This window comes from Phascolarctos cinereus, unplaced genomic scaffold (assembly GCF_003287225.1).
Source record: "Phascolarctos cinereus isolate Bilbo 61053 unplaced genomic scaffold, phaCin_HiC Scaffold_5;HRSCAF=322, whole genome shotgun sequence".
NCBI classification, from domain to species: domain Eukaryota; kingdom Metazoa; phylum Chordata; class Mammalia; order Diprotodontia; family Phascolarctidae; genus Phascolarctos; species Phascolarctos cinereus.
This window is the reverse complement of record NW_027555958.1, coordinates 459,380,974-459,525,152: the sequence shown is the minus strand read 5'-3', so window position 1 is coordinate 459,525,152 and position 144,179 is coordinate 459,380,974. Positions and strand designations below refer to the sequence as shown.

The following is a 144,179-nucleotide window of genomic DNA, read 5'->3' as shown; positions in this document are numbered from 1 at the left end:
CAGTTCTTTCTCATGATCTGAGATGCCCCCTTATTCCAGGGTCTTAGTTTTATAGTGCTTGATACCCAGAGACACAGAAGGGACAAGGTAAAAAACAGAGTTTCATTATATGAAAGACCCTGATTTTGACCCTCCATGAAGGCCAGAAATAATGTATCAGCATGGGTGGTCACAGGATAGACAAGACAAAGGTCATAAGATGGGCCCCTCTTCATGTTAGGCAAGAGAGGGTGGTCCGGAGGTACAAAAATAAGTTGAGTGACTTTGCATATCACCTTAAGACATCCCACCCACACTGGGTTGGTCATACCCTTGTCTCCCCAAAGGGCAGAGGTCCTCTAATTAGCATTCTTGTGGTTAGGAAAGTGAACTTCATAACAGGTTAGCAAACAGTGTACTTATAGCTTATAATTTAAAGTTTGGGGCCTATTAGAAGAAAGGATCTATCTAACCTTATCTGATTATTCCTATATCTAAGATATATAAAATATATGTTAATATATATAATTCCATACTCATGTTAGTTGACTAGACTGATTAAATGTATATTAATAGATAAATATAATACTAATAATTGCTAACAATCGCTACCTTTATGGAATCACACTAAGCTGATTAATACTGATTAAAGTTTGGAATAAAATTGGGGTCTAAATTCATCATTGCCCTCATTCCCACCTTCAGTCCAAAGAAGACTTGTCTTGTTACGGATCATCACAATCTAGCTGCATAGAGGGCAGTTCACTATGGGTGATGCAAAATCAGAGGAGGTAGTTAACAGTGTGAGGGGAAAAGGGAGAGAGATCGCCCAATCTATTAACAGAAACCACTGGGGACAGTGTCCTTTGGCAAGTAGGCCTTACAGAGGATAATGGAGCAATTTGTTTCTTAATAGCCCATTTCCACTTTCCTTTTCATCAGTCCAGAATACCTTAAAGTTCAGATATCTGATCTCATATAGCTGCCTGGTTTCCGAAACTGATGCAATCCTTCAGTCATCTGGAGATCTCTCCTCTGAGTCTTACTGGAGTGAGTGGGGCTTCAGAGCAGCTTCTAGTGGATTTGCGTCTCTGGTCCAGGTCACTGGCAGAGATGTCCTTCTCTGTTACAAATCTCTGACAAAATAGATCAATTCAAAATGATTCTGTACTAGCAGATATTACTTACTCAAAAGCCACCAGTAGGGTTCATCTCTTTTACACTTGCCCTTACCAATGGAATGTGCTATGTGAGAAGAAAGACAGGGACATAGTAACATTACTTCTGTTTGATTTCAGGTATGTCGTAAGCAGCCAATTGTGTGACAAGATATCATAGCCAGGCTCAGAATTAACCTGACGGGAACATGTCTCATTTACCAAGATGGGGATAGGTCAAGGAAATCGTGCCTTCACCTTCAAAAGGTTGTTTCTTGACTTTCCCAGGGACAGACATCCACCTGTGGCAGTCTTCATAAATGCTAACAGTTTTCAAACATTTTTGTCATACTCTATACCAGATAACATTTATGATCATTCAAATCAAAAGGGAAAGTAGCTTGTTTTAACAGTTTTTCTTGCCTTCACAATACAAGAGAAAATATTAGATGCTGATCTTGACTCCTAATTCACTCTTTCTTTTACAAAGTTTTGATAGTTTCCAAAACTGTAGGTTTCCATATTAGGAATTTTATGTTTGTCTCTCATCAGAAGAGGAATTAATTTCCTAATGGTTATACACTGACAAAAATCTTTATTACACTGAGTTTGCTCTACTTCTCTTATTTGCTTCTCGAAATCCTTTTTGAGCTCTTCCATGGTCTGGAACAAATTCATATTTTTCTTTTCTATGTGGGAGCTTTGATTTTGTTGTCTTCTTCTGGTTGTATATTTTGATCTTCTTTGTCACCAAAATAAGATAATATAGTCTGACTCTTTTTTCACTGCTTGCTCATGATCTCAGCCAATTACTTGAGTTATAAACTCTTTGTTAAGGTAGGGGTCTGCTTCCAGTGTGGATATGTACTGTCCCAAGCTTTGGGGGTTTTGTACAGCTGTTTTCAGAGATACCTCTAGGGACTTATAAATTTTCAGTTCTTCCAAGGTGCTGTGATCAAGGGCGAGGTGTTTACTCCTTTCCTGGCCTGTGCTCTGGTCTGTGAGTGACCACAAGCACTCTTTTCTTTCTTTTCTTAGAACTGTGAGGAGGATTCTCTCTTCATGGCCACTACAAGCTCCACCACACGAGTACTCCTTCTCACCCTAGGACTTCCACCCAGAACTGTGACCCAGATCCAAGCACAGGAAAAGCAAGAGAATCCCGCCTCAGCAAAGAGATCCCTGCAATCCCTCTCTGAGCAGCTGCTCGATTCCCCCTCAGTCTATGGGCCAAAAGCTTCAGAGGCATACCCAGCCTCTGGGACTGGGGCTGGGACCAGCTTCTCTCTCACACCGTAGACACAGACTTTTCCTACTGACCTTCTAAGTTGTTTTTGGCGTTCATGGGTTGAGAAGCCTGGAAACCGCCACAGCTGCCTTCGATTTAGTCCTCTGAGGCCTGCTCCAGGTTCACTGAGGCCTGGTTTGCCTGCTCGCCCATGCCAAACTGTGCTCCTCTCCCAGCCTAGGGCAATAACCTTTCCAATCAACCATCCAGGTTGTCTTGGGCTGGAAATTTGTTTCACTCTGTCTTTTTGTGGATTCTCCTGCTTCAGAATTTGTTTAGAGCCATTTTTTACAGGTATTTGGAGGGGTTTGGGAGAGAGCTCAAGCAAGTCACTGCTTTTACTCTGCCGTCTTGGCTCTGCCCCCCACTACTTTAACTTTAAATTGACCTAAATGAAATGTAGTCCAATACTTTCAAAATCTCACCTTTCACAAAGGCCATTAAACTGCCAAGATTTCAAATTTCAGGGCCTCATATCACCAATGTGCTCATGTCTTAATAAACATTTGACAATTATTTGAATTAGAAAGATCCATTTATTTGTAGTATAACAATTTCTTGATTTAAAGTTTCTATTTTTATAACTAGCACATTTTGTTTTACTCTCTCAAAACTACAGTATTTTTATACTTTTCTAAGCCATATGATCATTTTAATTTGATCTTTTGTAATCTGAGCACCCTCCATTAGGTGTATATGTACTTAATTTATTTTTATACTTTTTTAATATTCTTTCTTAATTCTATCTTCCATTATTCTTTCCCTAACTTACTATAGCTTTATTTATAAAATTTTGAACTTATTTTCACTAAACAATTGATTTAAACTACAGTAGCACCATTAAACTTCACTTACTTTCAATTGCTTTCTGAATTCAAAACAAGCTTTTCTTTTTCTCGGAGTTCCTTAGGAGTCACCTTCCATCAGGAGTCCCCAACTGGGACTTGCCTGGTACTCTCAGGTTGGTTGTTTAAAAACAGTAAACAACAGAAGGGAAAATGAACTGCAATTCTACCTACTTTTATTCTTTCCTAAAGATGGTCTAAAATTTTCTTATTCTGCCTTCTAATAATAAAAATTCTTTCCTGCAATAAACTTGTCCAACTTTAAGTATAGTTTTAAATATACCTTTATTCTACACTAAAATTAAAACCAGTTTCACAGATTGATACTCCAAAACCTTGGATTTGGAGATTGGCTAAATGAAACTTCTTCAGGCTTAGCAAATGTGTTTCTTTTTAAATTCTGAGTTGTGGAATTATTTAACCTCACAAGAGTTTTATCTTAATTTCTTCTATACTGTTTCCTAAGTTTTTTCTTATTTTAACACTCTCCTGAATCCCTATTTCACCGAATCTCTTCTGAACATAAATCAATCTCCAGTCATTTTTAAGGTCCCTTTATAGAATAACTGATTTGTGAATATTTTGTTTTCATTAAACTCTACAGTTTGCTAGTACCTCATAAGTTCATCAAAATATTTTATAAAGACATCCAAATTATAATTTAGAAATGAAAGAAATTATTTTTTTCTTTTTTCACAAATTTGGTTTCTAGTAAGTTTTTCGTAGTTTACAATCAATTTTCTGTATCTGTCTTTCACCTCAGCAATCTCCAACATGGCCAGTGCTGGAAACAGAGAAAAAGAGAGATTCGTCTTCTTTTAAGACTTTTTAAGAAGTTTCTTTTTTACAGCCTGTCTCTTTTGGTTGATCATGCCAAAAGAAAAGGCATAAGTAAGACACCTATAGGCTATGGGTTAACACAAAGCGTAGATTGCATATGTCAGCCTCACAGAGTTTGGTCTAAGAAAGACAAATGGGATTAGGTTGTATCTATTGTTTTATTTCTCTCAAAGTGAGCAGAATGCATGCATAGGAGCTGCAATTTAGAACTGGGCTCATTTTGGGGTTAGAGCGCACAGTTTATATAGGGTGTACAGAGGTGATGTCAACCCATCTCATTTTACCTCTGGACAGAGGAAATACCTCTTTTATCAGTCCACCCCCCCCAACCATACCAGGCCACTCCCAGCCTTGGGCTATCTAAACAGAAGAACACAATGAGTTTCCTTACCTTAGATAAAATTACTTGTGAGCTTAGGTTGGAGGCAGACCAGGATTAGGAGAGTCAATGCAATCTTGTTATCATTAATGTCCTTCTGAACTTAAAGTTCAGCCTTTGGAAGAAGGGGGCTGGGGGAAGCTCGGAATCTCCAAGATAATGATTATTAAAAGTCATTTTTCGCACATAGCACAGAAAAAACAGACACACAGATGAACCCTTTAAGGAACAGCAGACATGTTCCATCATTCTAGTCTTTATTTAAAGAAAAGACAAGTTACAGCTGACAAGCTGACTTGCTTTCTAGTGTTACAAATTATCCTCCAGTCCTTACTGATAGGGATGGTATCTGAACCCCTAAAAGGAAAAGACCATGTCATTGGGATCTGGAACCCAAAAAGGAAAAGCCCTGGAATTTTCCATGTGGCCAAGTCTCTGGAATTCACCTGAGGCTATAATCCTATCAACTGGCCTTTACATGGCCTTTTATCAAGTGGCCATGGCACCTGCCACTTCCCACCCTTAATCCTATCTAGGCTCCATTCTCCCTTGGCCTGGTGGTCCAGGTTGCTGGCATTCTGTTACCTCACAGTCACCCCAGCTTACTGGCCATCCCAACCAGATCCTTCTTAGACTCCTCCTCCAGTCACCCCAGAGTACTTGGCTGCTCCTAAATCTCTTCCACAGTCTTTCTGTATATAAGGTCCATTTGGCCTCCATTAAGGTGCTCAGATTTTGAAAATCTGGCCCACTTGCATTAGCGACACAAATGCTTAGATTCTTTAAGAGTCTGGCCAATATGGCGCTCTTTAATAAACCTCATCTTTGGCTGAAAGAAAGCTTGGCCTGACCCTCATGTTATGATTTTGGGGTCCCAGCACCCCTAAGCCTCTAAACTTCAACACTTACCTTCTTTATGACTTTTCCTTTTTCTTTTGGCTAAAAATCTAATGTACACAGTCAATTTTAAAATTTACCTGGAAATAGGTGAGCTTTAGCAAAATCTTCCTCTCTAGTTTCCATGGAAAGCTAAGTCCCAACTGATACTGAGTAAAACTTAAAAGTTTCAAATATTGGGAAGATGAAGCAGCAACATCAACAGTTCATTTGTTTGAAACTGGTTTGGGGAGATTATTCAATAAAATTCCATAACTTTCTAAGCAATCAAAAGTTTCATGCTTTGGCCAAAACCATCCCTTGATCTCTTTGTATTCACAAACCCAAGACTTGGGCAGCTTACCTTCTATCTTCTTTTATGTTAGGGAGTCTGGCCTTGTCCCCAAAATTTGAAATTCTCTGGCCAATCAGCTACTGAATAGCACGTGGCCAGGGGACAACTGGGGTCCTGTAGGATGCCTTTATCCTCTTAGACCTGACCCTATCTTTCCTGTTTGCTTCCCTAACCAGGAGAGGAACTTCTAAAAGAATTGAACTAGATTCCTGAGGTACAGCTTCTCTGCTTCCTTCTGAGAAGTTCCCTATTTGAAACATTTATAAAACTGTTTATAAACCATCTGAGACTGTCCTTATGGGAGTCATTTCCTATAGCTCTAGCTAACTCAAATATTCATGGATTTGTTTTGAGCAAATTCTCCCGTGCTTTCAGTTTTTTTCTTTTTAAAATTTGTTTAGCATTTCATTTTATTTTCCTCCAGTTACATGTAAAAACAATTTCTAGCATTCATTTTTAAAACTTTGAGTTCCAAATTCTCTCCTTTCCTCCCACCCTACCCTACCCCTTCTTCATTGAGAAGGCAAGCAATTTGATGTAGGTCACACATGTGTAGTCATACAAAACATATTCACAAGTCACAGACCAAAACAAAAATAAAAACAAAAAACCTCAAGAAAAAGTAAAAAAAAAGTTTATTTCAATCTGTATTCAGATACCAATAGTTCTTTCTCTGAGGATGGATAGCATTTTTCATCATAAGTCTTTCAGAGTTGTCGTGGATCATTGTATTGCTGAGAATAGCTGTCATTCACAGCTGATCATCCTATAATATTGCTGTTACTTTGTACACAGTATGTTTCACGTTGCATCAGCTCATACAAGTCTTTCTAGGTTTTTCTGTGAGCATCCTGCTCATCATTTCTTACAGTACAATAATATTCCATCATAATCACATACCACAACTTGTTCAGCCATTCCCCAACCGATGAGGATCCTCTCAATTTCTAATTCTTTGCCCCCAGAAAAGAGCTAATATATATACCTTTTCCCTTTCTTTTCTTTTCTTTTTTTTTTAATCTCTTTTGGCATACAGACCTAGTAGTGGTATTGCTAGGTCAAAGGCTATGCATGGTTTTGTAGCCCTTTGGGCATAGTTCCAAATTGTTCTACAGAATGTTTGAATCAGTTCACAACTTAACCAACAGTGCATTAATGTCTCATTTTCCCCACATCTCCAACATTTGTCATTTACCTTTTCTATCCTATTGGACAATCTAATTGGTATGACGCAGTACCTCAGAATTGTTTTAATTTGCATTTTTCCCCTCAATGATGAGTTAGAGCATTTTTTCATATGCCTATAGACAGCTTTGACTACTTCTTCTGAAAACTGATAATATCTTTTGATCATTTATCAACTGGGGAATGGTTATTTTTATAAATTTGACTGAGTTCTCTATATGTTTGAGAAATGAGGTCTTTACCAGAGAAACTTGCTTCAAATTTTTTTTAGTTACTATTGCTAACTGTATTTCCCTCCATCCTATTCCCCCTAATCCCATTTATTCTATTCTCTCTCTCCTTTCACCCTGTCCCTCCTCAAAAGTGTTTTGCTTCTGATTACCCTTCCTCCAATCTGCCTTCCCTTCTATCACCCCCCCACCCTTCTCTTATCACCTTCCCCTCCTACTTTCCTATAGGTTAAGATAGATTTTTATACCCAGTTATTCCCTTTTTGAGCCAATTCTGATGAGAGTAGGATTCACTCAGTCTCCCTCCCTCCCCTTCTCTTAATTCTTTCAATTTTTAACTTCTAGGCTTAATCCTCTGGGGCACTAAGACAGTTCGACTAGGGCCCAAAGGTTCTTTCTAAGTGAATAGAAATGTTAAAAATCGCATGGTTGGTCTCTGGAAATTCTCCTGTGTCTCTAAACTATTCCCTTTATCTTTGGGTTTGGGGAGGGGGGGTAAGGGCCCCTGCCTGGAGAGTCACATGGTTCAATCCCCTTAAATCCTTGGGGGAGGCTTCAGGAGGTCTAGCCACTGGTTGGTTTCCAGGCTTTTGGAGCTAAGGAAGTCCCAGGTGGCCTTAACTAGGTTACCAGGGAGAAGTGATTCCCATGAGTTCTTTGCCAAGAAGGAGACCCCAACAGGTGACACCCTCCTGGCTGTGTATGGTGTTCAGACTCATCACCCTTGCTTTCGAAGCCGCCATCACTGCGAGCTGTTCGAGAGGGCCTTTGGGCAGCTGGAATCAGCCCTGGTGCCCTGAAGACTAGTTTCTCTCCTAAGGCCTTGACTCAAGGGTCACAGCGTTCTGCTACCAGCCCTTGCTTTCTGCAGCTGGAATCATGGTGCCTGTCATCCAGTCACAGAGTTGACCCTCCCCTTTGTGTTGAGACTAAGCATTAGTGACCGACTTTGTCAGGTAGAGTTAATGGAGGGCAAATTATAATCCAAAAAGATTCATGCCAGCTTTCTTCTAGAACTTCCTGGGAGCAGCTAGGTGGCGCAGTGGGTAGTGCACTGGCTCTGGAGTCAGGAGGACCTGAGTTCAAATCCGGCCTCAGACACATAAAAACTCACTAGCTGTGTGACTCTGGGCAAGTCATTTCACCCCATTTGCCTCACTAAAAAACAAAACAAAAAAAGCTTCCTAAAAAATGTAACTCTTATCATCAGTAACCGACTTAATCCTCAGCAAATATAAGTGAAAATAGCCTTGCTTACTAACTGAAAGGGAGCCTTCTCCTTTCCCTATCTCCGTAAAACCAAAATGAGCCTTCTTCTCAGGTCTGAAGAGGGCGGGATTGTTCCCTGGATGGTCACACAATCTGACAGCTTACCTCTGAGATGGAGAATCTTTCCCCTAAGGCTAGCAGGTCTAGCCAGAATGATTGCTCCATCAAAGTGGAGGGGGAAATCGCTCCCTCAATCCCTACCCATCCAAGGACAGGGCATAGGGTCCTCAAGAAGAGTCCTTTGCCCCTTTGTGAGCCACTGCTCAAAGTTCTCCCTCAGTCAGTTTGAGAGATTGCTCTATTATGGACAAACATGATTTAATTATTCCTTGTTGAAAACTGCTCTTTAAAGGCAAAAACCTTTAGCTCTGCCAAAAGGAAGTTTTTCTAATTGCTGGCTAGCTGGCTGAAAATGAGGAACTAGAAGTTTCACTGCTGATTGAATCTCCCTAGTCTTAACCAAATGAAAGCAAAGAACACAGAGGAAAACCAAAACATTAATTTATGCTTTGAGTTAAAATCATGGCCATATAGTTTTTATAAATATTCATTTAAGTGCTCTAGAGCTTATAAATTCAAACAAATTAGTTATAAATTCAAATAGACCCTTTTAGCCCAAGCAGAGACCTTTAAGAAAGAAAAAGAATTTCAGGTAAATCAAGGCAAACACGCCAATCTTCAGCTTGGAGAGACTTACTTCAGGCCTGGAGAATATGGACATGGTCGGTGAAGGGAATCTGACCTCCCCACAGCTGCTGTCCATGACAGAGCCAATTTTTATCCAGGTGTGCACTTCCTTTTGGGTCTCTTTTGGGTACCAGCCTAAATAAGTAGGGATCCATGCCCCTCTAGGATCTCCTAATGTGGGGTCCAAAATTGTCCATCTGCAAGAAAAACCACTGAGGAGGAGCTCCAAGCCAATAAGACTTTATTAAAGGGTCCGTGGCCCCCTCTAATGAAGAGGACCTCAGGTCTTTGAGATGCCCCCTGGTCCCCAGGGTCTTATTTTTACAGGGCTTGATACCTAGATATACAGAAGAGGCAAAGTAAAATGCAAAATCTCATTGGTTGGTAGACCTTGATTTTGGCCTTCTAGAGGGGCCAGAAATGATGTATCAGCAGGATGGGCAAAGGAAGGGTCATCTCTGTTAAGAGATCATCAAATAGGCTCCTCTTTATGTTTGGCAAGAGAGGGTGGTCCAGAGATACAAAAATAAGTTGGTCCGGCGTCAGACACTTACTAGCTATGTGACCCTGGGCAAGTCACTTAACCCCAATTGACTCAAAAAAAAAAATAAAGGTCGGAAGACTTTCTGTATCATGCCAAGGAATCCCACTCATGGTTTGGGCCATGGTGATTGCTTTGAAACAGGGTGAAAATACCCTGGTCAGCATTATTGTGGTCACGCAAATGAACTTTATAAGTGGTAAATAAGTGATGAACAGTAAAATTGTAGTTTTAAAGTTTGAGGTGTACTATAAGAATGAATCTATCTTATCTAATTATCCCTATATTATTCCTATGTGATATATGTGAAATATGCATTAATATGTTATTCTCGTACTAATATTAGTTGACTAGACTGACAATGTATGTTACTGGATGAGTATATCACTAATAATTGCTAATCATCATTACCCCTATGGAATCCCACTGAACTGATTAATACTGATTGGAATAAACAGGGGTCCAATAAGTCATTTCCCTCAAGGTTCAGTGTAATGGTTTCATTTCCTATATCCTGAGTAGAGCTTTGGGTAACTTTGGGTAAGCTCCATTTATGAGCACCTCAGAGGTACCAGAGCTTCAATCCGCTGAATGAGTCAGGGTGTCCTCAGTACACAGTGCGTGATCCCTGTGGAATAGCGTTTTCCGCCTACAGCTAAGTAAATCTCCTCTGGCTAACTGTTGAACAACTTAAGTGAGTCTCATTTTGTTCCAATATAAACAACGAACATAAACAACTGGGGCTCTGGCCTATACTCAAACCCAGAACAGAATAGAAACTAGCTGATACTGATCAATTATCCCCCTCCATCACACACAAGTAGACCTATTATTTTCTAAAGAAACATAAGGAGTTCAATCTGATGAAGTGAGGTTGGGGAGAAATAAACCATTCCATGTTCTTTTACTTCCTCCCCACCGGTGATGCAGAGATAAGGTAGTTCAAAGGATTTGATAGAATCATGTGATGAGCATAGACATGATGCTGAAGGAAAGAATACAGGAGAGGCAGAGAATCAAGGGAAGGGATGGTGGATGGAGCTGGTGTTCACAGAAATGGGAAAAAGCTTCCTGAAAGGGCTTTTCTGGAATGATCTGATTTCTTTTCCAATCAATAGCAAATCCTGGCGGACGTTTTTCTGGTTGGTAACCATTTTCTGTCATTGTTAAAGGCCATTAGGGGCTTTGTTATGACTTTTTCCCCTAGCTCAAGGAAGGGACTTAGGGTTGCCGGTGGAGAACAAATAAGGCGACCTGTGAGCCAGCCCTCCATGCCTTCATCCTTCTACTGCCCGAGCAAATCCATATTCTACTCAATTAAAATGGAAATTTCAGGGGTGGGGGTGGGGAAGCTTCAGGGGAGCAGTTGTGAGTGGAAATGATAATCTGCGGTGACAGTCAGGAGAAAGAATTAACAAGCTGTTTAACTGAGAGGAGGATAGAGCCTCACTGGGAGAACTGGGAAAATGCTGAATTTGATTAGATCCATGTTAACTCTTTCCTATCATTATCTCCTCCCTGCTCATCTATCCTTTGTTATCTCCTAGGGGATTCTGTCATCTATTCAACAAACATTTATCCAGCCTTTTCTCCTTGCAGACCCCTGGGCTCAGCATGGGAGAGGGGATCCAAATAGATGCCTGATTGTCCTCTACCCAGCAAAGCAGGATTGGGGTCAATGACTCCTCGACCTCTAAAGTCAGCCAGTCCAATTTTCTCGTTTTACAGATGAAAAAACTGAGGCCCAGTGGGAAGTGACTTGCCCAGGGTCAAACAGGTCTTCAGTGGTAGACGTGAGATTCCAATCTGTGTCTTCTGACTCTGTCTAATTGTCTTGGACTTGTTGGCAAGAAGGCCTGCATTCAGATCCAGCCCCTGACACTAGCTAGCTGCAGCACTTATCCCAGTGCCTGACACACAGTAGGCACTTAATAAATGTTTATGGGACAGCTGAAGGGATAGAGTGCTGGGCCAGAGTCAGGAAGACCCAGGCAAGTCACTTAACCTCTGCCTGCTCTAGCTCCCTCATCTGTAAAACAATCTGGAGAAGGAAATGGCAAACCACTCCAGGATCTCTGCCAAGAAAACCCGAATGGGGCCGCAAAGAGCCAAACACCACTGAGTGAGAATGGCAACAGTTCCTTGAGGGCAGAAATCAAGCTGGACCTTGAAGGGCAAATGGAGGACACAAATGCAGGGGGCTCTTTGGCATGAGAGCACTAGGAACCTGACTGGGAAATTCCTAAATCTGCATCGCCAAGCCTGACCATAAGATCAGGATCTAGAACCAGAGATTATCTGGGCCCACCCACTCATTTCTCAGCCTCTCTCTATTATCCTAGGCACACAGAGAGCTGGAAGAGGCGTCAGAGATAATTGAATCCAACCCCTTCTCCCCCCTTCTGGCACAGGAGACACCCAGGACCCTGAGAAACAAAATGACTGGCCCCATGTCAATGAGCGAGTTGTTCCAAGAAAAAACTGGATTCTCAACCCAGCCTACCTGAAGAAAAATCCTTTTTATTCTCGCAAACTTAAGAAAAATTAACCAACATGAGTATTTCCCCATACAAAGAACTGGAAAAGATTATATATGACGCTGTGAGTTTCCATTATATACAGCTTGGCTGTTTTTCCTAAAGTGTATTTCAAATTCACCAAGCTGTCTTGCTTGTCTGCATTCCCTTCTGAATTTCCTTGTGCTCTCTTCTGTGTATTTTTAGTGACTCATTGACATTCTTTACTTTCTTATCTTACTTAAAAAAAAAAAAGGATCGCTATCAAAGCTACTCACTCTCTCTCAACTCTCTTTAAAAAAAAAAAAAAGGCCTTCTTATGCCAATGAATATAGTCCAGGGAAACGAACTAGACCATTGGCCATGGCTGACAGTGTATATCTCATTCTACACCTCTCTCTCTCTTTTTTAGTTTTGGCTGGGCAATGGGGTTAAGTGACTTGCCCAGGGTCACACAGCTAGTAAGTATTATGTGTCTAAGGCTGAATTTGAACTCAGGTCCTCCTAAATCCAGGGCCGGTACTCTATCTACTTTGCCACCTAGCCGTTCATTCTATACCTCTTGACCACTCCCTCTCTTCTAAGAAGTGGGCAGTGTGATTCAGCAATCGGTCTTCTGTACCCACCGTTGGTCATTGCGTTGACCAGAGTTCTTAGGCCTTGTACCACTGTTTTCTTTTACAACATTGGAGTCATTGTATAAATTATTCTCCTGGCTTTTCACACTTTCTTCTGTAGCAGTTTGTACAAACCCTAGAGATTCTACTTTCCATTACCCCAGGTTGCTGTGATTCACTTGCTTCAAGATAAAAGGTGTGACCTTCCTGGGAACTGTAGATAAAGCATCACACCAACCATCGGAAGTCACAGAAGGGCTAGTGCCCCACGACTCAGCTCATGGGATAGCAGCATCACCATTTTACTATGCTTTTATTTAGGAAAAATGCCTTGTATCTGAAATGTTTGTGATGCCCCTACAGTTTTGCCACTTTGCAAGGGTCCTAGGGCAATAAATGTCTAAGACAGAGACAGCCAGACATAGACATGGAATGCTTAACCTTTCTTTTCACTCATAGCCTTGGGCTGGGGTCTGTGAGATGTTTATCTTTAAGTTCTGAGGACTGAGAATCCATTAGATGGACATTCCCTTTCCTGCTCAAATGGTCACTAAGACGCTCTCAGTAGGATTTCAGCTCTTAGAGATTAAACCTTCCAGCAGCTTAGAAATTTAGAGGGAAAACAACAGAATCTCAGTAGTGGTATTTAAATATGTAGAAAGAAATAGCAAATTTCTCTAGCACAATATATGTATATGTTAATATGATATATGTAGATAACTAGATATATTAATGCAGGCCATCTTAGTTATGAGTAGCTAGGTGGTGCAGTGGACACATCACTGGGCCTGGAGTCAGAAAGACCTGAGTTCAAATCTGGCCTCAGACACTTACTAGCTGTGTGACCCTGGGCAAGTCACTTAACACTGCTTGCCTCAGTTTCCTCACCCGTAAAATGAGCTGAAGAAGGAGATGGCAAACCACTCCAGTATCTCTGCCACGAAAATCCCAAATGAGGTCACACATAATTGACAGTTTCTTGGTAATTAAATAGCAAATAATCAATACAAGATCTAACAGATCTGACTTTAATTTGGGGGAGGTGTCTCTTATCTGTTTACTTGCCCTCCCGGTGGAAGCTACAAGTAAACAATAAGAGGAGGTTGTGGGGAGAGGGGCAGAGACAATATGACATAGGGAGTGAAAGGATTCCAGCCTTCCTTTTTCCATTTTGGAATTTCACACATCAATGTATTGGATGGTGGTGGGACATTTTCTTTTTTTGGTTAGGCAGTTGGGGTTAAGTGACATGCCCAGGGACACACAGCTAAGTGTCAAGTGTCTGAGGCCAGATTTGAACTCAGGTCCTCCTGACTCCAAGGCTGGAGCTCTATCCACTGTGCCACCTAGCTGCCCCCGACATATTTTTTATGCAGAAGGCTCACACACATTTGGTAAGGGCCATATTTTATCTACCAATGCGTAAGCAGCTAAGAGCCTTTCAGCAACAGGGGCAAAGAATTCAAAAGTCCTCTTGATTATGGTGAATCAAGGACAAAGAAAGTCCTGCCAATGCAAGATGGCAGGGCCACAGGATAGGCAGGCCAGATGCTGGAGGTAGATGGGAGTGAGACCATCAGTCTTCCCAAGTGTTTTACATATGGATATATTTTATATGCATATTATATATAAAGAACAGCGCTTGTGGTTGCAAAATCCTAACTTACAGAATTTCATTGGTATGGGGAACTCCCAGTGAGGAAACTCCTTCCACCCATGTGGATGAACAACTATTGCACAAGTTCTGGTCTTGATTGCCTGGGTCCTCTGAGACTGTCACTTCTTCAGGGTGATAGAGTTAGGACGTGTCAGGTTCAGGACTGGAACTCAAGTCTCTGGCTTTGGCTTTTTCCCCACCATGCCTCTCTGACTCTGCCTCTGGGATCAGACTTTGGAGAGTCACAAGCTAGCTGGCCAAAAAGACTTCTTAAAGTCAATCAATCAACCAACCAATCAACATTTATTAAGCACCTATAGTGTGCCAAACTCTGGGCTAAGCACCAGGGATATAAAAAGAGGCAAAAGACAGGATGTAAAGGGTGTTGATGAGGGAATCCAAGGGGACAGGTGGATCTAACTTAGCAATCACATCAACAAACGTTTATAATAATAACAATAATAATATCTAACATTTATATGGAGATTTAGGGTTTTGTAGTTTTATTGAGCTCTGATTTTATACATTCCTAGATTTTATATATACACATATACACATTGTGGATGTGAGGTGCAAGACCCTGCACCTTTCACCTCTCCGTCAGGAGAAGGACAGCATGTTTCATCCTCTGTCCTCTGGAATCATGGATGATCGTTGTATTCAACATAATTCTTACAGCTTTCAGTTACTGGTCTTTAAAATGTTGTTATTATATGAACTATTCTAGTTCTGCTCATTTCATTCTTCATCAGTTTGTAAAAGTTGTCAGAATTGTGTGTTTTTATAATACCAATGTTATTGTATAAATTGTTCCTCTGTTCTCTTCACTCTGCATCAACTACAAATCTTTCCATGTCTCTTTGAAATCATTTCTTTCTTCATTTCTTATGGCACAATTGTATTCTACCACATCCACATGCCACAACTTATTCAAGGATTCCTCAACTGATGGGCGTCTCATTAGCTTGCCACAGCACAGAACATTTTGGCTGTAAATATTTTCTTTTCTTATTTCTTTGATCTCTTTTGGGTACGGACCTAATAGTGATATTATTTTCTCCATTTTACAGAGGAGGAAACTGAGACTCAGAGATGTGTAATGATTTTCTGAGGGTCACACAGCTCACAACATCCAAGAACAAGACTACAATTTAGTTCTTCCCGACTCTCTGTATAGCTCTGGCTCCTCTGTTCCCTAGCTGCCACGAATAAATGAGCTACTTTGAGCAGAGCCCGTGAGGTGCTAGGGGCAATACAAAGTTTACATGACACATCATCCCTGCCCTCCAGGAGTTAAAGCATACACTGAGACAACTCATGAAATAAGTTCATCCAGGAATCACAGCCCAACGTGCTACTTGAGGTCTTTAAGAAAGGTCCTGGCTGACCATTGAAGCTTTCCTAAACCAAAATGGTGGCCTTGGAATTGGGTTTTAAAAGATGAGGAGGAATTCCACGACCACGGGCATAGGTAATCATGAGAATGAGACCCAGCAGTGGGCTCAAGGTCTGTTAGGTGACTGAAAGCAGTCCAGTAGGAGGAATGAATGAATGAACGTGAAAGCATTTATTAAGGGCTTACTGTGTGACAAGCCCCATGCTAAGCACTAGGAATACAAACACCAAAGCAGTGACAGCTCCTGTCTCAAAGAGCTTATATTCTGAGAGAGGGATGGAGGGCAATGGTGGCCAAGGAGGGATGCTTTGCTCCTGGAAGCTACAGGATGGTGAGGGTAATCTGGCAGCACTGATTTGATCAAGGTTCTAGAAGTGGAGTGGGTGGAGCTCGGAAAGTGTACAGGAGGCACGGCCAGGAGGTTGGCTTTCCCAAAGATGGCCAGGGAATGGGGAGTGATGGTTGCAGGCCTTGGGCCTTCCTGAACTAGTGAGCCAAGAGGGCTGCTTCCTAATCTGGACATCCAGCTCCTTGGGCACAGGTTCCAACAGATGAAAGGGTGAAAACCTCTAGGTCATGGTCTCTGGTGTCATTAAGTCAAAAAGCATTTATTAAGGGCACTGTGGGAAGCAGAGAGACTAGACATACAGGAAAATTAAGCAGGCTCTGGCCTCAGGGAGATTCCATTCTAATTGTGGAAGATGATTAAAAAAAGGGAGTTAAAAGGGAAGGGGCTCAGTGGCTAAGTCTGAGGGGCCAGAAGCAGAGTGGGAAGATGAGGGCGGGATGGCCTGTGCCCTTCCTGGAAAGGGACGTTCAAGGAGGAGCTCCCCAATGGGAGGAGGACAGAGAGGCATCTGTTCAGGGTGAGAAGGCTGCAGGGGCTATTCCAGGGTGAGAAGGTAGATGGAGAGCGGTAGTGAAGACCAGAGGCAGAAAGGGAGCAAATAGGAGCGGTGAGGCAGCCGGTGAGACTGTCCAGGTGGAGGAAGAACAGGGAGAGTCTGGCCCGAGGAGTGGGAATTGTACAGGAGGATGAGCACATCCCTCCCTCTGGGTGGTCCAGTCCATCTGTAAACCATCCCCTGGTGGGGAGACGTAGATGACTCATCCTGGCTGGGAAAAGCCTGTTAAAGGTGGCACACCAGCACAGTTCAGACTCCGGAAGGTGGAAGTGAGTGGGAAGGCGAGGGAGGAGCCTCTACCTGCGACAGAAAAAGCAGCTAAAACCCCAGTGGCTGATGATGACCAGTCTAGGGCAAAGACCTGCTGAGGCGGGCTGGGCAGGGCCGTGGCATGCTCTGGCCACTTCTTAGCTGATGGCAGCAGGGCATCAGTCTCTGGAAGCTTGGGCTGGGTTGGGAGCTACCTTAATGTACCTTCTCTGTGCTTTATAACAGTTTAGCCCCCTACGGTGTCACCTTAATTCTGTTTCCTTTAAATGCGGATACAATCCTTCAAAACAAAACAAAACAAATGAAGGAAGCCTTCACCTCCTATTGAGATGAAGGGGCGGTTCAGACAGGCTGGGCGAGGGTATTCATATGGAATTGTCGTTCGGTCATTTCAGTCATGCCCAACTTGTTCTGACCCCTTTTGTGGTTTTCTTGGCAGACACCAGAATGGTTTGCCATTTCCTTCTCTAGCTCATTTTACAGGTGGAGAAACTAAGGCCCACAGAAGGTAAGGTCACATGGGCAGTAAGTGGAAGAAGCCAGATACAGCCTTTCTGCTCCAAATCTAATGCTCTTTCTAGATGTCACCTCGGCTGCCCTAATAGCATAAGAGCCTTGGATGTCAGAAAGCCAAGCTCCAGGAAGGCCCACGGTGGGAGAGTATGGATTGGAGTGCAGCCAGTCCCCTCTCCTGCCTGGGCCTGGTATTACATGGCAGATCACTGATGTTTTAAGCCTTTTCTTTAGGGACTGGTTAAAAAACCAGCAAACAGATTCCAAATCCCTTTAGTCTTAATCAGTGTTTTAATACTATTAAAGTAATAATCCTCATCCTCCACGTGCATAATTATCCTCTTCAAAGTACTCCCACTGATCAGCCCAAAGGGGCTTTTGGGAAATCCCTGAGTACAAGCAATTACTGCTTTTTTCCCCCACTAAAAAAATTAATCGGGAATATTATGATTTTCTCTCTACACAAAGGGACATACTCCCTTTGCATGCAATTCATCAGACTCCAGATGAAGACATGAACCCCAACCAGAGCTAGAAAACTCAGATCTCTGTGTCTTTTGATCTTCTTGTTCTTCTAAAACCCAGGGAGGGGGGAATTCTTTGTCCACTGCTAAGCTTGGGCCTATCCTAGGGGATCCTCTCCATCTCCATCTTGTGGGGAGAACACAGGCCTGGGAATGAGGAAATTGGGATTCTAGTCTTTTCTCTAATTCTTATTTTACTTTAAGCAAGTTACTTTCCTTTCCCAGGCCTCAGTTTCCTCATCAGTTAAATAAGGGGGAAGATTGGATGAGCTCTGGGAGGTTCAATCCAACTCTAAGGCCATTGTTCTTTCCCCTATACCACAGAGACTAATGGATTTCACGTTTGACCTGAAGGCAGTATTGATCACTGACTTGAGAGTCAGAGGACCTGGGTTCAAATCTTACTTTGGAGGTTTACTATATGTGTGACTTGGGGCAAATTACTTAAGCTCCTCAGGCCTCAGTTTCCTCATGTGTAAAATGAGAGGTGTTAGATACACGCTTTAGTGGAACTCATCTTGTTGACATACACGCTTTAGTGGAACTCATCTTGTTGACATACAAAGGGCTGGAACTCTTATGGTGAAAGGACTAGTTCTTTCCCATTCTGGCTATATAAGCTTGGTCTGAAGCCTACTGCCTATTTCTAAATGACCAAGTGAAGATGCGTAAGAGTCATCAGTGAGACATGGTGGCCAAAAAAGGGAAAGAGCCATGGCCTCCCCAGATGGATGAGGAGAGGGCAGGCCTGCTGGGTTGGGGTCAGATGTGGGCACCACAGTTTAAGGAAGACCTGGAGAGCATGAGGAGTCTGGCAGTCAGGCTTGTGAAGGGTCCCAAAGAATCCTTGGCTGAGGGAAGCAGGTGGGTGCCGTCTGGAGGAGAGAAGACTAGGGAAAGGGCATGACAGTAGCTCAGTTATTTGAAGGGCTCTCATTTTGGAGAGGTACCACTCTAATCACCGGGATCACAAAGACAGACAAAAACAATCTCTGTTGTCAGGGAGCTCACAATTTAACAACAGCAATGACAGTAAGAATAGAGACATCATGGTACAATAGAGATAATAATAACAACAACAACAACAACAATAATAATAATTATCACTAGTACCATGGTATAGAGGATAGAGATGATGATGATGATGATGGTGGTGGTAGTGATAATGTCAATGTATCATGGCATAGAGGACAGAGAGTCACCTCAGAGGGCAATTTTTTCTGCTTGGCCCAGATGGTAGAAGCAGAAGGCCATGGGAGTAGTCTCCAAAAAGCTAAATTCAGGCTTTAAATAGAGACAGACTTCCTAATGATCAGAGCTATCCCAGAGTAGTTCTCCTCTTCCACGTTGGAGCTCATCAGTCAAAATCTTGGATGACCGTTGTTGGGGATGCTCTGGAGGGAATTATTAGGGAGGTCAGAGATGGCCTTTGAAGTCTCTTCCCTTTCCGAGATTCTGGGATCCTGGGGTTGTCTAGAAACAACAAACCTAGATGAGGAAGGAGGGCACTGGCCAAAGGCGGGGAGAGAATGAACCTGCTAGCCTGTCCTTGCAGCGCGTCATTGCGCCACCTGGTGACCCTTGCAGGGAAAACACTGGCTTGGCTGCCCACGGTCGCAGGGGGCTTCAGGATTTCAAGACTGTCTCCCTTGCTGCCCTCTCTCACCAACATTCAAACATCAGGAATGTTTTCCCAGCTGCTTCTCCCTCCCCTCTCCCTGCGATAGACACATGGGCTTTATTTGGGGTAGGTCCCTAACAGAATACAGGCTCCCCCATGGGGCACGTGGAAGGCCAGATACAAGTGTTCCCTTTTGTATCCATTCACTCAACATTTATTAAAGTTGGGCAGACCGTGGTGTGAGGCTGTGTGTGTGTTTGTGTGTGTGTGTGTGTGTGTGTGTGTGTGTGATAAGTACAACCTGGACCCTGTAGGAGGAATGAAGTGGGAACACATCACCACCACCATCATCATTAACTTATAAGGAGATTACTTCTGATTCTGTGGAGAGAAAAGAGAGAAGGAAATCCAGGAATACACTTTCTGGAGGTGTCATATCCCCCCCCCCCCCATTACTTAGGCATTATAATTGCCTGGCTATGTCCTACTTTGGAATCCTGGATATTGAAAATGATCACCGGAATGAGAAGGCCAGGAGGCCTCACTACATCTCCCAGTAAACTATCAGTTTGGGACTTGCTCTCTCTCAGGCATTGGGTTTACAAAGACAAACAGCCAGCCACCGCCGGTCCCCGCCTTGAAGGACTTCTGCTCTACTGGGAGAAACAGTCAGCATCTAGAAAACCAAATACAAAATTTAAGCACGTAATTTAAGATTTTGAGGGGAAGGCAATAGTAATTGGGGCAGTCAGAAAAGGTCTCATGCCGAAAAGCTGAGCTTTAAGGTAAGATAAGGATTCTGAGAAACAAAAAATGAGGAAGGAATACAGTTCAGGCCTAGGGGGTAGGGGGTGAGTCTGGGAAGAAGACTGGAAATGTGCTATGTGGCAAATGAGTTCCCCGGTTTGGCTGGTCTGTAGAATGGGTGAAGGAGGGGAATGCTGACTAAGGCCTTATGTCCCCTGAAGGCAGCCCCCTGGAAGGAGCCTGGGTCAGGGGCTTGGCCAGCTCCTGCTCCATGGGGTGCACTGGAATCCTCACCACAGAAATAAAATAAATCTCAGATAGTGCTACTATTCCTTTCTTCAGGAAGGCCAGAATGAAGCCCAAATAGAAGGGACAGCTTTGAAAGCTCCACGGTGAATTTACTATAGATTTGAAAAGAAAAGCTGTACATAATAGATATTCAGTTTCAAGGACATATGGAAATGCCCATTTTATTTGGTATTGTTAAGTTCAGAATAAAGTCCAGCCTGAGACACTTACTAGTTGTGTGACCCTGGACAAATCCCTTAACCTCTACCTGCTCCAGTTTCCTCATCTGTAAAATGGGAGTAATAACAGCACCTACCTCCCAAGATTGTTGTAAGACCGAGTGAGATTGGTGAAGTATCTGCACAGTGCCCGGCATGAGCACGCACTATATTTGTCATTGAGTTGGATCACTCATGTCCAACCCCCTGGGACCCCATGTAGGGTTTTCTTCGCAAAGATACTAGAGTGGTTTGCCATTTTCTTCTCTAGCTCATTTTACAGATGAGGAGACTGAGGCAAAGAGTGAAGTGACTTGTTCAAGGTCACAAAGCTAGTAAGTGTCTAAGGCTGGATTTGAATTCAGGTCTTTCTGACTTGAGACAAGTATTCTATCCACTTCACCACCTACCTGCCCTATAAGTGCTTTATAAAAATTATTTTTATTATTATCATATTTTAAAAACCTTATTCTTTTCTTTGTATGGCCATCTTATATCTTGTAGAAGGATGCACTTTCCATGCTGGAAAAAAATTATTTTTTCCCCTTTATTTGATAGACATTGAAAGCTATCAGCCAGAAAGCGGGCCTGTGAGAAGGCCCTTGGCATCTTTCTAATTTTTATCCAATAAATACCAGCCGCAATCATCAACATTCAAGTGCTTCTGTTGTCAGGAATAAATGCTGTCAGCATGCTCAGAAGTAATGGCCAAATCTATCTATTAATAGCAAACTAGACCTTAATTTCTCATTACACTGATTTTTGCTGGCAGCTTTTTCGACCTGCTTCCTGGAAATGAAAATATTCTGAAATGTTTGGCCACCGGCCTGCTGACGGCCTCTGCGCCTGCCATCCCTAGACCACGCTACACGAGTTCAGAGATGAGCCAGAGCCGGCCCGGCTGCTGGAGGATTCGTTTTTTGGGACTCTTTACTCAAGGACCATCTACTAACCTGAAGAGGAAGTGGTCTTCGTTGCCTGTTGATTAGTCAACCAGCATTCATTAAGAGCTGACCAAACGGGGGCGATAGCTGTAGTATCCACCAAACCCGGTGGTTGAGAGGCTCAGAGGAAGCAACAATTAGGGGGAAACGGGGACTCGATCAGCTGTTTAGTCTCAAGTGACTACTGCCTTCACCTGTGTGCCGTGGGGAGCCCTCGTCTAAGCTTCCCGCTAATTACTCTACGTCCCCAGTGTGGTGGGAGGGGAAGAGGCCCTTCCAATAGAAAGACACTGGAGGAATCTGCTGCAGCTCTGGGGAGCCTTGGGCCTCTTGGCCTAGGGACCAGGCCATCACTGACCCCCTTTGTACAGGCTATGGGAACCATGTAGGAGAGGCAGGAGCCCCGGGCCCAGCTGCCATTTTGTTTCCTTCTTTTCTGGGATAACCCTGGCTCTGCCCAATGCCAGATGGGCATCTCAGCTGCTCAGAGGTTCCTCTCTCTGCACATTCATGGGAAATAGACTTACTCCCAAGAAGGTTCTGGGCTGGCTACTGGCCCAGTAGAGTTTTTATCATGTAGGATGGCATCAGGTAGCACAGCATGGTAAAAAACATGCTGGACCTGGCCCCAGAGAACCCGGCTTCACATCCCCCCTCTGGCCCATACTACCTGTGTGACCTTGGTCAAATCACCTGACTTTTAAGGGCCTTGATTTCCTGACCTGTCAAATCAGGGGTTTGGGCTGGGTGACCTCTCAGGCCCCTTTCAGTTCTACTGTATGATCTAAAGTCTGTGTCTTTATACTCAAGTGACTATTTTAAGTGGCCTGAGGATGGGTCTGTTTTATCTCAACTTTGTATCTAACTGAATGAATGAATGAAAAATATTTACTGTTTTCTATATGCCCAAAATTGTGCTAAATGTTTGGTGAATGAAAGAATGATTATGTTCAACACCATCCCTTTCCAAGGATCCCCTCATAGAGTGCTTTATATAAATAAAACCTCATTCAATATTCACTCAATGTCAGGAAGTAGGGGCTCCTGTTGTCTCCATTTTCTGGATGAAGACACTGAGGCAGACGGGTTCAGTGACTTGTCCAGGGTGGGACAACTGGGGTCGTCCTGACTATCACCAACAGGCAACAAGCATTTATTAAGCCCCTGCTGTGAGTCAGGCACTGCGCTGGCTCTGGGACACAGAGAAGGGCACAAGGCAGACAGACACAGGCGTCCCCAGAGTTAGTGTAGACAAGGGCTCCTTTGGGCCCTCGGAGGTGTATGCCCCACTCGGCCCCGGCAGGCGCCCTCCTCCCTGCTGGCGGGCAGAGGCAGGCAGGGTTTCCAGGGCCGCGCTCCGGGCATTGCCCGGCCTGGGCAGCAGAGCTGGGGCTGGTTTCCCACGCCGCACCTTCGCACGGACAGGAGTCGGGGCGCGCTGCGCTCTGCGGGTCCTCCGAGGCTCTCGTGGGTGCCGCCATCTCCTCCCGTCGCCAGGGGCCGCCAGAGCGCCGCGGCAGCCTCGCCAGCCCCCTCGCTGGCCCCCTCCCGCTCCGAGTACAGGCCCGGGAAGGTTCCTCCTCCAGAAGGGATCGTGCGCATGCACGCGCTGGCTCCCGGAAGGGGAGTGGCGGGAGCCAGAGGGCAGGAAATAGGGGCGGAACCCCCTCGAGGGACCGGAAATGATTGGGTGGGATTGCACCTGGGGCCAGGAGGCCGAGACTCAGGCCTTATGGGGAGGGCGGGTTTGCGCCTGCGCCGGGGACCTTCCGAACGTCGCCATCACCTGGGGCTGAGGGGACGTCGGGGTCAGTACTCGGGGTGACGGTCAGGGCCTCTTCGTTTGGCCTGAGGACCAGGGGTTCTGGTGAGGGCCCGAGGGACAGTGGGGGGGCGGGTCTAACCGGAGAGGGGCAGGGACGTGTGTGTAGCGGAGGGCGGGAGGAGGGGATAGCCCTTCCTCCATCCGGGGCTCGAGAGGGGGCGGGGCCTCTACTCGGCTTTACTACCAAGGGGCGGGGCTTCTAGAGAGGGGGCGGGGCCGGCCCCCCTGGGCCCACGTAGCTGTGAATAGCAGGGCCCGGAGGTAAGATGGCCCGTGGAGTCAGGTCCTGGGTTCGAATCCATTTTCTTCTCTTAACATCCTGTATGACCTTGGTGAAGTCACATTGCCAGCTCTCAGTTTCCTCCGCTGTAGATGGACTCTAAGGGCCCTTCTAGCACCAAGTTTATGGTTTATGATCTGATAATAAGAACAAGTCAAGTCAGGAAGCATTTCTGATGCCAAGCACTGTGCTAAGCACGGGGGACACACAGACGCAGAAGCAATTTATGTTCTCACGGAGCTCCCGGTCTAACGACAGTAACAGTAACAATAATGGACACATTGTGGCGCAGTGGATAGAGATACTATTGTAACAGAAGGAACTAGCAACAACAGTAACAGTGAATGTTGTTCAGTCATGTCTGACTCTGACCCCCATCTGGGGTTTTCTTGGCGAAGATGCTGGAATGGTTTGCCATTTCCTTCTCTGGCCCATTTTACAGAGGAGGAAACTGAGGCAAACAGTTAAGTGACTTGTCCAGGGTCACGTAGCTACTAAGTGTCTGAGGCCAAATTTGAACTCAGGAAGGGGAGTCTTCTTGACTCCAGGCCTGGCGCTCTGTCACTGGGCCACCTAGCTACCTCCATGTAACAGTGAATAATAATTCATAATAATCACTGTGTAATGATAGCCTCAGGGCCAGGAAGATCTGGGTGCCTCTGGCATATCCTGGCTGTTTGAAAAGTGACTTAATCTCCTACAAGATGAAAATTGAGCCTCTTGAGTAGAAGAAGTTCTTCCGGGAGTCCCCCTTACCAGTGACACTATAGGTTCAGGCCCTATCCCCAGTAATAGCTAACCTATGTACTGGTAGTAAGCAGCAGAGCTGGGGGTTCCTGATCACAACCTTTGACTTCAGTTCACCAGAAATTCAGACATACCTTAAGGGCCTCCTTCCTGTATAGAAAAACATTTAGAATTCTTTTGCTTCTTAGAATCCTAAGTTTCTTTCACAGCCTCTGTGCCACCTCTTGCAGGAGGGCTTCCTAGTGTGCTCCCCTCCCCCACCTTGTATTATTTTGAAGCTTTACTTTGTGTACCTTGTGATTACTTCTCTGGGTTCTTAGTCTGGGGCCTCAGTAGAATGTGCCCCTTGTACAAGCCAGGCCCTTAAATCTTAGTTGAACTGACCTGGCTCTGGAGAGGAGGGGGCTTGTTAGGAGAGGGTAGAGGGATGGTGAAGGGACTGGTGGAGGGGAGTCCAAGTGGGGAGGGAGATTGCAGGTTGGGGTGGGGAAAATGATTAATTCAGTGTCAGTGTTTCATTTTCCCTCATCTGTCCTCTACAGACTTCTCGAGAATGTCCCCTGCTGGGCACACCTGGCTGGGTTCACATCCTCCCTTTGTACTAGTTGGGTGACCCTTGCAAATCACTGAGCCCTCGTCTAAGCATCTATAAAATGGAGATAATACCTGTAGTATTTACCTCCCTGGGGTATTGAGAGGCCCAGATGAGATGTCAATCAATAAGCATTTATTGAATATTTTCTATTTGCCAGCTCTATGTTAAGCTCTGAGGATATGAAAGAAAACAAAATATGTGTCAAATGCTTGCAGATCTTAAGGGATTTTTATTCTAAGGGGAGTGGGGGTAAGAAGGAAACAATGAGGTAAATATATAAAATATGTACAGGGGAGATGGAAGGGATGGAGGGCGAAAACAGCCGCTGGGGGGCATGGAAAGGTCACATAGTAAGTAGCAAAGCTAAATTTGAACTCGGGTCTCTTGGTTTTAAATCTAGCATCCAGCCCAATAGATATAGCATATAGTAGTAGTTGCTTAATAAATATTGAGTTGAGCTCCCGTGAGGGGTCTGAAAGGTAGAGGGCCTGTGTCAGGAAGGAGAGGGCCTCTCAGGGGAAGAGGGAAAGAACAGATGGGTTTGAGAGGAGAGCAGAGTGAGCACGTAGGGCTCAGAGGGTGAATGTCTGGGATAATAATAACTCCCATTTCTGTAGCATTTAAGGCTTATTAAGCAATTGCCTCCCAATAGCCCTGTAAGGCAGACCCTGGGAGAGTTATTACCTCTGTTTTACAAAAAAGCTGCAGCTCAAAAGTGGTCTTGCAGCCAGGAATTGTCCCAGGTCTGGACGAATGCAGAAACCCTAGACTTCTTGCCTGCACTCCGCCTTCCTGGCTCTGATTGATGGGGGCTATGCTAGTCGAGTGTTTAGTTACAGTTTGGAAAGGTGCTCACCGAGGCTTCCCCAGCCACAGCCAGCCTGCCTTCCTTGCGCAGTGGTTTATTTTTGGTTGAGTTTCTTCATAAAGAAGTACTCTGTACGTCAGTGTTTCACTCTTTCTCCTCCTTGAAACATCTTCCTTCCTGCTCGGGGCCTGAAAAAGGCCTTTTACTGACACAACCTGTTTGAAGCCCACCAATGTTTAATACACCAGAAAGTCAATTCAAAGTCAATCCAAAGTAAATCGAATAAAAACTCTCCTTCAACTGCTCCAGAACCTTTTAATCATTCCTCAGCACCCTGTCTGTAAGAGCCCTCTCATCTACCACCTCAACTACTGCCCCAGGGAAATGGAGCACCAGTGGCCAGCACCCAGCATCCAGCATGCCCACACAGGGAGTAGAAGTCCAGGGGGAGGGAGATAGGCTTGGGGAACCTTGGGCCAGGCTGGCCATAGAGCAGAGAGGATCCCTCAAAGGGCACACGTGCCCTTCCCCCCTCAGATCAGAGCCGTGCAACCAGGCAGACTGAGGCCTGCTTAAGTGGGCTTTGGGCCCCTCCTTGGTGGGTGGACTTTGTTCGAATGATTATTTAAAGTACTGTCCTATTTTTGCCAATCTGACAGCTGTTTCCATAGAAACCAGAGAAGAGACAGGCGCTTTCAGCGGAGTTGTTAAACCTGTCTTCGAGGCTTCAGCTGTGAATGCCAGGCAGTGTTGGACAGGCTCATTTTGAAATGATCTTTTAAAAATTAAGCTCTAAAATGTTCTCAGAGACCATAAAGAATCAATTGTTTAATGAGCTAAAATGATTAAGTTAACAAAGAATCTTACAAATTCCTCAGCTTTGCTCTTTAGCCTGCTAGAAGTCTTTTGATGTCAATTTATGGAAGCCTTTGATTTGGTTCTAAAGCCTTACATCTTTCTATCAGTATATATGATCTACTGTTTGGTTCTGTAGCAATAAATTTCATCCTCAAATAAATGAAAGATTATAAATTAAGAAATATTGCTATTCACTGGCTGTAGGCGTTGCAAGTGGTGTTCTCAGGCTTTTTCTGTACAACTTAATAACAGTTCATCAGGTGTTTATTATGCATCTACAGTATAGATGTAAGGCAGTGTGCCTAGTACTGTGGTTGATGCTTGGTTCCACGTAGGTACTGGGATATAGAGGAGAGGGTTGGAAGGAGGTAGCAACAGTGCTTCAAGTCATTTCATTGTTCAGGAAGCTCCCGGGGCTCCTTCCTCACGCCTAGAGTGGCTTTTCAAGCCGTTTGTGCCTTGGCTCCAGGCTCCCTTCCCAGCTGGTGGCATGTGTATCTCCTTCATTCACCTCACCCTTCCCTGACTGTTCCTGGTGTCTCCCATCTTTGTGCCTTCACATAGTCTGCCCCTCCTGCCGGGGGCTGCTGCTTCCTCTTCAGCTCTGCCTGCTAGGATTTCTAGCTTCCTTGAAAACTCAGCAGACGTGTTATCTCCTATAGCACAGGTTCTTTTGGCTGTGTCCTAGGCCCCTTTGGCCACCTGGTGAAGCCGTTGGACCCCTTCACGTAATCTTGTTCAAAAAATAATTGAAAGAAATGAAATGGGAATAAAGGTGAATAGTTTTCTGATCCATGTTCTTGGAACCCTTTTTAGATTGATGGAACACAGATTAAGAATCCTGTCCTACCAGAAGGCTATCCTAATTGCCTAGTTATTAATGCCCTTACCCCAGAAATTGTTTTGATCACATTGTAGATTTAATTTTCTCCATAACTTATTGTTTTCCCTCGATAGAATGTAAGCTTGAGGACAGGGACTGTTTTGATTTTGTATTTATGTTCCCCAACATAGTATAGTGCCAGTTTTGCAGTAGGTGCTTAGTAAATGCTCGTAGAACAAATAAATGAGTGTTCTGAAGAAAGTGCTTCTAGCTGGAGAGCCAGAGAAAGTGCAGTATTGAAATAATTTGTCAGCCCCTCCCAATGCCTCCTTCATGAGTGGAATGTTTATTTTCTCATGTAATTATGTGGCTTTTTTATGATATATCAGGAATTTAAAATTATAAACTAGATAAAGTGGTAGAAATACTGTTCATCTTTCAGACTTAAACCAGAAGGTGGCATGTTAAGATTTGATTAGATTCTCAAGGGAAGATGTCAACTTGTAGGTGGGAGAAGATTAACTATTTTTTTTTTTGGTCAGGCAGTTGCGGTTAAGTGACTTGCCCAGAGTCACACAGCTAGTGAGTGTTATTTGTCTGAGACCGGATTTGAACTTGGATCCTCCTGACTTCAGGGCTGGTGCTCTATCCGCTGCCCTACCAGCTGCTTCAAGATTAGTTAAATTTTAAAATAACGTTGTGATGGTTATTATAAACAAACACCTCCCTTAAGAAAAAGAAACTTCGATGATAGTAGCTAACATTCATCTAGTTTTAAGGTTTGTAGGCCCTTATATCAGCCTGTTCTTTCATCTTCATAACGATCCTGGGAGGTAGGTGCTATTATTATCCCCATTTTACCAGTGACAAAACTGAGGCTGTGAGAGGTTGCGTGCCTAAGATCCCAAGGCTAGTGAGATTCTGAGTTAAGATTTGTATTCCACTCCTGTGTTTCCAAATACAGCTTCATCCACTGCTCCTCTAGCTCCAGGCTCTGATAGGTCTGCTTTTTGGGAGGGATGGGTAGGGGGAGAACTGGAGAAAACAGGACGTTGGGCCCTTGTCTCCTCTTCCCCAGTGATGGGAAGGTCGTCTGTTTTTCTGTAGCCCCTTTGAGAAGCGGTTGGCCTCCTCTGGGGTTTTCTTATTCTTCACTGGTCTTGCTGCTTTCCACAAAGACTGCTGCAGTTAGCCCTTTGCTTTGGAAGAGGACCCGTGACGTCCTGGGTGATGTCGTTAGCTGTCAGCCTCCCTCTCTCTTTCTGAATCACAGAAGTCTAGTGGCAGGATAGAAGTCAAGATGACGGGTGATGGCCTGGGCAGTGGATGACCTTGGCAACTTTGATGTCTGACCAAGCTCTGAGAGCTCCACAGGGTCTGCTTTTGCTTCCTTCATGGCCATTGGAACAAATTGTTTCATCTGCCCATTCCACCAGGTCTTCACCTACCTGGGGTAGACATCCCTCAACTCACCGACAGGTTTGAGGCCTTCACCTTGGGTTAGCTGATGGTTTGCTGGGCTGTGGCCACTGTACATGCTATAACTTTTTGGAGCCACAGGTGAGAGTTGGGTGAAGGTGGACACCAAAGGTGGACGAGCAGCCTTGAAAAGGCCTCCCATCAGAGGTGCAAGTCCTGAATACTCCACAAAGATTATGGAATTAGGCAATGCCATGATTTTAAGTGCCTTCTTGGTTTAGGCTGATAAGAAATCCATAGATCCATAGAGAGGTAGGCAAGTAGATAGATGGGTATGTATAGATAGGGTTCTTATCATGTGCCAGGTATTGTGCTGGGAACACAAATAAAAAAAAGATAGTCTCTACCCTCAAGGAGCTTATGTTCCGCATCCCAAAAGGACCCACAAGAGAGATGGGATAAGGTGAAAAAGTCAGGAAAGTCCCGAGCAGAGCTGAGAGAATTGCACCTGGATGGCCTGGGTTCTGCATGGAGTGCTGTTCCCTAGTTGGGCCTCACCATTCAGAGGAGGCGCCCAGGGCAGAGGCGTCTCTAGAGAAGGCTTTTGGTGGGGAGGTGGGAGACTTGGGAGTGGAGCCGGCAGAGTTTCTACTTTGACCACTTTGTAGCTGTGTATTTTGCTGCAGGAAAGTGTGTACCACGGTTGTAAGTGGATGTTAGAACGTGGTCTTGTTAACATTTAAGATTATTTTAATTTGGGTGAATCCATTAACAATGATAAATAAAGCACTGTAAGTCTTGCTGTTTTTTTTTAAACAACGCACGTAATCAACAATTTTGGTAATTGCTTCCTATGTGCCAGACATTGGGCTAGTCCTGGGGGCTAGAAGAATCCCTAATTGGGAGGAGCTTCTTGGGGCGTGGGGATGTTCCTTCTGTCTCATGGCAGAGATCTTTCCCTTTCTTCACTGGAACTTCAGATTTCTTATATGGAGCTGGTGAAGAGCTCAGCACCATGCTTGGAACGTAGTCAGCACTCAGCCAGTGCTTTCTCTAGCTCTCTAGTGGGTCTTGAGAACTTTGTTCTATCAAATTATCTTCAGTCATGACCACTCACGTACATATTGTGATCTAAGAGGTTATAGAATGTTTTCTTCCAGACACTCCTCCGAGGTTGTACCAATTGTGGGATCCTAGATTTTGAATAGAAGGGCGCTTCCTTGCATTTTACGGGTAAAGAAGCTGAGGGCCGGTGAGGTATTGTCACTTAGGTTCACACAGTCTTCTTTCCACTTACTGTGGTGCTCCCAGATGGGCAGTGCACATCCTAGGCTCCCCATTTTCAGATGAAGAAACTGAATCTCAGAGAAGTGACATGACTTGTTTATAGTTAATCGTATCTGGAGCTGGGACTCAAAAACATCTTCTCTCTTCAAGTCCAGCAGCCCCTATCTTTCCTGTGTCTGCAAAAATTGCTTCCTATTACTTATCACACCAAATTTTAGTTAATTTTTTTCATTGAACAAAAAATCAGTCTTCCTACTCTTACTTAGCTCCTTCCTCCTCCCTTCCTCTCCCCAAACCAAACAAAACTCTTGTTATAAATATGCATAGTCAGGGAAAAACAGATTCCTGCAGTGGCCTTTTCCAAAAGAGGTTTACCTTATCTTGTACTGAGTCCTTCACCTTTTTGGCAGGAGATGGGAGGGTAGCCTTCTTCATCATGGGTCCTTTAGAATCCCTGTTGGTCCTTGGGATGGACATTGTTTCCAGGAGTGCAGAACATACCTCATCCACACCTCAGGTCCTCCTAAAGCTTTGGCAAAGGATCTGTCTAAGGTGCTAGAATCATCTAGCATACCAAGGACAAGGCTGTGCCTTCCTTTTGCCCTGTGACAGTCCCCCTTCTTTTCAGACCATACATTTTCTATATGAGGCCTCACTGGCAATATGCTGCTGCCTGCTGCTGCCCAGTGTGCAGCTGTCCACTACCCTTTGAATCATCCATGATTTTAATTCTTAAGAAATGGTGATGCTTTATGACTCAGTCATAGAGCATCGCTGGAAGTGTACTGGCATGAGCTGCTTTGTCTTTCTTTGATCAGGAGCCCCTGGGGTGCTTTAAAGCATGGGACAGTCTCTTCTGTGTGGTCCAGCTGCAGGGTTCCTTTGGCTCAGTTCTGAGCCTGGCTTGTGGGCATTAGGGCACCCTTCTAAAGTTGACAAGTGGATGTATTTTCCCGGTAGACTTCCCAGCCCAGTCCATGTCATTATCTGGGCAGTCAGCATTCTTCATCTATTTTGACCAATCATTTATTAAAACTGTTACTCATAAGATCATAGATTTAGAGATGAAAGAAAGCCCTGAGGTCAGCTAGTCCAAACCTGTCATTTTATAGCTGAAGAAACTGAGAGCGATTAATTGTGCCTTAAATTTAATAGAATCACTATAATTATATCGGTAACAATAAAAGACTAAAAACTGAGTGAATAGTTTTCTTAGGTTGATTGTTATGGGGAAAACACTTAAAAATGTATGTTAACTCCCCAGTTGGTCCTTGTTGAGTTCTGTCATCTGGAGGAAACCAGTGTGCACATGGGCTGGCCCTCAGTTGTCCCTGGTCCTCTCTGTGTGAACAGTCTGTCCTTTTTGGTTTTACTTTTCTTTTGGTGTCTTTTCTTTTTATGTCACCTTCTTTTATGAATATATCCCTCATTCCCTTACCTAGTGAGCCATCCCTGGCAATGGAAGAATAAGGGGAGACAAAAAGCAGTTCATCCAAACAAACACATCAGCCACCTCCGAGCATGTATGCAGCGCTCCACGATGAGAGTGGAGGTTTGATGGTGCCTCTGACATTTAACTCATGGCATGGGGCAGGTCAGTCCACCTTTGGAGCCTCAGTTTCCCCAACTGTTACAAGGTGAGGTTTAAAATGAAGTGACCTTGACCTTGGTATTTCTCAACCATGATGTTCCATCTTCTGCCTATATTTTTGTACTGCAGGCTGTCCTCCCATCTCTATGATTGAGGCAGAGTATTGATGTAGTGGGTAGAACACTGGGTAGATGGATACTTCCTAGCATTGTGACCCTGGCCAAGTCACATAACCTCTATCTGCCTAGGTTTCCTCATCTACAAAATAGGAATATTAGCAGAAGCTGTCTCACAGAGTTGTTGTGAGCACTGATTGAGATAATATTTATGAAGTGCTTAGCACAGTGCCTGGCATATAGTAAATGCTTATTTGCTTTCTTTTAAAATTAGATTTAAAATTATTTTATTTTAAAGATCTGCTTTCTGTCTCTCCCATGTTCTCATGCCTCATCCATCCCGCACCCCTACTCTATTGAGAAAGCAAGAAATAAAACCTGCTACTCTAAACATGTCTAATCAACAGAACAGATTTCCTCTTTGACCGTGTCCAGATGTCTCAGTAGTCTGAGCCTGTCACCTCTCTGTCAGGAGGTGGGCGACATGTTTCATCCTGAGTCCTCTGGCGTTCGGTTCAGCAGAGTTCCCGAGTTGGGCTATTTTTTTCAAGAAGTTTGTTGGAGATGGGATTAGCAATGAATCACGTGGTACTTTACAAAGAACTTCACTTGCCACAACATGGCAGGATACATAGTAGAAGTACAGTATTATTATCCCCTTTTTACAGATAGGGAAACAGGTTAAAATTGAAGTGATAAAGTAGCTTATTCAGTGTACATAGCTGGTAAGCGTAGTAGAACTCAGAGCCTAGACATGAATCCATTTCTGTTTCTCTGTATCATGGTCCAGTTCTCTTTCTGTCATATTGTTCTACTCTTGTCTTAAGCGGGAAAAGAGGATGGTAGCTTAACTGGATGTTGGAGACCACAGAAGCTTCTTTCAATTTAAAAAAAATAGAGCATGCTCATACATGCTTGTGGGCCGAGAGGAAAAAGCTGGTGATTAAATCAGTCAATAAACATTCATTATGTATCTTCTATGGGCCAGGCACTTGGGGTACAAAGGGAAAGATGAAGCACTTCTGCCTTCCAGAGCTTGCATTCTATTGAGAGGGATAGTGTGTGTGCATGTATGTACACAATAAGGGCAAGAGCGTGTGAGGGAGGATGCTGGTAGCTGGGGGGTGGGGATCGTTGGCAGGGTGTTAAAGGAGACAAAGCATTCTAAGAGGCAAATGTGAGGAACGAACGCGTCCCAGGTAAGGAGGCCATAGAGCAAAGGCACGGAGAGAGGTTAGGGCTGGACAGAGAAATCTGAGAATTGTCTGCCCAGGTAGATGATGGTCAAAACTATGGGCAGTAATGAAATCACCAAGTGAAATAGATTCAGGACAGAGCCTTGGTGATCAGCAAGGTCAAATGCAGAGAGAGGTTAAGAAGAAAGCAGTTTGAGAAGAGACTGGGTTTGCAAATTAAGAGGTCATTAACACAGAGAGAGAGAGCAGTTTTAATTGAGGTGTAATATTGAAAGTCATACTGCAAAGAGTGGGGACATTTTCTCTGGGAAGGTAAGTGACGGAGACAACTGTAAACAGCTTCTAGTAGATCTGGAGCCTGAAGGGACTTTAGTCTCATCTCATTTTAGTAATGAGGAACCTGAGTCTGAGAGTGTGTAAATGACTTGTCTAGGGTCCTATAGCTAGCAAATGTCTGAGGCAAGCAGTGAACTCAGGCCTTCCTGGCTTGAAGCCCAGTGCTTTATCTCCTGCATCACTGAGCCAGCCATGGAAAGGAGGAGGAAGATAGAGGATGATGGGTGGAGAGATAAGTAGGGAGGGCTCAGTGAGGAGGGGAAGCCTGGGGCATGTTTTTGGGTAGCAGGGAGAAGGGGGCACTGACGCTGTTTACTGAAGATGGGAAGAAATGGGATCTAGGGCCTTCTTGTCATCAGACCCTGGAGCAGAGGGGGAGAGAAGGGGATGGGCGTCAAGAGCTGCTGAGAGAGAGAACAGGAGAAGGAGGAGGCCTCTGAAAGTGACCTCGATTTTCTCTGTACGAGATGAGGGGCGGACAGAATAGAGACATAAGCTAAAGGTGTGAGAGTGTGGATGTGTCAGTAGGTGCTGCCAGGTATTACAGAAGGCAGGAGGATAGAAGTGGCACAGTCCCTAGAGGGAGCCTCGGGTGAGAAGGATGAGAATAATGGAGGGAAACAGAAATTTTGGTGTTCAGAGGAAGAAAGGGGCTGCCTTCTGAGGGAATTCCTTGAAAACAATTACACATCCACAGATTTTACAAAATTCTTCACAGCTTGACTTGGATTCGGTCAGGGGCTCAGTCTTTTATGGGGCTCCCTATGGCTTTTCTGCTGTTTGGAAAGATTAAGGAAAGCCACTCTATCATGTGGGATTCAGTGCTCAGTTGGTTTAATAGTATCTGCCCCAAAGAGATGCTTAATGTCAGTTCTTAAACTGTGTGGTTTGGTGAAACTGCGCTAAGCAGAATCCCTCCAGGTTGGTCTATGTGGGCAAATTTGGGCCTTTTCTAATATGGCAAAGGTTCAGCAACCTCAAAACCCTGACCTTTTCCATTAATCCTTCTTATACTTCCGTGCTGAAAAGTGGGGATGAACTCTGAGTTCAGAGATCATGCCTACCTTTGCCCCCTTTGACATGACTCATTGGTGGTCTCCATATATCTTTCAGACAGAACAACTCCCAGAGGAGCCTCCTCAGGTATGGGGGGGTGGTGGCCTGCATCAGCAGAGAGGCCTCAGAGAGACATGCATCCTGAAGCATTAAAGGGATCTGTGTAAGCTTGTGGATAGCTACCTTCCCCAGTTCCTTTGGCCCTCCATATCATCCTCATTCCTGAGCTCCTTTAGCAGGACTTACATAATATTTTATGGTTTTTCCTAATTGTTTCAGGTACTTTGGGTCTTGGCTCAAATAGATTTTTAAGCCTGAATCTATGAGGGCCAGGACTGTGTCCTAAGCTTCTTCTGACTCTCAGCACCTTGGAGACTCAGGAAATACAGCTCTGTGACATCTGGGTTAAGTGTGTATGGGCTGATCATTTTTTGCTTATTTTATGTTTTTTTCTGTTTTGTTATTACGAATTTGCTAACCATCAAAAAACGTGAATTCTCCTTAGAAAAGAACAGAAAAAGAAGATCTCTATTATGTACAGCTTTTTAGAAAAGTGTGTTAAATTTAAAATGGTATTTCTTTCCTTCTGAGCTTTTTTCTGATCTTTTCTGTGTATTTTTCTTTTTTTCTCCCATCCTTATTCCATTTATTTCAATAAACATTTATTTAGTGCCTACTGTGTGCAGGATATTGTGGTTAAGAAATAAGCCCTTGACCTCAACCTGCTGATAAAGGTATAAAATATACAAATAAGCAAATAGAAGATAATTTGAGGAATTAATGTTTGCTAGCCTCAATCTTCTCAAAGTAGTATGATAGATTGTCTTCTTTAAAACTTTTTCATTTGTTCTTTAAGATCTTAAAAAATGTTTTATTTTTCCAATTACATGTAAAAACAATTTTTAACCTTTGTCTTTAAAAATTTTGAGTTTCAAATTCTTTCCCTTCCCCCCTTTCCTACCCCTTCATTGAGAAGCAAGCAGTTTTATATAGGTTATTCATGTGCAGTCATGCAAAACATATTTCCATATTAAGTCATGTTGTGAAAGAAAACTTTTTTCTGTGTATTTTTCTAAATGTTTTATTGATGCTCTTCTCTAATTTTTTTGTATTAGTATCACCCTCCTCCCACTTCCCCAGCTCTCCAAGAATAAAAGCCTAAAAGCCCTGTTTTGTAACAAATTAGTATAATCAAACAAAAACAAATCCACACATGGGTTGTATCTGAGAGCGTATGTTTCATTTGGCATCTTCATTCCATCACCTCTCTGTCAGAAGTGAGTAGTTTGCTTCTTTGTCTGTTCTCTGTAATTGGTCATTGCATTGATCAGTCTCTCAGTCTTCCACAATTGTTTTCCATTATAAAGATCATATTAATTCTTCTGCTTCTGCCCAGTTGACCTAGCATCGGTCCCCGTGTGTTCTCCCAGATTTTTCTGAATCTGTCCTTGTCATTTTTGATGGTACAAGGATACTTCATTTCCATTCCCGTTCCATAATTGTCTAGCCCTGAACCATTTAGTTGATGGACACCCACTTTGTTTCTAATTCTTTGCTACAGCAAAAAAGAGACACTGTGTATATTTTGTTCCCGTTGATCTTTTCTCTCTTTCTTTGGTACGTTTGGCATATAAGTCTAGGTGTGCTAAGACCAAAGGCATAGGGTATCATTCACATCGAGTGATTTTTTTTTTGTAAGATACAGTTCTCAACTGTTTGTCAGTATAGTGGAATTAATTTGCTCTTCCATCAGCAGGAAGTTATTGGGCCTGCCCTTCTACTGCCCTGCCAGCAATTGTCATCTTTTTTTGTCTGCATTAGCCAGTCTGATGGGAATGAGATGGAAACTCAGAGTTGCTTTAATTGAATTTCTTTTATTATTCACGATTGGAAACATTTTTCATCTAGCTCTTCATGCTTGCTTTTTTTATGAATTGCCTGTTCATATCCTTTGCCCATTTATCTATTGGGGAAATAGCTCTGGTTCTTGTGTCCTTTAGATCTTGGATAGCAGATCTCAATCAGAGAAATTTGCGGCAAACATTTTTTTTTCTCAGTTAACTATTTCCCTTCTAATTCTGACCACACTAATTTTGTTTGTACAAAAACTCTTCAATTTTTATATAATCACAATTCTCCATTTATTGCCTGTGACTCTCTCAAGCCACAGCCATAGTTGTGAGAGGTAATTCCTCTGCTCCTTTAATTTCCTTATAATGTGAACATACATAATTTGTCCAACTTGAACAAATTTGCTCTAATTGGCTTACTACATGTTCAGAAATGAAAAAGTAAAATGAAAACTAGGGGAAATAGTTGAGGTAAAAACTTAAAATGTATTTTTTAAAAATTAATTTATTTTGGTTTATCAACAATCACTTCCATAAGCTTTTGAGTTTTAAATCTTCTCCCCCTCTCTCCCAGTCTCCTTCCCAAGATGGTGTGCAATCTGATATAGGCTATACATATACGTTCCTGTTAAACATATTTTCACATTACTCATGTTGTAAGGAAGAATTAGAACCCATAGGAGGAACCTCAAGAAAGAGGAAACAAAACAAAACAGAAGAAAAAAATAGCAAATAGTATGCTTCGAACCGCATTCAAACCTCCTAGTTCATTCTTTGGATGTGGATAGCATTTTCCATTATGAGACCTTTGGAGATGTCTTAGATCCTTGCATTGCTGAGAAGGGCTAAGTCTGTCAGCGTTACTCATCGCAGAACATGGCTGTTACCGTGTACAGTGTTCTCCTGGTTCTGCTCACTTCACTCAGCATCAGACCATATAAGTCTTTCCAGGTTTTTCTGAAGTCAGCCTGTTCATCATTTCTCATAGCACAATAGTATTCCATTACATTCATATACCACAGTTTGTTCAGCTATTCCCCAATGGATGGGCATCCTCTCAATTTCCAGTTCTCTGCCACCACAGAAAGAGCTGCTATGAATATTTTTGTCCATGTGGGTCCTTTTCCCATTTGTATGATCTCTCTGAGATATAGCCCTAGAAGGGCTATTGCTGGGTCAAAGGGTATGCACATTTTTGTAGCCTTTTGGGCGTAGTTCCAAATTGCTCTCCAAAATGGTTGGATCATTTCACAACTCCACCAACAATGCATTAGTGTTCCAATTTTCCCACATCTCTAACATTTATCATTTTCCTGAAAAACTTCAAATTTCTAATTCCACTAATTTGTAGTTAGTAGAACCAGTCATTCCCATAGAGATTGGGCCAGAGTTTATATTTGCTCAGAGGTCAGCCAGTCACCAAGCACTTGTGAGACCCCTGGGGCCAATCATGGCTCTCAGCAGCTGGGGAGACAGGCCTCCCTGAGGAGCTCCCGTGCTAACTGGGCAGGCCACAGGCACACATAGAAGGGTAGGGGCAAAGTAAGTGTGATGGGAAGAAAAGCAAAGCCATGAAATGGGAGGTTTGGTGGATCACTGGCAGTTGGGGGGATCAGGAAAGGCATCTGCAGGAGAAGGATTCTGAGACGAAGCAAGAAGTGCGTAGTGCTTGGGCCCAGCTGGTGCAAAAGCTTAGCGACGTGTGGGAATGGAGTGTTGTGTGTGAGAAACAGAGAGAAGGCCAGCTTGGCTGGATCGAGGGAAAGTGATGTCCAGTGAGGCCGGAAAGCAAGGTGGAGCCAGGTTATCGAGAGCCTCCCAACTGAAACTGAAGGGGTCAGGTTTTCTAGAGGCCATAGCAAGCTTGATGAACAGCAGAGACTGGTCAGGCCTGCATTGAAGACTGGTTGGCTTGGCAGAAATGTGGGGAGAGAGACATGAACCCGGGAGACCAGCCAGGAGGGACCTGGACAGATGGGGACGCTGGTGATGCTGAGTGGCTTTGTGAGCAGAAGAGGGCTCAGATGCCGGATAGGTGAGACTGGATGGTTGTACTTGAGAGGAGCAGAGTGAGGAGCTGAAGGTAACATGGAGCAAAGCCTCTCTTTACTGTGCACGTGAAGACCGAGGGGAAACGTGAAATATGTCAAAGGGACTAATATTTCAGGTGCTTTTATCCTTCCAGGTGCAGATAATTGTTAGTAGTAAGCCTTACCTACCCATGAAAAAAGAGGCGGGGCTGCACCTGTGATCTGAGGGCTATCTTTGGGAGCTCCCAGAGAGGAAATGCCTTCTGTCAGTGCAGGTCAACTTCTTTTTGGTAGCCAAGACTTAGCGCTTCCGTTTGCTGTAGAGATCTCTGCATGTACAACGATTTTTGACACCAGTTACTGTTTTCTTTGCTTTTCTCTCAGCTCTCCAACCTTAGTTCCTCACTGGGCCTTTGTATCAGGACCATTATTCACTCCCTGCTTCGTTTTTGGGCGGGTGGGTTGGTTGGTCCTATGCTGGCCCTCTGGATTTTTCAGGACCCTCTTTAGCATCTCTGGACAGAAATGTCAGGGATGGATCTCCAAGTCCCTGTGCCTGCTCTGGCCCATTGGGAGCTCTTTGGGACTCTTGCTTGAAGCTGTGCTGGGCTGCCCTACTGTAGCCACTCTCCAGCACTCCACCCCACCCATAAGCCCCACATTTAGGGGCTTTCTCAGGGGACTTCTAGACTCAGAAGCTTGCAGGCTCCATCGGGGTGTGCTGGGAGGAAGTGGTAGGCCAGTGCTGGCTTTGTTGGCTGGACTCCCTTTCTCTGGCCCTCCGGCCTCTGGAGGCTGACTTCTTCTGTAGTCCCAGGGGTGAAGCTGTGCCTGTGGTGGTTTCTCATTGTATTTTTTTTTTTTTTGCTTTTAGGCAATTAGGGTTAAGTGACTTGCCCAGGGTCACACAGCTAGTAAGTGTCAAGTGTTTGGTCTGAGGCCGGATTTGAACTCAGGTCCTCCTGACTTCAGGGCCGGTGCTCTGTCCACTGCGCTACCTAGCTGCCCCATCTCATTGTATTTTTTGATCATGATTTGGTCAGGTTTTGCTGAAAGGAGGGTTGTGGGAGCTGGGTCGCCTGCCCTTCAGACAGTCATCCTAACAGACTATAGCAGTTCCGAAAGGATCTGGGATCTTCTGTAGTGAGCATTGGGTCTGCATTTAAGAGGGACATGGTCTGTAGGACTAGGAAGGTGGTGGTCCTGTTGTGCTCTGCCCTTCTCACACCTGCTCTGGAGTATTGTCTTCGGTTGTATGCACTGGGGCATTAGGACGTTGATAAGCTTTGGAGTGACCAGGGGAGGGCCAGCCGGAGGGGAGGACCTGGCATCTGGGTGTAGGAGCATGGCTTGAAGGAACTGGTCTGGCTTAACCTAGGGAAGAGGAGACTCGAGGTAGACCTGGCAGCTGGCTTCAGGTATTCGTAGGATTATTAGGCTTGAATGATACAGCATTTATCAAGTGCTTATTATCTGGGGGAGGGAGAAGAGCTCTTGGAGAGAACTCTATAAACACAAGCAAGTTAACCCCTGCCCTGGAGGACTTACATTCTAATGGGGTATAAGGTAAAAGGTGAGAGTGTGCACTTGCTGGCATGGTTTGGAAATGGCCAGGAAGTAGATTAGGCCAAGACTCACTTGTCAGAGCTCCTGAGGCCGAGTCCAGAGTTGCAGTGGGAGGGGAATGAGGAGGATGGTTGCCTGGAAGGCAGGTGATTTAAATGGCTATTTGGCCCCAGGGGACCAGACAGAGAGCTCAGGGTAGTAGTGGCAGGAAAGTAAACTGAGGCTAATATCCAGAAACACCTGCTCACAATTAGCCGTGTTCAGAAGTGGAATGGGTTCCCTCTCCATGGATATCTCCAAGCACAGGTTGGATGCCTGCTTGTTGGGTGTATTGTAGCAGGAATTTCTTGGGTCCGTGGGTTGACCTGCATGGCTGCTTAGGTCTCTGGCAGCTCTTGAGTCTATGATTCTGTGATAAATGATTTCCATGTCCATGGCCTCCATGAGTTCTCTAGGGGGAGGGGTGGGGAACATCCTGAGAATCTCCTTAGGTTTCTCTTGATGTGGGGAAAGATGCTAATTATCTGCATGTCCTAACTACTTAGTACATGGGCCATTTTTTCCTGCAGGACAACAGGCTCCATTTTCTTCTTCCTAAATTTCCCTCTCTTTCCCTTTATCCCATGGCCCAGACTGTCTGTTCAGACCAGAACAGTTTGGGAAATACTCCACTCTGTTACCTTTTGTGTCATTGAAAGGTGTCCCTGAAGGGCCACAGTGTGGGGAAATGCTTTGGTCACTTTAACTGGAGTTGTGTTAAGTGAGCAGTAACCTGAATCCCTGTTAAATAAATAAAATTTTCAGTTAAGTTGCAGGTATTTTCCAGATATATTTATAGTTTCCTTTCTATGTTCTAGGATAATCAAGCAAAAGGAAAAATGAACACCATCTGTGGCCTACAGTCTTCTAGTAGAAACTGTGTTTTCTTGCAGTTAGCTTCACCGACTAACTGGAGAAACTCTCCTAGAGCATATTGGTGGCTGACTTCAAAGAGTCCTCATCAGGTGCTAGTGAACCACGTGGCAGACAAATGCCAGGGACAGAGCCTGAGGAGGAGCCCTGGGCTCACTTGTTTACCGAGGGTAAGTTCTCCCTTCTCTAGGACCTGTAAGAGCGGCCAAGGATGGCTTTTCAGTGCCCAAAGCGGAGAAACATGGAAGAAGATGAGCAGCTGCCCTGGGTGGCCCTACTGCTCTTCGAGGCAGAGATCGCTGGAGGGAAGTGCCATCCTCGGGCTCTCCCGCTTCGTCCCTGGGAAGGGGATCAGAGACGTCAGCAGTCTCCACACGTCATCGAGGCTCCGGGCTGCGCCCGCTCCTCTTCTCTGGCTCATCCTGAAGCCGGCACAGAAACTTCTTGCCATCGTTGTTGGCAGGTGAAATACTTTGTTGTTCGCTCTTGTGCTTTAGAGTGTGGGGAACGCTGGCTCTTTTAAAGAGAAATACCTCAAGCCAGCTGCACTTAGCATAAATTTAAGTGATTGTTGATTCTGCATCATTTTATACATTTCTGTATTTACGAGAGTGCTTAGAGTTATAGAATATTAACGTTTAAAGAGTCTTAGAATGTAGGCCCAGACAGAATTCATTGTCTTCTCCCCCCTGCAACCCTCTTCTCTTCCTAACTTCCCTACTATTTTTAAAAATTCATTTTTATCGTATTTTCAGTCTTGAATTCTCTCCCTCCCACTTTTCCCTCCCCCACATATTGAGAAAGCAAGACAAATAAAACCTACTGTAAAGATATAGTCAAGCAAAACAAACTCCCACATTAACTGGGTCTGTGCCTCACTCTCTGAGTCTGTGACCGCTGTCTGGAGGTGGAGAGCAGTTTTTATCGTGAGTCCTCTGGAATGGTTTCCCTGCTGCTGCAGAGGCACCAGTGTCCTCCCAGCCCCTCGGGCTCACAGTGGAGGGGTCATCCTGGACCCCCCCCCCATCCAAGTTGGTGTAAACTCTTGTTGCTTCTGCCCTTATAACCTCTTTCCTGTGCACCCTCTGCTGGTGCCCCTGTCCTGGTTCAGGCCCCTGTCACCTCACACCTGGACAATTCTATCACTCCTGGTGGGTCAGCCTGCCTTGAGTCTGTCCCCACTCCACTACGATGATTTTCCTAAAGTGCAGATCTGATCGTGTCACCCCCTACACTCTCACTCAATAAACTTCTGTGGCTCCCCATCACCTCCAGCATCAAGTAAAGACTCCTTTGTTAGACATTCAAAGCCCTTCGTGATCCACCTTTCCAGGCTTCTTCTGTCTTATTGCCTGCATGCTCATCCCAGTGACGCTGGCTTCTTTGCTGATCCTCTGTCTCCTGACCCTGTCCTTCTCCCTGGCTGTCCCCAGGCTTGGAATTCTCTCCCTGCTCCCCTCCACCTCCTGCTGCCCTTGGCTTCCTGCGTGAGTCCCAGCAAAAATCTTACCTGCTTTGGAGAAGTCTTTCCTCGGAGACTACACCAGTTTGTCTTGTTTGTACACAGTTGTTTGGGTGTCATCTCCCCCATTAGACAGACTGTGAGCGCCTGCAGGGCAGGAACTGTTTTTGCCTTTTCTTTTTCGCCCCAGAGTGCCTGACAATCAGTGGGTCCTTACCACATGCAAACTGACTTGCTTGTGGAGCTAGGCTTAATTAAAGAATGATAGAATTTCAGAACAGGAGGGACCCTGGAGGTGGAGGTTCCTTTGAACTCTGAAGTTCTGTGACTCTCAGAAGTAGTGGAGGCTGAAGAAAGGCTGGAGGAAGGCTCCCCAGCGCAGGGAGGGCTTGAAGAGGCAGGAGCTGCCGATCTCCTCAGGCAGCCTCTTCCCCTCTGAGACAGCTCCGATTGTCAGGATGTTCTGATTGACATCCAGCAAGGATGTCGAAGTCTGACCTTGTACCTCCTGTCCTGCTCCTGGGCTGGTCCCAAGTGACGGAACAGAATCCGTCTCATCACTTTTCTGCACGATAGCCCTTTACGTACTTGGAGACGTGTCTCCTTCCGCCGTTCCTCATGGCAAGCATCCGCCTTCTGCCTGCTGTCCACTATCTCTTTGGCTTATCAGTGCCCTTCTCGACTTCAGCCCGACCCACCAGGACCCCACTGCCTCCTTATCCTCTTGGGGGCACTGAGAGGGCTTGTTGGCCTCCACATGCCCCCGACTCCTTGAGATTGCAGTCTAGTAAAGACACCAGGTGTTTTTGGATCTTAACCATCTTGTGATGTGTTGATTTTCTTTCCCAGCTTTGGGTCATCTGCAGATTTGATAGGCATGCCATTTCTTCCTTTACCCAAATCATTGGTAACTCTGTTCAGTGATGCAGGGCCAAGTGCAGATCCCTGGGGCAGTCATCACAGTGACACTTTAAAGTTTATAAAGAACTTTTCAAGTATCTCATTTTATCTTCACAACCACACTGGGTGATAGGTGCAGTTCTGTTTTGCAGAGCAGTTGGGGTTAAGTGACTCTCCCAGGGTCACAGAGCTAGTGAGTATCATGTATCTGAGGCTGGATTTGAACTCAGATCCTCTTGACTCCATGGCTGGTGCTCTATCCACTGCGCCACCTAGCTGCCCCCTTTTAACAGTTTTTTTAGGCGATTGGGGTTAAGTGACTTGCCCAGGGTCACACAGCTGGTAAGTGTCTGAGGCCAGATTTGAGCTGAGGTCCTCCTGACTCCAGGGCTGGTGGCTCTATCCAGTGCACCAGATAGGTGCAGTTCTTACCTTCCTTTTACAGATGAAGAAACTCAGGCAGGTTTTGAACCCAGACCTTCCTGATTGCAGGCCACTGCCTCTCTCCGTGGCACCACGTGTTGCCTTACGTTGGCGCCAAGCCACTTCTGGCTCTTCTCTGCGTCCAGCCACTCAGGCAGCTCTGCCTCCTCGGCCTGTGTGGTCGTCTCTCCCACGACTGCGGTTCTTCCACAGTGACAGCCTGAGGCCTTTTTGTGAAACCCTTGGCAGAAATCCAGCAGGACTCAGTCGAGGGCATTTCCTGCCTGTTTTCCTTTAACCAGCTTAGTAACCATGTCAGCGTAAGAAGCGTGCTTAGTCTGGCCTGGCCTGCTTTGTGCACACACATGAACACGACACAGGCACGCACAGGCATGCACGTGTGAATGTGCAGGCATGGAGGGGTGACCTGGGCCTGTGGCTGGCCTTCCCCCCACCCATGCAGCTCTGCCCTTCACGGTGCCAGCCTCTTGTGCTTATTGCTTCTTTTTTAGGTGTCATCTAGTTGGATTCAGCCCGGGGGTGTAGCTGTCATCTAGGCTGCTGGTTTTCTGGCCGTCTCTTCACTACTAGAGTCTAGAATTTTCTCAGGAGTCAAAGACAAGCCCACAGCCCTGTCTTTTTGGATGTTCAGGATCTCATTTGCCCCCTCCAGGCCCGGGGCCCTCCTGTTCTGTGAGATCTGTCCGCAGTCACTGGCAGCGGCCCAGCAGGCTCATTGGCTGGCCCTAGAACCTTTGAGCACAGCTTGTCTGGACCAGAAGGAGCTGAGGAGGCAGGAGGGAACCCCGCCTGATTGTGGGGAGCCCTGTGAGAAGCGAGGCTCCCGAGCCCTGCCTGCCACCTCCCACAGTCCATCTTGGAGGTCTACTCTTGACCATGAATTAGTCATGAAACGTGAAACAGAAATTTATGGCATAGAAATGTTGGCTCTCTGCTCACGTCTCCAGAACGAGTGCCTTGTTTTAAGGCTCACTTTTAGAACTTGCAGACAAAAATTACAAGACATGTCAGTTTGGTGCTTCTTGGTCAGATCCTTAGATGAGATGAATGCTTGCGAGGCAGCTGGGGCACTGCTGTTAGAGTGCCCTCCTGGAGTTGGGAAGACCCAAGTTCAAATCCTGCCTCAGACCCTTTCTAGCTGTGTGACCTTGGGCAAGTCACTTAAGCTCTGTCTGCCTCCATTTCCTCAGTTGTAAAAGGGGGTGTTATTAGGACACCTGCCTCCTAGGGTGGTTGTGAGGGTCAGATGAGATAATCATTGTACAGCACTGAGCACAGGGCCTGGCACGTAATACATAGGTGCTTAATAAATGCTTGTTCCCTTCCCCCCCTGCAAACACCCCTTGTCAGTATGTGGAAGTTGGAAATAATGAATCATAAAAGTAGAAGGAATCTTATTAACTTATCTCATATAACCTACCTCAGTCCAAGTTCCTTTAAATTTTTTTTTTCTTTTGGTGAGGCAATCGAGGTTAAGTGACTTGCCCAGCTAGTAAGTGTCAAGTGTCTGAGACTGGATTTGAATTCAGGTCTTCCTGACTCCAGGGCTCATGCTCTATCCACTGTCCCACCTAGCTGCCCCTTAAATTTTTTCTATATTGATTTTAATGAACACCAAAAAAAAGAATATTTTCATATGCAAAATAGAAGAGAAAGCTGTGTGAAGCAATGAATCTCTATTATGTACGCTTGCTTAAAAAATAGATGTGTGTGTGTGTATATATGTGTGTGTATGTGTGTATATGTATATATACACACACACACACACACACACAGACCCACCCACACACATATATATATATACATATACACACATGTAATAAACCCAACCTTTTACTTTCAAAATTGTCCTGCTCATCTGCATTTTTCTTTGAACTAACTTCTGTTCTCATCATTGCATTTTTAAAGATGCTCTAGTAATCTCATTTGTTTTCTCCTTCTCTCTTTCTCCTGGCCATTCTGTCTCTAGTTGCCAATCCTTCCCCCAAATAAAAAAAGCACCAGCACAATCCTAGTAACAAGTAATGCTAACATGTGTGCGCATTTGCCGTGCCCGCCTGGCCAGTTGTGTGTCTTGGTTCTGCCCTTCTCTGTTGGGGCTGCTCACTCTGTCACTGGTTCTGAGCCATGGCATCCCTCAGTGATCCTGGCCACAAAGTGCTGCAGTCTTTCCCGGGTAGTTTTCTTTCCATCGTTATTGCTCCTCATGTTCCCTCTTAAACCGCCGGAGTTTTAAGAAATATGTGATGTTTTCTAGTGTCTGTCCTAGTGATTCATCATCCCATAATTAAAAAGTTCTTTACGTCAGCCTATGCGCTTGCTTTCTCTAGTTAAGCCACTTTTTTCTTTGACCCTGGTGGACTGGAAACCACTATCCCGGGTCCACATAAAATTTTTATCTTTTTGGACCCCTGTTATTTTGTCATTAGCCTTTGCTTTTATGAGCTCCCTCCCTCCCCTTCCCCCCAGCTCCTCTAACGCAGCTTTAAGGTGCTAGTGGAGCTCAGCAAGAGCTTATGTCTAGACAGGCCCAGAGGCAGTTGGTTGGTTGTCAGTCTGTGAGCATTCATTAAGCTCCTACTAAGTGCCAGGCACTGCTCTAAATTTCTGGGAATACAAAGAAAGGGGAAAAAAATAGTCCCTGCTCTCATGAGCGTACATTTTAATGGAGACAACATGAAATGACTAGGTATATAGCAGATCTATATGGAGTAGAGGAAAAGTAATTTGAAAGGAGAAGCTTTAGGTGGTGGGGCCTGAGAAAGACTTCCTTCAGAAAGATGGGCTTTAAAGGAAACCAGGGAAACAGGCGGAGGTGAGGGTACAGGGGCATTCCAGGTATGAGAGGCAGGCAGTACAGAGACACGGGGATGGGAGAGTGAGTGGCTTGTGAGAGGGTGTGGAATAAGGGAATAAGATGTAGGAATATAGGAAACATGGGAAGGAAATAGTTTAAAGAGGCCCCCATATGGTATTGTGGATGGAGCACTGGATCTGGAGTCAGAAAGACCTGAGTTCAAATCTGGCCTCAGTTACATACTAGCTGTGTGACTCTGGGCAAGTCGTTTAACTTTTGTTTGCCTTAATTTCCTCATCTGTAAAATAGGGACATTCCTAGATAATTGCGAGGCTTTAAAAAGATAATATTTGTAAGGCACTTTGCAGATTCTAAGGTGCTGTATAAATGCTAGCCACTATTATCACATGCTAGACAGAGGAGTTTTCATTGGATCCTGGAAGTCACGGGGAGCACTAAAGCTCCTTAGCAAGGGGAGAGGCGTGTGTGGGGGCTGGTGCGGCAGACCGGGTGAGAGGCGATGAAGGCCTGCGCTGAGACTGTGGCTGTGAGCAGAGAGAAGGGGAGTGCGTGACAGCTGTGATGGGAGAGACACTAAGATTTGACGGTGGATTGGCTCTACGGGTGAGAGCGAGGTTTGGGGCCTGGGTGACTGGGAAATAGATGGGGCTTTCTACAATAATAGGGAGATTGGGAAGAGGGAAGGGTTTTGAGTGGAGGGTAATGAATTCAACTTTTGTACATGTTGAGTAGCTAAGGAGAGAAATTAGTGCTGTGGAGATGAAGATGATAAACCAGAGCAGCTCATGAGGTCCTCAAGTGAGATAAGTGAAAAGAGAAGGGAGCCCAGGATAGAATTTTGGGGGATACTCACAGAGGACATGTCTTTGACTATGAACCAGCAGTGGAGACTGAGAAGGAATAGTTGGACAGGTGAGAGGAGAACCAGGAGAAAGTATGTAGAGAATGTGTTCATTGCTGTGAAAATGTAGAGAGGGGAGAATATCTAAGGGGAGAGGGTGAGGTTTTCAGGACACTTCTCTTTCTGCTGGTTCTCTTCCTACCTCTCTGCTCCTTCTTTGTCTCCTTTGCTGAGTCCTCACCTGGGCCATACCCAGTAACACTGGATGTCCTGCAAGGCTCTGTCCTCTTCCTCTATATTACTACACCAGCTCCCATGGATTTAATTACTATCTCTATGCTGAAGATTCTCAAATCGACCTGTCCTGCCCCAGCCTTTCTGCTGCCCTCCAGTCTCACATCTCCAGCTGCTTTTCAGACGTCTCGAACGGGATGTCTAGTGGATGTCTTCAAATTCAACCCTTCCCCACCTCCTGCCTTCCTTATTACTGTAGAGGGTGAGCCTTTCTTTCCAGTGCCCCAGGCTTCCCACCTCGATGTCCTCCTGGACTCCTCGTCTCTCAACATCCCCTCCAAACAAATAGCCGAGCACCTTTGCAGCGTATCCTGAATGTGTCCCCTTCTCTCTGTGCTGCCACTCCCTGGTATAGACCGTCATCCCCTCATGCCTGGAATGCTGCCAGAGGGGCTGGGGCATCTGCCTGCCTCAGGTCTCTCCCAACTCCAATCTCTCTTCCATTTAGCCAGCAAAGTGATTTTCCTAAAGTACAAGTCTAACCATATCACCTACCCACCCCACTCAGTAAACTCCAGTGGCTCCTTATCGACTCCAGGATCAAAGACAAAATCCTCTGTTTAGCATCTGAAGCCCTTGCTAACATATCCCCCTCTTACATAGCACCTTACTTTCTGACATGTACTCTTTGAATGAGGGACACAGGCCTCCTAGCTGTGCCTCGAATAAGACCCTTCATCCCTTGGCTCCGGGCATTTTCTCCATCTGTCCGTCATGCCCAGAATGCTCTTCCTTCTCTGCTCCAGCTACTGGAGTCCCAACTAAAATCCCATCTTTTACTAGAAGCCTTCTGCAACCCCTCTTCATTCTAGTGCCTTCCCTTTGTTAATTATTTCCTATTTATCCTGTACATAGCTTACTTTGTATGTATTTATGTGTGGTCTTCCCCATTAGACTGTAAACTTCTTGAGGCCATGAATTGTCTTTTGCCTCTTTTTTTGTATCCCCAGTGCTTAGCACATTGCCTGGCACATAGTAGGTGTCTGGTAAATGTTTATTGGTCAAGTGATCTATTGATAGTGTCAGATGTTACAGAAATATAAAAGAAATTCAAGATGGAGAAAAGGCTGTTACATTTGGCAACTGAGAGATCATTGGTAACTTTGGAAAGGACGATTTCATTTGATTGATGAAATGGAAGCCGGACTGCACAGACTTTAGAGTTGAGTGAGGAGAGGAGGTAGAGGCACTGATTACTTTTTAGTTAAATCTGATTTTTAGAAAATGAACACAAATTTTCTCTTTTTTTCTCCTCTGCCCTCTCCCCTACAGTTGGGAGGAAAAACAACAACAAAAACAAAATCCTTGTAAGAAATCCACGTAGGCAACAAAGCCAGATTCCCACTTGGACCACGTCAAAGACATCGGTCTCATTCTGCACCGAGTCCATTGTCTCTCTTTCAGGAGGTGGGTGGCAGGTTTCATCATCATTCTAGGAAATCATGGTTGGTCCTTGTGTTAGTCAGAGATCTTGAGTCTCTCAAAGTTATTTGCTTTTACAGGGTTGTTATTATATAAACTGTTCTCCTACGGTCCACCCACTTCACTCTGCATCACTTTGTACAGGTCTTCCCAGGTTTCACTGAAACTTGTGTGGATGACTTTCTTAAGGAGTTTAGCCACGAAGGGAAGAAGAAACATGGGGCAATAGGGAACAGGAATGTTTGGATCAAGTGAGGGGTTTGGAAGGATGGGAGCCATCGTGGCCTGCTTGTGGACCTCTGGGAAGGAGTTGGTACATCAGGGGAGAGTGATCATAGGAAAGAGAGTGGAGATCAGAGTGCAGCGGTTGACTGGAAGAGCTGAGGAGGGATTGGTTCAGGGACAGATGTCAAGGAGTCTGCCTTTTGTCTGAGACTGGAATGAAGAGGGAGATGGTGGGGATAGAAGTGCAAGTATGTGAGAGGAGGAAGGGAGAGGGCCAGGCTGTCTGGGCAGGGGTGCCCCAGCTAAGACAGTAGGGGAAGGGCATGCTGTGGGAGGCTAGAGGAGAGATGAGTAGGTTTGGAAAGCTGCTGTGGAGCATGGGATAGCAAATCAGTTTGGGAGGAATAGAGTGTCTATTTTGTTAGAGTGAGGGCCCACTTGAAGGCAGATGACATACATTTCTGGAGGGCCCAGTCAGCAGTTTTGTGATTTCCTTTATCTTCTTTAAGGAATCAAGAAGTTGGCAGTGCCCACAGTCAGTATTGGGGCTTGGCCAGGTGTGATTGGCCGTAGGACAAGGCTGGAGGGCATCCTGGATAGAGGAGAGTGTAGAGCTGAGTCAGCTAACCAAGGGGTCAAGAGAGGGGAGTGGGAGGGTGATAGTGAAGGAAAGGACACAGGGGTGGACAGATTGGACATCATGGTGGGGAGGAAGTATGAGGTTGGAAGGGTGTTGTGAGGCAAGAGAATAATGCAGTGAAAAATGATTGTTATCAGAGAAAAGAGTTTCAGACTTCACAAACATGGAAGTAGAGCAGTGTAGGGGGTGGTGAAGTGAGGTGGAGTGGAGGAGTTGGTTGTGGGAGAAGCTGGGGTACTTGAAGGGGTCCCCAAATATTAGGGCAGGAGATGGAGAGGAAAGAAAGACTGTGACCCAGGCACTGAAGTCATGGAGGATGCAAGGTGATAAGAGCCAAAAGGGTGTGATTCGGGTGATAAATTCATTCCAGTCTCAGACAAAAGGCAGTCTCCTTGACATCTGTCCCTGAACCAATCCCTCCTCGGCTCTTCCAGTCACCCGCTGCACTCTGATCTCCACTCTCTTTCTTACCATCACGCTCTCCTGATCTACCAGCTCCTTCCCAGAGGTCCACAAGCAGGCCACAATGGCTCCCATCCTTCCAAACCCCTCACTTGATCCAAAAACCTCAGAGGAGGAGAAGGTGATAAGTGAAGGTGGGCAAGGTCTGGAAAGAATATTTTGACTCCTCCACTACAGTCTGCGAGTCAGGGGGTGTGAGATAAAGTACAACCAGGACAGAGAATCAATTCCTGTTTTTTCTGTCTCACAGTTGATATTCCAGTAATTTCACAATGCCTAGTAAACCTCTGGGCTTTTTTCTTACTGTCTTTACTCGTTGATTTGATGGTTTTCATGGATGTTTGATCAGAATGCATGAGTGCCATGGCTCCGTGAGCATCAGCAATGCTGGCGCGCATCTCTGTTCAGAACCATCCGTCGTAATGTACAGGGAAGCAAAACCGACATTTTAGCATTTTTCCATTAAAAGCTTGGTTGAAAATCCTTAAGAAAATAAGTACGTACTCCATTCACTTGTGTGTTCTCAGAAAATATTATGTCACAAAAGTGGGAATCATTGGCTCTTTCTCAATAACATGAAGCTTTGTTCCTTTTATATGTTTTGGTTTATGATATGTATTCCACCATTAGAGGCACAGGAGAGAAGCCAACCTAATTTCCAGAGCTGTATGTGAATGTCTGGTAATGTGCAATGTCACATTAATTTCAAGGACATTGGAAACAGGAATGTCAAAACCAGTATTTGCTCAGCCAAGTAAGACTGATAGCAGTGAAAGAAAGAACTTAATTCTAGCATCTACTAGGACAGAAATATTGGGAAACTTTTTTAAGGAAAGAAAATGCAGATGTCATTTTTCAGGCTCCTAATTTTCTGATATGAGATTTATTTGATTTATTTTAAAATGTATCGTAGATGTCCTTCAAAATAAAACTTATGCCATATCCATTCAGATGCTTTGTCTGAAGACTTTTCAAGTATAGCTGTGTGTTGTACCTCACTTGGCAAAACCAGGCCCACAAGCTAAAGCATTTACTAACTAACTTATGTGTGAAGCTTTGTGCTAAGTCCCGGGATATGAAGATAAATACAAACCTTTCAGAGAAAATTCAGTAATTTTTATTGATATCTTTTGTTTTTGTATCACCTGCATGTCCTTTTGCATCTCACCCACTCCCAGAGAACCATCCTTTATAAGAGAGAATAATAAAAAGAGGAAGAAGGAAAAAAAACCCCACAAAACTAGCTAATCTGTCATCAAAAGCTGATTTTATTTGTGATGTTCCACGCGCTTGGTCTCCCATCTTTGAGTCACAAAAAGCGCTGCTCTCCGTTGTGAGATGTTTGTGGGGCCTTTCTTTTTGTCATTGATCTCCTTGGTTTATGTCCCTAACAGTGAAATCTCTGGTTCAATGTATATGGATGCTTTGGGCACTTGTATTTTTTTTCTACAATTCCAGTGGTTGGATGACTTTACAGCTGCGTTAGTAATGCATTCATGTGCTTTGTGTTTCCACAGCCCCTCCAGAATGAACTGTTCCCATATTGTGTGATCTTTGTCACTTTGCTGGCTGTGAGGTGAAACCTCAAGGTTGTTTTATTTGCATTTCTCATATTATTAGTGAGTTGGAACAGAGGTGTCAAACATATGGTGTGCGATACTCCCCAGTGCAGCCCAAACCAGATTAAAAGGTACTTGGGAAATATTTAACAAAATAAGCAACAATACACGAAAACATAGCTAATGTGAATACGTGATTTTCCTAGTCAGTGTGTGGCCCATGAGGGGTCCTTGTTCATGGCCTAGTGAACCCTGTTTCTGGCTGCTTTTGTTGTGGCTGTAGAGCGTTCTTTCATATGGTTGTTAATAGTTTGCATTTCTTTTGTGAACAGCGTGTTCACATCCTTTGGCCAGGTGCCTTTTGGAGAATGGCTTTTGCTCAGGTACTTCTGCTTCTTATCTCTTTATCTTGGATATCAGACCCTTATCAAAGGTATTTGATGCAAAGATTGGCCCAGCTAAACATTTCCCTTTTTTATCTTTCCTGGTTTGTTAATTTGTTTATTCAAAGGCCTTTCAATTTCATGTATTCAGAGTTACCTGTTTTATCTTTTGTAATCGCCTCTCTCCTTCGCTTGGTTAGGGTTTCGCTCCTTACTCATGGGTGTGAAAGGTCGGTCATTTGTTTTTCCTTTGTTTTTTTATGGTACGATTTTTAATGCTCAGGTTACGAATCCATTTTAGACCGAATGTGGAATATGGTGTAAGATTCAGATTAGAAGGTTACGGTCTAATGGGGGAGATAAAAAATACCTGTATGAGTTTACACAGGCTGTGTACAAAAGTATAATACAAGGTCATTTTGGGAGGGAGGGTGCTAGCTGCTGGGAGCATTAGCAAGGGCTTCATGAGGAAAGAGGCGTTGAGTTGAATCTTGGAGGAAGAGAGCCGTGAGGAAGGAGACCATGCCAGGCCCAAGGCCAGCCACTACCATGGTGTGGACGTGGGTGCAGAACAGGGAGTTTAGGGGCCAGTGTGGCTGGAACACAGAATGGGAGCTCAAGTGTGAGGAGATTGGAAAGGAGGAGGAGCCAGGTTCAGCAGAGAGGGGTAACAGGAAGCCACTGTAGTTTATTGGAGGGAGAGGAGGATGTGACACGATCAGATGCTTCAGGAAAATCACTTTGGCAGCCGAGTGAAAAAGAGATTGTCATAGGGAAAGGTTTGAGATAGGGATTATAAAAGATTATTTGTAAAACGCTTTTTTCTGGGTTTTATAGTGAATATTCTGAACTTTCCCATTTATTTTATAATTTTAAAAATGCATTTTTAGGGAATATAAAAAAACCACACTTTTTCTTTTTAATGCATTATGTGTTGTTGTTGAAATGTTTCCAGTCTAATAGAAAAGGAGTCTCATGGACCTTTTTTGGAATCATGGTGCCTGGGAAACGCCCCTTTCTCCTTGTATGGAATAGCTATCTGTTGTTTGCCCAATTTTCTGTGTCCCCTCCTTCCCACTTTTTAAGCAGACAGTGAAACAAAACTCATCCTTTTTCAGAGAGGTGGGAACTCTCCACTGAATGTATTGGTAGTCAGTTTTAGGGCTCACGAATGGGACCACGGTGCTGTGCTGAGGCTTTGTCTGTGTCCACTGGGCCGAGGGAGATCTGAAGCCTCCCAGATGTTTGGCAGCTTCTGATTCAGGGAGTGGTTTCCCAGAATCTGAACTGATCTGAGATTCGGTATCCAATTCTTAATAAATTTGGATTGCTTCAGAATAACTGAAGAATTTCAATTTAGAATAAGGTTTGATGGTGTAGTCATGTGTTACTTGGCTCTTTGTTATCTTTTAGTCAAGAGCTTTGTAAGATGAATAGCCGCTGTACAGAATGATACAAAAAAAATAACCAAAAGAGATCTCTACAAAAAAAAATAACCAAAAGAGATCTCTTAAGTGTATTTAATTCTAATAAAAAGTATTTGGTATTTACTTGGTATATTTGATGTTATTTATTCCCTGTAATTTGTAATTTTTTTTCCTTTCCAACAGGGGCATAAGAAAATGGTGGCAGACCCTTCCTCCCAACAAGAAAGAGCTATTTAAAGAAAGTGTAAAGAAGAATAAATGGAAGTTATTCCTGGGCTTGAGTAGTTTGGGAGTGTTGTTTGTTGTCTTTTATTTTACTCACCTGGAGGAGAGTCCAGTCACAGGACGGAAAAAGTTACTAGTGTTGGGGAAGGAGCAATTCATGATGTTATCGCAAATGGAATATGATGCAGTAAGTAGTAAAAAGAGTGAAAAACCTCTTTTTAGAATGTTCCTGACATAACCTTTCATTTAAAGTGAGTCCAGAAGGGCCTGTGTGAGACGTGGGTCGGCCTCAGAGCCCAGAGACATGGCTTGGAGTTCTCAGGCCTGGGCCAGGGCTGGGGCCTTATTGCTTGTGTTTGCCAGTTCTCAGTCTGTCTTTCCATCCTGCCAGGCAGTTGCAGAATGTGTTGATTTTTCTGTTAATGTTGGAAAAAAATGATCCTGGTGTTTAGAAACCTTAGTTAGTTCTGTGGGTGGGGTCATTGTATCCTAGGGAGTTGAATGTCCAAAGAGTTAAAACTTTCTTAGCTGTACATTAAAGGTGGATAAGGTTGATGCAAACATGCCCTCCCCACTTCTCAGTGGGAAGGCATTTTACAGAAGAGGCTTGTGTCTCTGGAGAAGTGCAAGCTTCCGTACTGTGTTTAACAAAGTTTGTCTTGAGTTGCTTCACTGACACTTTGGAACTACCTACTGTGTGCATGTCGTTTCTTGGCGATGCTGTGGGCTCGCCGAGGTAAATGGGACCTATCCCTCCTGACGTCAGTGATGACAGTTTGTTGAAAGGTCTTCAGGGTTTCAGACTTGCTTCTAGTTGAATCAGAGACAGTTTAACGGATGGACAAGGAGAACAGGAGCACATATCGATAGAGTGCTTTAAGGTGTGCCACGCTCTTTCTATCCATTGGTCTGTTTGATCCTCAGAACGATCCTGGGACAGGTGCTATGCTGATGGTTGCTGTGGATGAAACCCCAGCCCCCAGAGTTACTTAGCTAGTAAATGTCTGGGTGAAGTCTCCTCACTCCCAGTCCAGCTCCACCTAAGGGCCAGGAGCTCTGCTGCTTCTCTGGAGGCAGGCCCCTTCCCTCTAAGATTTCCCCTGCGTTCTCATATCATACTTATACGTGTTGTCAGGGCACTTTGTAGTCTACATAGACTTATTCCCACTGAAGTCTAAGCCCTTGAGGTTAGGGATTGTTTCACTTTTACATTTTATCTTCCCAGTACCATCCTCTTGGACATTGTAGATAATTAATAAATGTTTGTTGAATTGGATTAAGTTTTGTGAAATTGGGTTAAGATGGGTCTATGGCATTTGTTTTTCCTCCTAAGAAGCCTAAAATATGTTTTCTAAAGTCTCAGGTGAAGAGCGCCCATTAAAGATCCATTGGTGGGAAGAGAAAAGAGACTGGTGTTCACTTGTAGCTTCTAACATTTGCTAGCTGTGTAACCTTGGACAACTCACTCCATCTCTATGACCTGGTTCTATCATCTGTAAAATAAGCCTTAGTACTGTGTCATAGGCACATGTGACCGCTACTGTGTTAGAAGATCAAACAAGCGCAGAAAACATTTTAGTCAGCGGACATTTCACTTATTTGCAAAGCAGAGAAAGATGTAGCCCAAAGGTAACACTGGTTTTGAATATAAACTTGTTAGTAAAAGTTTTACAAAGGATGGAAAATTATAAGCACATTTTTTCTAAAGCAAGGACGTGCACTGGAAGGTAAAACCAGATTAGAGGAAGTTTGGCAAGAGATCCAGAAAAGCAAAATCATCCCAAGGACACTGAACAACATTTATGGAAGGAAGACAACAAACAAGAAAAATGGAAAAGATCTGTGAAGTTACTGTAACAAAAGATTTCCCCCATCAGGGACAGTGGAATTGCCATCGTGCTTAGACCCTCAAAGTATCATCCTGTTCATACTTAGAAGAATATGCTTCAAGGACCAAAGACAACAAATGTGGACAGATTGCACCAAGTGTGTGTAAGGCATATCTGGACCCCAAATCCAAATACAGAGATTCAAAGTAATTTCCGGGGGAGGGGGGATTAGGGTAGGAGCCAGACCTTGAACTGAGCTTTGCAAGAAAATTACAGGCGTTCTAGGAGGAGGAGGCAAGGAAGGAGAGCATTCCAGGCTTAGAGGACAGCCTGTGTACGTGTGGAGACAGGATACGGAATGGCATGAAGAGGAAATAGTAAACAGGCCAGTTTGGCTGAAGCGGAGGAGAGAAGCATGCTCAGAGTCTGGAAAGGTCAGCTGGAGCCATCTGTTAGGTTGTCAGGGGTTTTAAAAGAGGCTCAAAGGAGCCCTCAGAGGTGCTTGAGTAGGAGAACGACTTGATTAGAGCTGGCAGCAGCCAGCTGTATAGGTCTGTTCTCTGAGGGACTGCTAGGCCGCCTTTGGAGAAGCTCATTGCCAGAAGGCTGCCTGCAGAGAGCTGTTGTTGTTGTCGTTGTTTTCTACCATGGCTGCTCATGGAGACGGTCTATGAAAGCATAAGAAAGACTTTGTTGTCTGAGAACCAGGTAGGCTAAGTAAGTTTGGAAGGCAAATTATTCACAGTTGTCTATTGACTGATAAATTACCTTGCCCATAGCAGCAGCTCTAAAATCCCAAGGCCTAGCATAGTTGCCATCTTGATTTCAGGGGATCTGATGAAATCATGGTGCTAATGAAATCATGGCCCCTTGAAACAGGAGGTGTAGATGAGGGGAGGCGTTCACCCGAAAGGCTGGTTAGCACAAGCTTCTCTGCAGTCATTTGTGACACTTAATGTCATGTTTAGTTTATTAATTCATGTATAATTCAGTCATTATATTCTAAATAAGTAACATTTAGACTGTTGTTAACTACAAGTCAAATGGTCTTATGAATGATATGATGTTGACTAGTTTCTGAACTGAAAGTAGTTTTGGAATGTATTTCAACTGATGCTGCTTTATGTTCTAATGTTTTTCTCACAGTGAAATTTCTTTAACGGTGTCCCAAGGACTGATTAGGGAAAACAAACATGAATGCCTGTGAGAGAACATTATCATAAAGTTATAAGGTGCTAATGTTATATTTACTGCTAGAGAGCTTTTCTCCTAGTAATGGTAATTTCATTTGAATACCTACTTCAAACCAGGTTAATATAATTGCCTTATTTATTCTGTGTTTTAACATGTGTCATACTCTGAGATAAGTTGTTACAAGTAACTGTGCATTATTTTTAATAGGCTTCATTTATTTCATTCCAGAATATTTGTGAAATAAAATATATTCATTATTAAGAAAAATGTCCTCAAACAAATCATAAAGTTTACTCAATTTTGAAAACCATTGTTTTTTTTTTTGGGGGGGGAGAAGGAGGTTCAAAATATTGTGTGACTATGCTAAGATGACTTTTTAAAAAAATTAAGTACCCACTGAAAAATGTGGCATGTTACAGGAAAATTTTGAAAATATAGGCATGTGAAGGGAAAATTCATATTTTGTCTTAAGTAGATGAAATTATCTGCCCCAAGTATCCTGAATTTCATCAAAGTAAACTCTTGTCCAGCTTTGTGGAAGAAAGGAAGGGTTCTTAATCGTGGTGGTATTTCATCAGTAACCTGGGGAGAAAATGGCACATCTATTAATACTGAAATTTCAATAATCTTCCATCAGTGTGTGTGAATAAAACTTTAAATTAATGATACATTTAGGGATTCTTCTTCTCCTCCCCCAAGCCCGGTTAAGTTCAGTGTATTTTCAGTCCACTGAACCATAAAAATAATTATCTTCTGTGTTTCACTTTTCTCTGTGATACTCATTTTTCTCCTGATGACAAAATGTTTTCTCCATACAAAGTTTCATTTCATACATTATTTTACAGTTAGCAGAATAAAAAACCATTTAAATGTGTTTCTTGTTTTCATATGCATAAATAAAAAAAGATGAATTTCATTTTAATTTAAAATGATTCAGATAAAAAATCTTAATCATTAACAGTTGTTCAAGATAATGAAGTATATTAATTTAACCTGAATAATTCAAATTTCAAGAATTTAGAACTGTGATTTAATGTATGTAGATCTTTGCATACATCTTTAAAAAGCAGAATTGAAATAGTGAACTGTTGGCAGCAGGCTCTTTTCCCATAAAACATTTTGAACTGGTTTACAGCATTAACAGTGTCTACAATTACAACCTCTTTCTTTGTTAATCGTGTAGTGGATGGAAGAATTTAAAAATGACCTGCTGACCGAGAAAGATCCCAGGTACCTGGCCGTAAAAGAAGTTTTGCAGCGTCTGGTAGAAAGCAACAAAGACATCCCGGGCATCTCTGACTTCAGGTGGATCATTCACATGGTGGATAGGCCCAGCATAAATGCCTTTGTCTTGCCCGTGAGTACGTTTCTTCCGATTAGATTTCAGTGTTAGATTGGTGACCTCTGTTTGCAGCTCACAGTGTGGTTGTTCTTTCTTTTTGTGTGTGTGCAGAAAGGGCAGGTGTTTGTTTTCACGGGACTCCTTGAGGCAGTCACTGACATTCACCAGTTGACTTTTCTTTTGGGCCATGAGATCGCTCACGCAGTGCTCGGACATGCTGTAAGTACTTCACCATCAGGGTTCAGTTGTTGGAATGTTCATGGTCATCACGAATTAATTGCCTTGAAAGTGTAGAATGTTTTAATACTCATTTTTTTTCACGGAGGGAACAGTAAAGCAGAGCAAGTTATATTATGCTGTCTAAGAAACTGTGGCAAGAAAAGACCGCATGGGATGGTGGACAGAGCACCAGGGTAAGAGCCAGGATTCCGGCCTTTCTTTGGCCACTCACCAGCTGGGCACGTCACCTCATCTCCCTGTGAAAGGAGGTGGTTGGACTAGATTATTGCTAAGGTCCCTTCTCATTCTTTAAGTTCTACAAATGGTGGAATGTCGTGGAGCAGCTGACAGGCCTTTGGTGTTATAGCTTCTAACTTTTCTTGGTCCTTCATGGGATAGTAAGGGACCTTGAAGGCCGTTTAGTCCAGCCCATCCCTGCTCTCTATAAATACGTGCTCCTTGATGAGTGAGTGTTGGCTTTGCCAGAGGGCTTCTGGTGAGGCGTCATCCCGCCATCTCCTGGGGCATCTCCTCCACTTTGGGACAGCTCTTGTCGTCCAGGATTGTTGGAGAGTTTCTCCTGACAGCAGGCCTCAATTCCCCTTTTTGCACTGTAGCTCATTGCTCAGCAAAATTAGTCCACGCCTTGAAAACATCAGACGATAGAGGAAATGTTCCACTCTTCTCCCTTCCAGCCCATGCTGGTGTGTGGGCATCCGGCCTCCGAGAAGAAAGCCCAGGGGAGAGCTGACGAGGAGAGATGCCACTGTCCCAAAGTCCATCCGCCACATGTGGCAAGCCTCCTCTGCTCCTGGGAGCTGGCCTCCGATGGCTCCGCCACCACAACTCGTCTTCTTTCTAGGGAAGTCTTTGGACTCCTGTGCAAAGGGAGCGTTTAGTAGTAAGAGAGTCCATCTGTTGAGCCAGGAAGGGATGGCTTCAAGTCCAGAGAGTCTGGGGAGTCTTCGTCGTCACCTCCGTCATCTCCTTGATGGATGCACCCTGACCTGGGCCGCAGCTTATTGCTTTGGCTCAGACAGCGCCAGCAGGAGCTGGGAAGCCTGCGCCTGCGCCTGGAGGGCCTTGTTCTGCATGCTCCCCATGGAGCTCCTTCAGAGCAAGGGGAGTGCGAGTTCTGCAGCTGTCTTTATGCACCTGGGTGTTAATGTTACCAGTGTTTTCTCTACATCGGGCTTGGCAATGGCAGAATGACCTTCTGCTTGGGACCAAGTGGGAAAGGAAGGCTGTGGGGGAATCCCAGTGACCCCAGATGGCCAGGGACCTGCTTCAGGCCACACGGGCAGTAAATACCAGAGCCGTGCTGTGAACCCTTACTATTAGTCCAGCGCTTCCCCCCCCATGAAGATAGCTTCTATATTTCTTCTTTATATATTTATTTTCATTATGTTTTATCTGGATTAAGAGAAAACAGCAAGAGTAGAAAAGCACAGTATCCCTTTTATAATAATTTTTTTACCTAACTTTTCCAATGTAGATACAGGTAAGTGCCTGTCTCTGCCAGGTGCTCTTTTTTCTGTAGCCCGTTCAGTGTGTAGATATTGTAGCCATATTAGTCTTAAACTGAAATGACTCCCCAGCTCTCTGTTGGAAGGAGCCCCATGTGCCCCAGGGTCCAAGCTGTGCCCCACCTGCAATGCAGGGGACAAGCAGCTGTGTTCTTCCTCTCGAGGCTGTCCCTGACCCTCTTCAGCAGAGCTGAGGAGCTGGAAGTTTGTGCTTGTCCTCAGGCGAGCATTAATGGCTTCACACCCCGGGGTTAACCTCACTTTCCATTCCCATCATAGAGTGTAAAGGAAGGTGGTCAAAGCAGAGGGCATTGCAGTAGCTTTCTTCCTCTGACCTGTTACCAGACTTAGGACCTGTCTTCCTGAAGCCCCCCGGACAGGGCATTGTGGGAGGTGGTGCGTGTCGATTCCTTGGTCTCTGCTCGAGTCCGTGGAGCCTGCGTGGCCTGGTCCGTTGTCACTGCGTCATCGCGGCTCGCTCTGTCTGGGTCGTCCTTCCCTTTGGAAATACTGCAATGTTGGCTCCATCTGTTCATGTGGCGTTGCCTCCAGGCCTCGTGCTGAGTGTCTTGTGGTGATCTCTGCCGTGGTGTGTCAGTGAAGAAACGAGCAGTTACAAGCATCAGATGAGACATCAAATGACGGCTTTGAAGACTGAAAATACTAATGTTTCTTTTGCACGTTTCTTAAATGTTGTCGACACTTGAAAGTTTTTCTTATTGAGACTCAGTTTTTAATTTAATAATAATGCTGATGATGCTAGCCTACAGGTATAGAGCACTTTAAGATTTGCAGGGCACAGAGCGCACATGGCGTCTCATTTGATCCTTCCTGGTGTCCTGGGAGGTGAATGCTCTTAGGCCCATCTGCCATACATGGGGCCTGGGCTTTACAGAGGTAAAAGGACTTGCCCAGGGTTACACAGCTAGTCAATGTCTGAAGCAGAAATTGAACTCAGATCTTCCTGGCTGCAAGCCTAGCATTCTGTCTACTGTGTCACACTGACTCTCTTCTCCCTCCCTCTCTCCCCATCCCCCCCTTTTCCTTTTTTATGATATTAGTTAAAGCACTTACCTAGTTCTGTATAATGCATGCCTATATTTGTATTCAAACACACTTCTGTATTTAGCAAGAGTTTCTCTGGCTTCTTTGGCTAAAGTTCTAAACGTCTGATCATGGTGGAGTGATCCTGGGCTCTCAAAGACCATATGTGTCAGCATGCCAGAAAGCTGTCATTTACAGGATCAGCAGCGAGGTATTCGTGGTCCAAGAAGCATCTGGGTGAACTGTGGAGAGGCTGATAACACAGCCATGTCACTCACAAAGTTTGCAAAGACTATGGTAGAGAGGGTGAGAGGGTGAGAGCAGTTAGCAACCCGGGCTGTGTCTGTGTCCTGGGCAGTCAGGAGGGCTGTGAGAAGCAGACCGTCAGGTCTCCTGACTGTTTAGCCCTGCTGTGACGGATGATATCATCGAACCCTCCACAGTGACTGTTTATCGGGCACCTGTGCTCTTTGCAGCAGGGCAGAAAATGAGCCTCTCAGTGATTAAAACTCAGGCTTGCCCTTTAATTCACAAAGGTCGCTGGTATTTAAGTAAAACATTTTGCAGTAATTTCTGTTATAAGCAAATGAAAGTACTGGCTGAATTTCATTCCCTGGTGTGAAATCTGAGACTGAAATTAAGGCACACTTCAAGAAATGTAAATGTATTTTCTGTTTCTCAGTAATCTTAGACAAGATCAAAATACTTAATTTAAGCAAATGAGTAGTTACCTTTGGAAGTAGAAATATAAACCCAAGCATGAAGTTGCTAATTGTTCTCTCCCACTTCAGATATTAGCTAGTATTTGGTATTTAGTAAAAATGTATGTATATAAGCACATGTAATTTTATGGCATGTATAGGCATTATGATCTCTATGGTGTGAAATTTTTATTCTAATTTCCTATAATAACCAAAAGCCTTTTGGGTTAAAAGATATTTTCTCCCTTCAGACATTTAACTTTTATGTAAGATTTATTAAAATTGGATCGATGCTCCCCATGTTCCCATTGTGCAAGTCCAAGCTCCATTTGCCTGTGTGTGCGTGTGGAGGAAGGAGAAGCCACGGAAAGGCCAGCAGACTTTTCTCCGTCTCGTCCTCGGGCCTCAGCTGACAACGGCTGCGTCAGGGGCCGTTTACAACGCAGCAGAAGCCTGGGCACCGGCATTCGAGATAATCGCTTTGTTGTTTTGATTGTTCTCAGGCAGAGAAGGCCAGCCTGGCTCATCTGTGGGATTTTCTGGGTCTGATTTTCCTCGTGATGATTTGGGCCGTCTGTCCTCGAGATAGTTTGGCGGTTTTGTCACAGTGGATCCAGTCTAGACTGAAAGAGGTGAGAGTGGTGGCCAGTGACTAGAACCAGCGCCGTGTGGCATTGGCATGGATTGGCATTTTACTCTAGATCAAGGGAGCCCAATATTGTCTTACATTGTGTCGTAGGAAATAAGGGATTTTCCCATGAAACGCTAGGGAGTTAGAGCTCATAGGAGCCTTGGAGGTCATCTGTTCTAACACCCTTCTTTGAGGCTCAGATTAGCCCAGGGTCTCACAGGTTGTTGAGCGCAGAATTTGAACCCAGGTCTTTGGACCAAATTCAGTGCTCGTTGTCTCTTGGCCATACATCTTCTGTATCTTATCCCAGAGGCTGTGCCAGCGCTTGGTGTGTCCTACGCCAAGGTGGCAGATTCCGATTCAGGCCCGGTGGCCAGCTCTGTGTCTGGCATCTGAGCAGCCCAGTGAAGTCTGGAGACTTGCCCGCCTGTTCAGCCCCAGGGAGATAAGCCTGTTAGCCACACGACCTCTGGAAGGTCTTGTTGGACGCCACATAAGGGCTGCAGTGTCGTTTGAAGGCCCAGTAGACATTTGGGCCTGGCGTTGCCATTTCTCTGAGCTTGTGCGATCCCAGAATCTTGGTTGTGAAGGAGCTGAGGGGCCCGCCCGATGCTTGGTTTTGCAGCCTCCCTTTAAAGTCCTCCCATCCTCAGGTGGCCTGGTCCACCTTGGCAGTTTGAGCCTCCCCCTTTGCCATTTCCCGTTGTTCCTCATTCTTCCTTTTGGCTTTTTATCTCCTCCCCCCTCCTTGCCCCAGCCCCTCAATCTGCTCAGCAAATACCACGTCTCTAGGCTGTGGCCTATGAGGGGACTATGAAGGTGTAGTACTTGATGAAGGTGGCTTTTCCAAGGGATGTTTTCATTTTAATCCAAGATGGAACACTTTCAGTCTTTAGAGGACTGTGGTTGGGCCGAAGCTGTCCCTGGTCCCACCCAGCTGCTGAGTGACCGTGCACTCGGCACGCCACTTTATACAGGGGTCGGCCCTTGGGTTGGGGCGTTGGCTTGACTTTCCCTTTCTCTTGTTCTTTTTTCCATGTAGAATGGTGATTATCCAGCATCTTCTACTGAGTAGCTGTCCTTCGTGATGACTGAACTGCCTTTTGTAGTTCTTTCAGTTCTGGGAGTGCCTAACTGCTCGATTAGCTGTGATTAATTGTTTTATTTCACATTTCTCTCCAAATATTTCCCCTTGTCCTGGGAGATTTGACTATTTAGGCACAATCTGTTATTTGTTTATTTAATGATTTGTAGAACACCCATCCAAGTGCCATCTGGGTGCTGTTCCAAATCTAAGGCGTAAACCACGATGAGATAAATTGATGATGAAATTGAGTAACAAGCATCTTTATACATTCGTGTTATGTTACGGCACTTTCTTTGTTTATAATTACTGGAAGTTCATAAAGGGAAAACAAGAGCAGCCTTTGATTTGGGTTATGCGAGCTGATCTCGGGAGTTTGATCTCTGCCAAGGACAAAGGCAAAGTGGTTTGACTCAGCCTTTTCCCCATGATATGGTGAAGGCTTTTTTTGTTTTCTTTTAATGGCTTCATTAGAATTGTGTAGTAAGGAGGAGGTCACAGAACCCCACCAGCTTAGTAAAGTTCTCTAGAGAACATCTAAACAGTCTAAATGGCTTCCCAGAAAAGAATGTTGGATGGATACCCACTTCGTTTTGAGCTCCCTTCCCTTCAATCAAAGGTTCCTGGGAGTCATGTGAGCAGTAACCACCTGTCATTTTCCTAAAACTGTAACATCACTAGCTTGATAATTCCAGAGGACCCATGAGGAAGACTGCCACCCACTTCCTGACAGAGAGGAGAGAGGCTCAGGGTGTGTATTGAGAGAGATAGATACAGAGAGATAGAGGGAGAGTGAGATACACACACACACACATATGCACGCACACGGGCGAGACATGGCCAATATTTGTTTTGCCTGGCTATACATATTTGTTACAAAGTTTTGGTTTTCTTTTTCATTGAGAGAGGGGAGTAGAAGGGAGAGAAGGTAGATTTTTGTTAATGAGAAGAAAATGAAATAAAAATGGAAGAAATCATTAGCGTTCTGATGGTGGAGTTCTTCAGCGGTGAGGGCAGGATGGGGGAGATTGTGAGGCTGCTGGTCATGGAGGCCCGAGATCTGTTTGTAGATTTGACCTGGTGTTTGGAGGACCCTGCTGGCCCTGAGTGTCTCTGGAGAGGTGCTCTTTCACCCCCCTGACCACTTGATTGCCAGGGGGAAGAGGGGGCAGGTCTGATGCTGAGTTGAGCTACTTCAAAAGTTCTAAACCTTTTCCCTCCTCACCAACCTTGGGAGGTGGGTAGTAGAAACATTATATCCATGTTTTACAGATAAAGCTCCCTGAGGTTGTGTCTTGCTGAACTAGTAAGGCTGGGAGCCCAGACTTGAACCCAGGCCTTCTGAGATCAAGAGCAGTGCCCTTCCCACTCCGTGCTACTGCCCTTTCGCATATGTTGCTGAACAAGCATCTCCTGTATCATTTTTGCTACAGTTTAGAGAGAACGCGTTTTTGTTACTAATAATAAACAGGAAAATCCAGTATCTAAAATGACTCTTTGAAGTTGGTAGATGGATTTACATGTAAAAGAATCTCAGAGCTGGCAGGGGCCCGTGTTGTGGGATCCTGGGATCCATCTCTGAACCTCAGCCCCCTTACCTGAGGGCACCACCTTCTCTTCAGGGACAGCCCCCCTCCTGTCTATCCCAAGCATCGCTTCCTTGTGTGTGCCCTGGTCTCCCCTCTCTGCCGGTTGGGTCTTTTCCTTCTGGGGAGTACCTGATGTGACTTTGATGGATGCATGTGTTTAGAGACTATATTTCTTTCTTTTTTTCTTTTTTTCTTTTTGGTTAGGCAATGGGGGTTAAGTGAATTGCCCAGGGTCACACAGGTAGTAAGTGTTATGTGTCTGAGGCTGGATTTGAACTCAGGTCCTCCTGAATCCAACACTGGTGCTGTATCCACTGTGCCACCTAGCTGACCCTGAGACTGTATTTCTTAAGTAGAGTCTAAGTTCCATGAGGCCAGGAAATGTGGCGTTTTTAGCTTTGTGTCTCCGGCTCATGTGTAGCATCATGCTTCGTATATCCGAGGCAAAATGTTAGTTAAACAGAATTAACTGTGAAGAGTGCGTTGGAACACCGTGGAGACCTCAGATCTGCTTGAATACATTGTGGTTTTTGTGGCACTCTCAGATCCGTTACTTAATCTTGTGGCATTTTTAGGTTTGCAAAGCACTTTAGAGCCAGGGTTTCCCTGTATCCTCCTATCGTCCTGGGAGGCAGGTGCTGTGGTTATCCCCTTGTTGTAGATGAGGGTACTGGGACCCAAAGGGGTTGAGGGACCTGCCCAGGGTCACACAACCAGTGTTCAGGTAGATTTGAACCCAGGCCCAGGCTCTAGCCACCGGGACACCACCTAGCTGCCCGTCTTGTTTGCTCTTCACAGCGGCCTTCTGGCAGGTATGATTGTGCCCATTTTACAGAGTGAGAAACTGAAGCTCAGAGAGGGTAAGATATGGGCCCAAGGTCACACAGCAAGTTAGGGGTAGAATTGGGACTAGAACTCAGGGCTTCAGATTTCTAATCCAGTGCTCTTTTCCTGCGTCACAGAGATAGACTTTATTTTTGTACTTGATCTTAGCAGATTGCAGGTGTTACTTCCCTTTAAATTTTCATGCCCTGTTTGGAAATTAACCTACGCATCATTAACGAGATATATATTCGTCCCTGATAGAGGGAATGAAGGCTACAGCATGTACTCTGTCCCCACCTTCTTTGCTAGTGATGCTCAGTAAATGTTAAATCTTCATAAGGAATATCCACATTTCATCTTACATGCTTCAAGTATCTGTTAAAACGAATAAAATACCCTTTAGTGCTGATGAGGAAAAATCGTGCTTCTCTGATGTTATGAATACAGATTGTTAACGGATTTTATGTCATCTTTCTTCTAGTATGTGTTCGATAGACCCTATAGCCGCACCCTGGAGGCGGAAGCGGACAGAGTCGGATTGCAGTTTGCTGCAAAGGTAGGTGGAATGGGGGGCTTATTTAAGTGGCGGAGAGGCCCCCCGCGAGTGAGCAGGAGGGCATGCCCAGCACGAGGACAGCTTGATGGTCGTGCTTCACAAGGGGAGGTTTCCTTATTTGGAAAGGCGGGTAGGTCAGAAAGTTTGTTGTACTTAAAAATTATTTTGTAGCGTTATCTTCCAGGAACATCTACTTGGGCCTGGGATGAGTCCAGCATAAGCTAACTAGGGGTGGTGTCCTGAAGAGGAAGAACGTTAGCTTTCTGCTAGGGAAGGGATTTTGTGCGCACTGAGTTGTCTGCTCGTGGACGTTCGTTGTGAAAATGACATTTTTTTAATAGACAATGGTTTGCCCTAAAATTGGATTTTCATTTGTTCCTTCTGTGTTATCTTTGGTTTTCCCTGGCCCTGGCTGTCCTCAGGGTCACCTTCACTGACGCTGTTCAGGTGCCCAAAGGTTTTTGACATGATGGATGTACTTTTCTGCATTTTTATCAGCTTTGGAAGTAGGTGCTGCCTTTTGTCTCTGCTGGCCCAGGAGCTCTCAGTGTGGCGTGCCCACGTCAGAGAAGGTGCTGTGCTCTGTGAGCAAAGCAGACTGGAACTAGCTCATACAAGATGCGCAAATGTAGAGACTCTGCCCCGGGTGTTCCCATGGACTCTGTGCCCGACCTGTGGTACAGCCTTCTGAGCTTGTATTGGGCTGAGCAGCCGTGGGCGGATGCCAGTGTAACTTGACCTTAGTATAGTGATGTCATTTTGGTCCTCAAAATGGACCACAGCCAACCATCCTCGTTTTACAGATGAGAAAACTGAGGCCCAGATGGGCCCAGGGTGCCACCGTCAGAGGCAGGATCCAAACAAGGGCTGGCCTGGCTTCCAGGCCAGGAAGGCCTGTTCCTTGTTGTTGCCTGCAGTCTGGCCTGTGGTCCTGTCTACTCTCTCTTCACTGTCTCTCCCCTCCGACTGGCACTTCTGTTGCCACCGTCTGAGGTCAGGTCCACGTGGTCTGTGGCCTGGACCATTGCAGTGTCCTCTTCATGAGTCTCTCTGCCTCCCTTCTCTTCCCCTGCCTAGTCCATCCAGCATAATGTTGCTGGATGACTCTTTCTAGTGCCCAGAACCTTCCCTGGCAGTCATGGTGTCCCTCCCTCTGTAATCCCATCTGTTGCTCAGAGCCCTTAAATGGTCCCTCGTTGCCTGCCAGAGAAACCCAGCCTCCTTAGCCCTGTATCCTTGGCTCTCTACGGTCTGGCTCTGACCTCCACATTCATGTCAGGGAAGCTATGTGTCTGTAAGTGAGTAGTAACAGAGCTAAAGATAGCAAATTCACAATTAGTTCATCGTTTTTGCTTAGGATGCTTCATTTTGAGTTTGCTGTTGTGAAAGATCAGTTGGCTTTCTCTGGCTGTGGGACATGGGCAAGGAAGGTGCTTTCTGCACTCTTGGCCTCTCACTGTCCCTTCTGGGAATTGAAGATAATAATACTTGCATTATCTATGGAAGCAGCATGGTATAATCAATGAAATATTAGACTTGGGGGCTGGATGAATTGGGTCCAGATGCATCCCAAATACTTCTCTGGGGTGTGACCACGCACAAATCAGTTAATCAGCTCTGCATTGGGCGAGACCCACATCAGTGAACATTTAACTCCTACTGCGTGCCAGGCACTGGACTTGGAATTGTTTGATAGGAAGGCAGTCGTGGAACAGCCTTTGCCTTTGACTCGGGGAGGTAAGGAATACACATGAAAGTGCATTCAGAACCTCCGTAAGGAAATGGTGTGACTGGGGGTGAAGGTCAGGAATGTTCTCAGGGACTGGAAGAGGTAGAGATGAGGAGGAAGTCCATTCCAGGAATGGGGGTCTGCAGGTGGGAAAGAACATGCTACGGGGTCAGAAGGAAAGCTGATTTGGCTGGACCGTGCAGTGCACAAACAGGAGGGAGATGGAATAAGGTCGAAAGGTAGGTGGGAGCCCAGCGTGCAGAGACTTCAGTGCCAAACAGGGGGGTTGCTCTCGCATCCTCGAGGCAAGAGGGAGCCATTGGTGTTTCCTAATCAGGATGCTGACATGGCCAGCCTGTGCTTTAGGGGCGTTTCTTTGGCCCCTCTGTGGAGAGGGCAGAGGCTTGGGGCAGGAATGCCCCTGACCTGAGGCGTGGTGGTTGTGTGAGTGCCGAGCTGGGGACAGATGGGACAAGATGGGGCTGCTGACGGGAGAGTGAGAGGCCGTGACTGAGGCTGCAAAGCCAGGTGAGGAGGAGGATGGTGGCATCTTCCACAGAGAGGGAAATTTGGACGTGGCACAGGTTCTGGGGAAAAGAGAATGAAGTTTATTTTGGACACGTGGCACGTGAGATGTCTTTGGGACATGTGGTTTGAAGTGTCTGGTAGGCAGTTGGTGATGGGGGACCAGGGCTCAGGAGGCAGACGGGGGATGGATCTAATAAATGTTTGTTGACTGGCTGTTATCTGTAGGTCTGGGAGTCATCTGCACAGAAATGATCATTGAAACCATAGGAGCTGATGAGATTGCTCATCCTCCTCCTTTTCTTCCTTGCATTTAGATAGCATCCACTGTGTGTGAGGTACTGTGATCAGTAAGGATTTTTACAAAATATTATCTCATTTGATCCTCACAACAACCTTGGAGGTAGGCGCTATTATTATGCCCATTTTACAGATGGGGAAACCGAGGCAGAAAGAGGTGAAGTGACTTGGCCAAGGTCACACAGCTAGTAAGTATCTGAGGCTGGATTTGAACTCAGGTTTTCCTGACTCTAGGCCCAGCTCTTTGTGCACTGTGTCCACCAGCAGAGAGAGAGAGAGAGAGAGAGAGAGAGAGAGAGAGAGAGAGAGAGAGAGAGAGAAAGAAAATAAATAAAGAGAAAGAAAGAAGGAATGAAAGGGCTGTTAGAAAAGGGCTGTGTAAGCCATCAAGGGCCATACATGTGTGAGATAGCATTCTTCTCATTTAATTTCTCATAAAATGAGGTCTATAGATTACGTTGGCATAAAGGTTAACTTGTGCAGACTCAGGTTTTACAGCACAGTGACCCTGTGCAGTCATGGTGCGGTTGTCACCACTCCCATTTGACAGGTGAGGAAGCTGAGTCTCCAGCAGGCTGAGTGAGTCTTACAGGGTCACTCAGCAGTAAGCTTGGGGGCCAGGGTTCCATTGTCCCAGGCTGCCTCTTGCCCCTCCATGTTTGAGGTTCATTTTTATAGATGGAGGTCTGTCACTCATTCCCGAGGATCACCAGCCCTCTCCAGGGCTGTTCATGTCTCGCACAAGTAAAATAATCTGACAGATGATGAGCTCTCAAGTTGTTCCATTCAATCAATATGTAGTTTAGAATGAGCCACCAAGTGAAGCAAGCTTTACTTTTCTTATTCTCCCCACCCTCCTCACCAAAAAAAAAAAAAGAAAAAAAGGAATCCAGGTTATGTAATCAGTGGAGAAATGCATACACTCCCCTGATCGGTTATGGTTTGTAAGGAATGTTTCCAAGGGTGACTCTGGGGCTGCTTGTTACAGACCCAGTGGCACTGCCCTGTGGAGGCCTTCAGAAGGAGCCCCGTCCGAGGGCCGTGCAGGAGGCGTTTCCATTTTGTCCATAAAGGGAAAGTGTATTCAGAATCTCTACGAGGCAGTGGTGGGGCTGGGGGTGGGTGGCAGTTGTGCTGTCTGGAATAAGGGGCTCACCTCTCTGATAGCCTTTACTTGATGATTGATTTTTATGAGTGGACACCAACTCTTACACTTACGACATGCATTTTGAACAATAGATGCAGATGCTCTTGAAGTATTTTCTTTAAACCACTTGGGAAGTCATCTCATTGTAATTATTTTCTAGGTTGAAAAGTCACTTCTGTGGCCCCCTGCTGTCCTGTCTCTCCAGCCCCTCCCCGTTGTGGCATGGAGGTGATCCTGGGTTCTCTCTGGTTACCTGCCAGCAAACGCAAGCCATGACAGGTCCTCCCAGCGGGGGGGCAGGGCTGGACCAGCTTGGCTGAGCCCCTTGGCTGCAGGGGCATGGCATGTTTGGGCCACAGCAGCTCTTGGAGACTGTGTGCTTACTTAGAGAGGGGCAGTAGGGAAAGTGTGTTGGTGGGAGGACTGCCACAGGGATGGACTCACAGATGTTTGAGGGGCACGCCAGATAAACAGGTGGAGTCATGCTGCTGTGGTCTCAGTTTCCTCATCTGTAACATGGGAGGTTTGGCCTCAGTGATCTTAATGGTCCCTTCTAGCTCTCGTCTCCTCTGAGTGTATGTCATTGGTAAGTGCCTGCCATGTCACAGGGTGAAAAATCTGCTCCCAGAAAAGACCCGGGACTCCAATGCCAGGCTGCTTTCTCCACCGGTCAAGGTTGCGGCCCCCCTGCAACCTCACTTCCTTGCTGAGGGCCAGTTTGGAGGTGGCCAAGCCCCCATGGTTGTCAGAGTTGGCAGATACAGCCTTGGGAGCCCTTGGAAGCTACAACCTAGTGGGGTTGGGGTAGGGTCCTAGGGCCTCAAAGAAGCCAAGGGGCCGGCTCAGGATCACCCAGTTAGCATGGAGAAAATCTGGGAGCTGGCCCATGTCTGAGGAAGTGGGGCTCAGCCTGGCAGTTGTCAAGGTCTGAGAGTGGGAAAGGAGCTTCCACCAGTGTGTGGCCGTTGGAACCAGCCCTGCCGTGACGAGGCAGCTCGATTCCTCGTGCGGTGGCCTGGGCTTTGGTCCTTCGTTCTCTCCTCAGGCTGCCAGGCCATCTTTTTCTACTGAGCCTTCAGAACCTTCCCTCCTGGTCTGAAATAGAAAACCTGTTTCCTTGCATTGGTTCTTCTCATCCTGGGCTAGAAAACTATGGAGACAGCACCATCTAGTGAGAAGACGAGAGAAATGGTGGGTGACTTCGGGAACCACGTTCTAAGGGGGCTCACGAGATCAGAGCTCGTGGGAGGGGAAAGGGACCTTGGAGACAATCCAGTCCCTCCTGCTTCTGCCTGCCCCCATTCTGTGGGGGAGAAAACAGAGGCTCTCAGGTGCACTGACTTGCTGCTCGTGGTCATAGCTTGCTTGTCTCAAGCCGGAGCCAGCTTGGGAGGTCAGTCTGTGTGCAGCAGGCAACCCGGTGAGGAAGGACCAAGAGTAGATTGTCGGGAGAGCATTTTATTGATTAATAGTTGTAGGTTCCCTGGTGACGAAGTCATGTTTTACAGTGTACAGGTGATAAGTAACGTTCGATGGGGAGTTCTGTGGGATCTAGGGAAGCGAGATGTTCTCACGAATGAGAAGCTGCGATTTGAGCCGTCGTTCTGTGGCTGTGAGGCTGGTGGCTTAGACCAGTCACACGATCAGTGTAAGACTCTATGTCCTAGTTGGGGATTGTATCCCCAGCACCTAGCACAGTGCCTGGCACTTAATAGAAGTTCTTGGATTGGATCAGGTGCTGCCGTGGCAGTTAATGAGACGGCTAACCAGCAAAGAGGGTTTTTAGAACTGGTATGAAACAAACTACAAGGCACCTAGTATAAATTCTCTGTGCCTCTTCCAGATCGGGGCGCAGGTAGAATTTTTATCAGATGTAAACGTGAAGTTATAAGAGAGGCATCGACAAACACTGAGTGTGCTTTGCAATAGATATGGTTATTTGTCGGTAGCTCTCATTATTACTGCTGCAGTTGCCCCAACTTAAAGCTGTCATGTGACAGAAATACATGATTCAGCCAAGAGTGGACACCGATGGTTCCCTAGAAGTGTCCTGCAGAAGGGCCGACCAGGCAAACTAGAAACTGCAAAATGATAAAACCCCCAAGAGATAATGAGGATTCCAGTGGGGAGAGAAGAAGAGCTGCCTCTGACCATGGATGAAACGCGGATGTACCAATATCCTGGCAATGCTTGCCTTCTTCTGAGATTTCCTGGTCACGTTCCAACCCGCATGCAAACATTCCACCATAACTTTCCTCTGCTGTATTGGCTTGGGGCTGTACCTGCGGCGAAAAACCCAGGAGAACTTTCTAGCTCAGTCCTTTGCTCACATCAGCTGCCTAATGAGCTCCTGCCACCATGCCTCCTTCCCATGGATGACACTGTGGCCATCAGTGTCCTCACTAGGAAAAGAATGGGAACAGCTCAGGTGATACCTCAGGCCTCTTCTAGCTCTGCTGTGCTGAGTCCCAGCATCCAAGCTTGGGTGAAGGGCAGTCTTTGTGATTCCTTGTAGTTGGTAAAGTTAAAGCTGCAGAATCTGTGACGGGGGACAGGTGGTAGCAGTGCTGATGTCTGTCTGCTGCTTGGGCTTCTGGGGGCTACCTGGGGTGGAGCTGAGGCAGAAGCCATCCACAGGGAGCAGAGGCAGCTTCTCAGGGGGCCAGAAGTCGTGGGGGCCGCTTCCCCTTTTGTATTTCTGGTAAAAAGTCTTTGGCTGCAGGCAGTGCTTGCCTGGAGTAGACACTCATGTGACTTGTGGAGGCCTCAGACTTCTAATTATCCTCAGGCATCGTGTGCTACTGCTCTCAGATGACTGGCTTCAGGCCTGGTGATTTTAGGCGTAGCCTCCTGACTTCAGAATTTCCCAGAAGACCACACAAGTATTCTGGCATGAACTAGGGCCTGGGCATAGTCTAGGCTGAACTAAATTGGATCCTGCTTACCCCGTTGATGTCACTGGGGGCCTCATCAGTTGTGACAGGACCAGACAGACCGTTGGTCGGGATTGTGCTTGCTGGTCAGAGTGAGTGCCCTGAAGGGGAAGGGGCTTCCTTATGTGTGGGATTATTTTGGTCCCGAGCTTGAAGAGTGAAGTCGTTCCCTTTCTTTCTCCCCTTCTGTGATCTCGACGCTGGTTGATGGTGACTTTCTCCCTCTTGCACCTCACACCCTCCAATCCCTGTTTAGAAAAGTGAGTCGAACTAGTGGCCGGCAGCCCCTTCATTTTAGAAATGATGATTTTCATACCTAATCCAGGCCGTTTTTATTTTTAATAAATGGAGAGAATAAATACAAGTGACATATTCGTTTTCAAAAATTTCACCTTCCTTTAGTGTGTCTTTGTAATTAGTTTTACAAAGTATAGAGAAATAAGGATACCTCCATCTTAATTTTCAAACAGATGTCTCGGTTCCTTTTGGAATCTGAGTCTGTTGAGATGATTAATCTGTTCCTCTGATGTACTCTGCATACCAAGTATTGCTTTAAAGATTATCTTCAGCTGTGTTTGTTAAGAGTTTAAAACAGTGACATAATTTTGTTGTACTTTGATTAACTCCTTGTGTGCTGAGCAGAACACGAGATGGCGATGTCCTTTAGAGATATATCGGTCAAACCTATGTAGCCAGGAGACCCATGGACTGGCTAGGATGATTGATTATAACAGTTTTTCCCCAGATATATTTGTTTTTAACACATTATTGTGCAATGCTAGATGGACGGGGCTCTGAGATGGGAGATTACGATATTCTAGTCACTTGTTTTCAAATCAATTTTTGGTTTTATGAAAACTTTGGGAAGCAGCATTTTACACTGGCTCATTTTTGTTACTTTCTTGGGAAGCGGAGAAGAGGGTAAGCTGGATTTGAAGGAACAAATCTGGTCACTTTTGAGCTTTAGCTGCGTCCGAAATAGGCTTTGTTCCCAGCAGCAGCTTAATTGTTGTTGATGATGGAAAGTAGTTGGTGTTTTCTGTGCTTGTGTCACAAACAGACATTAGAGATTTTGTCAAGTTTCAACCGAAAGCAGAACGTTGTGCTGTGTTTAATTCTAAATCCATTTCTCCTTAAGGTTCCTAACAGTTTTACATGTGATGCTTTGATGCTTTGACAGCTTATAGTCACAAACAGTTGCAGGGCGACTTTACTGTGCTGTCAGCTGCCTAGTGGCCTTCGTCTTTATCGCTATGGCAGGATTCGAGATATTCTAGCAGTACTTCTGGTCTATGCTGTGATCATTTCCTCCTCAGATTTCTTAGGATAAAGGAAAAAGTTCCAGATTTGAAATATAGTAACTTTATTATTGCCATGTTTACTTAAGACATTTTAATATGGGTAAGGTTATGCTGATGTTCTAGTTCCTTTTAAAGCCGTGCATGTCACCTTTCGTGGTTACATAAAGTTAGATGGGACCCTGGAGACCATCTCCAGTCTGCTTCCCTCGTTTTGCAGGAGAAGGGAGGTGCCTCTAAATGCAAGGCCTCCTGGGCAGCCAGCAGCAGAGCTAATATTGGAACTTCGCTTTTCTGCCTTGCAGTCCGTCACTCCTCCCTGTACACCGCGCATGTCAGCAGAGCTTGCATTCTGACAACGTGCATGCATTGATGTTGCCATAAATAATGTAGCCTTTTTTCCTCCTGCCTTATGTATGTACATTTTCTTCCATAATACTGTATGTTGTGTATTTTTCCCCTAACGTGTCCTTAGAGAGTTAACCTGATTTCCTGGTCTTCTGCATTTTACTCGCAGGCTTGTGTGGATGTCAGAGCAAGTTCAGTGTTTTGGCAACAGCTGGAATTTGCAGATAGGATTCTGGGTGAGCCTAAGTTACCAGAATGGCTGTCAACACATCCCTCCCATGAGAACCGAGCTGAGCACTTGGAACGGCTCATACCTCAGGTGAGCCTGACACTTCTCTTCTTGTACCGTTTACACTAAATTCCGTTATCTGGCATGTCCTGGGACAAGGAACAACCTACTTTGTCATTGACTCTCTTCTGTGATGTTTCTTACGTTGATTAATACCCAGATTCAGAAGTTGAATCCCTGAGGTTATATGAAGGATAGAAAGTGGTAAAAAAAAAATTCTCAGATTGTCATTTTCTCAGGGTAAGGTCTGTGATGTTGTAACAATAGGTTAGCTTTCTTTCTATGGAATATACTTTCTGAGAGATCCAGTGAACAGAAATATGTTTGTTCAGCCCTCAGTTTGCACTGTGCAGGCAACAGGTAAATATATAGTACCTTTGAAAACCCTAGGACGGTGGAACTTTGCAATCAGCAGAAGTTTTATTTTTTGGGAACCTGCGGCATCGGCACATATAAGAACAAGCAGCCTTCCTTTATTCTGCTGAAACACTGGGGAGCTTGGCTGCCTGGTGCCTTCCTGGTCAGGATTGGGAAAGTCTGACCAAAATAGAGCAGCGTCTTTGACTTGCCGCATTGTTCCACGTCCAGCGAGCACTAAGAGTTGTCGCCTGAAAAAGCCATGAAGTTCTTCAGCATCGTGATTGACTTAGCCTTCTAATGGCTGGCGTCACTCGGAAACTGAAGCAGCTCTTCTGAAAATAACGCGCTTGGTTCAGCCAATTGCTTTGCATTGAGTGTTGGGCTAGAGGAGGGTCCTCCTCTTATCTTTTTATGGAGAATCGTATATCTAGAATAAAGCGTAGGTACTGCAACTGAGGCAGGCTTGCCATCTGCCCAAACTTAGGCTGTTGAGGATTTACAAAGAATTTTACCCACTGTACTTGGAGAGCGCTGACATAAAACATGCATAGCTTTTTTGGTTTTCATATCACGTAATTGATTCATATTATCTTGTCATCTGAGCCATAATTAGGGTGTAGGTAACTGGGCCTTTGATTCTGGGTATAGGTAGGGAGCTGATGTCCAGGAGAGTCCTGTGCCGTAGTTGAGGACTGTGTCCCAATACCTAGTGGTCCTGCTCTGGCTGCAGGCCATGACCCTCCCCCATTCTAGGTGCCCCACCCCCACCCCACCCCTTGCCCTGTAGGGTCCCAAAGGCCATAAAGTCCATCTGCTGCTCTAGCCACTCCTCTACCCCCCAATATGTTGTCAGAATGTGATCCTTTCCACACCTCAGTTGGGCTTCTCCCTGACCCTAACTGACCTTTTCCTTCCCTTGGTGGTTTTCTGCCCATAGGGCCATTCTAGGATCACGCTCTTGTCGCCTTGGGCTGGTGTCCTGAGGTCTTTTCTTCTATGAGGCCGTGTGCCTTGAGGCCTAGAGTTCTTCTCCAAGGTGTTCCACCATAGTCATCCTCTTCAGTCTTGTGTTGTGAGTAGTACCCTGGACTCGAAGTCAAGAGGCTTGGGTTCAGATCCTGCCTCCAGTGCTTGCTAGACCTCCAGGCCTGGTCAAGTCATTTAGCCATTGTATACCTGAGGTTTCATCTGCAAAATGAAGGGATTGGACCAAAGGGCCTGGAAGGGCCCTTCTGGCTCTTAAGTCTCTGATCTTGTGTTTTCAGGCTGTTTCTTCCTTCATCCAGGTCATTTCATTGGGAATGACACTGAGCCCGTAAATGCTGCTCATTGGATCTAGCCAGTCAGTCACTTCTAAAACCACCCATCTGTGTTAGCATCCAGCTCAGTGGGGGCAAGTATGTAGCCAAAGGCAGACCAGAAAAAACCTCCCAGTGGGATCGCAACCAGATGAAAATGTAATTTGGAAATGTCTAACAAAATAAATAAAAGCACAATACAATATAGGTAATGTTAATTTGTAGAGTGCTAAACCTAGAGTCAGGAAGGCTCATTTTCTGAGTTCAAATCTGGCCTCAGACCCTTCCTAGCTGTGTGACTCTGGACAAGTCACTTAACCCTGTTTGCTTCAATTTCCTCATCTATAAAATGAGCTGGAGAATGAGAAGTATCTTTGCCAAGAAAATCCCACATGGGGTCACGAAGAGTCAGACATGACTAAAAAGTAACTGAACAACCACGAAAGTCAATCGTGGCCTGAAGATTTGTTTCTATTTGAGTTTGACACCAGTGACCTAGCTCTTATCTCCTTGATCAAATAACAAGAGAGACATTAAAATTTAGGTAAAGCATATAACAATTCCCTACTAGTTTAGTTAAATACTAGTTTAATAAAGGAATTGAAGTTAGTCTAGAATGACCTAGTCTTTTTTCCCCCTTTCAATAAATAGGCTTAGTTAAGCAAAACCAATCTACCCCTTGCCATGTCCAAAAGTGTATGCCTCATTCTGTACCATGAGTCCGTCACTTCTCTGTTAGGAAGTGGGTAGCATGCTTCATCACTGGTTCTTGGCAGTCAGGGTTGATCATTTCATTGACCAGAGTTCTTTAGATCAAGTGAGATAATATATGTAAAACACATGGTCAACCTTAAAGCTCAGACAAATATTAGCAATTATTATTATTATTATGTCTTTATAGTATTGTTACTGTTAGGTTGTTCTCTTGATTCGGCTCACTTCACTATGCATCAGTACATAAAATCTTGGTAGGTTTCTCTGAAACTGTCCTTTTTGTCATTTTTTTTTTTTGGCTAGGCAGTGGGGTTAAGTGACTTGCCCAGGGTCACACAGCTAGTAAGTGTTACATGTCTGAGGCCGGATTTGAACTCAGGTCCTTCTGAATCCAGGGCCGGTGCTCTCTCCATTGTGCCACCTAGCTGCTCCTCCTTTTTGTCATTTTTATAGCACAGCAATATTCCATTGCATTCATATCCCATAATTTGTTCGGCCATTCACCAGTTGATGGGTGCCCCCTTGGTTTGCAGTTCTTTGATATAACATAAAGAACAATTGTAACTATTTTTGTCTGTATGGGATTTCCCCCTCTTTCTGGCTCTCTTTAGGAAACAGTCCTGGTAATGGTGTCACTGAATCAAAGGGGATGCAGTCATGACCTTTGGGATGCGGTTCAGATATTTTTCTCAGTGGCTGGAGGGATTCACGGCTCCACCAGTGGGGCACCACCATGCTTGCCTTCCTCCAGCACCCCCAGCGCTTGTTTTCCCTGTCTGGCATCCTCACCAATCTGCTATGTGTAGGGTGAAGCCTTAGAGTTGTTTTGGTTTACTTTCTTCTAATCATTTGTGATTTGTAGCTTTTTTATATGACAGCTGGTCCCTTGGATTTCTTTCTTTGAGAACTGCCTATTTGTAAACTTGGACCATTTAGCTTTTGGAGAATAGACATTTTTCTATATTTGAATGATTTCCTTATACATCTTGGGTATCAGACTCGATCAGAAAAATTTGTTGTAAAGATTTTTCCCTCAGTTAACTTAATGCCTTTTAATTTTAACTGCACTGATTTTGTTGTTCCAAACCTTTTCCATTTTATGTCATCAGAATTATTCATTGTATATTCTGTGATTATCTCCGTTCTTTGTCTGGTCATGACCTCTTCCCCCATCCACGGCTGGAAAATGCATTTGCCTCCCTGTCCTTCTCATGTTATAACTTTGCGGTCATGTAAGACACATTTCCACATTGGTCATGTTGTGAAAGAAAGTGCAGACCCTCCCACCCCCCCAAAACAAACACGCAAACAAACCACACATACACAAATAAAGAACATGAAAAATATGCTTCTGCCTTCATTTAGACTCTGTCAGTCCTTCTCTGTAGGCGGATGGCATTTTTCATCATGAGTCCTTTGGAATACTCTTGGATTGTTTGTATTGCTGAGAAGAACTAAGTCATCCACAGCTGATCATTGTACAGTTTGCTGTTACTGTATATGTTGTTCTCCTGGTTCTGCTCACTTCACTCTAAATCAGTTCATGTAAGTCTTTCTAGGTTTTTCTGAAATTATCCTGCTCATCATTTCTTATAGCACAATAGTGTTGCATCACAATTATATATCACAACTTGTTCAACCATTCCCCAGTGGATGGGCATCCCTTCAATTTCCAATTCCTTGCCACCACAAAAGAACTGCTATAAATATTTTTGTACAAATAGGTCCTCCCCCCGCTTTTTTTTAATCTCTTTGGGATGCAGACCTAGTAGTGATATTGCTGCATCAAAGAGTGTGCATAGTTTTATAGTCCTTTGGGCAGAGTTCCAAATTGCTCTCCAGAATGGCTGAATCTGTTCATGACTCCACCAGTAATGCATTAGTGTCCCAATTTTCCCACATCCCCTCCAACATTTATCATTTTCCTTTTCGATCATATTAGCCAATTGAGAAATGTGAGGTGGTGCCTCGGAGTTGTTTTAATGGGCATTTCTTTAATCAGTAGTGGTTTGGAACATTTTTTCATATGACTATAGACAGCTTTGATTTGTTGGTTTGAAAACTGCCTGGTCATACCCTTTGACCATTGTCAGCTGGAGGACGGCTTATAGTCTTATACATTTGACTTAGTTCTCTCTATATTTTAGAGATGAGGCCTTTATCAGAGACACTTGCTGTAAAGGAAATGTCTTTTCTCTTTTCTTATTTTTTATTCTTTAATTGTTTATGATGTGGCTTCTTATGGCCTGCCCTATTCATGGTGAAGCCACCCTGATTATGATTATATATTGAATTTCCCCAGGAATCAAAGTTTATCTAAGGGTTTACAGATTCCATTTTCCTTTATTGGGGCTGGTGGGGGAGATTCAGGACAATACTTTCCCTTCTCGTCATAGTCTTTCAGAAATCACTGGCCTGGCTCCGGAGTCATCTGCCAGTTCTTTGGGCAGCTGAGGAGCTGTCAGCTGGACCCATGACTTGAACTTATCAAGGGCAGGTGGCTGTCTTCTTATTAGCCCCTGATTTGGCTGGGGTAGTGATGCTTTCTTACCCATTTTTGTTAACTCCTTCCCAGTCCAAAGATGATCTTCCTTGACAGAGAAAGCAGGCACAAGCAAAGAGTTGAGCAAGTTTGTCTTCCCTCTCTTATCATTATCCTAGTTCTCCTTGTGTTTTTAAATTTTATTTTTGAGAGCCTCCCCCCACCTTCCTTCTCTTCCCCCTTCCCTTCTTACCCTTTCCTCCCTCCTCTGAGGGTGTTTCAGCTGTGCCCAACAGGCTGAGGCTCCTTCCTTTCCTACCTTTTGCCTCTCGTGGGTCAAAGCAGATATGTCCCACCCTAGTTCATTATCCATCATACTGGGTACATTAAACACTCCCCAGACTGCTGAGCTGCCCAGGTAGGGGATGCTACAGCAGAGACCATGGATGTGCTTTAGGGCCCGAGCTTCCGTGCAGTAGGCTGTTTGTTTGCGGTCTCCATAGGAACGACTTTCACCATCAAGGAGGAAGGGATGAAGAGCAGCCCTGCTGGACAGAGCAGGCTGGCTTCTCCCCTCATCTCTCTACTTTCCTTTGTTCTCTTCATCATGAACGTCTGCCTCTGGTCAGTCCCATTTGCTGCTTTGGTCACTCATCTTCTCTGCTGTCTTCCTTTACCTCTTCCTCATCACTCCCGTCCCTTAGGCCCAAAGGCCCTTCTTGGCCAAAAGAGTGGCCCTTGTATGGAACTTGTCAGCCCACAGATTGCTGCTTTTCTTCTGCGTGGGGAGCTTACGGGGCATCAGCTTGGATCGTGGGCTCTTCTTGGACTTGTTATTTGTTGCTAGGTAAATGAATGAATGAGTGAAAACAAGCTCTTATTAATCTGTTGGTGTGTGCAAGGCACTGTGCTAAGTGCGGATAACAACTCCAAAGGCTTAGTTTCTGGATGGCTGGAAACAGAGCTGCTGGTCTTGGGGGCACTGCAGGCCCCAAGGCACTTGGGTTATCTCTGCTGGGTCTGAGGAGAGGCGGGGATCAAGGCTCGCCTGGCTCCTGCTGTTTCCTGTCTCTCCCTCAGGTGTCTTCCTGCTTCAGCTGGGCCAGCCGGCTTGCTCGTTGTTGAGGATTATTTCTCTGCCTCCAAAGAGGGAGGGGTGTGTGTGTGTGTGCGCGCGTGTGTGAGCGTGCATGTGTACATGCTTGTTGGAGCATTGGTGCTGCTTCTGGGTCTGCAGCCATCCGAGAAGATAGAACGTTCGAGTGGCCCCCATCGTGTCAGCCATCCTTTCGTGATGCAGTCACAAGAAGGCAAGGGCCGGAGGAGGCCACCTAGGAGTTCTCTTCTCATTCTGACTTCTCCTCCCCTGTAGCCTCGTGAGCAGCAAACCCTGTCACTTTCTTTACAATGTTTCTTAAACGGCTTGCTACCATTTCTGTGGCCTTGACCCTTGGTGTGGCTTCTACAGTAAGCAGTCCATTACCACCAGATGCTCCCGGATTACAGAGTTTTACTGCTCCTTCTTGCCCTGGCTCTCAGAAGCCATCCTGAACCCTCCTAAAATGTTTAACTCATATTGCTTCCTTTCTTTTAAAAAAATCATTCTGTCTTGGTTTTATGTCACCTTCATTTCCACATATTTCCTTCCCATACCCAGAGCACCATCTTTTGTAAGAAAGAAAAAAGAAGGGAAAATACAATTGAGCATCACTGAACAACACAGCCACCCAGTCTGACCATCACTCCCTTAAAAAAACACCGGTGGCTCTCTACAGTGTACAGTGCCGTGCAAGGAGCTCTGTGATCTAGCCTCCACTTACCTCTTTAACCCTGGCCTTCCAGGCGTGGCTCAAGTTCCAAGGCCTTCATGAAACCTTCCCCCTAGTATTTTAGCTCAAAGTGGTCTCTCTCTTCCTCTGAATACCTATAGACCTGACTGTGTGTACCGTTCGTGTGGCACTGACCATACTCTCTCTCTGTCTCTCCTTTGCTTATTACCTGGTCACACAGACACACATGCCTTATTTCTGTAATTCGATTCCAGCTGCTTGAGCGCAGGGACCACGTCTTAGATTTCTCCTTCACTTCTCATGCTCCCCAGCACAGAGCCCAACAAACGCTTGAGAGAAAATACTCTGAAATCCTGGTGGAGGGAAGGCACAGTGGCGATAGAAGATAACACGACACCCACAGAAGACACTCAAGGCTGTGGGAAGTCAACGGCATGTTGTTTAGCCTTGGAAGGCAGCAATGGCTGGCGCCCTTTTCTGGAGCTGCTGGTCTGTCTCTCAGGAATCCTGAGGGAGGGGGCTCTGCTTTGTCTTGGTCTCAAGCTAATCCTGACTTCTAAAGGGCCCGAATCCTTAAGACTCGAGAGGCAGAAATGGACACCCAGGAGACACGGAGTTCCTGGACCTCCATTTTCTCCCTGAGGTAGATACCGTTGGTGGTTTTCATTTTACGTACGGATTCTCTCCTGCTCTATGGACAACATTGTGCTGATGGCTTTAGTCCCTGAACACCTCAGGGCCTCTGTTGGTAAGGTGTGTGACCACGCGGGAAAGTTCAGCCTTGTATCTGTGTGGGGAAGATGAAGCGGACGAGGAATTCTTGTTAGCCCAGATGATGATGCGCATTAAACAGACAGGCCAGAGTTAGCCTGTCAGTACCAACAGGCAGCAGACACAGAAAAGGTTCTGGGTCCAGAATCAAAGCAAGGAGGAGAGCAGCCAGGGCCACATCTGGGAACCTAGAGATTGCTCTTGGCGATCCAGGCTGCTTCACCTTGCGAATGGCCGTATTCTCCTTGTAGAGGCACAGCCCATTTCTGCTCCCTGCCGGTCGTGTGACTCTGGGTAGCCACAAGTGGCTTACGAAGACTGTGAGTGGCAGAGTGCCGTCTGCATTGCTGGAGGGTTTTCCTCACCAGGAGTTCCTTTTACCAATTAATTTTTAGCACTGTTGTTTCTCCGCCAATCTCTAAATATCTCCCCCAACTCTCCTGTTTCTCTATGGCTAAAATCATAGACTGTCACAATATCAGGAGAAAAACTGCCAGTGATCTAAAGGTTAATGAAGGTCACATCATGGTGTTCCTCAGTAGGCTTAGCGTATTACCAAAGGTAACTTATTCTCTCTTTTTAAAAAAAATTTTTAGGCAGTTGGGGTTAAGTGACTTGCCCAAGGTCACACAGCTAGTAGGTGTCAAGTGTTTGGTCTGAGGCAGGATTTGAACTCAGGTCCTCCTGACTTCAGGGCTGGTGCTCTATCCACTGCGCCACCTAGCTGCCCCCAAAGGTAACTTATTCTCAAGAAATGATGTAAAAGACATTCTCAAGGACATTTAGGGCCAGAAAAGGAGGTGGGCAGACGGACAGCTTTGGTGTCTTTGTGGCCAGCCCACTGCAGCTGTTTGGGAGACTGAGGAGGCTTTTACAGAAGAGGTCGACCAGTAATGATTCTAAAGTATTATGGGCACATTTTAACTCTCCTAGTGGAAGGCGTAAGGTCCACCTGGATATCCAGAGGAAAGGGGAGAGCAGCTAGGGAAGAGTGGGACCAGAAATGGGGGGTGGGGTCTGTGTGGAAGGGATGTGTGTGGAGAGCAGAACGACCTGTTTCCATCCCATGGTGATGAGCTCAAGCTTAGCCCGTGTGCCCCAGGGGCCACAGACTGGGGTCTGGTCTGATCACGACAAATAGGGCTTGCCAGCATCTTCCAGAGGTTTTCAGGTGTCTGTTGGCTGTCTCTTCTGACTGGTCAAATAGCCATAGTATCAGTGGTCAGGGAAGAATCTGTATTTCAGGGTGCACAGGATTTCTTTTGGGGAGCAATCATAGCTAATAGTAGTAGCTGGGTTAATAGTAACAGCACCCAGTGTGGGCCCCGCGCTGTCTAAGTGCTTTCCAGTTATCCTGGAAGATAGGGGCTATTAGTACGCACATTTTACAGCTGAGGAAACTGAGGCAGACAGAGGTTAAGTAATTTCGCCAGAGTCACACAACTAGTCTGTGTCTGAGATTGAATTTGAGGCCCTGACTTCAGGCCCAGCTCTGTCCCCTGCACCACCAGCTACTGGTTAAACATGAACGTTAAGAGGCCGAATGTGTAAACTTAGTGATGGCAAAAGTAATCCTTGTTTTTAAAGGATTTTATACAAGGCATGAGCCTCAGAAGAAGGCAAAAAGCCACTTTAATTCATCAGATGTGAAGTGTTTACTAAATGCAGGGCAGCAGTCAGGCATGAGGCTCACCAGAAAGGAAAGGAAGGCAAATTCTTGAAGAAAACAGCGTAATGGAGCTGTGGTCTGCTTTGTTTGGATTGCCTAGTAAATGGAGTGCTAATTGTACCAATTCTGAACTGAATCTAACAAATACTTGTCTCAGGGAATTTCTGATTTGGGTGTTCTAGTAGTGTGCCTGGTTTTTCTGGAATGTTTATTTAGACTTGTCGCATACCCTTCGGTTGTACAAAAGGTCTGTGATGTCCTCGGGCAGATCCTCTTCACTGGCACACTTCACCGCTTATCTGTGCCCGGGAGAAGATAGGAGTAGCCATGGTCAAAACGATTAGTCGCCAGTGGCCCGTTTCGCTCCGTATTGAGCGAGGTTGCCAGGTTGAAGGGTCCTCACCGCCAGGCTCTTCATTCTCCAGTCCATCTGCCGCAGAGCTGCCAGAGCACAGGTCCGTCTGTCACTCTGCTCAGGAAGACCCTGGGATTCCCCACTGCTGATAGGATGATGGGCAGACGACCCCAGTTTCACGTCTTTACAGTCAGTCATCGAGCTCCCAACCCCCTATGCTTCACTTCCACCTGATTCTCTGTTTCTGTGTGCTTGTACAGGCCAGCCCCCTGCCTGCGATGTGCCTGTCCTCACCTCGACCTTTTGGACCTCTGGCTTCCTTCAAGGCTCAGCTCCCGCCAGAGGCCTCTCCTGATATCCCAAGGGTTGGTGTCCCGTCCCGCATCCCCCCTGCCCTGCCTGATTATCTTTTATTCATTTGTATATATTTTACATTTCTGCAGCTGGGTACATGTTGTCTTCCCCCTAGAATGTAAGCTCCTTGTGGGCAGGGACTGTTTTCTTTTTGTCTTTGTATCTCTAGGGCCTAGTACAGTGCCTGGCACACAATTGGTGATTAATCAGTGTTTTTCATTTACTTGTGTTTTTGATGGTGTCGAATGGAATTGAATCGATTCAAATCATCCTATTCTGAAGAATGTTCCTCACCTGCCCTCTCCATTGCAAAAAGAGAGAGCCATGCAATTGCTTTTGTCCACCATCATGGGTTGTTTTGTCCTCGGAGAGCGAGATTTCGGTGTGATGGGATCTTGGGGTCTTGCAGCCAGCTCTCTCCTCCTTAGCTAGCAAGGAGCAGGTTCCAAACCCAGAGTTTTGAAACAAGAACACGTTTCTTTAATGCTCTGTGGCTTCTGCGTTGTGTATAGCAGGCAGGTCGCTTGTGGGTGTCTCATAGATGTATCAGGAGCCAGGAAGGATGACCCTGCTGTCGGGGTCCCCAGATCTCCAAGGAGCTGTGCCGTGAGACAGGGCTTTGGCGTTAGTTTTGTTAACTCTCCTTAGTGGGCATGTGATGCACAGGGAGGTCGTTGTGGTTTCAGTTCCGAGTTAGGAAGGGGTCTGTGAGAGCTCAGTGTTTTACACAATGATTAGTAAAAACATGATGCTTTTTTCGGGCTGGTCACTTTGACCCTCACCCGGAATTCATTCTTGGTGAGAGCACTACTTATTTTTTTTAATAATTCTAGTGGGACAAATTTTTTAAAGAGGATTTTTTTGATATGTTTTCTTTTTTCATCAACTAGATTTCCTTCTGTATCTTTCCCTTATCTCCTCTCAGGAATCCATCTCTTAAAACAAAGGATATTTTTTTCCTAAGTGAGAAAAGGAGAAAAAAAATGAATAACACTCATCAACATATTGAAAACAATCTGAGGTGATTTGCCGCATTCCACACCTCTGGGCCCCAGCGTCTCCAAAGGAGCACAGCCAGGTGTCTTCTCGTGCCTCTCCTTTGGAATTGTTTTTTCTTCAGAATTTTGGACTCTTCAGTTTTGATGGTTTTGTGATTGTTGTTTTTTTTCCATTTACTATTGTTTTCCTGGCTCTACTTATGTTACCTTGCATGAATTTTGTATTCATCATGCTTATTGTTTTATCCAGCATATTACAGTCCATCCTATTCCCTCCCTTCCTAGCCCAGCCCAGCCCACAGCCCATGCCATCCCTTTCCATTCATTACCTCACCACCATTGGTTTAACTGTTCCTCAGTTGATGGACATCTAGTTTGTTTCCAGTTCTTCGCTATACTGGTTCAATATTAATGCAGTCTTTAAAGCTGCAGGAGCCTTCTGTTTTGCTAGGATGGTCCCCCTTTTAAATTTTCAATCATTGAACTAAAATCTTTGAAAATTCTTCTTTGAACTGGTTAACAAATGCCAATTCGTACTGAAAGCAGAAGTTCCAAGTGGTAAAATTTCACCAAAATATATTTACAGGTGATCGCTGGGGACCTTGAAAATGTGCTTCATTGCCACTTTCAGACAGAAGAATTCTTTAAGATAAGAATGATTTGATTAGAGAGTCCAGAGAAAAATGATTGCATAACTGTATGTGTTGGGGATTGGTAATGAAGGAAAGAATTGGAGACAAATTCCTTTTAAAACAAACACATAGTATGGAAACATAATTTTGAAGCTTGATGTAATCTTTTTCTATTTTTTTCCCAAGTGATTGAATTCATTTTGAATGTGATAAAACTCTATTATAGCATTGGGAATGATTTAGTGGTTGAAGTGAAACTGATATTTAGTACAAGAGTATGTTGTTAATTACAGTACATAGTTAGAACTCAAAGACTGGAATTCCCTGCAAACATAAGACTAATTTTTATAATAAAGAAAGTAGACTTTTCTGGTGATTTATAAAATTCTGTGAGAAAGTCTATGGCATTGAAAAATCTTTGTGTGTGTGTGTGTGTGTGTGTGTGTGTGTGTGTGTGTGTGTGTGTGTGTACCATCATGGAATTTAGTTAAGTATTCTTCCCTGAACTGAATGTAAGTGCTTAAGAATAAATGATACAGAACAGTGAACTCTAGAACCTACTGAGTTGTATGAAGTGATGAGAAAACCCCCCAAAAAAATAAAAATAAAAGAAGACGTAGCTCTTGCTCTCAAGTCACCATCTGATAGGGGTACCTAGAATGATACACCAGCACAGATAACTGTGATACCCAACTTACATGAAGAGCAATTAGACAGTCATAAAATAAAATTGTTTGTGGAGAGCTGATATTAAGTGGAAGCTCAAAGAAAGCCCTGAGAGAGGTGGAACTTAGCTACACTTAAAAATGAGTAGGAATCTTATTGGTGAAGAGGAGACGAGTAGACAGATCAGTGTGACTTTGGAACCAGTGACGAGTTCTGTGGCCTTTGCCTTTGCTGATACCTGACTTTCTTGACTCTGCAGGCTTTCCTTCTCCTTGGCTGTCCTTCCCACCCTCTGACTGTGGGTCCATTTCCTCTACCCCTCATTCCCCATGACCCTCCTTCCACCCTCCATTCTCAGCATCAACTCCTCTGCTTTTCTCTCCAGTGATTTTTTCCTTGGTGACTTTGTCCACCATCTTGGTGCAGCCCTGTGTAGACAATGCCTACGTGGCTGACACTGTGTGGGTATCACATGGCCATTTCTCAGGTGCTGGCAGGACAAAGGTGTCTACTGGAGAGGCTGCTCGTACCCCAAATGTAAAACATCCAATACAGGACTTGTTCTTTAACTCAGCTCTTCCTTACTGCCCCAGCACCATGGTGATTTCCCCTTCAAAATGGTTTGATCCTTGATGCCCAGAAGTCCTGATGCTCATTTTTATTATATATTTTTATGTATTATTATGAGAATAAGCTATTTTCATTTTTTTTTAATCTGGAAAATAGCTATGTATCAATTAAGGGGAGTTAGATTTTGTTATTGTTTTGTGAAATACTTCGATAAAACAAGTATAGCCATCTAGTATTAAACATAATGCAGTGATCCATTAGCTATTTAAAAAGGTAAATATAGGTTTGTACTGAGAATATTATTTGAAGATAATTAGCCAATAATCATGTTAATTTTATTTACTTGGAATAATCTGTTAAATTTAGGAGACATACATAGCATATGCATTCTGGTTACCATAACAACTTGGGTGCAGACTTGGGGAACAGATGCTGTATCAACCTGTTGATGTTTGATAGTATGACAGTTTTAAAATTATGCTCCATAGTGACACTGTTCAGACTTTAAATTTAATGTAGACTATAATTTGTCCTTGAAAGAAATATATTATTTGGCTTTTCCCTGTAAGAGTTGTTTTAACATGAAATGTGGGGAGTTGCAAAATAAATAAGGGAACTTGTATAATAACCCAGGGTGGAAATGCACAGTTCCTTCTTTAAAACTGGAAGCATTTAGAATGTTGAATTTTTGGATAGAGGAAAAAAAAAGGAATATTAGAATAATACAGAGAATCATTTCATTGTAATTTATTAGTTTTTGGATTATGGTAATCAAATAATATCTCTTCAGATTTTAGGAAATCTCAATGACAGCTTCCTTTGTATAAAATTTTTATCTCAAAGTCTGAATCTGATGCGTTCAGTCTTTATATAGCAAAACACTTTATGTAAGTATTTAAATAGATTCATTTTAATCTCATTTCATTTTGAGTCCGATGTACTTTCAGGAGGCAAGGGCTTTGAACTCTGGTGTAAATCATTCTTATGCATTTGTAATTGGACAAAGTGAATTCATAAATCATGAACATTACACATCTCGCAAGTAGCAAATACAAGAGTGTTAAACATTTAAGTAAAATGTGGGTATTGCCAATATGCACAAACACACAGTGTTCACCTTCCAGAATTTCATTTTGTTGGACATGGAGAGTGTTGGGGTAAAGGTAAATATCATAGCAGCTGCTGTAATTGAATTGGCCTCAGAATCGACCAAAGGCACTGAGCCTGACAGCAGCATTGTCTAAATGCTCCTTAGAGTAGCGCTACAGGACGCATGATGGCGACCTGCTTGAGGGGGAAATGAATAAGCTATCCGCAAAGATTGACTCGGGGGAAAAAGGAAAAGAAGGGAATGCTGTTTTTAAAGGAACATACTTTTAAAAATTGAGATGATCTTTTTTTCCCTTTGAAATATCTTAGTTTCCATTTTTGGAAGAAACCTTTAAATCTATCATGAATCCTCTATGGCACATAGGTAACTTCTCTTCTCTTGCATTTTTTCCTCATTGCAGTTTATTCTCTTCCAGAAAAGTAACTGATGTTCAGCCCACTTCACGGTGCTTAGAACACCGATGCTCAGAAGCAGACCGTTACTTAATAAATACTTGTGGTGTGGCCGCTATCCCTTAATGCGCAGCTCTTAAATATTCAAAGTATTTGACTGAAAATATTACCTGGCAGTCTTTCAGTGCTGACTTTTGTGAATCCTGAGAGAAGTGACTTGTACTTTTAAACTTTAAATGTAGTCGATATTTAAGGACCATAGTTTACTATAGCTAATATAGTTAACATAGCCCTCACTTTGTGCCAGGCTCTGTGCCAAGCGCTTTACAAATAGAATGTCATTTGATCATCATGACAGCTCTGGGAGGGAGGTGCCATCATCATTCCCATTTTGCAGATGAGGAAGTTGAGGCAAATAGGAGTTAAGTGATTTGCCCAGGGTCACCCAGCTAATAAGTGTCTGAGACTAGATTTCAACTCACGTCTTCCTGACTCCAGGCCCGGTGCTCTGTGCAGTATGTCACCCCTAGATATTTCTGTTTACATCGTCATCATCGTCATCATTCTTATGGTTTTTGGAGGGTTATGTGGTGTGCATCAGTAGGCTATGATCATGAGTGTGCATAGAGTGTGGACTAGGGGTGTTGGCCTTCCCGCAGAGGGAGGGCTAAATGGTGACGTTCCCAGTGTCCCCAGAGTGTTCTGGCACGTCCAGCCTTACACTCCTTGTGTGTCTGGGATTATAACATATTCTGGCTGATGAGAGTGCGTGCCATCAATCTGTATGTTAGGGTTCAGTTCCAGAGACATTAATATTCCTTCCAACACCCTCATCTTCTCGTTCCTCAACTTTGTTGTCTTCTGTGACTTATTCCTTTACCGTACTGCTGCTGCAGAGAAGCCATGTCTTTGATCTTGTTGTCACTCGCCCATGCCCAGCCTCCATGTTCATGAACTCTGAAATGCTTGGCCTGAACTCAGTCTGTGCTCATTCCTCCTCTCTCTGCCTCGCACCCCCAGCACTTGTTCTCCTGTCTGTGACCTCTGTGCTTCTATCCCTCCGTCCTTTCCCACCTCATTACTCACGTACTGGCCAGCTCTGCTCTGTCTTCTTCCCTCTAGAATCTTGTCCGCCTTTCCTGTTGGAGGTCTTGCCTCATCCTTGGGTTAATGCCACCCTTTGCCACCTTTGCTCATGTGCTGCTGAATGGGTGCACTTCCCTCTTATCACACGTGATCTCAGGTAGACCCTGAAGGAGGCAAGAAGATACTTTTCACGTCCCTACATTCCTCGGTATCCCGTGCACTGCTGCAATTTTTCCAAACCTTTTCATCCCAGCTCTCACCCTCTTCTCTGAGGGTGAGGAATTGCCGCATGTTTCACTGAAACAACTGGGACCCTCCCTGTGAGCTTCCTCTTCTCTCTGTCACACCTCCTATTCTCAGGATGCCTTCCACTTGTCTCTCCTCCTTCACTCGTTTCACTTTCTTGCCAAGGTAAATGTTTCTCCATGCAAAAGTATAAAAGCATTTCCATCCCATTGTACCCCATTCCATCCTGTCCTCTTTCCAGCAGATTGTTTCTTCTCTCATCCACACTGTCTCATTTGTCTTCAGTCTTTTCCTGTCTACCAACTGCTTCCCTTTCACATGTCAACATGCCCATGGCTTTCCCATCCTCAAAAAACCTCACTGGATCTATCCATCCCTACTAGATACCTTCCCATATCTCTTCTCCCTTTTGTAGCTCAACTCCTTGACAAAGCTGTCTATAAGAAATGCCTCCTCTTGTCTCATTCACTTACCTCTTTGCAGTCTGGCTTCCAATCTCATCATTCCACTGAAGCTGCTCTCTCCAAAGGTAACAACAACCTCTTAGTTGCCCAACCCGATGGCCCCTTTTCAGTCCTCCTTCTCCTTGACTGTTCACTCAGCTCTGTAGAAGGGGTTCAAGTCACTGATCTTTGAAGTATTAAAAATACAGAGTTGGTGAGGATGCAGAGCAGAAGGTGGGCAAGCCAGGCAGCCATGCCAAATTTTGGCGATTAGAAAACTACACTATCGAAAGACTGGCATTAAGCAGACAAGACTAGAGATTTCAAAGTGCTAAATGAGTTTAAGAGGATTACATTGCTTTTTTTTTTTATGGAAAGGATTTGGGGATTTCAGCTTGCCTTGAGTAATGGCACTTGACATTAATGCGGTTCTTCAGTAGCTTTCACTGTGCTATAGAAAGGGAAGAAACTCTTGATCTGTAATTATCAATAGCAGTGTGTACATTGACGGAATGCCAAGCCAGAAGCATGATGTTGGCAATAAGGTGTCTTGCTTTCACATGTGGATGAAACTTGAGGTATTTTGCTAAGCAATTACCAAACAACAAATCAGGGTGGATAAATGCCTACTTGTTCATATTTACTGTGAAAATGTGAAACCCAAGGGAGAGCCTTTTTAGAACAGGTTGTGAGGTTTTTCAGGTATTTGTGAGGGCCAGAAGTGAGTGATAGAGGGAAGGGAAGGGGGAAAATATCCACTCCCAATAGGAGATTTATGGGATTGATTGTTAGAAGACCAAATGTAGCCAACAGTACCTTAGCTTTGTTTTCTAAAAAGCTTTCCTTTTGGAACCTACTACACTATTTATAATCCTTTTCAAAATAGATGAGGTGTTTTTGCTTTTAAAATTTGTTTTGGACCAAACTCTGCCCTTTTTGGAGTAGTGAGGCATCTATTAAGCCTTGTTTGGAAAAACGACTAGTTAATATTCCAACTATGAAAATGAAAGAAATGCTAGTGTTGTGAATTCCAGATTTGTGGGATTGTCCCATGTGTGCCTCTAGAAATGTACCCTCTCTCCTCACGCCAGGCTGTGGTCAGCCCCAAATGAGGCAGAGCTGGAAGGAGTTATTAAAACCCTCTCTTCCTCCCCCCACCCCGGGCAAATCAATGGCCCTGTCCCTGACCAGGGAGAGTGAGGACCAAGGTGGTGTCAGGGGAAAAAAAAAGAAAGAAAAAACAAAGGAAGATGGTGGCAGGGGAATGGCATCCTTATAATTTGGACCTTTTTTTTTCTCTCAATTTGGGGAATTTAGTAATATTCTTTACAGTTTTCATATTGAAGGGAATTGAGAGGCAACATGGCATCGTCTGGCAAGATCTGGGCTCAAATTCCTACTTTGACATATACTGGCTATGTGACCTGGGCAAGTCTACAGTGGACAAAGCTCTGGGGCTGGAGTCAGGAAGACCTGAGTTCAAATCTGGCCTCATATACTTACTAGCTGTGTGACCTGGGGCAAGTTACTTCTCTTCTGTCTGCCTCAGTTTCGTCATCTGTAAAATGGGGGTAAAAATAGTACCATGTACCTCCCAGGGAGGATCAAATGAGATATTTGTAAATCACTTAGCACAGTGCCTGGTACGTAATAGGCATTATATAAATGGTAGCAACTACTACCACCACCACCACCACCACCACTACTACTACCACCACCACCACTGCCATCACCACTGCCACCACCACCGCCACTACTGCCAATACTATTACTACCATTACTCAGCTTCTCAGTGCTTTAGGCAATGCTCTGAGTGCTTTCATTGGTGTTTCAGTGAAACCACATGACTAGGCCAGAAAAAGAAAGAACTGAATTAATAAAGTACCAAAGGAATAGTTTTAATGAAATAACTTTCTTCATGTGCTTAATAAAAGATTAAAAAGACTCCTAAGATCTGGTTTTTATTATATGATTTTTATTTGAACAAAGGGGTTATAGTGTTATTTCTTTAGCAAATGTCTGCAACCTGGCCAAAAACCTGAGGGTGTGTGTGCATGGAGACCTTATTTATGCTCAAAGATCATTTTCCATCTTATTTGTAGCTACTGATTTATTTAAAATTGTATCATTGAGGTGAACTGGAAGATTATGGAAAGATAACTACGTGCAGTGTTTTATATGTGGCTATTTTCATTTTCTCTGTGTCTCTGTTACAAAGAGTTATAGAGGAACATAGAAGTCTCTGTGACTCTTTTGTATATGGCGTATTAGGAATTGATTTATTGCTTTCATGTCTCTCCTTGTAGGCCATTAAAATTAGAGAGAGCTGTAAGTGCCCGCCACTTTCTGGACCAGATCCTCGGCTGCTTTTCAGGCTCAGGGTGAAGCATATTCTGGAAGTGACCGAGGAAGAAGACCAAAATATCACTGGAGCATTAGTTAAAAAGCCTAAGCTGGACTCTCTTCCAATTCAGAAAAAAGAGACAATTCCATTAACATTTATGGCTGACAAAAGAGCTGGAAGTTGATTTAGATTTTACATGAAAGCCTGTGTGAAGAATATAGCAATCTTTATTGTTTTCACATATCACTATTTTAAAAAAGACCAGTATAAATGAAAAAAAAAAGACTATACTAATTTGAATCATGTGGACTCCTGGTGCCATTAAAAATCCTTTAATAGATATTGAAGCTTTTGCTCGTGAATCTTAAAAGTATTTGATTCTATTTTTAATACCTTCAATAAAGAAAGCACATTTCAAGATGGGTTTAAGTTGTATACTTTTTGCCCCCTCTCACTCTTGGCTTGGTGGACAAATTTTATATGAAAGATGGGCTTATCACAGAAGTTATGGCAGAGGGGCTAGTGTGTGCCTTCATTTAGCTTAAATATTGGCCCTTTAAGAAAAGACTGAAGATAATGGAGGCAAAGAGGTAAGTCCATGGTCTTTCCTGCACTTGATAATTTGCTCTTTAATATAGGTACATAGAGGCAAAAGTTTCAGTACAATAAATTGTAAGCCCTCCAAAATGAATTCTGGGACTGTTCTGCTGGGCATAGGCTTCTTCCTCAGACCCTTTTCTCCAGATTCCATCATAAAAAAGTAATCTCTAGGGTTCCCTGGTGATGGTGATAGGGAGGGCTCAAGTCAATCCTGTGAGATCTCATTCAATTCTGGCCCTGACTTCCTTCAGTTCCTTTAGTTACAGAATATTTATCAGCATGTTGGGATGACAGCTGCAAAGCCTATTTATAGATCTCGGGATTGACTGCGTGAGGCTTGTCAGGTATTTCTTGATCCAAATGCGAGGCAGCCCTTGCATGGCAGAGGCTCAGATGGACTGTTCTCAGCAAACTCATTCCTCCTGTTTATAGTGATGGGAGTTTAGGTGAGAAGGTGCCTGATGACTTGTAAAGATATTTGCAGGATGTTACCTAGAGGCGAACTGTAAAGCATGCCATTAGATTTGCCTGTGCATTTCATGGCAGGATTTCATAGCCAATGCCTGAGTCTATTTTTCGTCTTCTATCTCACCATTATCCATAATTCTGGTTTTCGGTCTTTCCAGGCAACATAGACATCTTGACTTAATGTCAGAAAAGGAGGTAATATAGTGATGTCATTAGGGTGCTTATGAGCAAAACTTTTAAACATTGACTAAATGACATATGTAACAGAAATGTTATATTTCTGCTTGGAATTTAGGAAAGATTAATGAATGAATGAAAAAAAATTATTAAATGTTTTCTAACCTGGAGCTTAGAGCTGGAGATACAAATACAAGAAACTAAGACAACTTTTGTCCTCATAGAGCTTATAATCTAGAAGGAAAAGGCAACATATAGGGGAATGGTGGACAGGGCAGAACATTTTGGTTTGGGAAGTCACAGGGATCGTGGGTGGATCCATAGGACACTTGGTAGATGCTTCCTTTATAGGAATAGTAGTGTGAGATTGGCTACTGTTCTCAGAGAATGGCATGACGTTGTCCAGAGTCCATCATGGTAGGTCTAGATCATGGTGAACATTCACCAGTCAGAGCTTCAGATCCCAGGGCAGAAGCTGCCATGTTGGATGCCAATAGGGGGTGGAGCAAGTGGGTGAGATGGTGTGCCATGAAGATCACTGGTGTGCAGGATTAAGTGGACTAATAGAATATATTTGCATATACATTTGAAGATGTAGCATGTTGTTAACATCTATGCATGTTTTGTATTTAGATGCATGGCTTACTTTTATACCTGTGGACCTTAAAGACCAGTGGCTAGAGAAGCAGCATGGGTAAGAGAGTGGGCCTCAGGGTCTCAAAGACCAGGGTTTTCGGACATACACTAGCTGTGTGACCCTAGGCCTGATGCTTAAATCCTTCAGTCCCCTAGGCACCTCTCTGAAACCTTCAACTGCAGAGTTGTTGATCTACCTTGTTAGAGGGAGTTCCTTACAAGGAAGTCTTAGACTGATGCAATTGTGGATTCAGGAAAACACAACAAAACACAACAAAAAACCCTAAAAAGCCAGTGGATCTTTGGTGCATTTGGTCAAGGTGTGGGACTAAGATGATATGAAAGGTTACAGCTTTCCCATGGTATCCCCAACATTCCCTAGAAGTCACCCTCATGTCACCCCTGGGCACAAAGGCTGGTGAGGATGGTGCTAAAGGAAGGTTTGTGATGTGATCCAGAAGGGTGAGAGAGACAAACCGGCTAACCCAGTTCAACAAAGCAACAGCAGCCCCACCCACGAGGAAGAGAAAGACAAGGCCTAGGATAGTCAGAGGTTAATTATGGAAGTCACAACTGCCCATCCAAATGGGGAGCTAGGTGGTATGTTTATATAGAACACTGGGTCTGGAATCAGGAATGCTTGGGTTTAAATCCTGCCTCAGACGATGACTAGTTGTGTGACCCGGGCAAGTCGCTTATTCACTGTCTGCCTCAGTTTCCTCAGCTGTAAAATGGGAATAATCATAGCACCTCTCGTAGGGTTGTAGTAGGGGTTAAATGAGATGTTTGTAAAGTGCTCGGCACAGGGCCTGGCAAACAGTAGGCACTTACTAAGTGCTTGTTTCTTTTCTTGACAGTGCTTTGTGGTCATTTTGCGTTGACAGTGTAATTGCCATGAAGTCTCCTCTACATTATGTCATTTGACCCTTATAACAAACCTGTGAGATAAATGCTATTATTATTCCCATTTTACAGTTGAGGAAAATGAGACAAAGAGTTTAAGTGACTTGCCTAGGGTCATACAGCTAGTAAATGGCTGAGTGAGGCAGGATTTGAACTCAGCTTTTCCCGATTCAAAGACCAGTACTCTGTCTGCTATGCTGTCCTACCTCCATAACATCTAAACAGCTCTTTGAATTTTTTTTATTTTTAATGAAAAAACCCACCCCTCCCCTTCTTATTTTGAGAAAGAGAAACCAAATTCTTGCAACAAATATGCATAGATAGTTCTTTTGAAGTTTGGCAAAGAACTTAACATATATTAACCTCATTCGATCCTCTGAAAGGGCAAGATGCCGCACAAATGTGAATTATGTCTAGGTGATTCAGCATGGCATGGGGTGGGATGTGGAGATGAGAGTCTGCATTCTAGTCTTGGCTCTTGTGTGTTCTCCACGGCTGAGCCTGGGCAAGTCATCTGAATGCATGAATGAGCATTTCTTAAGTTCCTGTGGTATACTTGGCACCGGGCATACATACATGAGAGCGGCAGGCTCTGCTCTCAAGGAGCTTACACTCTAATGGGGGAGACAGCACACAGAAGGGAGTGGTTGCCAAAGAGTGGCGAAGCTGTTCGGATGGTGAGTAGAACCAAGGTGTTGCTGAATGAGGCAGCCTTTCCAAAAGCAGTGTTGGCATTGATCTGATTGCTGCTCGTGGGTGGGAAGAGGTGGAGCTGGGTGGGGCATGGAAGACTTTGGAGCCTTCTGGGTGCAGCGGGCTCTCACCAGCCAACACTCCGCCAGGGCAGGAACTGGCTCTTCTCTGGGCCTCAGTTTTCTACTTATAACATGTAGGAGCTGGAACATATCATCTTCAAGATCCCTTCTGGCTTGGAATCCTATTATTTCATTATTGTTTAAAAAAATGACCTAGCATAAAGCTTTAGTTTTGGTGTGAAACTGCTATCCTTATATCTAGGGAAAAGAAATCATGATAATCTATTCAGAACCAATCTGACTTCTCTCTAAAACTTGCAAAAATGGCACAGTATGGATTTGACCTTAATAAACTTGTGTACTGAACTAATTGGAATGGGAGGTCTTGAGGGCAGGATGTCTCTTTTTATTTTTTCCCAGTTTGCCCAGCATTTAGAGTGGTACTTGACACGTAGTAATCACTTAATAAGTGCCTTTCCTTTGATTAATTCATCTGTTCATTTGTAGGGCATAACTCTCCCCCTTCATCCTATTTTGAAAAATGAGTATGATAATGATATAAGTATTTCAGATCTAAAGAATCAAGCTTCTATCGTTCTAAGACAGACAAATAAGAGACCAAATCATGTATAAATCATAGGACGTTATGAGGATCCCCGGTCGCATGTTCAGGTAAGGCCACTAATCCACCAGTCATCGCCATCACCATTACCATCATCACCATCGCTACTGTCATCATCATCACCATCATCATTTAATGCTTTAAAGTTTGCAAGGCACTTCATGTGAATGATCTCATTTGATTCTCACAACAGTTTTGTGAGGTAGATACTAGAAATATGATTTTCCACATTTGACAAATGAAGAAACTGAGGCCCAGAGACATGAATTGCCTTGTAAGTGCCAGGAGCAGGACGTGACCCCAGGTCTCTTCCGTCTCAAGGCGAGTGCTCTTCCCATTAGACCACACAGCCTCTTACAAATCATCCAGGTCTTTATTTAAAAATAATAATATCTTTTTGAGTTTTTTAATATCACCTTCCTTTTTAAATATGCTTCCTTCTCCCTACCCCAGGGAGCTCTTCCATGTAACAAAGACTGAAAAAGAGGAAAGAGCAGTGAGGCTGACCCACACCTCAGGATGGAGCCTCACAGTTCATGCACGTGTTCCACACCCAGGGTCTGCTGTGTGCATTTTCTCAGCTGGGTCGTTATAATCACAAAGTATCCAGTTTCATGTTGTTTTTCCTCCTCATTTGCATTGTTTTAGTCACTGTGTATATGTTGTTTTGTGTGTTATTTTTACTTTGTTCTGTGTTAGTTCATGCCTCCCCTTCTCTGAATTCATCGCTGTCATTTGCCATTCCCCCATGGGAGGGCGTCTGCTTTGTTTCCAGGTCTGTGCCTTTATTTTTGAAGATTAGGAAATTAGCTCAGAGGAGGGAAGTAGTTTGTTCGTGGTCACCCACAGAGGAAGTGTCAGCACCGTAACTCAGGCTCTGGTCACAACAGACTGTCATACCTTGACTCCCTCACTAGAGGATCTGTGTTGCCTCTGCCATATGTGTCTATCACACACGTGCCTGGCTATTGTTGGGGTCTCAGCCCACTCTTCCCAGGGTGATAAGTGAATGGCTGGGAGACTGTGTCTCAGATTTATGTTTTGTAACTTTCTCTTCATACTATGCTCTCTTAGTAAATACCTTTGCTAAGACCTAATGGAGATGACTAGCTGATTGCTAATGAGAAGCATACCAATGGGGGCTCATGAGCTGCAGTAGTAAGAATAGCCTCAAATGCTTTACTTGTCAGCCATGTGTTAAGGAGTTTTCCTACAACCTGACTTTTAGATGTGAATGATCCCTTTATCGATTTGAAACGATTACAGTGCCTTGATCTTGGACAAAGGTAGATGGAAGTATCTTGTGAGTAGTTGAGAAGATGACACCCCTTGGGCCACGTATATAAAAAGAGCAAGCCAGCGTGGAATCTGGCAATCAGATGGTGAAGTCATTTGGCAGTGGAGGACTCTCAAAATCAGAATCAAGTCCTGTTTTACAGGTAGATTCAAATCCCAAATCCTTGAGAATTACTTGGGGTTTGTAGCAGTGGTGGGGCACAGTTTCTCTCTGTCTCTCTCTCTCTCTCTCTCTCCCCCTCCCTCCCAAATCTGGACTAGAAGAAGATAAAACATCCACTCAGGGACAGATTGGGACCCTGAGAACAACTGGATTCAGAATGACTGTCACCTGAGGAGGAAGTCAGCCCCAAGGAGCAGGTCTCTGTACCATACTATGCTACAAAGTGCCATAAGTCAGTGTGTCTTACTACCCTTGTCCTCTAATTTTGAGCCCATTCTCCTCTGTGGACCTGAATGTTTTTTTTTTTCCTGTAAAAATGACTTGTATTTATTTGATGCTTGGAGGTTTCTTCTTTTTTGTATTAAACATATGTCCACATTAGTCATTTTGTGAAAGAAGAATCAGAACAAAAGGGAAAAACCATGAGAAAGAAAGAAAACAAAAAACAAAGCAAAAAACAGCGACCACAAAAAAAGCAAATAGTATGCTTCGATCTGCATTCAGACTATGCAGTTCTTTCTCTGGATGTCGTTAGCATTTTCCATCATGAGTGTTCTGGAATTGTTTCAGATCATTGTATTGTTCAGAAGAGCTAAGTCTAACAAAGTCGGTCACTGCACAATGTGGCTGTTAACTGTGTACAACTCCTAGTTCTACTCACTTCACTTTGCATCAGTTCATATAAGTCTTTCCAGGTTTTTCTAAAGTCTGCCTATTCATCATTTCTTTTTTCTTTTTTTTTGAACAATTGGGGTTAAGTGACTTGCCCAGGGTCACATGGCTAGTACATGTCAAGTGTTTGGTCTGATGCCAGATTTGAACTCAGGTCCTTCTGACTTCAGGGCCGGTGCTGTATCCACTGTGCCACCTAGCTCATCATTTCTTATGGAACAATAGTATTCCTTTACATTCACATACCACAACTTGCTCAGCCATTCCCCAACTGATGGGCATCCTCTCAATTTCCAGTTCTTTGCCACCACAAAAAGAGGTGCTGTGAATATTTTTATACATGTGGATCTTTTCCCCCTTTTTTATGATCTCTTTGGGATATTGACCTAGTAGTGGTGTTGGTAGATGACCTGAATGTTCTTGTAGGAGAATGTTTCCCAGGCTTGGGAGGAGAGGGGCATATTTCCTTGTTTTTGTTTTTTTGGTGAGGCAATTGAGGTTAAGTGACTTGCCCAGAGTCACACAGCTAGTAAGTGTCAAGTATCTGAGGCCAGATTTGAACTCAGGTCCTCCTGACTCCAGGGCCAGTGCTCTATCCACTGTGCCACCTAGCTGCCCCTTGGGACATGTTTCCTAACAACTCTTCTTACTATATCATTTCAGCAAATATCTTTGTTAAAAGTTATTAGAATGTTTGACTGATTATTAGTGAGAAGTATACTGGTAGAGGCCTACAGGCAAAGATATTAGAAACCTAGCCCTTGGACATTACCCTCAGAACCAGGAGAAGTAATAATAGCCCTCTAGGGACTCCTAACTGGGGTTTTGTCCCAGACCAGGTGCTACACAAGTACTCTGTTTATCATCCTAGAATTTGAAAAAAAAAGCCAAGGGGCTATGCATAGGACAATGACAAATGCAGTTCAAAGGCCATCTCTTCCAGGAAGGCTTCTTTGATTCCCCTTTATCCCAATACTTGACTTGCACCTCTTTTGCCTTCGTCCTGCCTTATTTAGTATTATAACTTGGGGTATATATTCTAATTCCTTGAGTTTACATCATACCCTCTTACACGGCTGCTTTAGCTACCTCTGGGAATGTTGCTCTGCTGTTTTTATATTGTTGATGTCTCGAATATAATTTGCTGTTTTTATTATTTGTCCCTTTACTCAGCCGTTATTCTACAACCATTCCTCTAGGTCTCCAGGAGGTGTGAATCTTCTGTTGGATTTTCCTTGTAGATGATTATTTTTGCCTAGTATATCATGACCTATGTCGTGTTTTACATTTCTACCATTATGAACTCATTTATACTTTCTTCTGTCCTACAGGATGATCCATTTTGTGACTCTTCCACATGCATTTTAAAAACGTGTGTTTTCCCCACCAGATTGTGTTTCTATTTCCCTGGCCTAGTAGCCTCTTAATAACTGTTTTTGGAATTGAACTTGAAGACCTGTAGTGGTAGCTCGTTGAGTAATTTTGAAAGGGAAGGAGATCATTTAAAAGTCACTTTGTGTGTAGACTCTCTAATTCTGAGTTTAATTCAGACCAGAAGATTTAACACCCAGTCCCCTTAAGGTTTTTATTTTATGTTATTTTTGTTTTAGGTTTTGGTCATGCCTTTAATTTCTCGTGCCACATCCATTTCCTTATCTACTCTTGCTAGCATCAAACCCTCCCTTATAACAAAGGATGTGGCAGAGCAAAACTGGCCCATAAAACCTTAGCTCACAGCGTAAGCAGTACTCTGCTCCTATAGTCCCCTACCTCTCTATGAAGAGGAGAGATATGTGTTTCCTTGGACATTGCAATTAATCTGTTCTCATTTCCTAGCTAGCCTTAATCACTGAATGGGTGTTGCCCCAGTCAAACTGAGACCTGGCAAAGACCTTAGCTTAAAAAGGCAGGGTCTCCCATTGCATCCTGGGCCGTCTCCAGTCGTCCCGATCTGTATCTCACCACTGGACCCTGACGGCTCTGGAAGTGAAACCGAGGCAGGTGACTTTGCACAGCCCTGCCTCACTTAAATCCAATTCACTTGCATGTCATGGCATCACCTCCCAAATGTCCTGGTCCTCTTTGAGAACAAAGGACAAGCAGCAATTAATCTTTCATCGGATCCTTTCATGCCGTCTTTGGTATCATTATTGTGCTGTGTTGTTCTTACTCTGCTAATTCCCTCTGCATCAGTTTATGTGAATTGATTTGCACGTTTTTCTGAAAATTCCTCAAGTTGCTAATTTCTTATGCTATGATAATGTCTTGTGACATTCATATACCACAATTTGTTCACTCATTCTTCTCTTTCCAGTTTTTGGTTTTTTGTTTTTGTTTTCTTTTTTGCTAGGCAATGGAGTTAAATGACTTGCCCAGGGTCACACAGCTAGTAAGTGTCTGAGGCTGGATTTGAACTCATGTCCTCCTGACTAGCTGCCCCTCTTCCCAGTTTTTGTTTGTTTTTGCACATTAACTAATTGTAGCACAGTCCGTAATGATGAGAAAACCATCACATCACACAGGGAGGAAATGGAGACTGAGGGGGAAGTCACTTACCCAGGGTGACATAAGCTCCTAACTTTCTGAGGCAGGATTCACACTCACATCTTCTGATGCGAAGTCCACACACTGCACCTTAAAACCACACACAACATGACCTCTCTTGGCTGTTATCTTCAGAGCTGGAATTACCTTAGAGGTCATCTTACGCAAGTCCTTTGTTGTGTACAAGAGGAAAGCAAGGCTTCAGGTCCCACTGTGAGCAAGTATCTCTCCTATGGCTGGTAGCATCCCATGCAGAGGAGGGAGAGCAAAAGCAAAGTCTTTGTTCGCACTTCCCACGAGACTTAGGTCTGGTAGCTGTTTTCCCCCTTAGCGTAAAAGCAGTGATCTTAATAATATTTTATGATGAGCAATAAAAATGTCCATTTTAAGCATATTCATATATTTGAAGGATAAAATCCTGTTAATCATCTCATAAAATGTATTTTATTTGGGCCTGGAGTGCTCTTTAGTGTGCAGTGAGAAATTTCTCTGCCTTAATTACTGGGAAGGAAACCCCATCAGTGGCCCCGGCCACCCCCAGAAAACAAACAACCCACTAAACCCAACATGGTGAAAAGTAGCTTGGCTTTGATGGAGATTTTTTTCATTTTAAAGTTACAACCCACATGTTTAAGCAGAATAGCCAAGGAGCGAGTATTTGGGTACATTAGCAATAAAATCTATTTGGGGATACTATTGACAGAAGGATTTTTAAAAAAACCTTGTTTTTACAGAACAACAAAAAAGCATGTTTATGTATTTTCCCCCAAAACAGTTACTTTTCTCCTGCTGTGTTAGCTTGAAGAGAGTTTGTAGTGTGGAATTTTTTAAAAAATGGAAACTATATAATCCTGTTGTTTAGAATGAGCCAAATCTTCTAGGGTATTTTGTTAGCATGGGGTGCAGTTTTCCGGGATTTATACCATTGTGTGAGTCCTTGGGGCAGGAGAGAGGGATGGTGCTAGGATAAACCTGAGTCACAGTGGGGGCCCAGGGGAGCCATGTCATGGATACGGCACTGACTGGAGAATCAGGAATACTGCCTCAGCCATGTGGTGGTTGTGTGACCAGAGACACAAGTCGCTCAGTATCCCTCAGGTCGTTTCATCATCTTTAAAATGGGGAGACTGCATTTTGTAGGGGAAAGAAAGATGGATTTATAGGCAGAGAGGCTGAGTTTACTCTTTGGTTTTGAGATTTAGTATGTGTGTGATCTTGGTCAAGTCACTTAACTATTTTAGCCTTTCTTTCGCCTCTAAAATGAGGGGGTTGGATTTAGATGACTCCTGAGTTCCCTTCCAGCTCCAAATCTATGGTGCTATTGGCATAATGGTGACTGCCTTTCAGAGTTTTTATGAGGCTCAAATCAGCTAATGTATGTGTAGTACCCTATCTGATCTATTCCTGCCAATTTGTACTTGTATTCACAGTCAAGGCCCCAGAGGGTAGTAGCCACTGTGGATTCTAGGAGTTAGGCTGTGGATGGCTATCCTTATTATTGTAGCTTATGAGCCCCCATTGGTATGCTTCTCATTAACAACCAGCCAGTAATCACATTAGGTCTTAGCAAAGGCATTTACTAAGAGAGTATAGTATGAATAGAAAGTTATAAAACATAAATCTGGGATGTGGAAGAGGGTGCTGATACCTAGAGTACAGTGGTGGCCAGATGTATATAATAGACACATGGTAGAGGCAGCTCACAACTCCTGCTGCTTTCAGACCTGGAAGGCCTTTCTTACTTCCTAGAGTCTTCATGATGGGGTTTCCTGGGTCTGTACCTCTCTCAATGAGTCCTACTTTCAGTTGCTAGTGATCACTTTCCTTTACGCTCTTTTCTTTTTTGGGTGACAATTTTTATGTATTAATATCTGTCTAGAGTATAGATCTCTACTCTCTTCATGGATACGGTATTTCCTATTGATCCAGTGATGTGAATGATGTGAATCCTTTCTTCTTCTCCCTTTGTTGCTGTTAGGTACACAACTTTCTCCAACTCTAACTCCTTAACTGCTTAATTGCTTGCTTCTTTTATATATAGGCCCAAGGGATGCAACTCGATGTTTGCTGTGTGTTGTCAGCTGCTTTCATCCAACGGCCAAGGCCTTATACTACTCTCAGTTGACTAAAGAACTTATTCATACATTATTGTGAGGTTGTAGGAAAACTCCTCGTCATTTCTTTTACACTTTGTAAATATGTTCTGGGCCTTCTGTGATTACATCAGCTGAAGTGGGGAAGTGAACTTTCCTCTCTTACACATGCAAAATGTTTTATGAACTTTAAAATAATGTATGGTGTAAATGACAGCTATGATAACAAAAATGATCTTGCTGGGGAGAACCAGCATAGTGAAAAAGGACTAGTCAGCACATGGTGAAATCCTGCAGATGTCCTAGAGTGACTGCAAATTAGAAATACAAAATACAAAAAAGAAATCTGAGACAGTCATGAAGCAGCAAGGTTCCCTGCCCTGATGGAGAGACAGGAGGTGACAAGGGCCAGGCAAATCAAACCACTGATACACCGTCTCTTTTCAGATGCTGAAGGAGATGGCCCTGGACTCTGAACCCGAGAGACCCAGGCATAGTTGTGCCCCCTGGACCTCTATGCTTCTAGCCCACCCCCGCCCCTTTTCCGCCATCATGCAGGGAATCAGCCCTTATCAAGGTGCTCTCTGGTAAGTGCTTCTGCAGGTTCTGGAAAGCAGATCTTTGTCTCCTAGACACTGCCAAAATGGGTCAGCATCAGAAATAGATGTAGTTTTACCAGTGGAAGTGACATTAAAGAAGATCTATCACCATTGGCTTTGCTATTGACCTCTCTTCTATGTCCCCCTCCCCCACCCAATTTTATTAGGGCAGAGCCTGCCTTGTTTTTTTGTTTGTGCCTTAACATAGTGCTTGGTACATAATAAATGCTATTTTTATTCACTCATTCACTGTACAATGGAAAGCCATGAACCCCCCCCCAAAAAAAAAAGGAAAGAAAAGAAAAAGAAAGCCATGAACCTGGGATCAATATTCAAAATAGAGGATAGACTATTTTGGAATATAATTCAATTTAAAAAAAAATTAAGCACTTACTGTATGCAGAACATTAAGTTTCTTTGGACCTTCTACCCAGTGATTTTAACTAGGTGGTAGAGTGGATAGAGTTCTGGGTTTGAAATCAGGAAGATCGGAGTTCAAATCCAACCTTAGACCCTTACTAGCTGCGTGACCCTGGACAAGTCACTTAACCCTTCTATGGCTCAGTTTCCTCATCTGTAAAATGGGGCTAACAATAGCACCTACCTCCTAGGGTTGCTGTGAGGATCACATGAAATAATAATTCTAAAGCAATTAGTACAGTATCCAGCATGTAGGAGGTGCTGTATAAATGTTAGTTATCACTATTATTTCTGTCCTAAGAGAAATGCTGAGTGCAAAGTCTAATATGTGGACCCTCTGGCCTCAGACAGTTCATTTTTCCTGCTTCCTCAGCTCTCTGTCTTTAATGCTTTTCTTACTCTGGATGTCTTATAGTTGTCTTGTTTTTCCATCACCATCATTTTCAAATATATCTCTCCCCTGTTTCCTGCCTGTAAGCCCTTTCTTCTCTTTTAGCAAAGATGAAAAAGGGGACAAAGGGCACTTTAGAAAAACCAACGGATGCATCAACTGTACCTGCCAGTGTATGTACCATTCCACATCTATAGTTCCCCCCTTCACCAATGAAAGGAGGGATGTGCATTTCTCATCTCTCTTTCTAGGGTCAAGCTTGATCATTATAATGATACACCATTCAGTATTATTTTTATCGTTCTTATCATTTACGTTGTTGCAGTCACTGAGAATGTTGTGTTCCTGGCTCTGCTTACTTGCCTTTGCATCAGTCCACATGTTTTCTTTCGGTTCTTTCAATTCTTCATATGCTTTGTTTCTCATAGCATAGTAGTGTTCTATTCCATTTACATGTGGCAATTTGTTTAGTCATTCCCTGGTTGATAGTCACCTACCCTGTTTCCAGTTCTTTACTGCCACAAAAAAGTGCTGAAAAGAATATTTTGGTACATGTGAGAGCTTCCTTTTTTTGACTTCCTGGGAGTATTGGACTAGTGGGGAGATCTCTGGACCAAAGGCTATGGACATTTTAGTTACACTTTTAGCATAGCTCAGAATGGCTTCCAGGATGCTCTAATTCCCCTAGATCCACCGCCGGGGAGCTTAGCTTTTTACAGCCTTTCCTACACTGATGAAATCCATCTTTTGCCATCTTTGTCAATTAGCTGTGTGTAGTAAAATCAGGTTTTTTTTAACATGCATTTCTGTACTGTCTATATCTCTATGGAGGAATTTGTCATATGGTCATTCACGTAGAATAATAGACCTTGAGCGAGAAGGTACCAAAGTTTTCATTTGACAGATGAGGAAACTGAGGCCCAGAAACATTCAGTGACTTACCTCAGGTCACACAGGCAGTCAGGGTCAGAGCTAGGATCCAAATTCAAGGTTTCTGACTCCAAATCTAGAACTTCAACCACTACATGACCCTAACTTCCTGAACCCCACCCCTGCCCTCTTTGGTTCCCTTAGAAGAAATGGGGAAAAAGAGCCAGAGTGCCCACATGCGTTGACAAGACTTCATATGGAAGAGACCATTGCCAGTTAGCAAGCTTCTGAATCCCAGCATCACTTAGCAATGGAGATGCAGGGCCACACCCAGGGGGAATGCTTTACGCAAGGAGCTTGTTTCCTCTTCAAGATAGATGACTTTGGTGTTCTAAACTTCTCATTTCGGGTACCAACACATGTAGGCTGTTGATGGTGAGTTTTCCAGCTGCTCCTGTTTTGCAGATGACATTGTGCTAATTGCACGGAGCCTCTGATCATATCCTTTGGGGTCGTTTCAGTGACATCCATGGCCATTCAAGAGTTTGGGTAATACATGTAGGAAAAGCGAGCAGAGGAAGAACGCTCATTGCTTCCAGAGGACTGATGACGAAGCCTGCTCAGCAGAGAGGTGGTGGACTGTGGGTGCAGGATGAGGAAAGTGCAGTTTGATATGGTTCATTGGACAGGTCCCCCCCCCAATTAACTGTGACTTTGTTATAGGGGAGACTTCTGTTGGGAAGCGGCTTTAGTTGCCTATGAAAGGAAGAAGGTACATTTCATAACTTGTCTCTAGAATCAAATTTGCTCATTAAAATTTCATAACATTCAATGTTGTTAAAAATATCAAGAAAAAAAAAATTGAGAGTACATATTGCCCAGATTGTGATATGTAGTTGGAAAGATAGCCCACTGAGTCAGTTCATCAGTATGGACAGACATTAGAGATGGAAAATTTGGGTCCAGAATTGAATAGGAAGAAGAAAGGAGAACAGGACACATTTGGGAACCTGGGCTTTGGATTCAGTGTTCCCCAGCTGCTTCCTGCTGCCAAGACCCATTTTATTCCCTCACCAATACTCTCCATGTGGCGACATGTAGCTAAATATAGTCTATCACAATTAAGACTGCAGGTGAACCAAAGGACACAGAGAGCCACACCTGGGTGGTTCAGCTCGTTGCCAGTGAAGGCATGTCCTCAAGGAGCAAAGCTGGAGACATTCTCAAGGAAATGGGAGAGCAGCAAAGGAAGTGGGCCAGTCAGGTTGGAGGTACAGATAGATGTTCCCAGTGGGATGGGAGGAAGTGGATATAACCTTCACTTGCAGCATTTTTTAATTAAAAAAAAATTATGAGCTTGACAGACATCCACAAACATGAGCATTCCCATAAGCAAAGAAGAATGTAACCATGAATCTCTATAATGTTTAGCTGGGTTTTTCAAATTATGTATTAATTTTACATCATAGTACCAACATTGCCATGATTGTCTCTGTTCTCTGTGTTCTCTTTTGTGGATTAAAAAGTTTCATTGATGCTTTTTTCCTTTCCTTTCCTTCCTTCCTCCCTTACTTCCTCCCTCCCTCCCTCCCTCCTTCCTTCCTCCCTCCCTCCCTCCCTCCTTCCTTCCTCCCTCCCTCCCTCCCTCCCTCCCTCCCTTCCTTCCTTCCTCTTCCTTCCTTCCTTCCTTCCTTCCTTCCTTCCTTCCTTCCTTCCTTCCTTCCTTCCTTCCTTCCTTCCTTCCCTTCTTCCCTCCTTCCTTCCTCCTTCCTCCTTCCTTCTTCCTTCCTCCTTCCTTCCTTCCTTCCTTCCTCCCTCCTTCCTTCCTTCCTTCCCTCCTTCCTTCCTTCCTTCCCTCCTTCCTTCCTTCCTTCCTTCTTCCTTCCTTCCTTCCTTCTTCCTTCCTTCCTTCCTTCCTTCCTTCCTCCTTCCTTCCCTCCTTCCTCCTTCCTTCCCTCCTTCCCTCCTTCCCTCCTTCCTTCCCTCCTTCCCTCCTTCCCTCCTTCCTTCCCTCCTTCCTCCTTCCTTCCCTCCTTCCTCCTTCCTTCCTTCCTTCCTTCCTTCCTTCCTTCCTTCCTTCCTTCCTTCCTTCCTTCCCTCCTTCCTTCCTTCCTTCCCTCCTTCCTTCCTTCCTTCCCTCCTTCCTTCCTTCCTTCCCTCCTTCCTTCCTTAATATTGTTGTGTAATTATGAAAATAGTTTTGACCTCACAGACCTCCACCCTTTGAGAACTGCTGCTTTAGGGCATCTCCTTTTTACTAGGAGAGGAGAGGCGTGCATCGTCACTGTTCTGAGAGTTATGATGGTCACTGATCAGCTCTCTCATTTCTCAGTTATTTTTCTTTACAGTACTGTAATCATTGTGTACGTTGTTCTCCTGGTTCTGCTGACTTCATTCTACATCGATTTATGCAAGTCTTCTCAGATTTTTCCAAATCCTCATCCTTTTATCAATTCTTGTGGCACAATAAGGTTTTGTTAAATTCTTACGCCATAGTTTGTTTAGTCATTTTCCAATTGATGCTCCCCACCTGGTTCTTTGCTACAAGGAAAAAATTGCATATGTGGGTCCTTTACCTCTTTCTTTAATGTCTTTGGGATGTAGGCCCAACGGTGGTGTCACTGAGTCAAAGGGTACATGCAATTTAGCGTTCTTTTGGTCCTGATTTCCAATGGCTTTCCAGAATGGCTGGACCACTTCACAGCTCCACCAGCAAAACATACGTGTGCCTGCCCCTCTGCAGCCCCTCCAGCAATTGTCATTTTCGCCAGTCTGATAGCTGGAGGTAGAGCCTTAGAACATCATTAGAATGTACATTTCTGCCTGGGATTTTTAAGTGATGGTCCATGCGTGGCCGTGTGGTAGAGGAGAATCTTATTCAGTTGTGGGCTGGACTAGATGGTTGTCGATGGTCCCTTCCAACTCGGAGATTCCATGATTGTACACGCTTATATATATATCATGTTTCTACATGATTTATAAGGCCATTCATATATGTCAGTTTTTTCTAATATAAAAAGCCAGTATATCCCTGAATCTCATGCAGTATAAAGTTGTTGATTCCTAAATAGTCTTTTTCACTCATGTCCATGCCCAGAGTGGAGTAGAGATAGTAACCTAGGGCCAGCCTTAGAATAGGGAATGTCGGAGCTACCTTAGAACAGGAACTGGGAGGGGCCTGAGAACAGGGAATGTCAGAGCTGGGAGGGGCCTTAGAACAGGGAATGTCAGAGCTGGGAGGGAGCTTAGAACAGGGAATGTCAGAGCTGGGAGGGGCCTGAGAACAGGGATGTCAGGGCTGGGAGGGGCCTGAGAACAAGGAATCAGGATTTGCCAGTTCTAAGGGACCTTGGCCATCTAGTCTAATCCATAAATAGAAGGAACCCCCACTATAACATACCCAATAAGTCATCAAAGCCTCTGCTTGAAGACCTCCTAGGAGGAAGAGCCCACTCCTGCTGAGGCGGCTCATTCCCATTTTGGACGACTCTCCACTGCCATTGGTAGGATGTGTTTCCTGACCTCAAGCCTCGACTTACCTCTTTGTGATGTCCAGCCACGCCTCCTGGTTGTCCCCTCTGGGGCCAGCAGAATAGGCCTCTGACTCCTCTGGGATGGCCCTTCCTCATCATATTCTCCTGATCTTTTCCTCCCTAGGATAAACACCTGCAGTTCCTCAGCCACTTGACACGGACTCAGGGCCCTCCCCTGGCCACTCTGCACACGCGGAACGTCAGTCAGAACATAGATTATGAGAGCGGAGAGAAAGAGTCTTTGTCTCACCCCTGCATTTTATAAATGAGGAAACTGAGGCTCAGCAGTGACTGGTGACTAGAACCCGGGCCTCACGACTCTGGGCCTGTGTCCCTTCTGCTCCACCACATACCCACAGAGCAAACCCACAATACAAATGACTTGTATTATTAAACTATATATGTCACCGAAGAATTATATATAGCTACAATTTCTACTTCCCCAGAAGCTTGGCTGCCAGGTGATGAATTGGCCACAGCAACTCATGAAACCATTTACGGAGGTGTCAGGGCCCAGGCTCTGCTTCTGTGGACCGATAAAATCACAGATCTTTGGAGGCATCGAAGATGGACCTTACGTGGGGTGTTCTGTAACTAATGACTGCCCTTTGAGATGCTCAACAAGGTGATAAGTTCCAGGCCCTGAGTTTGTGGCCCCCTTCACCATCCCAGCCGCAAGGTCACAAATGTCACCTCTCCATGGGTCGCTCTCCATCACACCAGGACATAGACAAGTTCGGTCCAGCCTCCATGTCTCAGAGCTCAGAATGCACCTCGCCTGTCATCTGTGGTTATATTCAAAGACCAGGCACACCTAGCTGGGGCCGTGCCAGGGACCTATTAGTTAATCGCATTTTTTAAAAACCATATTTTTATGGATGAGAAGGAGTGTGTTATGGGGGACTGAGAGACAGCCTCAGAGTCAAGAAGACCTGAGTTCAAGTCCCACTGCGAGTGCATGTTGGCTGTGTGACCTAGGCGATTCTTGAAGGCCATGATTAACAGAAGGAGTTTTCTCGGTCAGTCAATAAACACTCATGAAGCACCTACTATGTGTCAGGCACTGTGCCTAAGTGCTTGATATACAAAGAAAGGTAAAAGATTGTTCCTGCCTTTGAGGAGCTCACAACCCAATGACCGAATTTCCTTATCATTGAAATTGCAGGTCTGGTCCAAAAAAATTATTGATATTTGATTATTTTAAAGACAGCTAGGCGGTGCAGTGGCTAGATCTCTGGACACGGAGTCAGGACAACTTTTGTCTGCCTCAGTGTCCTCATCAGTAAAATGGAGGTAATAACAGCACCTACCCCCCCCGAGTTATTATGAGAATCAATGAGATAATGTAGATAAAGCACTTTGCCAGCCTTTAAGTGATGTATAAACGCTAGCCGCTATCGTTGTTGTTGTTATTATTGTTATTAATACTCATCTTCATTTCCAAATATTTCTGTCTTCCTACTTGGGTTAGGGTTGGGAAGGGAGGAGGGAAGGGGAGGAAGGGAGGGAGGGAAGGAAGGAAGGAGGAAGGAGGAAGGGAGGGGAAGGAAGGAAGAAGGAAGGAGGAAGGAGGGAGGAAGGAGGGAAGGAGGGAGGAAGGAAGGAAGGAAGGAGGAAGGAAGGAAGGAGGAAGGAGGAGGAAGAAGGAGGAGGAAGGAAGGAAGGAAGGAAGGAAGGAAGGAGGAAGGAGGGAAGGAAGGAAGGAAGAAGGAAGGAAGGAAGGAAGGAAGGAGGAAGGGAGGGAGGAAGGAGGGAGGGAAGGAAGGAAGGAAGGAGAAGGAAGGAGGAGAAGGAAGGGAGGGAGGAAGGAGGGAAGGGAAGGAAGGAGGGAAGGAGGGAAGGAAGAAGAAGGAGGAAGGAAGGAAGGAAGGGAGGGAGGAGGAGGGAGGAAGGAAGGAAGGAAGGAAGGAAGGAAGAAGGAAGAAGGAAGGAAGGAAGGAAGGAAGGAAGGAGAGGAAGGAGGAAGGGAGGGAAGGAAGGAAGGGAGGAAGGAAGGAAGGAAGGAAGGAAGGAAGGAAGGGAGGAAGGAGGGAGGGAAGGAAGGAAGGAAGGGAGGAAGGAAGGGGAGGAAGAGGAAGGAGGAAGGAAGGGAAGGAAGGGGGAAGGAAGGAAGGAAGGAAGGGAGGGAGGAGGAGGGAGGAAGGGAGGGAGGGAAGGAGAGGAAGAAGGAAGGAGGAAGGAAGGAAGGAGGAGGGAAGGAAGGAAGGAAGGAGGAAGGAAGGAAGGAAGGAAGGAAGGAGGGAAGGAAGGAAGGAAGGAGGGAAGGAGGGAAGGAAGGAGGAAGGAGGGAAGGAAGGAAGGAAGGAAGGAAGGAAGGAAGGAAGAAGGAGGAAGGAGGAAGGGAGGGAGGGAGGAAGGGAGGAGGGAAGGAAGGAAGGAGGGAAGGAGGGAGGAGGGAAGGAGGAGGAAGGAAGGGAGGGAGGAAGGGAGGGAGGAAGGAGGAAGGAGGAGAGGGAGGGAGGAGGGAGGAGGGAAGGAAGGAGGGAGGAAGGGAGGAGAAGGAAGGGAGGAGGGAAGGAGGAAGGAAGGGAGGAAGGAGGGAAGGAAGGAGGAAGGAAGGAAGGAAGGAAGGAAGGAAGGAAGGAAGGAGGGAAGGAAGGAAGGAAGGAAGGAAGGAGGAAGAAGGAAGGGAGGAAGGAAGGAAGGAAGGAAGGAAGGAGGAAGGGAGGAAGAAGGAAGGAAGGAGGGAAGGAAGGAAGAGAGGGAAGGAGGGAAGGAAGAAGAAAGGAGGAAGGAAGGAAGGAAGGGGGAGGAGGGAGGAGGAAGGAAGGAAGGAAAGGAAGGAAGGAAGGAAGGAAGGAGGAGAAGGAAGGAAGGAAGGAAGGAGAGAAGGGAGGAAGGGAGGGAAGGAAGGAAGGAAGGAAGGAAGGAAGGAAGGAAGGAAGGGAGGAAGGGAGGGAAGGAAGGAAGGAGGGAAGGAAGGAAGGAAGGAAGGAAGGAGGGAGGGAAGGAAGGAAGGAAGGAAAAGAGGAAGGAGGAGGAAGAAAGGAAGACATCCCTTGTAAAGAAGACTAAGCAAAGAAAAAGTCAATTCAGCAAAATCCATCAATGGCCACTAGGTGGTGCCACAGGGCACAGAGCGCCAAGCCTGGGGGCAGGAAGATCTGAGTTCAGTTTCTGCCTCGGACATAGTTGAAATATGGGCTCTGACACTTACTGGCTGTGTGACCCTGGGCAAGTCACTTAACCTTATTTGCCTCAGTTTCCTCATTTATACAATGAGCTGGAGAAGGAAGTGGCAGACCACTCCAGTATCTTTGCCAAGAAAACCCCAAATGGGGTCACAACTGAAAAGCAGCAACAAAACCAATGAACCCATAAATTATCCCTGGCAGCCTATGCGACACTGCCCACCCATAGTCCCCCAGCCCTGCAAAGCACCGGGTAAAGATTCATTTTTTCAACTCTTCTCAGTAGCCAAGGCGGTCATTAGAGTGATACAGACCAGCCCGTCTGTTTCAATTGGGTAAAGGTGTGACACAAACAGGAAACACAGAATTTTGAGCCCCACTTAGCCTTGACACTCTCAGAACCTTTTTTGGGGGGAGGGGGTACAGAGATTGCCTGTAACTCCCAGTCAGCAGAGGAAGCCATGACCCCTCTGGAGATGACAATTCAGACGTGAAGTTTAGTCTGCTCCCAAGGCTTTGGGGACCCTGCTGTCTGTGACTAGTCTGGCTCCTGCTACCTCAGGGGGTTGCTTACAAAGGAGGGGTGGGCTTGTAGGAGGCTGTCAAGAGGAAGCCTCTGGGAGCGTTTCACTTCTGAGTTTCTCTGACATGGAGAGTACTCCCCCTTTTTTTCTGTTCCCCTAGATAGAGCCTGCAGTGTCCCAGACATTCTCTTCTTGGCCCAATGCCCTGGCATCGCCTATTTCTGCCAAGCGTACAAAGTTGAGCCTCGGGAGGAAGCTTATTCTTGAATGTTTCTGGCCCTCTCCAAAGCAAGAGGACTTTTGAAACTTCCTGCCCCATTTCTGCAAACTCTGGTTATCCAGGGGTGATCTGGGAGTAACTGAATGATTTGTACAGAACCTTCTGAGCCTCACCCATCACTCTTCCCCAAGAAGCCCTAATGATTAATGCCATTACAGGTCTAAATCGGTCCCAAGTGTTCCCAGTACACTTGATAAAGAAGCTCTCTGATTTATAGCAAACAACACTATTGAGCGGTGGCAGGGAGAGGCCAGGGGGGGATTTATCTTGCTGGAAATTCTGTCTGTCGGAGCCTTCAGGTATGTGTGCTGAGCAGGAATACTGTGTGTTTCAAAATGGCTTGTTATGAAGGGCTGCAATGTTTTCTTGTGCCTTTCCCCCTCCTTTTATTAAATGGGAGAACCATAAGAGGGAAAAATTGTTGGAGAAGATAGCTACTTTGTTGGCTGGATATATTTTGAAATGATAATCACACAGTCTTTAAGTGCCTACCATGTGTGAGACACTGACCCCAAGTGCTGGGGATACAAATATCAAGAGTCAGAATTAGAGCAAGGTGACCATGGGTGTGACTCCTAAGTAGTAAACCATGAGGGCTATAAAGATCGAGGTGCTCTCAGTAGAAATGGGAAGTCAGGAGGAGGGGGCACATTTAAAGGTAATGAGGTCTGGGCTGGCCATGGAATATCTGGAGAGAGATACCCAACAGAGCAGTTGATGATTATAGGATTATGAGACCACAGATGGAAGGAGACTTGGAGGTCATCTGGTGCAATCCTTTCTTTCATTTGAACCCAGGTCCTCTGAATCCAGATCTAATTCTATTTCCACTGTACTTTACTATCTCCAAATGACTGGAACTCAGGCAAGAGATCAGGTCTGCATATATAGATATCTGAGTCACTTTCATAGAGATGATAGGATGATTGTTGAATACATGGCAGGTAATGAAAAGGAGAGAGAGAGAGAGAGAGAGAGAGAGAGACAGAGAGAGAGAGAAGAGAGAGAAGAGAGAGAGAAGAGAGAGAGAGAGAAGAAGAGAGAGAAGAGAGAGAGAGAGAGGAAGAAGAAGAAGACAAAGATAAGGGAAGAAGAAGAAGAAGAAGAAGAAGAAGAGAAGAAGAAGAAAAAAGGAGGAGGAGGGAGAGAGAGGGAGGTTGGGGGAGGCAGAGACAGCGACAAAGATACAGAGAGCAATAAAAAGACAGGGAGGGAGGGAGAAACAGCAAAACAGTGAGAAGACAGAGAGAGACAGACAGACACAGAGGGGCTGAGAGAGAAGAGAAGGTACAAAAGCAGAAAGAGGGGAGAGAGGAGAGAGAGAGAGAGGAGAGAGAGAGAGAGAGAGAGAGAGAGAGAGAGAGAGAGAGAGAGAGAGAGAGAAGAGAGAGAGAAGGGAGAAGCAGATAGAATGAGAGAGGGAAACATGAAAAGGCAGGCAGAAGGGCAGAGGGAGACAGCCAGAGACACAGACATAGACTGATGCGTTAAAGTCTGATTTCCCTTTCCTCCTCCTCCTCCTCTTCCTCCTTCTACTCCTCTTCTTCCTCTTCATTGAACTTTCACTTGTAATAGGCTAGAAGTTTCAAGATAGGAACAAAGTGGACCTTATCAGTGAGATTGTGTTCAGATTGGCTTCCTATCTTCTGTCTCCTAACCTGGCTCTTTGGAGCTTCCATGAGGGAAGTGGGAGAGGCTAGGTCTGGAGTGGTAGTAGCCCCTGCTCCAGAGACAGGAGGGACCAGTGACTGGGACCACATATAGAAGTATTGAAAACTTGACCATGACTGCCCTAAATCCATGATGTGAGAGTGAAATGATCAGAGGTCAATACAGAAAAGGGAATTCTGATCTTGGGACTGTGATATGTAAGAAAGGAAGATCTGGGGCTGTTGAGACTGCCAACCATTGGGAATCCCATTGGGATGGTGAGCTGTGGAGAGAATAATTTCTTTCATTCTCTCTCTCTCTCTTTTTCTTTTTTTTAAGGCAATTGGGGTTAAGTGGCTTTCCCAGGGTCACACAGCTAGTAAGTGTCAAGTGTTTGGTCTGAGGCCAGATTTGAACTCAGGTCCTCTTGACTTCAGGGCCGGTGCTCTATCCACTGCACCACCTAGTTGCCCTTCTTTCATTCTCTTTTGCAGTTTCTCTTGGTTCTAGTCCATGATCCTGAGAGAGGGCATGAATCCCCCTTCCCTAATTCCTATCCCTGATCTTTGGGGGCATATGGCCGGGATTCCACAGGCCACAACTTCGAAATCTGGGAGGGCAATGGGAAGAGGCTTAGCAGATGTTTGCCTTCACACAGGAGCTGTTAGTTAATTTCCTTTTCTCCTTATTCAGTGCTATGCTATTTAAAAATAGAAGTACACCTTTCATAATAATGGCCAGGGGCCAATTTTTAATTAAACAAGGGATAGAGGATATCAGAAAAGATGAAAGAGACAATTTGACTAAATAAAATTTAAGAGCTTCTGGAGGAGAAAAATCAATGAAGATAGAATTAGAAGAGAAATGGTAGAATGAGAATAAATATTTGCATCAAATTGAACTGATAGAAGACTGATGCCCAAAATATGTGTGGAATTGATACCCCAAATAATACCAAAACCCATTCCTTAATGGTTAACTGGTAAAAGGATTTGAAGAGTTTTCTTTCTTTTTTTAACTTTTTTTTCAGTTTTCAAAAGAAGAATTTAAAAATATAAATGACCACATGAAAACACGCTAATTACTACTACTAAGAGAAAATAGCTCTGAGGCTTTACCTTACACCATGCAATTTGGCAAAGATGACAAAGGATGGGAACAACTAGTGTGGGGCTGGAAAGTGACAAGGACACTGATGTGCTGTTGGTGCAGCTACAAAGTTGTCTGACCATTTTGGATGTCAACTGGGAATTATGGAAGAAATGTGAAATTGGCCAATAGTCAGTGATCTGGCCACGGTGTGGATATCCCAAGGAAGTCAAAGACCTATCTGTCGATAGGTCCAATATATTCTGAAATATTCATAATAGCACTTTATTCTGTATACAGTAAACAATGTGAAAGTAGCATGCCAGGTCTCTGAATCCTTTGAATACAATGGTCTATGAATTGAAAGAGGACAGCTCATGCAAGGTGGGTCATTATGAACTAGCTATAAATAGCAGAGTTTACATTTTAACATCTTGGGCAATATTCTGTTTCATCACTAAGGTTAATTTTCCACACAACCAGTGAGAGTTAACCGAAATTTAGCATGCTACCAAAGCATGGGCTTGACTAGGCTGAGGAAAGAACAGGTGAACTCCTTTTGGTGGAATAGATAAAGGTTATCCCTCTCCCATCCCAGAAACAATCTGATAAGGCCATTCATTTATAAAGGTGGTGGCTTAAGTAGAGTTGCCTGTGTGGATGACTTAGATATTGCACTCCCTTGCTGGATAATTAATACAGTAACACACTACTTTTCTGTAGGCTTAAGGAAGGCATCAGATGATCCACATAAAAAACAGATCCCAGATGTAGGAGTAGTTTTTTAAGGAGCGCCATTTTTGTTGTTGAAGCTTCAGCATCTAACCTAGTTGCTAGAACAAAGGAGATGCTTAACAAGTATTTGTTGAGTAACTGAGGTGTCAGAAATGATATTCGAACCCAGGTTTTCCTAACATTCTATCCACAAAACCACACTGTTGAATTCTGAGAGTCATCCATGATGCTAAGAAAAGAAGACCTGGAGTAAAGTTAGAAGACCCAATTTTATTTTTTATTCTACTTATTTATTCTATTTATTTATTTATTTGCCTATCTATCTATTTATTCATTCATTCATTTACTTATTTATTTATTTATTTACTTATTCATTCATTCATTTATTCATTCATTCATCCATTTATCTATTTATCTAGCTATTCATTCATTTGTTTATTTACCTATTCATTCATTCACTTATTTGTTTGCTTGTTTACTGTATTTATTTATTTATTTGTTTGTTTGTTTGTTTATTTTTTAGAGGACCCAATTTTGAGTCTTGTCTCCAGTCCTAGCTATGTGCCCTTAAGTTAGTGACTGCACAGCTCTGGGCTTTCATTTAGTCCTCCTCAAATGGGAATTGAACTGCCTACCTTGCAGAGTTGTTTTGGGGAAAGTGCTTTACAAAGCTCTGTTTACAAAGCTCTTGTCATTTGAATCTTAACCTTGGCTCTCTAAACACATGACCTGGGAGCCCGAGTCTGTGCTGATGCACATGTGAACACTCATATCCAAGACAGGCTTCCCAGCTCTGCTCTTTCTCCTCTGAACTTTCTATGCTGATGGGTTCAACAGCAACCTCTCAACCTCTGTGCCCTTTGACAAAGATGTGCTTTAGCAGATTCTCAGTGGGAACCCTTATGCTTCTATCGTGTTGTCTCAACCCTGGACAACATGCTAGCATTTCAGTGATCCCTGGCCCTTCCCAGACACACTCTCTACTCTATAGTCCCTGCTGAACACCGTGCTCTAACCCTGGAGCCCCCAGCTACCTCCTTGCAAAGGCTGTTCAGGCTAGAGGTAATTAAATTTCTCTCTCTCCCTTCTAGCAACATTGATCTGTATTGGGTAGGGAGGCTCCAGAGAATTGTTTCCTGGCTGAGATGTGTTGTCCTCAGACTCATGTTAAATGTGAGCTGCGTGAGTAATGAAGAGACCCACAAAGAGGTCACTGTTCAGCCACTGCCAGTCGCTCTCTGGTGGATTCCATTTGGCATTCCTCAGGGGATGGGGTGTCACTCATAATTTGGGGCTAGCTTTTTTTTTTTTACTGTAAACAGCGCTGCTACTTCCCATTCACTTTCACCAAAAGTTTAATTCTTTGTAGAGAGATTTACAATCATAGTCACTAATTCTTTCTGCTACTCCTCCTCTTGTAGACGCTTTGTGCTGCGCAAAGTGAACATTCCAATAGATTTTCTTTCTGTTGTAATCTTATGCATTTCTGTGCTTTTGAAAGTGTTACTTTGACAAGCAATCAGCCGCAGGCAGATGATTCAAGTCGTTGAGGTCAATGTGGAGGGATGGCTCTTGCGTAGTAACCATAGGGATCACTTTGGCTTGGTTTGTCAAGAAAGCTTTCTCAAGAACTTGGATGAAGGTGTCAATAATATCATTATGAAATTTTCAAATGCCACAAAGGTGAGAGGAAGAGGTACCATGCTGGATGGCAGAATTAGCATTCTAAAAGATCACAGCAAGCTAGGACAGTGGGTTGTCTAATAAGATGAGTTGAATAGGGAAAATTTAAATTCATATGCCTAACTTAAAAAAAAATTAATGTGATGATGGAAGAGTGGCTAGAAACAGTAGTGTGTATTTGAAAAAGATCCAGAGAGCTTAGTATACTGTAAGCTAAATATAAATCAACATGGAAGCCAAAAAAAAAAAACAACTTGAGAAATTATAGGCTGCATTAAGAGAGGAATTGTATTGAGTGATTGTTCTAGAATAATCTGTCTTGGTCAAGTCACATCTGAAGGTCTGTGTTCAGGTCTGGGTATGATATTTTGTGGGGCAGCTAAGTAGTGCAGTGGAGAGAGCACCTTCCTGGAGTCAGGAAGACTTGAGTTCAAATCCGGCTTCAGACACTTACTAGCTATATGATATTGGGCAAATCACTTAACCTTGTTTGCTTCAGTTTCCTCATCTGGAATATGAGTTGGAGAAGGAAATGGCAAAACATTCGAGTATTTTTGTCAAGAAAACCCCAAATGAGATCATGAAGAGTCAGACATGACTGAAATGACTGAGCAACAATAATGACAATGCAATATTTTAGGTAGGACATTGACAAACTGGAGTGCCTCAGAGGACAGTGATCAGGATGGGACCAAACACCACATCGTACAGAGACTGATGGAAGGAATTGAGGGTATTGAGACTGGGGAAGAGAGGACTTGGGGTGGCCTGAAAACTGCCTTCAAGGATTTGAAGGACCATCACGTGGAAATGGTGTTAGACCTGTTTGGTTTGGCTCCAGAAAGCAGAATGAGTGACACCTGCTGGAAGTTGTTGGGCAGCAGATTTTTTTGCTTAATATAAGAAAATTCTTCCTAATATCATAGAGTTATTGCAAGAAAAGTACTTTTTTAACCTTGCAGCACAATATAAATATAAGCTATTGGAATAATAATAATTGCAATTTTAACAATTTGATCTATTCAAAGGTGGAATGAGTTGAACTGCTTTGAGACTAAGTTTTTGTCCAATGACTTGGATAAAGGTATAAATGGCATGTTTATCAGATTTGCATGTAGATTCAAACCTGGGAGGGACAACTAAGAAACAGAGTAGGAATCTGAAAAGATTTTGATGGCCTTGGACAGTGGAAAGAAGTGGTTCCCCAGTCACTGGCAGTCTTTAAGCAGAGACTGAATGACCACTTGTCAGGTACATGGTAGTAGGGATTCTTTGGGGACAAGATTGGATTAGATGTCTTCTTAGCTCCCTTTCAACTCTGAGTTTCTGTGGTTTTGCGAACTATTTGGGAAACTGTCTTGTGGAAGAAGCACTAAACTTATTCTGCCCATGGCAGAACTAGGCACTGTAAGTGACTATTATAGGGAATTAGAGCAATGATTTCCTATCAATTAGGACTGTTTAAAAATAGACCAGGCTGCTTCATAAGACATGTTATAGGTAAAGCACTCTCCAAACCTTCAGAGCTATATAGGTCTCTATTATTTTTATTATTATTGTTACATTATATTGATGATGATGATGATGATGATGATGATGATGATGATGATGATGATAATGATGATAAAGTGAACTCCCTGTCACCAACAGTCTTTATTGGAGTCTGGATGATCATTTGATAGGCATATTCTTTTCTTTTCTTTTTTTTTCTTTTTGGTGAGGCAATTGGGGTTAAGTGACTTGCCCAGGGTCGCACAGCTAGTAAGTGTTATGTGTCTGAGACTGAATTTGAACTCAGGTCCTCCTTACTCCAAGGCCAGAGCTCTATCCACTGTACCACCTAGCTGCCCCAATAGGCATATTCTTGAGGGGATTACTGCTGCAGGTAGAGGTTGTACAGGGATGCCCTTTGGGATCTTTTCCACCTCTAAAAATCTGTTACCCAGAATTCTTTCATGCAAAGGTGTTATCCCCAGTTTATCCTTCATATATCTTGTTTGTACATGGTTATTTTCAAGTTGTCTCCCTAGCTGACTGGAAGCTTCTTTAGAACAGGGACTGTCTTTTGCCTTTTTTTTTATATCCCCAGCACTTAGCATAATGCCTGGCATACATAGTAGGTGCTTAATAAGTGCTTATTGACTGACTGACTAGCTAAAATATTACTTTTTCCAGCGACCTAAAAGTCTCAACCCAATCATAAAATAGGTCTCTAGAAGGCTCTTAGTTCATCAATAGTGCTTTTATTGAAAAGTGACATATCCGGTGCTCTGGTAGACGCTGCTTATGATGGAGCTTGCAATCCCATCACGATTTAGTAGTTGGGTAGTGTTTGAGAGTTGCTGTGGCTAAAATATTCATTCCCTGTGGCCAACCTCTTTGCACTTTGCTAGGCTGGTCTTCAGATGACAGGCATCTAGTGTGTTACCTGGCATTTAGTCAAAAACTTATCATCTCAGTGCCGTATACCTCACCTGGTCTTGGAGAACCCATGCCTTAAAGCATCTGAGGAGGACCAGATAAAGTTGAGGAAGGTGATGGAAATAAGTATGACTTCCATTGGGTGGATACTATTACTACTACCAAATTGTTGTGGAGCACTGAAAGTGGAGAGCTGTCCTTGGAGCCAGGAAGGGCTGGGTTCAATTCCTGCCTTTGACCCGTGCTTGTTGTATGACCTTGGCAAGTCACCTCTATAGAAAGCTCTCTAGTGGGACAATACATGTAGAGAAAATGCTGACCTTCTCTAATGGGGAGATAACCTGAAAATAACTGTCCAAACAAGATCTATATGAGACAAGAGGAGTTTTCTCACTTGGGAGTCCCCATGCCAATGAAATCATTCTTATCCCTATGCCTATTTCTACTACTGTTATCTGATATTTCCTTTAGCACTTTAAGGCCTGCACATTTCATTTCATTTGAGCCTCACAGCAACACTGGGAGGTGGGTACCAGTATTTCCCCTCATTTTACAGAAGAGGAAAATGAGGCCCACGGAGACTGACTTGCTCAGGGCATCACAGACAGGCAGTGTCGGAGGCAAGATTTGAGTCCGGGTTGGTCATCTGTAATCCAAGGCTGTCTCTCTCTCTCTAACCATCCGCAATCCTTCTCTAACATCATGCTTCCTCTGCTAGCTTAGGACACTGAGGCTGAGGGTGATGAACTGACTTGTTCACAATGACATGATTAGGAAGTGTCTGTGCTGGCCTTGAATACAAATCTTCTAACTCCAAGTCCAGGGATCATCCAGCAGGATAACAGGACCCCGAGGCTCAGGGGGACCTGCCTTCCCTTTCCTTGGGGTGTGTGTTTCCTGGGCCCAACCTGGAAGCAGAGGCTTCATTCACTGGGTCATGCTGGGTGTCCTAGGGGCCCTAGGCCCGCATTCCAGGATCCCTGTCAGTGGTGTGCTGAGCCCTGATTGTGAAATATGCACCTATGTGAGAATTTACACCAGAAACTGGCAGATGCTGACAAGGCACCCCCTGGACCTAGTCCTCTCATTGACTGAGCCAGCCCAGATCAGCATCGGGGATGTGGTTTGTTTCACAGACTCTTGTCCAAGTCAGAGTGATCACAGCACACACCTTTTTTGAGAATGGGCAGGAGCAGAGTAGGCTCTCTCTTCACCCGGCATACACCAACATGTAACATTAGCTCTAAGAATAAGAAACACAGGACATTCGGTAGCATTTGGGAGTCCCCACTGTAACCTGTCCTCTTTCCATAGTATGGCCATTTGGGCCAGGCACCATTTGCAGGCTTTAGCCTAACCACCTCCGTCTTCTTCCCCTTGACCTTTGGATGGTATGGCCCACGTTGTCTTTGGCTTCCATGATCCACAGAGAAGTTGCCAGTTTGGATTCATCCTTGAAGCTTTCAATGGCTCCTCTCCCAGGAGATGCTGGAGGAGCTAGTCACCCTCGGCATCCCTTCATTAAGACAAGACTAACACGCCTGGGCTCGCCTGCTGATCCAGCCTGAGGATTAATTAGCTCCCATTGGTGCATCCCCTGCTAGGAAGGTGAATTAACTCTTTCGCTTATGCTTGTGGGCACTGGATGAGTCATTTACTGAATTGTCCCGTGGAGGCTGGCAAGAGTTTATTGCTCTCAGAAGTTAATCCTGTGACCAGCATCTTTGTTCCTTCCCAGTGACCACAGACAGGCACAAATTAGCAGGTCCTCTTCCAAATGGTCCCTGCTCTCCCCTTGGAGCTGTTTGGCACTAGGTCATACCACCCTGGAGAGTACTGTGGAATTGGCTCAGTAACCTGTGGAACAAAGATGCACTTTAGTTACTTGTCTGGGACAGACAGAGGAGGAGAAAGGAAGGAGATGAGATCACAGTTGCATGGTTCCAAGTCCCTGAAAACTGCCTTGCCCAGTATTAGGTACATTGTGAATGCTCCATAAATATTAATGAATGAATGAATGAATGAATGAATGAATGAATGAATGAATGATTGATTTAGAAGGATTTGTCCAGACTGCTTCACAGAAGTTGCCTGATGCCAAGGCCAGTTCAAAGTGCTTTGAGTTCAGAGGCAGACACTCTGAAGGAGCCTGTACTTAATACTACTGGGACCTGTGACTCTTCAGCATTTTTCCTCTCTCCACCACACAGAGGGCAACCTCTCAAGGACTTAGTGGGTTGTCTCTGAAAGTTACTGCTGATCTGTGGTTTTGGGGTGAGGGAAGCAAGGAGAAAATTTAGAACTCAAAATTTAAAAAAAATATTAAAAATCTTCTTTACATGTAATTGGGGAAAATAAAATATTATTTAAAAAGTACTTTATCATAGTGTTAACATGTAGTAAGTGCTTAATAAATGCTTGTTGAACACGCAGTAAGTACTTAATAAATGCTTGTTGATTATTGACAAAAAACCAAACCACTACCCAGATTCTTCCTCAACAAATGTAGGATATCCCAGTTATTCGATGGGGTATCCAAGCATGACTCCAGTGGAGGCAGGACAGTGCAGTGCATTTATCATTTTAATTTTACTCAGAGACATCAAGTAACTTGCCTAAGTTCACACAGCTCACGATGGGTAGAGTCAGGACTTCTGACCCACAGAGCTCTCAAGAAACCTTAATTTCTCTTTTTTATACCCTTTCCCTCCACCCTCCAAATTCTCTTTTGTATTGAATTGCCTTATATTTATTCTGTATTTACTTATATATGTAGTATCCCCTTTGGGCTTATTTCAGTTTGGTGTTTGTAATAGGTTTGGTTCCCAGGGGGATGACAGTCTCACAGGTTCCAGGGTACTCTGTGGGTCCGAACTCTTTTTTTTTATTTAAAATTCTGTTTCACTTGATAGTATTTTATTTTTTCCACTTACATGTAAAGATAGTTTCCAACATTCACTTTTATAAGATTTTAGTTCCAAATTTTTTTTCTCCCTCTCTCTCTTCCCTCCCCTCTCCCCAAGAAGGCAAGCGTGTATAGGCTATACATGTACAATCGTTTTAAACATTTCCACATTAGTCATGTTGTGAAAGGAGAAACAGAACAAAAGAGGAAAGCATGAGAAAGTTAAGAAAACAACAAAAAGAGAGAAAATGGTATGCTTCAATCTGCATTCAGACTCCATGGTTCTTTCTTTGGATGTGGATAGCATTTCCCATCATGAGTCTTTTGGAATTGTCTTAATTGCATTGCTGAGAAGAGGTAAGTCCATCAAAGTTGATCATCACACATGTTGTTACTGTGTACAGTGTTCTTCTGGTGCTGCTCACTTCGCTCAGCATCAGTTCCTGCAAGTCTTTCCAGGTTTTTCTGAAGTCCACCTGCTCATCATTTCTTATAGCACGTTAGTATTCCATTACATTTGTATACTACAACTTGTTCAGCCATTTGCAAATTGATGGGCATCCCTTCGATTTCCCATTCTTTGCCACCACAAAAGAGCTGCTATAAATATTTTTGTGCATGTGGGTCCTTTTTCCATTTTTTATGATTTCTTTGGGATACAGACCTAGGAGTGGTGTTGCTGGATCAAAGGGTGTGTACAGTTTTATAGCCCTTTGGGAATAGTTCCAAATTGTTCTCTGGAATGGTTGGATCAGTTCACAACTCCACCCATGATGCATTAGTGTTCAAATTTTCCTACATCTTCTCTAACATTTATCATTTTCCTTTTATGTCATGTTAGCTGATCAGATAAGTGTGAGGTGGTACCTCAGATTTGTTTTAATTTATATTTCTCTAATCAATAATGATTTAGAACATTTTTTCATATGACTATTGGGTCTGAACTCTTAAGACTATATGTAATATGCTCCCATCAGTGACCTTCCTCTTAACAGTCAGTCAGTAGACATAATTAGCTTAAAGCAAAGGCATTTACTGAAATAGCAGAGTAAGAATATTAGCTACAAAATGTTCCTCTCATGCTGGGGGCAGGGAGGGGAGAAGATTCATACTCCCACAAACAAAGTATCCATGGGTAGAATTGCCACAAACTTAGAGTACACAGGTGGAGAACACATTTGGCCAAGGCAACTCATGCCTCTGACAGTAGGTCCTCAATGCCATTTCTCTTTGTGGAATCACCTCTCCAGCTTGACTCCCAAATGCCAGGGCTGAATCGCCCTTGAATCCATGATTAGCTTTCTTGTCTATTGTCAGGCTTCACACTCCTTGAACTTCTTCCTCCCTTAAGTGATTGCTTCTGTGTGCACGTATCTGATTGTGTGTGTGTGTGTGTGTGTGTGTGTGTGTGTGTGTGTGTGTGTGTGTGTGTCTGTTCCTTTAGTTATGCCTCAGATGCTTTAACTAACTCCTGAAATGATGGACATGTCGTCACTATGTGCCATGGCCAATGGTGGGAAGGAGAGAAATTCTTCCCCTCCCCATCTTCCTGCCTATCATCTCATGTAGATGTCGGAGTCACACTCTACGAAGGTGTTCCAATACTAGACTGTCTGCAGAACTGGTGATTTTTAGCCTTTTAAGGATCATCACTAATAATCACTGGCCAAAGATGTTGAAGATTCAGTCAAGAAGAAACTCGTTCACAACCTTGTAAAGGGAAAGTAGGCCCCGGACACATCATTACAGTTAGACACGTTTGGATCTGCCCTTTACTTTCTGGGACTATAATTGGGAGGGGTGGTGGGCAGTGAGGCCGGTTCCCCACCCTCCCACCCCTGTGTGTGTGTATACATGTTAACCATATGTGTGTGTATATGTATGTATATGCATATTGGCTACAAAATGTTCCCCCCATAATAGGAGAAACATTTTGTAGCTAATATTCTTACTATGCCAGTGTGTGTGTATATACACATATATATCTGTATATATACATATTAGCCATACGTGTGTGTACGTATATGCATATTAGCTATAAAATGTTTCCCCCATAGCAGGAAGAACATTTTGTAGCTAATATTCTCAAGGGCTGAACTTGAGGACCTAGAGGACCCCAAGGGTGGCCCACAAGGGCCTTGAGGCGCCAGGTTCCCCACCCCTGGATTAGGTATTGCAGAATCACTGAATGTTGGGGCTTGAAAGGACAGCAGAGATCACTAATCGAATGCCCTCATTTTACGGAGAAGGAAATTCATCCTTGGAGAGAGGAAGGGATTTTCCCAGGTCATGGAGCCAGTAAGTGGCAGGCCTGGCATTTTAATCCAGGTGTACTGATTCCTTATCTTGTGCTTCCTCTCTGATTTTTCTCCCCTCCCTTTCCCTCTGTTTTTTATCAAGGCTTTAAAAACAACATTTCCTTTTACAAATAATGGCTAAGGGGTGCAATGGTTATTGTGCTGGACCTGAAGTCGGGAGGATCTGAATTCAAATCTTGCCTCAAATTCTTACCATCTGTGTGACTTGAACAAGTCACACTTGTCTCATCTATAAATTGGGGATAATAGTAGCCCCTACCTCACAGGCTTGTTGCAAAGATCAAATGAGTTAATATTTGTAAAGTCCTTTGCAACTCTTAAAAACACTGAAGCATCTCCTGGTGCATCAACCTCACCTGACTGAATAGGTGGTGTTATACACCTGTAGTTTCTCGCTTCTCTGCTACCAGGAGGGAAGCACATTTCCTCATCTCTCGTCCAGGGCCAAGCTTGAGCATTATAATTCCAATGCATTTCTCCTTCTTTCTGTTTACTCTGTGGGGTTTTTCCTGGATTTAATTTGCTTCCTTGGGCCCCTGATGACACTGGCCTTTCAGTGTTTCTGCTGGGAGGGACCTCAGAGGCTCTTTGTTCCTCAAATAAGGAAACCAGAGAAGTTATGTGACTTGCCCAGGGTCACTCAGCACGTGTGTCATTTGTTACTTACGCTAATATTTGAGGGGCAGTTAAGTGGTGAAGTGGATAGAGTCCCAGCCCTGGAGTCAGGAGGACCTGAGTCCAAATTTAACCTCAGACACGTATTAGCTGTGTGACCCTGGGCAATCACTTAACTCCCATTGTCTCAAAAAAAAATGACTAATGGCTAATATTCTATTGCATTTCTGTACCATGGCTTATGTAACCATTCCCCAACCTAAGGGGACTCCCTTATTTTCAGTTCTTTGCCACCACAAAAAGTGCCCGGGGCTCTTTCTTACTACACCCTAACTCACCCAAGAGCCTGTAGCTAATGAATGACAGGACTGAAATTAAATCCAGGTCTTCTGACTCTTACTTCCTCCAGGGCTTTCCCCCCTGCACTGTGACTTGCCCAAGGTCATACAGCTGGTAAGATGGGAAGTTGTCTTCAGAATCCAGTTCTATGTGGGGTCTCTTCTGCCTTTGTTACACACACACACACACACACACACACACACACACACACACACACACACAGAGAGCTCAGTCGTCACTCTCCTCACTTCTGGGCTTACCTTTAAACAGCCTTCCTTTCCTCCCTCTCCTCCCCAGCCCCCTTTCCCAGATCGTTTGTATTTCTCACCTTTCCCACCACTAGCCAACAGAGCTAATTATGATCCCAGGCTTGGCTGGCATTTCAGCTGCCACAGTCAGGACAGACACAGGCTTTCAGGTGAAGGTGGGGGGAGGAGAGGGAGAGAGGCCCTCCCTCCCCCAATCAGTAATAAGCCACCAAGGAAGGAAACACCCGGCTTCCCTTTGACGGTGCTGCAAAGTTCAGCTGTAACTGCTGCAGCTAAACTAATTATGAGGTAGAGGTGACAGGAAGGCAGAGACCACCTCCTAAATGTCACCTTCATTATTTCTCAAGCCCACCAGCCCAAGTGCCTTTCCAGCCACCCTGGGTTGCTGTTGTTATGCCTCGGGGTGGAGGTATTTTTTCTTTATTTTTTCTCTCTAATCCCTACAACGCAAGCTGCTGTACGTTCTTGGAGGGTGAAATGGGAAATGGAGCAGGCCTTTTGATCTGCGGGCTGGCTCTTGTTGGCATGGAGGATGGGATTGGGGTTACAGACAGAAGTCTGTTCCCCAGATCTTTCCTTCTCGGTCTTCTGCTAATTGCCCAACTCTCAGGCCTTTGGAAAGTGTCAACGTGGCAGTCACTTTGAATGTTCCAATGGTCATTTCCCACCAAAATTCTAGGATCTCCTATGTGGAACATGCGGGGGTGCTGCAATTACTGTCTGACCCTGTTTAGTGCTAAGGGCCCGGGCATGTATCCTTGCTCAATTTCAGCCAGCTGCCAAATCTTGTCATTTTTTACTTCCACAACATCTTTTGCATCCAACCCCTTCTCTCCATGAATGCAGAGGCCACCTTAATTCAGGTTCCCATCACCTTTTGCCTAGACTATCACAGTGGCCTCCTAATGGGTCTTCTGGCCTCAGTTCTGTTCACTTCCCAATCCATTCTCCGGAAGGCTGGCAAAGCGATTTGTCTTAAGCATAGGTCTGACCATGTCTCTCTTGTATTCAGTCAACTCCAGTGGTTTCCTCTTGCTACGAGATAAAATGTAAACTCCTCAAGCTTTCTAAGATGCCCAAAGCCTCCTTTCCAGCCTCATTATAGATTATACTTACTAATATTGCCATATTATATTACTATTATTGAATGTCTATTAGTTATTAATTTGTAATTAGGTAATTAATTATTAATTACATATTCCTGTTACTACTCTTCCTACCTCTAAGGTCTATCTACACTGACTTTCTCTCTGTCCTTCACCACATCTCCCATCGGTAAGTCTTTGGAGTCGCTATGCTCTGTGCCTAGAATGTAGCCCCTCTCACCTCTGCCTTATTACAGACTCTCTTTCTTCATTTAAAGATGGAGTTCAAGCTCTCCCATCTATGAAGCCTTTTCTGGTCTCCCAACAGCTAGTGCCTTTCCTCCCTCACCAGCTTGGATTTAAATTGCCTTGTATTTGTTTGTGTTACAGATATGAAAACATACATATATTAGTATAATTGACTACATATATAAAATCTTCTATATATAGATATATGCATATATAAAAATTCTATATATTCCTGTGCCCCTCAAATAGAATAGAAATTCATTGAAAGTTGGGCTTGGTTCACTTTTACTTTTGTCTCTCCAGCACCTAGCATGGTGTCTTGCTCAAAGTAGGTACTTAATAAATGCTTTTTGAATTTACAGAGCACTTCCCTTACAACAGCCCTAGTGGCAGGTAGTATAAATAGTACTGTCCCATCTTGACTCAAGAGATTTCCTGGCACTGACTGTAGTGTTTTTTTTAAATTATGTCATGATGATATATGCTGTTATTCTATGTAGCTTGGGTGAGGATTCCCTAAAATAACTGTTTTTAATGATTGGGCTCCTGAATTCTTCAAGAACTTGGACTTTGGGGCCCGTTACTGCTTTTCGTGGGTTCATTGTTAACAATCTTGAATGAACCATTATGCAAACTATAATCTGAGCCCCACCTGGTACTTACTATTACCAGATCACGAAAAAGACAAGACAACAGAAAAAACCCAACATTTAATTGACAAACATTAATGTAAACAACAAGGAAGAAACAAAGCAGTAGAGTAGATAGTTATCTGCCTCCCATATATAGGTGGGATCAAGCCCCATGGGACAAAACTTCTGAGGTGAGAAAGCTATCAATTGTTGCCCCCCCCTTCTCAGCATGATCTCTGGGGTTGGGGGTGGGTAACCTCTCCATGGGGCAGGCTGACTGTTTCCTGAAGGCTTAGTCTGGCTCCAAGGTCGGCAGGATTCCACTAGGATTCTTGGGTTTGGAGATACCCTGACAATACCATTTCATTTACCCCTACCCTGCACATCTCTCTGCTCCACCTAGAATTAGGAATCTAGCAGGACTCCTTGGACCCTGGGTCTAGGCACCTCGTTATTTCTCTCCCCGTTTCTTACCTCCTTTTCAGTTCCATCTGTGGTGCCTTCCTCACTCTTCTTTTCTTTTTATGAGATTTGAGCCTCTATACAAAATCCCTGCATCTAGGTAAAAATCTGCCCCCCCCCATTCAATAATCTCCCTAAGTCCAAAGTTCTGGAGCATTCTCCAACCACAAGTTAATTATACAGTCCGTCAACAAGTATTTATTAAGTTCCTACGATGTGCTAGGACAGCTGGGTGGCCCAGTGGTTAGAGTGCTAGGTGTGGAGTCAGGAAGACTCCTCTTTGGGAGTTCAAATCTGGCCTCAGACACTTACTAGCTCTGGGCAAATCACTTAACTCTGTTTGCCTCAGTTCCTCATCTGTCAAATGATCTGGAGAAGGAAATGGCAAACCACTCTAGTATCTTCACCAAGAAAATCAAGAAATCACCAAATAGAGTCATGAAGAGTTGGACATGGACTAAAATGACAAAACACCCACAGCAACTATGTGCCAGCCGGGGTGGCTGGATGGTGCAGTGGATACAGGGCCTGCCCTGGAATCAGGAGGACCTGAGTTCAAATCATTCCTCAGGTACTTCCTGGCTGTGTAACCCTGGACAAGTCACTTAACCCATCAAAAAAAAATAACAAACCAAAAAAGAAACAAAAACAACTATATGCCAGCTGTTGTGCTAAGTGCTGGAGATACAAATTCAAACAGTGAAACAATCTCTACTCTCGAGTTTATATTCTAACGGAAGAGGCAATAATTATGTCTATAAGTATATATAACATAATATATAAGTATATATAACATCTGAATAGATATAAATAAATTCAAAGTCATTCAGCACAAGGCATTTGGAGAGGTGGGCATTGAAAGGTGGAGGGGTCAGAAAAACATTCACGTAGAAGCTGGTGCTTGAGCTGTGTCTTAAAGGGGAGAGGGACCATATGAGGAGTAGTGAGGAAGGAATGCATTCCAGGTGTGGGGGATGATGGCCAGCCCAAGGCATAGTGTCGTGGGTGAGGCTCAGAGGGAAGCTCAGGTGGGCTGTATCACAGAGTGAGGACAGGAGAGTAATTTATCCAGTGATGTTGGAAAGTTGTTTGGAGCCAGACTGTGTAGGGATTTAGACATTAAAGGGATGAGCTTACATTTTGTTTTAAAGGCAGTCTTTTAGAGGTAATGGGACTGAGTAAGTAGGCAGTCACCTGATGAGGTCTATGGTTCAACAACAATCCCATGGCAGCAGCACAGAGAACACACTGGCTTGAAGAGATGCTCAAGATGGGCAGCCCAACCAGGAGGCTTTGTCATCAATCTAGGGGAGAGGCAATGAGGCTCTGCGCTGGAGAGGCGGCAATCTCAATGGAGAGAAGAGGTCAGATGTGGGGACGTGGGGACAAATGGAGAGTTGTGACATGGAGGGAGGAGAACAGTGCTAAGGTTATGAGCCTGGGTGACTAGAAGGGTGGAGAGGATGCCTGAGACAGCCATTGGGAAATTAGGAAGAGGGGAGTTTCCCATCTGTAACTCAGGAGGAGCAGCATTAATTTGATAACTGCTAAAAGCCTTTCCGGCTCAAAATCCTCATGAGCATAAAAAAGTCAAAGAATGAAAAAAAAATTCCAAGCTGGAGGAAAGTCAGGGGTCATACAGTCAAAAGAGCCAGACTGGTTTGGAATCAAAAGAGTTATATTCAAATCTTGCTTCCAATGCTTGTTACCTGGTCTGGGCCTTAGTTCTCCAACCCACAAAATGGGGGAATTGGACTAAAAGGCCTTTGAGATCCTTTCCAGCTTTAGATGTATGATACTATGAATTTATAAATAAGGAAAATGAAGCTTTGTTAGATTCAGTCAGCTTCAGAATCACAAAATTTAAGAATTGGAAGGGGCCTCCATGGCCCTCTGATCCAAACCATACACTGAAAAAATGCCTCCTATAACATCCTGGACATCCACCCTCTGCTTGAAGACTCCCTAAGGAAAGAGATCTCACCCCGCACCCAGGAAGCCCATCACTTGTTTGGCCAGCCCTCTGAGGGTTGGGAAGTTTTTCCTAGCAACAGTGACTTAGTGTCTGAGTTGGGACTCCTTGGCTTTCAGGGATGTAAGAAGCTTGGAGAGCTGAAAGGCAATTCTCAGGGCAGCCCCCCAGTCTCTACTCTCTAAGTCTCTTCACAGCCTGCTAAATTGTAACACCCAGGAAAAATTACTGGATTTGGAAATACTGGCACCAGGTCTGAATCCCAAGCCTGCTGCTCTCTACCTGGGTAATCTTGAGTGATTCAATTCAAGTCAATTCAGTCCAGTCCAGTCCAATTTAGTTGAATTCAATCTAATTCAGTTCATTTCAGCCTAGTCTAGTCCAGTTCAATTCAATTAAATTCAATAAGCATTTATTAACCCCCTACTACTTTGTGCCAAGCAGGGCAGCTAGGTGGCACAGTGGATAAGAGCACTGGGCTGGCAATCAGGAAGACTCATCTTCCTGAACTCAAATCTAGCCTCAGACACTTACTAGCTATGTGACCCTGGGCGACTCACTTCACCATGTTTGCCTCAGTTTCCTCATCTGTAAAATGAACTGGAGAAGGAAATGGCAAACCCCTCCAGTTTCTTTGCCAAGAAACTGGGGTCACAAAGAGTCAAACATAGCTGAACAACAACCAAAATTGTACTGGGCACTGTGAGGGATACAAAGGAAAAAAGAAGGGGCAAATCACTGAATATTTTTGATCCTCAGTTTTCCCATCTGTTAAATGAAAGGGTTTGACTTAGTGACCATAAGGTTCTCTGCATCTCTGAGTACTATGAAACTAAGTCACTTTAACACTTTGACTTTAAAGCAAAAGATTCTGCATTGTCTATGTCTTGGACCTTTTATCCAGTGAGCTGGGCATGTCCTGAATTAAAACCAGCACAAGGTCGATTCCTAAGACAATCTGCTAAGGAAAAGCATGAAGGTTTGGGTTGGGGGTGGGGCTGGGGGGGGGTGACTGGCACGTTGAATGGAGGGAGGTGTGGTTCACCCTAGATAATATTTTGATTTCCTCAGAGAGGCTTGATTACCTCCAGATTCTTAATGGTCTTTACAAAGCCTGTGTCATTAATCCTTGGGTAGCCAGACCTCCACCCCTTCATCTGCCAGCAGAGGTTATCTTATCACTGGGGACATATTATGGGATGACAGTGACTCAAGGTGAGCCCAGGGACAGGATCAGGGGCATAGGCTCCAGTACCCAGACGCTCCACCTTCTCAGTTCTCTCCTCCAGGATTGAGTGGCATTCACGAGAGGCAGTGTGGTATAATGGACCTGGAGTCAGGAAGACCTGGGTTTGAATCCTGCCTCTGATACTTCCTGTGTGGCTGTGGGGGCCACCATTTTACCTCCCATACCCCATCTGTACAATTAGAGGGTTCAACTTACTGACCTTTAGAGTCCCCTGCCCCTTTAAATCCATAATCCTATGATCCCTAACCAGTTTGGCTGAACACCCAAGTGGAACAAATGAATTCCAGGCCCTGTGTCCTTATGCAGAGGCAGAAGGTGAAGAAAGCTTTGGATAATTTGAAATTTTAATTTGGGTCCTGGAACAATAGGAAACCATAGACTAGGAGCTTAGGAGGAACTTTGGAATAGAGAATGTTACACTGTAGGAAAGCTAGAAAAACAGACTAGCACACAGAACATAAGACTATCAGGGCTGAAAGGAATCTTGAGATTTCCTTTAGCAGCCTCTTTCTTTTTATAGATAAGGAAGTAGATGAAAGTCCAGTGGCTTGCCTAAGGCTACCCAGAGATTCAGTGGGAGATGAAACTTGGATGTAGGCTTAGAAATGTCAGGGTATCTATAGTCTCACAGTAAGTGAAATAGGGGCTGCTCATATAATGGGATGTGAAGGGTGCCTGGAAGGTCCTGTTCCAGCCTTCCCCTCCCACCTCTCCCTTGCCACCAAATAGCTCCTCCACTAGCCTGTTGTTGTACCTGAAATCCTTTCATTAGACACTCATCCCTTTGAATAAAGTCATTGTCTGCTGTTAAAATGTAAATGGTGATGGGGGAGTAACCCATTAGGTGATCATTAATCATTACCAGTGGATATCAATTAAACCCCTCAGACTTCACATAGTACTTGTTTTTAAAATGACATATGCACTTGTCATATATCATATAATTTTAAAATTAACTTGTTTATGGGCTGGTTGCTAGAGTGGGAAATGGAACCCAGTCACAGCTTGTATGCTCAGTCGATGTCTTTGCAGTGTTGAGAAAACTCGAGGAAAGTTCCCAGTGTAGGGTGGACCCCCTGGGCAAACTTGTGCACGTGAGATTCATAAGATGGTCAAAGCTGTTATCTGTATCACTGAAGGGAGGGCTCACACCCATTGGAACAATGGAGCATTAAAATGGGAATAGTGGGACTTTATTTCCTTTCTCACAGGGTTGTTGTGAAGAAAGGGCTTGATATGCCTTGAAGAGTGATTGAAATGGGATTGTTATTATTATTGTTATTAATGAAATTTCTCACTTTCCCCAGCTGCAAAAGTATTCCTCCTCTGCATCCACTCTGTATGCATCTGGTTTGTGTCTATTTATGACTATGTTGTCTCTTCCATTAGATTGTAAACTCCTTGAGGGCAGGTTCTAGTTTTGCCTCCTTTGTATTCACTGCACCTACCACAGTGCTTGGTGCACAGTAAGCACTTAAAAAATGCTGGTTACCTGCCTGTCTGATTATAGATGTCAGATCATAAACTGCTGATTATAGGCTCCATGAGGGTTGGAGCCCTCTCTGTCTCTGCTAGGGGGCTCTGCTCATAGTTAAGTCATTAAATGTTGGTTGAATTTGCTTTTTGTTGACTGAGCACCTTAATGGTCTGCCAGTGATGTCTGATCAAGTGATATTGTGACACATGGAATGACCCCTAAGAATTAAAGCTGAGAATCACCCAAGGGGCAATGTAGATATGTATGGTGGGACTGAATAAACTGCACCCCATTATGAACAAGGAATCACGTAGCAGAGTGCCCTCCCTCCCAAACTACAGTGTATTCAGCTACTTTGGATTTGTATGTAGTTTTTCCTTTATTCTGTATACGTTTAGATAGATGGATGATAGATACATAGATAGATAGATGAAACTTTTATTAAGATTTTACTAGGATCAGTCCCTTTGCTAAGTGTTGCAGATACAAAGACAAGAAATCAAGCCATTCCCTGCCCTCAAAGAGCTTACATTCTAAAAGGAGAGGACAATAGACAGAGGGGAGCTGGAAGGCAGAAGATGTGAAGGTAGGCTGGTGGCGAATGATCAGCGTAGCTGGGACTCCTTATGATGTGGTGGTTTGGGGCAGAGACTCACCAACCAGAGACTGGTCTCTGGGTGGAGTTGTCCTCAAAGGAGCAAGGCAGCTGGTGTGGAAGGGGGAGCAGACTGGAGAGGGGGATGGTGCTGAACTAACAGATGGGTTTGTCATCTGCCCTGTTATAACATTAGCTCCTTGTGACTAGGGAGTATTTCATTCTTTGTCTTTGTGTTTCCAGCACCTAGTACAGTGACTAAGCAGGGACGAGAAGAGTGGTTCTTAACCGGGGATCCACAGGTGGATTTATGATGTGCCTGGCACAGAGTAGGCACTTTATACATGATTGTTGATTGATCAAAAGAGTGGTGTTGTCAAGGAAATGTATGACCCAAAAAGAAGATGGTCTGGTCATGTGATAAGAGCAAGGGATAACTAATGGATAGTCCCATTGGCATCTCAGAAATGTAAAGAGAATGTCCAAATGTTTACTGTGCTTTCAGCCAAGATTGTAGCCTTTCTTTGGCATCAAATGTGACCTTTCACTGGAAACTGAGTCCCAGAGAGGTTAAGAGACTCATCCAGGGTCACATAGGGTTGGATCAAATAGCTCTTAAGGTCACCCTCCAAGCATCCTGTGAACGTGCGACGGTCTTTAGATTAAAGAGTGTTAGAACTGAGAGTAGTCATAGAGGCTTTAGAGAGAACCTTAGGGAGCTCCAAGGGTTCTTGACCTTTTTATGCCCTAGACCCTTTGGCAATCAGTCTGGTGAAACCTATGGAGCCCTCCTCAGAGCCATGGTTTTAGATGCATAAAACAAAATACATAGGATTACAAATGAAGCCAATGGCTTATGAAATTAAAGATGCCATTATTTCTACACCCGAGTTCATGGACTCCCTGAAATCTATCCATGGATCCCAGGCTAAGAACTCCTGTTCTAGTCCACCTCTCCTTTTTTTTTAACTGATGTGGAAATTGAGGTGGAGAGAGTAGAAATGACTTTCCTGTGGTCCCACAGGTGGCAAGGAGCAGAAATAACACTGGAAACTGGTTCCTTGACCTCTAATTTAGGGCTGTTTTCACTGTACCCCACACTGCTTTCCTAATTACCTTTGTGTCTCCCTCGATGCCTAGCACGAGTAGGTACTCCATGAAGATTTATCAAATTTAATTGGATTCAATGAACAGAGTAAGGACATCTCTCATGCCCCCCACATCCTCTCTCCTAGCAAGGCAGAAGTCTTCCCAGGGCACTGGGAGCTTGGGAACAGGAGAACTCTCTCCTAGAATGAAATGGGCATTTGGCACGAATGGCTTTGAATCCAAACAGTGTCCTTCAAGACCAATCTCTCCATCAAACACATTTACTATAGGAAACCTGTATTTCGCCCCCCTTCCCTGCTGCCCATGCTGGCAGGTTCGATCAGCATCGCTGTATTGCCATTTGCTAAATACATGGGCTTAGCTCCTCAGGACAGCGGCTCATCCGTCACAGACGAGCCGCCTGTCAGGAGGGCCACACACATCATTTATAACTGTCAGGCGGCCCGAGATCACAATCTTTCCCCAAAGCCAGTTCCTTCAAAGGCAGGGGAAGAGAATGGCTGAACCCAATGAAGGCTTTTGCAAGCATCAGAGATGCACTTGGGGAACCCAAGGGTGGAGGTAGGGTATGAGGGTGGGGCTAGCCACCATCATGAAGTTGGCCGAAGTCATCTTTGGCTGGCCTCTGTCCCGCTCTCTCAGCCTTCATGCTGCCCCATTTATCCAGGACTCCTCACTGTTGCATGGGACACTTTTGACAATTTATACCCCGCCCCCAACCTTTTCCTTCCTTGAAACTCTCTCCTTCCCCAGCTTCTCCATTATTCTCACTATCTTCCTAACTAGAACAGGCCACGAGAACTACGTATACAATGAAAAGAACAGTGAAAGCCAGCCATACTTTGATTAATCGTAATGAGCAATCTAAGGCCAATGGATGATGAAACATATTGCCCTCCTCTTGGTAGGGAGGTAGGGGGTCTGTAAATGAGAAGCATCCTCTGCCTTGTCAGATGTGGTTGTTCGTTTTCCTTAACTGTTATTTCCCGTGTTAGAAGAGAAGTCTTATCAATCCATCAGTAGACATTTACTATGTGTGTACTGTGAGCTGGACACCCTGCCAAGCTCTGGGGATTCTTTTGCTGCTTAAGATAGATACCATTTATACAATGCTAAGTTCTGCAAAGCACTTTAATAGGTTCTCTCATTTGAGCTCCGTGACAGCCTTGGAAGGGAGGTGCTATTATTATTATCCTCTTTTCATAGATAAGGAAACTGAGGCTTGGACCGATCAAATGGTTTGCCTAAGGTTCCTCAGATGATAAATGTCTGAGGAAGGATTCAAATTCAGGCCCGGCACTTTGTGCACTATGCCACTTAAAGAAAAGCAAAAATCTTGAGAAGGGGCCCGTTGGTTTCACCAGATGCCCAAGGGGTCTGGGACACAGAAAGGGCCAACAACCTCTGGATGATTAGAAGCCTCTAAGGCTACATCCAACTATAACATTCTATGTGCTGAGGTCTGGTCTATGTTTTGTGTTCTAAGGGTGGGCTGCTCTCCTTCAGGCTAAAACCTTCTGCTTCTTTCCACTGGTCCTCATGTAACATGGGTTTGAGGCCATTTTGCATCCTGGCTGTTATCCCTGAGGCATTTCTACAGGTTTGTACCTATTTGCTTGTTGTCTCCCTCATTAGACTGTAAGCTCCTTGTGGGCAGGAACTGTCTTTTGCCTCTTTTTGTATCCCTAGCACTTAGCACAGTGCCTGGCACATAGTAGGTGCTTATTAAGCTTATTAACTCTTCTGTCAAAGTATCATGTAAAACGTGGTGTCCAAAACTCGATCCAAACCTCAGGAGGTGATCTGAACAGGACAGAGAGCAATTGAGCTTTCTTCCTGGGCTCCAGGCCTCTCATAATGGAAGTGCCCCTAAAGATTCCATTTGTAATCCTAGCCTTCCAATCATCCAGACAACAAGATTTGGATGCTTACATGACAGTTCTGATGGGATCCCACAAGAAAAAGTCTAACGGAGATAGGTCAGGTAACAGGTGGCCAAGCAAGAAAACCTCTTCTACTTCTCTGAAGTCTGAGAAAGCATTCTCTAGAAACTGCCTCACATGCGGTACATAACAATGGTGCCCCATCTTGTTAATATTAAAATTAAACATTTATTATTCAGAATTCACAATATGATCATTAAGAATTTACAATATTATTTATTATTATATATTCAGAATTTATATTATCCAGAATCCATAATATTATTTATTATATGTTATCTAGAATATATAATTTTATTATTTATTATAATATTATATTATTATATAGTATCCCAAATTCACACATATTATTCAAACCCACGATATTATTTATTATAATACATATATTATTCTGAATTTGCACATATCATAGTAGTCAAAATTCACAATGTTATTATTTATTATATATTATTTAGAACGTACCCATATTATATTGTTCAGAATCTACAATGTTATTTATTATGTTATAATTTATTATTATATTAAACATTATTGTCTGTTATTCAGAACTCACCCATATTGTATTGTTCAGAATCTACAATATTATTTATGTTATAATTTATTATTACATTAAATATTATTACATATCATTCAGAATTCACACATATTGTATTATTCAGAATTTACAATAAGTTAAAAAGAGATTTAAATACTTAATCTTTGAAATGATGTTCTTTGTAAAATGTTGGTATTTATATTTCTGAAGTTATTAAAGCTGAAGCCTGCACTAAGACTTTTAGGACATGCTATGTATATAAAGATAAATTGAAAATCACCAAGTGAGGGAAGGCATTAAGGGGAATCAGGAGAGGCTTCTTTCTGAAGGGGTGATTTACCTGTGACTTGGAGGAAAGAGAAGTTAAGAGGTGGAGATAAGGAAGGAGCAAGTTTCAGGCACTGATGACAGTCACTAAAAGGCACAGAATTGGGAAATAGCGCGTTGTGTGCAAAGACCAGCCGGTGGGCAGGTGTCACTGGATCAGAGAGCACATGTCAGGGAATGTGGTACAAGAAGACTGGGCAGGTAGGAGCAGCTAGGTTAGGAAGGACTTTGAATCCGAACAGAGCATCTTGTATTTGCTCTTGGAGGCAATAGGGAGCCTCTGGAATCTATTGAGGAGAATGACATGATTAGACTTGAGTTTTAGGCAAATCACTTCAGGGGCTCACTAGAGAATGGATTGCAGCAGGGAGAGACTGAGGCCAGCAGACCCACCAGCAGCTACTGCAGTAATCCAAGTGTGGGTGATGAGGGCTTGTACCAGGGGCAGTCAGAGGAGGGAAGAAGGCATATTGGAGAGACGTTGCAGAGGTGAAATTGACAGGCCATGGCCCCATATTAGATATGAAGCATGAGAGAGAGTGAGGAGGCCAGGATGACACTGGGGCTCTGAGTCTAGGACTAGGAGGATGGTGGTGCCTCTACAGTAATAGGAAGGTGAGGGAGAGGAAAGAGTTTGGAGAGAAAGGCTCTGAGTTCAAGTTTGGACATGCTGAGATGAAGGAGTAGGTGATGCAGACAGAACAAAGCCAACGGGCCACAGCAACATCTACAGTGACCAGACAGAGGACTGGGAAGCAGAACCACCTGTCTGAGGCCACACAGCTGGTGCTGTCGGAGGTGGGACACGAGTTCAGATCTTGGGGGCTTTTTGACCTCTCTCCAGCCACCAGACAAGTTGCCTCGCACCTAGCAGGGGCTCCACAGAGGTGTGTTGAACCGAAAGGAAGGGGAGGTGATCTAGGGATAGATCTAGGGATGGAAACTGAGGCACCAGGAGGTTAAAGTTGCCCAAGGTCCTCCAGGGAGTGCATATCACTCCATAAATTTACCTCATTGAGTGATTAGAAAATCATTGTTGACTATTTAGTTGATTTGAGAGGCTAAAGAGTTGACTAAAACTAGTGATTTCTACCCTCTTCCTTGATACTTTGTTGTTGTTTTTTTTAGGCAGTTGGGGTTAAGTGACTTGCCCACGGTCACACAGGTCACACAGCTAGTAAGTGTCAAGTGTTTGGTCTGAGATCAGATTTGAACTCAGGTCCTCCTGACTTCAGGGCCAGTGCTCTATCCACTGCGCCACCCAGCTGCCCCTCTTCCTTGATACTCTGAAAGGGCTAATGATGGGGAGAAGTGTACTTCTGCCTGTTCTCTGAGAATCCTCAGTCATGGTGCTTGAATCCAGGCTTGGTTCTCGGTTAGTATATTTTAATTTTATTTTTTCCCTGTTTTTGAAAATTCTGAATTTGATAAACACTAACTAAAAACAATTCTTTTATATTAGGTTCATTTCAGATTAGAAAGAGAATTATTCACAGACCTGCCAATCTCCATTACGAAGAGCCTCCTTTTAGCTTTGAGCGTATAATACATTCATCATGTGACTTTCAAAGCTGTCTTGCTTGTGATGTTACAGATGAATTATTTGGAAGCAGAGACCTAACTAGGGAAAATTGTGCTGGGGCAGATTCAGTGGGTGCATAGGGTGGAAAGGACAGAGGGAAGGAAGGGTGTTGTTAGAGGTGCAGAGGAGAATGCTGGCTGGGGGGGGTGGTCATGCCATAAGAGGGTGACCCATTCTCCCCAATATCCTGGTGTTCAATTCTGTGGAGATTCGTGGAGAAAGCAGGCCTAGGAGATGCGGGCCATGAGGAAGGCGCCCTGGGACTGGAGGCCAGAGGAGGTATGCCCCTTCCCTCCTGAAGATCCTCCCAGGGCAGGGAAGGTTTGTTGCACCCCATGCTCCATACTAGTGCCATGGGATGAAGCTCCCTTAGCCACGTGCTAGTTATAGGTCTATTCAAAGGAGAATAGGAGTTGAAAGTATGTTTCTGCAGTGTTAGAATGCCACAAGACTTGGGAAAAAAAATTCTACCCTAGAAATTGCTTTCTTTCTAATTCGTAATTAAGAAACCCCTGTAGATCCTAGCAATGAGTACCAGTTGTTCTCTGCAGCTAAAAAAAGAAAGGAAGAAATAAACAGAAAGAGAAAGAAAGAAACCAGTAACAAACACAAATAGATGATTGTAGGTTATTCAAATCTCTTCAAAGCATTTCAGGTTTGATTGCCTTTTGGAACAAATTTCAATCCTCTGTCCCCTTGTCGATTAAGCAATATGAAGTTGAGGTCTGTGGGTACGGTGGAAAATGCCCTGGCCAGGATACCTTGGTTTTCATCCTGATTCTGTCAGTGGTGCACTGTGGGAGGTTGGGGAAGTTTCTGGGCCTCTCTGGGCCTCAGTTTCCTCATTAGGCAGCTAAGTGTATAGAGTAAGGGACTTGGAAACCAGAAGCTAAGTTCAAATGCTTCGGAAATTGTGTGACCCTAGACAAGTCACTTAACCATTCTCTGCCTCTATTTCCACATCTGTAAAATGGAGATAATGATAGCACCTACTTCATAGAGTTGTATGTGGGGGAATCATATGAGATATATACATAAAGGGCTTTGTAAACTTTAAAGTGATATAAACATTCTATCATCACCATTTTTAAAATGAAGGAGGTGGCATCTGTAAGGCCTTTCCCAGCTCAAGCCGTATCTGTGCTAGGCTCTGTCAGTCCATGTTCTCTCTTCCATTCCTCCAAGCTCTGACACTCTGTGCTATAAGTGATCCCACTGGGAAACACTGGCCAGTGAGGGGCCAGGGACCCAGTGGCGCAGTGCTGTTATGCATGGATCTTGGTCTTGACTTAATGCAGAGTTTTCTAAGAGAGCAGCCTGGACCCCTTCAGGAGATGTTGGGGAGTTTGTAAAATGAAATCCTATCTGAGATGGGTTGGATTAGATGCAGGGGTATGCTGGTAAATGTTTAACAACTGGCTTTTGATTTTCGTTTTTTTTGGAGGCAATTGGGGTTAAGTGACTTGTCCAGGGTCACACAACTAGTAAGTGTCAGAGGTCAGATTTGAACTCAGGTCCTCCTGACTCCAGAGCATGTGCTCACATTGTGTCTCTTTGTCACATTTTGGTGATTCTCACAATATTCCAAACTTTTTCATTATTTTATCTGTGATATGTGATTTATGGTGATCTGTGATCTCTGATGTTACTATTGTAATTGTTTTGAGACACCATGAAACTCGCCTGTTTACAATGGTGAACTTAATACATGTTGGTCGAGTTCTGACTGCTTCACCAACCTGCCGGTGCCCTATTTCTCTCCCTTTCCTCAGGCCTTCCTATTCTCTGAGACACAGCAGTATTGAAATTAGGCCAGTTAATAGCCCTACATTGGCCTCTATTCAAGTGAAAGAGTCAGTTGACACTACAAACTTTGTTGTCGTTTTATTTTAAGAAAGTGCCACAGCCACCCCCCTCCCCTTCAGCAGCCACCACCCTGATCAGTCAGCAGCCATCGACATCGAGGCAAGACCCTCCACCAGCAAAAAGATGACAACTTGCTGAAGGCTCAGATGATGGTTAGCATTTTTTAGCAATAAAGAATTTTTAATTAAGGTAGGTACATTGGTTTTTTAGACATAATGCTGTTGCACACTTAATAGACTACAGTACAGTGTAAACATAACTTTTATATGCCCTGGGAAACCAAAAAAACTGTGTGACTTGCTTCATTGCGATATTCACTCTATTGTGGCTGTATGGAACCAAACCTGCGATATCTCTGTGATATGCCTGCACTCAGTAACCTCTTAAAGTGACTCGTCCTGACACTACAAAGGCAGACCTCAAAATGTCTTTGTTCACGACAGGATTAATATTTTCATGCATTCTAAGAATCTTTGAAGAATTAGGGTTATGCGGATGACACACGGCCCTGAGAGGCTTAAGGGACTGGCCCTTAGAAGCACCGGGACCTGAGGCCCATCTCTGCCTCCTGAGAGCCTTGAAACACTGGGGCTGAACTAAGTGGTCTCTTCCAGCTCTGACATTCTGTGGGTAAAGCAAAAAGCCTTAATATTAATTTTGGCAGCATTTGGAACTTTTCGAAGCTGCTTCCATAATAATTATCTCATTTGTCCTTCACAAAAATCTCTTTGAGGTTGGTTGGAGGAAAGGATTGTCACTG

At 44.3% G+C, this 144,179-nt stretch overlaps 1 protein-coding gene across 9 annotated transcripts; it reads left to right on the top strand.

Moving 5' to 3' along the window:
• The first annotated feature begins 23,539 nt into the window (after positions 1 to 23,539).
• On the top strand, positions 23,540 to 94,052 carry OMA1 (OMA1 zinc metallopeptidase). Of its 9 annotated transcripts, none has more exons than XM_020993128.2 (10): positions 23,540 to 23,655; positions 41,088 to 41,605; positions 54,203 to 54,431; positions 58,451 to 58,624; positions 58,721 to 58,828; positions 62,603 to 62,731; positions 66,710 to 66,784; positions 75,234 to 75,383; positions 85,053 to 85,157; positions 93,597 to 94,052. In XM_020993128.2, exons 2-10 carry the CDS (start codon positions 41,109 to 41,111, stop codon positions 93,816 to 93,818), a joined length of 1,689 nt encoding a protein of 562 aa, XP_020848787.1. In that variant the 5' UTR covers positions 23,540 to 23,655; positions 41,088 to 41,108; the 3' UTR covers positions 93,819 to 94,052. The 9 variants fall into 9 exon arrangements, with proteins under 9 accessions (XP_020848787.1, XP_020848788.1, XP_020848790.1 ...); XM_020993129.2 differs by having other exon boundaries at positions 23,540 to 23,714; XM_078156668.1 differs by lacking the exons at positions 23,540 to 23,655; positions 41,088 to 41,605 and adding exons at positions 49,221 to 49,308; positions 52,168 to 52,340.
• Positions 94,053 to 144,179: the final 50,127 nt, after the last annotated feature.

Bases quoted from the DNA above. Each gene is read 5' to 3' on its own strand.
- OMA1 (XM_020993128.2), top strand. From the start codon at position 41,109: ATGAACACCATCTGTGGCCTACAGTCTTCTAGTAGAAACTGTGTTTTC. The intron at 41,606-54,202 runs GTGAAATACTTT...CCTTTCCAACAG, and splicing joins CTTGCCATCGTTGTTGGCAG to GGGCATAAGAAAATGGTGGC. The intron at 75,384-85,052 runs GTGAGCCTGACA...GTGCTTGTACAG, and splicing joins TGGAACGGCTCATACCTCAG to GCCAGCCCCCTGCCTGCGAT.